The 144,179-nt window shown below is 45.9% G+C and overlaps 3 protein-coding genes and 1 long non-coding RNA gene across 9 annotated transcripts in view; 1 reads left to right on the forward strand and 3 right to left on the reverse strand.

Moving 5' to 3' along the window:
* Nucleotides 1–11,217, reverse strand: part of LOC135921782 (manganese-dependent ADP-ribose/CDP-alcohol diphosphatase-like) — a 25,297-nt gene extending 14,080 nt beyond the window's left edge. The window contains exons 1-3 of the mRNA XM_065456101.2: nucleotides 11,167–11,217; nucleotides 6,295–6,357; nucleotides 3,223–3,358 (exon numbers count right to left, since the gene is read on the reverse strand). Of these exons, the coding sequence (XP_065312173.1) occupies nucleotides 3,223–3,358; nucleotides 6,295–6,299 (141 nt within the window). The 5' untranslated portion in view covers nucleotides 6,300–6,357; nucleotides 11,167–11,217. The remainder of the gene's footprint in view (nucleotides 1–3,222; nucleotides 3,359–6,294; nucleotides 6,358–11,166) is intronic.
* Nucleotides 11,218–32,340: 21,123 nt separating this feature from the next.
* On the reverse strand, nucleotides 32,341–92,770 carry LOC135921778 (uncharacterized). Its single transcript, XM_065456085.2, has 16 exons — nucleotides 92,474–92,770; nucleotides 81,217–81,454; nucleotides 78,110–78,267; nucleotides 77,199–77,380; nucleotides 71,354–71,548; nucleotides 66,622–66,712; nucleotides 63,999–64,155; nucleotides 59,828–60,091; nucleotides 59,257–59,303; nucleotides 57,569–57,674; nucleotides 51,504–51,716; nucleotides 47,267–47,432; nucleotides 44,840–44,955; nucleotides 38,793–38,960; nucleotides 37,972–38,064; nucleotides 32,341–35,679 (listed from the first exon to the last, which is right to left on the reverse strand). The coding sequence occupies exons 1-16, from the start codon at nucleotides 92,551–92,553 to the stop codon at nucleotides 35,566–35,568; spliced, it is 2,388 nt and encodes a 795-aa protein (XP_065312157.1). The 5' UTR covers nucleotides 92,554–92,770; the 3' UTR covers nucleotides 32,341–35,565.
* A 14,229-nt stretch (nucleotides 92,771–106,999) lies between these two features.
* Nucleotides 107,000–111,387, reverse strand: LOC135921767 (uncharacterized). The gene is made up of 2 exons (XR_010570611.2): nucleotides 108,589–111,387; nucleotides 107,000–107,812 (listed from the first exon to the last, which is right to left on the reverse strand). It is a non-coding gene; the product is annotated as an uncharacterized lncRNA (long non-coding RNA).
* Nucleotides 111,388–112,364: 977 nt separating this feature from the next.
* The window catches only part of LOC135921771 (4-pyridoxate dehydrogenase-like), a 77,983-nt gene continuing 46,168 nt past the window's right edge, over nucleotides 112,365–144,179 (forward strand). For 4 of the 6 annotated variants that reach the window (XM_065456071.1, XM_070522851.1, XM_065456073.1 and 1 more), the window contains exons 1-4: nucleotides 112,365–112,499; nucleotides 136,303–136,490; nucleotides 139,239–139,441; nucleotides 143,175–143,370. In XM_065456071.1, the coding sequence (XP_065312143.1) occupies nucleotides 136,337–136,490; nucleotides 139,239–139,441; nucleotides 143,175–143,370 (553 nt within the window). In that variant the 5' untranslated portion in view covers nucleotides 112,365–112,499; nucleotides 136,303–136,336. Of the gene's footprint in view, nucleotides 112,500–120,165; nucleotides 120,276–136,302; nucleotides 136,491–139,238; nucleotides 139,442–143,174; nucleotides 143,371–144,179 lie in introns of those variants that run through there. The other 2 variants (XM_065456072.1, XM_065456074.1) reach the window with 2 other exon arrangements.

Here is a 144,179-nt window from a genome sequence, read left to right on the forward strand (position 1 = left end):
CGGAGACTAGCTTGGCCTCCCACGTTTCCATGAGGTCTTCGCTTTGTCTGGCGTTGCAACAGGCTCTCGGTGAAGGCAATGCGTCTTTGTCTATATGCCATGGACATTCGATGATCAGGTGCGCTAAGGTGTCCGGTACGCCGCACATTGGGCAGTGGTATCCTTGTAGCGTTGGGTACAGTCTATGCATGATGATTCCGTGGATATAAGTATTACTTTGCAGTCTTCTGAGTGTAGTGCTTTCTTCTTTGTTGAGCTTTGGGTGAGGTGGTGGGTACACCCTGCGTTCCAGCCTGTGATGTTGAAGCATCCCTGAGTACGTGATGGGTACGGTCTCTGCCTCCGCTGGCGCAGACTGGGCGTCTCGAGAGTAGGAAGGGTTGGCCCGGCAGGTGTGGCCTCGGGCCGCGGCGTGTGCCGCTTCGTTCCCCTCCAGCCCCTCGTGCCCAGGAACCCATGTCACGCAGGTGTAGGGGATCGGAGTACTGCGGTGCTTCAATAGCTTCAGTGATTGTGTTGACACGCGACCCTTAGCGCAGTTTCTGACGGCTGCTTGAGAATCGGAGAAGATGACAGCTGCGTCCATGCACGTGGTAGTCGCTAGGGCGATCGCTGTCTCTTCTGCAGTCTCGGGGTTTTGTGCACGGACTGTGGCAGACGCTAGCTCTCTGCCCTGAGAATCTACGACGCTCAGGGCGTAAGCGTTTCTTTGCGGGTATTTGGCTGCGTCGGTGTATCTGGCGTCCGGATCTTGCCTGTGTCTTCGCCGTAGAGCATCCACTCGGGCTTGTCTTCTTTCCTTGTGGTACGTGGGGTGCATGTTGCGGGGAATTGGGGCTATGCACAGGGATTCGCGGATGTTCGCAGGAATTTTTTCTTTTCGGTCCGTGGTGGCTATAAAGGTTTCACCGTAGCTCAGCCGTTGCAGCACTGATCTTCCGGTGGGCGTGAGCTTCAGTCGTTCTAATTGACTGGCTTTGTGAGCTTCAGCTAGCTCTTGCCAGGTGTTGTGTACGCCCATCTTGAGAAGCCTCGTAGTCGAAGCCGTAGATGGTAGGCCCAGGGCGATTTTGGTGGCTTTCCGTATTTGAATGTTAATTTTTTCTACCTCTACATTCTTCAGCGCGAGGTAGGGCGTGCCGTATGTTATTCGACTGGTGAGGAGTGCTTGCATCACGCGTAGCGTGTCCTGTTCTTTAAGTCCGCTTCTATGGCTTGCAACTCTCCTGACGAGATGCGTGAGCTGTGATAGCGTTCGCTGTAGTCGCGGGAGGGTGGCCGCCCCGGACCCGTCTTTGTGTATGTGTAACCCTAGAACTCGTAGGGTTTCCACTTTTGGAATGGGCGTTCCATTGAGGGTGACGTTAGGATCGGGTTCATCGTAGCCGGGTGGTCTGCCTCTCGTTCTTGACTTGAGGACGAGGTGTTCGGACTTCTCGGGAGCACAGCAGAGGCCGCATTTGTGCAAGTAGCTCTCGATGGTATCTACTGCTTCCTGTAGGCGTGTTTCTTGTGTTCCAGTGTTTGAGGCCCTTGTCCATAACGTGATATCATCTGCATAGAAAGCGTGTCTTACGTCTGGTATCGCGTCAAGGAGGCTGGGTAGTTTGATCATTGCGACGTTGAAGAGCAACGGCGATATGACCGAACCCTGCGGGGTGCCTTTGCTCGGTAGTCGGAAGCTGTCGCTCCATCAAGTCGATGTAGAAGGAACAGAAGCGTGAGGCCTCAAAGTCAGCAAAGAATACATGCAAATAGTGCTCTTGTTAGCTTTTTTTTTTTTTAAAGAGCAACACCATCATACACAGCTTTATTAGTACACAACATCAGCTAATTTTCCTCCGTGTTGCGACATAATGACAATGCCGATGATGCAGCTTCTGTGTCTCCAGACAGCTTTAGTGACTAATTAAAACACCTTTCAAGCATTTCCCAACCTTCACACTTGCCAAGTACAGTTACTTCACGTATGAGAAGGGTGTCAAGTTTTTGCAATTTTCAAATTAAGTGTCGGTACTCCTTCAAGTTTACTGCAGGTTAAAGGTTGCTCCACTTGACCCTGTCCTGAATCGGCTAAATACATCTTGTGTCTCCAACAGGGTTCTTACAGAGCATTCAACTTAAAATTAAATGTCAATTCAAAGATTTCAAAGATGCCGAAGGCAACAAAAATTCAAGGAGGGGAACAAACCTTAATCATACTCATACAGTCACTAATGGTGAAATTTCTTTCCTAGCTGCAATTTTTTTCAGCTAGGCAGCTGTCGAGTTTATCACGCGCTTCAAGCTCTTCAGGTTGCCTTTCTATGTTGGCTTTCCCACTCTAATGATGTCAATCGCCTTCTGACGTGGTGGTTAATAGTGCCCAACTTCAGCCAAAGATTGTTGACACGTTAAAGCCAAATGGCTGAAACCTAGGGCTCAAAAATGGAGCCGTGATGGCTGCAGTGCAAACCAACTAGCAAAACAACAATATGGTGGAATGACTTGGCTGCCTCATCTGGCTTTGTCTAGCTCAACGATGGCAACGGTGATTTAACAAGACTGCCCTTGGAGGCTGTGGACATGCCACATTGCAACCGTACGGCGACGCTCTCCGAGTAAAATGCCTAGAATTGTTTCCCAATGGACAATGCCCATGGCATAGCCCTTACGCAGCGTTTGTTGCTTTGAATGTTCGAAAGTCGGCCCCGGTCGCTTTTTTTTCACGGAATTCAAGGAGCACATTTATTTTCAAGGAGTGGCTTTCAAGTATACTCCAAAGCGGTGTACGAGGCCCTGCTCCAAACTTCACATTTAGGCGTCTCCATCCAACCCCCCTTTCGTTGTTTGGCACATTTCGTTTTTTTATTTTTCAAGGCAACCATACAGACACTGCAAGAGACTGCAGATTACCTTTTTTTTTTTTATGCATCGCATACCCTGCCTAACTCCACTGGTTCCTCTTCACCAGCGTTTCCTTTAAAGTCAATACCACTTCATTCCATTTCTTAATGTTATGCCTATTATATTTCATTCCATATAGTGTTGTGTCCTTAGCTTTAATTCAGGTACATTATTTTTCAAGCTCCAGCTCCAGGTTAATACTTGTGAAATACTTCACGTCCCTTTATTTTTAGCGATAGTGATTAGCTGCTGCTAGCGACTTGGGTGAACCTGCCAAAAAGTGATCAAACTAATTCTGAACCAATGGAGCCAGCCAAAGAATAAAAGCTGCAATACCTGGTTCAGGGCATTCCTGTAGTAGCGTATAAGTGACGGATCATAGCCTGCTGGCTTGTCATCGCAGTCTGCATACTGGACGTCAGTCAAGACGCCAAAGGTCAGGAGAGGCTTCTCACTTGATGCACCAGCGTTGCTGCAACAGAGTTGTTAGGGAGTTTTAGGTAGTCCATTCCGTACAAAAATACTGGGTTACTGTAAGCGTGGATGGCAGTAACAATGCTGGAAAAAGCATTCGTATCAACTAACCAAATGAAGATTTGCTGAAGTTTGTATGAAAAACATAACGCAATAATTCTTACAATAATATTAGCAATAATCCATGTAGTAGGAACACAAGGAACACAATAATATTAGCAATATTCTTTAAGAAGCAGCATTCTAACACTAACTCTATCCATCATTTAGCCCCGGAGGAAGCTTGAGCAAGGAGCCGAGTCTAGCCCGAAACGTGGTTCTTTTTTGTATTCTTTTTTCGCAGTTTTAAATTTTCACACACAATACTTGAAGCAGAACTTAGTGTAGTGAGAAATTTTTTTTTTTTGAATATGCTGCTTTCTTTGGTGCTTTCCTCAATATACAGAACTGATGGGTGCAAAATACAAAAGTAGTTCTACTTAAGACAAGTGGTTTGTCAGTATGAGGTTACTTTCTTTAATATTGAGTGCAGAATTACTTGGAAGACACATAATGGAGCTATTAGCTCAATGAGTTAAAAAAAATCTTTCCGAGCTGCCTTCTAAGACAGCAGGCAATTAATTGAACATGGCACCTGCCTGACACCCTATCCTATCGTGGCATTCTGTGCAACCCACAAGGGAAAGAAATGTTTTTATCTTTTCACATGTGCTTGAGTGGTTATGCCTTGTTATCCCATTATCTTTTGTATGAAAGAGGTAAGGTGAAGCCCCCAGCCAGAGCTGCAATGTAAGGCTGGGCTCCATTACACCAATGGTGAGACAAATATTCAACCGGATTTTTTAGATGGCAGAAAAATTGAAATGCGGGCGAGTTGGAACCTATTCGTTCTTGGACGGTGCGCATAAAAAGAACACACGAGAAGAAATACAGGACAAGCATCGATACGTAATAAGTGCACTGATTGTTCCTTTGGAGCACTGTATAGGATTCCTTGCACATGTGGTAGCATCTACATCAGACAGACTGGCCAGTATGCAAACATCAGGCTATGCGAACATGCCGGCTCCTTAGAGGGAGTGGTGTCATCGCATCTTGCCAGCCATTGTCACGATTGCAGCTGCCCTTTATTTGAGGACACCTCAATCATCCCGAAACACCATGATCAGCACACACATGAAATTGCTGAGGCATATAAAATCGTGAAGAACAAGAACATGTATATAAGTCAATCGTCAGTTTTCCTATCAAGTGAAGAGATCATATTCATTGATTGCTCGCGAATATGTGACGATTTTTTACACGTCATACACAATCATTGTCCATATAATCTTTTTCTTCCAATAAAAACTTGCAGTTGTTAGATCAGCGCTTGTACTGTATTCTTTCCTGTGTTTACTTTATGTGCACTGCCAACGAATGGTTATTTAGACAGCTGGGTTTAACATCCTTAAACTGAACAGCAAGTAATGAGTAATGCCATGGTGGCGGGCTGTGGACTAATTTGACAACCTGGGGTTCAACGTGCACCCGGGTTTAAGCAGACAAGCATTCTTGCATTCCATTCCCATTGTAACAGCAGTACAAAAAGTGCCAGAAATGTTCAAACCCATTTATGCTTGCAATAATGTATAATCACATGCCTGTTTTATTAGCATCGCATATAACTGAAACATACTACCAAACTGTCTTGTGTCCCAACACGGATGTAACGTCTTTGTTCCAAAGTTGAGCCACTTTCTAGAGATGCCACTATTTTTACAGCGAAGCTGAATGCCAATGAAACAATAGCCAGCAACGCAGCCCGAGTCACAGCCCCAAAGCAGCCAAATGACCACAGCATTTACAAGAACGCGCAACTAGACGCCGGCATCGGTGGAGGGCTTTAACCAAGCCACCAATGCAACTTTCCCAGGCTATTGAAATGCGTAGCCCGACGTTTACGTTGATACAGCACAGTAGTGCAATCGGAGAGAATTGCCCTGTATCCAATGAAGAGTTTGCAACGTACCAGGCAGATTTTGTGCTGTGGCAAACCAGACTGCTAGGACTTCCAAAGGCTGCGAGCACCCCCTTACACAGCTTCGCTGTCTTAGACGTACGAGTTGCTCAGATTGGCCTACTTTTGCAATGTAGTTCCCCTCCCTCAGTAATATATGAATATGGAATACGCTTTTTTATGCTTTGAAGGGAAATTAAAAATGGCAGCAAGAAGCAGCACAATAGTTACGATAACTATAGTGTCGAGATAAAACTAAGAGGCGTCCCTCAGTGAGCAATCTCATGAAAGGAGGACAAGTGCCAAAGGAACAGCCAAGAATTCAAGTGCTACGGACATTGTGGCGATTTACATCACACAAATTTTCCTCGGAGTTACTTGGAAAGAATTAAAAATTTAATTATGGGGTTTTAGCTGCCAAAACCACTTTCTGATTATGAGGCACGCCATAGTGGAGGACTGGAAATTTCGACCACCTGGCGTTCTTTAACGTGCACCTAAATCTAAGTACACGAGTGTTTTCACATTTCGCCCCCATCGAAATGTGGCCACCGTGGCCGGGTTTCAATCCCGTGACCTCGTGCTCAGCAGCCCAACACCATAGCCAGTGAGCAACCACAGCGGGCAGCAAGAATTAATGTACAATGTTTTTCATGTGGAACTTATGCACTTATCAGCACAGATTAAATGCATGAACCTGTTTTTTTTTCTTCAAGCATGAATATTCTGCACGCAGGTTACGTGCTTGACTCATTTATTTTGACAACAGGGAGAGAGCTTTTATACAAGATAACAATTTGTTATATAGAAGTTTTGCCTTTACAAAAAGTGTTTTAAAATAATTCAGAGACATGCAATCTCTCCCCGTTATGCTATGTATAAGCGTGCTAAAAGAAAGAAAATGAACTGTAGCCATCTGCTCCAGGCTCGCTCACCTCATCGTGAATCTTACACTCTGGACTGACGGCAGGAGTCCAAGGAAGCGTAGAATGTAGGCCCTAGAAAACAATCGAGCCACTATATTACAAATGTCAGGCTCTTATTAATGCCACCCCTAGTACAGTTAAAGAGAACCTCGAAACAAACTCCTTAATCGGACAAGACAGCAATATCTGCGCAAAGGAAAACTGCTCTCACAGGAATTCCAAAATGAGTGTGGGAGTAATTAGCAGCCCCAATGCACGAGTGCTGCTGACACAGCAAGAATGCAAAGGTACCTGACATTGCAAGCACACGAATTAATACTAAGCTGTTACAGTACAGTTGCACTGAACTGCAGGCAAGAATGGCACACTAAGCGATTTGAACAAAGTACAGTAACAATAAAGCCAAACACACAGCTTTGCGATTCATCCCAACTGAAGTACTGGTACTAAGTGAAATAATTCTAGGTTAATCCATAAATGGACAATCCATCAACAATGTGGACACTCACAAATGCATATTTGAACAGTTGCTAGAATTGCCATCTCATTCCTTAAAAGGCTTTGTTTCAAGGTTCCTTTAAGGAAGGGAATCAGAAGATAGCTCTGGTCCTCTGCAGAGTTAATACAGTCCAACCTCGTTATAATGACGCTGCATACAACACAACCTTGTTATATCCGATATCTGCTTATAAGCATATATTTGTTACATGCTATAACTGGCAAGGGACATTTTAGATTTGCTTCACTACATCCAATATTTCGGCGTATTCGTGTTCATTATATCGAGGTCTTCAGAGGGCAGTTGGAAAAGGGGGTTGTCAAAAGGTGGCAGCATCTGCCAGGCATGCCAGATGCCACCAGACACATATTTACCTTTCTCAACAAGCCTCCAATGTCTTCTGGCCCATGCCCCACACATCACTAGGCTATCTACCCCTCGCCTCAAACTAGGACACCCAAGCAAACGCTTCTCAGCTCCCCCACTGAGAGCACTCATCCTTTTTCACTTCTGAAAAATATCCGCCAGGGACGAGACAAGATTGCAGGAGGAGGCAGTGTTATCAGCCAGCTGGAAGAAGTGAAGGAGGGGGGAACCACGTCCTCTTTGTTGCACCGATACTGCTCTAGCCAACAGCTGTTGTCCAAGGACGTCTTGACGGGTTCGGCGAGCAGACGTGCCGCTCTCATCGGTTTGTCGGTTGCGTCACGCATCTTGGGGTGTCGCTGCGTGACGAACACGTGACAGAGGTGTGGTGCCGTGTCGGCAGCTGGAGCCCTACGAATCGTGGGCTCGACGACGATAGGGGGGAGGCGAGAGCTTCAAAAAATGAACAACCAGCCGCAGGCTCAAGAGATAGGCAATGGCCGCGGAGCGTCCATTTTTCTTGGCAGAAGTGTGATGCAGTGAGATGATCTGCTGAAACTTTTGTTGTGTGCTCGGGAGGGAGGAGGTGCTGGTACTCTGGAAATGCCAAAAAAAAAAGTTCCCACCTGGGCTGTGACAGGAGTTTTCGTTCCTCTCGTGCTATGGAGCACAGAAAGCTGAGCACGACTGCGCACAGAAAGCGTAGCAGGCAACGCTCTTCATGCAACTCACGCCGCAACCACACAACCCTTACCTTACTCAGCATTTTCAGCTGGTTTTAGGCACACAGTACAATACCAATCAAGAAGCCTTACTAGCATAAATAATTGCTTTGTAAAAACAAGTGAAATTTGAGTGAGCTTGCACAATTGTGTGAAGAGACTTGTGACAAAAGACAAAGCTGCAGTCAGATTTTTCACTGAGCCAAGTCGCATCACGCAGCTGCATAAACGTAGAAACAGTTTTTAACAAAACGATATCTTGTAACTAAGTAAGCACTTACAACTATGAAGCAGTGCTGGCAACTTGGCGAAGAAGTTGCTAAATTTCGCGAAGCTTCTAGTCCTCTTAATGACAACCTTGCTCTTTTGAAGTTATGGTAACCTTTTTGGCGACTCTTTAACGGTGCATGTAGCCGGCAAATCGCCCTGATAGAAAAGACTGGCTGAGTGCGATGACTCGCGGCCATTTTAGCCACAGGGCATATGTGCACCTTCATTTGCTGCTACTTCTGAAGACATGGCGAATAGCTTATTAGCGAGCCACATGAACGCATCAAAGCTGCTTTTCTAGGCAAAGCACAGTCTTCAGAAGTGATACCGTTTTGAAAGACCAAGCGTTGTTTCGCCTTATCCCTCTCCGACCGATGCCTTGCCCCCGCAAGAGGTTAAGTAAAGCTACAGGCTAAAAAATGTCACAGAAGACTCCTAGGAACAATTAAAACATTACAAAGACATTTACGAGCAAGTCTTCATCATCATCGCTCAGTGACGTTTCACAAAAAATTGAGTGTTTTTTGGATGCGACCTGGCAACTTAGTCCGAAAAAGCTTCCCTTGCCTTTGCACTTCAGACTCACTGTAGGTGCCAGTATGAACTACAGCTTATGAACACAACAAAGAAAAGCAATCCAGTGTTCCTTCAACGTGCAAAACATATTGCTGCAAAGTTAACTGATGCAAGCTTTCAGTTGGTGTCACCAGATAGCAGAGTCTTAGTCTTTCCTCACTTGCTTCAGATGCCAATTAACTTTGGTGCCATGCCAGTGCCTAAACTAAAGAACAGTAGTGTACTGTACGAGTGCTTTTCTAATGCCAAAAAGTGCATTTAAACCCTACACCAAGAACATGAACTCAATCTGCAAATTTACTGACTGGATTGGTAAGAGAAAGTGTAGATTAGCCTAAGCATAATAGCAGGTAGTAACATTGATGAAATTTCGCCAGGCCTACCTACAAGCAAAACAGTGCATCCAATATTTTCAAGCTAGACATGAAACCAGCTGCATACGCTTTACACACTTCAGCACAGCTTGAAACCATCAGAGTTGTAAGGAGGATGCAATCAAGCTCAAGAATAGATTTTATTGTGCGTACACAGGAAGGCAGGCACACTAAATGCAAGATGCTTCATTCCTAATTCATTCACACAGCATCTGCGAGTCGGGAATCAAAAGTTTATTCCCACCTTTTGCTTCGCACCCAAAATGGCACACTGCCTTTCGCATTCATGCGCAAACCATGAACTTACCTGCTGCATGAATCAGTGGCAATTGCTGTATGTTAATGCCTAAAAAAATGCTCAAGCAATGGCACGTATGCTAGTTTGCAACAAAAAATGGCTATGTGGGTTCAAGAATTAAATGTGCTCAGAAGTGTTTTATTAGCTCCAGGTATTCTTCTAAAGATATAGGTCAAGGCCATCTAAAAGCGAAGAAAAACATTTTTTTTTTCTATTTCTGGCCTTGTCATACCACGTGGTTAGCCAGTGATTGAGCATGCAAACACAAAGGCCTGGTTTCGCATAATGGATGCAGCATGACAATACAAAACATGTGCACGGAAACTTCCATTGTTAACAACCATGGAAACTCATGACAGCATGACGCACTCAGTGAAACATATACGCAGAATGGCTTGCACGTGAACGTTAAATATGGCTTTGCTCTCGATGGGCTAAATCAAATGACAACTGTGAATGCCTAATATGTACAGTCACGGAAAAATTAAATACAAACAAGTCGTGGATAACTAGAACACATTTTTTGTTTCCACTTTTACTATTACATGTAATAGCAGCACAATTTCAGTTTGTATGCTTAATGTCAAGTGTATACATTCCCTGATGACCAGATAATTGTGGAAACGCCAGATCATGCTCTCTGGTTATTTCATGCAAAAGTTGTCCTACTTCTTAATTTTTTTTCTTTGCATTTCATTTTTCCAAGATTGTACAAGCCTTCTTTAACAGAAAATTACTTTACAGAAGAAAATGAGTGTAAACAGCAAGGTGCTCCTTGCAGGGTTACGACATCCTCGGCTGCACTTCATTTTAAGCTGAATGCCAATGTGACGCAATGTGTGGAGAGCAATGAAGCCCCCAAAATAACCAGTGCCCTAAGAACAGACCAATCGTCTCGTTTTCCCCAGCAAAGTATTTGTGTAACATTATCACCATACCATCTTTTTTTCCTCTTGTGCCTAATAAGCTTTGTAGACTCTCATCTCACCATTCCTTTCCTTTTTTTTAATACATACTTAGTCAACATTATTGGCATTTGCTACGGCACAAACAGAAAATTAACAGCTATCTAGAGCTGTGCTTAGTGCGCTGTGCTTTAAGCGCGTGTTGTGTTGTTACAAAAAATCAAGATATCGCAAGATCTGCTGCTGTGCGACACACCTTTTGACAAAAACTCGTGTGTTCCATCACACGTTAGCACAGTCCGCTAACTGCGCTTTTTAATCGCGACTGGTCCGGTCACTGCGGATAATTAGCTACGAACTTTATCAAAGCCGCATCTCCCGAATCAAAACGAGCCGCACCGACAGACATTCACCGTTTCCGCTACGCTGCCAAGGCGCCTAGTAACAAGAGCGAGTGTGTTTATTAATAACCTCTTTATCCGAAGCCATATATATGAGAGCGGAACATCACGATACGAGTAAGAACGGGCCAGCAGCAAGTTCAAGGTCACACGTGCCGAAGCGGCGCGCGGTTGTGAAACGAGCCAGTTATATATGCTAATTGAATGAGGCAGCCTTGCTTGATTTGGCCCGGGGCCAAAGAGATCCCGCACGATGCCGGCACCACACAAACCAGCAATTTAACTAATACAACGTGAACTCCACTAAAAAAAAAAATATAGCTGCAATCATCAGACAACACGAATGGGTTTGCACGACCTCATGGCGTGCCACGGCGTCACGCAAATCAGATAAGAATCGAGAACACAGTAGTCATGCCCTGGTACGCAACGAATGATTGAACAGCGTCCAGCAGCCGCCGGCAACTCACCTCAGCCTCGATGAGCTTGCGTGACGAAGGGCTTGCGCGAATTCTTTTTTTGTTACTAAAGTTTCTTCTTCTTCTTCTTCTTGTTGCTGCGGCGGGGTGGCAGTGCACTCGGCCACGACAACGAGACTTTTGTCGCTGTTCTCCAAATATTCGTGTCAGCTTATATCTGATCGGCGCCAATGCCCTCCTCGCTATTTCTCTCCCCGCTGACCTCGCCGCATAGCCCGACGGGATTGCAATGCAGTCGATCGAAACCGTTACCTCCTCTCGACCAGTTCTGGTTTCGGTTCGTCCGTTGAACAAGGAACCGAAATTAAGGTTGTCAGTTGGATCCGACAGCAACAGTTTAGCCTCTAGAGCAGCGTTTCGCAGCAACGAACCAAAGGCTGTACAAGTGACAGCCGAAGCGATGGTTCAAAAGGGAATTAAAACGTTCACCCAGCGACGCAAAAATCCTAAAGTACTCAATGCGACCAGGATACGTGCCGCTGAAGAGGGGTACGTCTGCACCCTTGCACACGCGAACACACAAAAAATAATTTGGAATTTAGCTTGTCCCTGAACAATAACCCTATATATTGCATGTGTTTTTTGTATGCACTGATTTACTGTCATATACATCGTTTTTCATATGACACATGATGTAAGAAAACAGCGGAAGCAGATACAATTGTGAGGTTTCTTTGAACCTTCGCGTGTTCTTGTATTTATCACATTTAATTTGAATATGTATTGTTCTTAAATTTCATTCATTATTTGTTTGAGAATTATTGGTGCCAGCTGCCTATAGAGTTACTGTATATGCTACCGTAGGTAGCTACCTACGGTAGCATATACAGTAACTCTAGCTGCCTAGTTAGAGTCACTGGAAAAAATTTCTTTTTTCCAGTGACTCTATGCCTAGTACGTATACAGCCCCCCCTTCTGGTGGGCCGGTCATTCGCAAGCACTAACATGCTAGCTTTCGCGGACACGAAATGCAATAAACACTCAATAACAATACTAAAGCATTATCATTGATGAGAATACACGTGTACCTCTGATCTGTCATTATTTCTTGAATGCACAAAATCACATTTCATCCATTAAATATAATTTGCAAGACACATACCCAGTCTGTCCTTGTACAGTATATATATCAGTTTCATTGCCCCGAACGAAATGTTTTCGAGCTTAATTCTGTGTGTATACAATCATCAGCATTTGCAAACGAAGGAAATGCTGAACACCGTTTATCTTGAGCTCTCAATACCAGGTATCTACAGTGTATATGGTGGAAATTTGCTGCTGCCATGCCCAGCAGAGAGAGATGTTAGCCCAAGAAGAACGCGACGAAGCTTGAAAATATCGCACGCGAAAACCTAGTTGCTCCCAGGTGGTGGTGGTAAACTTTATCGAAAGGAGGCAGGGGAAAGGAGGAGGTGGCTGAGGGATCGGGCTCAAGTAAGGCCCTGGGCGTGCACTGGGAGGAGCTAGAAGGCCAAGCAGGCCCAGGGCCTGCTTGGCCTTCTAGCTCCTCCCAGTGCACCAATTCAAGCTGTCGGTTGACGTCCCCGGACCTGAACCTGGCTGTCCAGTCAGTCTCGCTGCCGACGGAGGGATGAGAAAACGGGAGCGAGGTGCATTCCCACATTATGTGTGTGAATGTCCCTGTTTGTGAACAGAGCCTAGATAGGTCGCTTTCCTTGCCCGCTATGATTTTGTTAACGTACTTTGGATGTAGGTATGCGTTTGTCTGGATCGAGTCTCCTAAGCGCGACCGCTCGCGTTTTATGAGTTGCTTGGCAGGTGGCGGGAGCGCGCGACGCCTCAAGCGATGCCTATGGGCTATTTCGTGATAAGTCTCGCAGGGTTCCTCGTGTTTCTGCTCTTCGTTCACGCCGTCCGCCTCAGTGGACCAGGATCGGCTCTAGAGATCTCGAGCAAAACTGTGGGCCGACGCGTTGCCGGACACAGCCGCGTGAGCGGAGGTCCACGCGAGGGTTTTCCAGCCGCCTGGGGGCCATCGTGTGAGGACAAGGTACGCCTGTTCGGAAATTCTACCGCGGACGAAATTGCCGATGGCCTGCTTGCTATCGCTGATGACGGTATTCGCTTCCGCATGCATGGCCATGGCAATCGCGGTTTCCTCCGCTTCCGGTGCTCGGCCAGCCGTGATTGTGTGTTCTGTCAATCGTCCGTTATTGCGATCCGCTACCACCGCGGTTATAAGGTCGCCGCGAGGGTGTCTCACTGCGTCTGTGTAAACCACTCCATCTTGCGAGCCGTAGCGTCGCCAAATGGCTTCACTACAGGCCTGCGGGCGGCCCTGATGGAACTCGGGGTCCATGTTGCGGGGTAGATGAGGGGCATAAATATGCCCCCTGGCCTTTCGCGGAATCGCCATGTACTCTATAACTTCGTGGATGGCCTCGAGACTGAGCTTCCGGAGGGCTGTGCGGCCAGTCGGGGTAGCGAGAGACGACGGACTTGGGCTGTGTGGTGAGCGTAGCTTCTCGATCGTGTTGTGCATGCCTAAGGCCTCTAGCCTTGCGGTGGCCGCGTGGTCCGGAAGGCCTAGGGTAGCTTTTGTGGTTCTTCTAGTCCATTGCATGTGTTTAATTTAGCTAAGTCTGTGGCTCATTCGCCGGGTGGTTAATGGCACCACGGCATGGGCGAGGACGAGCTTCTTCGACTTGTGCAGGCTATTAGAGTCGTCGAACGATCCCACCGCTGTCAACCAGATGTAGGACTCGTCGGACTATCTCGCCGCTGCCACCATTTGAAGGAGTTGAAGGTCGTAGAGAGGAACTCGGTGAACAGGATTTATTTACATATTAACATTTTAAGCAAGATACATTGGCAGTCTAGCGCGACTCCCATATGGAGCCCGCAAGACTAACATACAGCAAACAGTTTACGAGCACACAGCTCACTACTACATTTCGAGCATGACAACGAGCACTCAGCTCCCGACGACAAGCACACCCCAGCAGCCGGCAAACGCTGCTTATATCCTCTCTGCTTGACGTCATAGTTCGACGTCACCGTTCGAGGGCCCCGTGGACGGATTCCCCGAGGACGGAATCCCAGTGTACGGAAACGTTCGTCCAGTCATTGTAAACTAGCCGCCCCCGGCAGGACGGCCCACACACACAAAGGCACACACGTTCGAGTGTCCGGAGCCGACGTCAGAGGGCTTCGTAGAACTTTGCTTTGTCCCGGGTGGCGCGGCGCAGTACCACATTCCTGAGCTGACCGCGCGACACGTGGCTGCCGGCCATTCGCAGTTCTCCGAAGTGCGCCCCGTCTGGTGGGATTGGAACACGTGCAGCGGGCTGAAAGCTGGCACGTTGCCACCCCGTACGGCCATTCCTAACAAGGCATACATAACCAGCAGAACCATGCACTCGACACCATATGTCAAACTCGCAGCCACAGTTGCTTCCAGAGCGTAGCAGCTGCGGAAAAGGGCGATTTAGTGAAAAAAAAAACGTTTATTTTTACGCCAGCGTCCGGCGCTCACCTCTGGTCGGTGAGCTACCAGTCCTCACCCTACACGTCTCTGACGTGCTGGATAAGCACCGGCAGGAGAATGTTAGTTGCATGAAGTGGTGGAGTGAGCCAGTCCGTCCATGACCGTGGCTGGATATGTTAGTGGGAATGGTGGAGAGGGCTGACTGCAGTTTGGGTTGAGTGTGAGGGCAATGCCACAGGCAAAGCTCTAGGGAGGGATATTCCATGCAGTTCGGGCATTTTGGTGGCCCAGGTAGGCCTTGAATATAGTGAAGGTAAAGTGGAGTCACTATTGAGTTTGTTTGAAGCCTTCGGAGAATAGCGCTGTTTTTTTGCGAGAGGTTAGCAGGAGTAATAAAGGCGATGACATTGGCGCGAGGTTTTTTTAGAAGTGATATGCGCTCCTTGTGCAGTCTTTTGGTGAGTTGACAGCGGCGCCGGCGCCGAAGCGTGAGTCATTAGCAAGGATTGCAGCTGCATAGGTGCGCGCTCACGCCAGGCCCGCAACCAATGAGAGCCGTTTCGCATCCGCCAGTGAGGGAAAGGGTGACGCCGCGCGCTGCGCCGCCTTTGTTTCCGTTCAGTTCAGTCATAGGTTCAGCCTCGGGAAAACGGATGGGATGACCACGCGTTGTGCGTTCTCCCGAGGAACTGGCAGACTTCGACGAACGGCGGTGAGAACTCACCCGTGAACGGGCTCCCCGGTCCAGCCGTTAGAGCCACGCGAGCCCAGGCAATCCGACAGTAACGAGAAGATCTCGAGCTGAGGGAGCGAGAGGCCGAAGCAATACAATACGGCGCCGTTATCTGGGGGGGGGGGGGGTATGCAAAAGTCCACCTAGTGGACTGTCCATTTCGGCCGCTCCTGATTGGCCAGGGCTGCTCGTCTCCTCCTCGCTCGTACAGCTGCATCCAATCAGCAGCGGCGGAAACAGAGAGTCCACTAGGTGGACTCTTACAGAATACCCCCCTGTGGTTACTTAATCATGACGAAGTCAGGTACACGCAAGACAAGATTCGCCTACCCCTATCTTTCGGTATGGGGGGCGAGGACGTACGGAGTCGCCATCTGTCGGAAGCGCCTCCCTTGCGTAGCATGAGGGATCACGTACGCGGCGCGCTCATCATAGGTTTCGCTTACAGCGCTCAATAAAAACACCACGCGGCAGCCATTCTGGACATTTATGTAAGTACTCTCAAAACGAGGGAATTTTCTAACTGCCAAAATGGTAATCTTGGGCAAACTGAAAGCACAGAATCGTTTACAGACGCTATGTCTTTACCGAATAGGTACAGTGAACGCCACTGCGCGCGGTCGTCGCGACGGCGTTTCCCGAACCGGCTTCTCGCGTGAAAAGTACGAAAATGAGAGCAAATTATGTGAAGTGTTGGCGAAGTTTGTTCTTATAGTAGGCTGTCTGTGTAACCAGATGTAGCATAACAGAATGAAGCCTCAATGCAGCGATCGCACGGGTTCGCCGCGACCGACTGCGCGTATGCATGCATGTCCGCGCACAATATGCTTTGCTTTCGCTATGAACGCGTTTTCGCACCATGCCGTGAGCTTTAGGCTGCAACAGATGAGCATTTGACAGTATAATAGCAACCATTGTTGCGTGGACGCTATCACAACTGTTCAAAAAATAATTTCGTTATAGAGACTTCGGTGCCTACGGCGACTGTGATGTGCCGTCGCGACGATCCAATCTTTTTTGTCTTCTAAATTCTTGGATATTTCAATATTATTTCTCAAGTTGGTTAGCACTGTATGATTATCAGACTTCTCAGCGTGCGATTTCCCTCTGCTTCTTTTTCGTAATCCAGTGCATTAATTCATAGCACAAACATGACCATATGCCATGCCTTTTTTAAATGTGCGTGTTACCACTCCATTTCCGTTCCAGTGAACTTGCCAGTATCTAGCATCAACAAGTTCATAGACCAAACCGTCATGACATATTAGCCCGGCAGCGGGCGCGGGCGAGCGTCTCAGTGCGCGTTTTGTGCTACTCACCGAACATCGCGCAGTCCCGGCGCCGTAACAGAAATGTTCCTCGCGTCTGTGCTTGCTGCATACCCGAGTTGTACGTAGCCGATGGCTATCTGTCGGTTCTAAGTTTCGCGAACCAAGCTTCACACAGCTTCTTGTCCTGCGGCTACGTGTGAATAATTAAGGCTGACAGCGGGCTCCGTTGCGCACGTCCGGCACTGCGGCACCGAGCAGTAGCCTACCATGCTACACGCCTCCAAAGGCATGCAGCCACTACCTATTATAGTACTTTCAAATGTTGTCAAGCAGACACGCAAGGCCTTACCGCTTAATCAGAACCGCAGCGCAGGTGGGACTTTAAACTTTCGTTTTCAGCTCGCTTCGGCGCTTCCGAAGAAGCCGACGCGGCCGCTGTGTCCACTTAATCCCTCATGCTACGTCACGCCGACGGTGGCGCCAGCTTTCCCAGTGGTGTAGCTCGGCCCCAATGTGAAGGATTGGTCATTTTCCTTATGTTTTTTTTTCACCGCGGAGGTAATAAATAGGATTTGTGCGAACACAAATAAGTATGACTGGACGCAAATCCTGAAGAAGTAGTCCTATAGACAACAACGGCACCGCCGAAGGACGCTGTCGCAGGGAGCAGAGTTGCGCATAGGTCCGCCGTTGTGTTCCAGCTCTGCAGTGAAGCAACTCCTCGCGCGCGCAGGATGCAAATATGCAGCGCGGTGTTCCATTTGCTTTTTTCCTCTGCTGGTCGCGAGCTACATGCGGAAATTGTTCGCAAGCGCTGAGCAAGATGACACTTCTTAATGCAGGCTACGCTCGAACAAATGGCGCAGCCGGAGGGGTGCTAACCTCCCTAAATTTTTAGTTTACATACACGCACATTACAAACACACGCACGAACGTACATATATAGTAGGGCCCCCTCGATCCCTCGAAATAAAATCCTGACTACGCCCGTGGCTCGAACAGCAGAAAAGTTCGAATGCAAACGCGCATTACCTTGCAACAGAAAGCGGTGCGATGTTTTTCAGCATGCATATGAAGTTTTCTCGCGGAGGCCGTGTTTTAAAGGGTGTTGAAAGAAAACTTATTCACACACGTGGGGTGGACATGCAATTATGCGAGCACATTTTGGCTGCCGAAACCAGACGAATAATGATCATCGCCAAGAGACATATCATGCCTGCAGTTACGTCAGTGACCTTTAATTAAGCTGCTGGACGTTTCGCCGGTACAGACACGTAGATTTGAATGCATTTAAAATGTTCACATGCGCACATTTTACGCAAAGTTTACCTTTACGATTCGCACCGCAAGCTTAACAGCTGCTTAATAGCAGCAAATCTGGAAGTGGAAAAAGATTCAAGATGCACGAGCGTCTAGATCAAATTTACTTCGTACAAGGGAATGGATGATGGTGGCAGCAGGCGATGAGCGCATATCACCTCGCATATCCTGGTCGCTTTCGGAGCAGGCCGGTCTCGTCCGTCCGCACAGCACCACGTAGCTTCGCCACCTTCCGTGCTATTTGAGCAGTTTGGCGCGTTGCAACCCGTAATACTGGAATACAATAGTGTCAAAATGATGTGCTTCGTAGCATTTCACCAAAGTCAGTAACTGTATATCGTCGAATACCGTACCTCCAACCCAGAGCCGATCGTTGCTACGCACGCTCGACGGTCCGCTGATTGCAATTTCAATGGTACTGACGGAAACGAGCCGGCGCCGCATCCGTAAAGTTGGTTTCGCAGCGGCGCAGTTGATCATTTTACGTCATTTTGCACCACGTGATAGCGCTCGGCGAATAGCGGTGCGAGCGGCGCCGGAAAAGTTACGCGCAACTCTGCTCCCTGTGGGAGCATATACAGGAACACTAGTTGCGCTTAATGTCCTTAATCGCACCGGCGTGAGAGTGCCGCATGCGGGGTAAAATTCAACTAGCGGGTGTACACCTCTCCCATGTCTCGTTCACACCGCCTTGATTGCTTCTTGCACTGCGTGTTTGGGCACATTTTGTACCGTGCGCAGTGTGTGCCTGTGTGTGTGCGTGTGTCAACATTTTATTCGAAGGACGGCATACACGCTTCTATTTACCTAAGATCGGTGCGCTTGATGATTATTTTCATGACTGCAATGCAGCGTCTGCTTAGCCATGTAAGTGACGCGAAGCAGGTAATCGGAAACGACATTGCATGTGCCTCTGGAAAAATCATTGGCACATTCGATGCATGTTAGCTAAACTCATTTTTCAGTTTCCCACAAAAGGTTTGCTACAAATCCGTGTTGTCTCTGTTGGCGACAATGCACTTCCATCGAGACTGTGCAGAAATATACAAAATATATCGCTGCATCGCACGAACACGCCATACGCACACAACTTTAACTAGTACCTACAACCCACACAATACAGAATAGAGGCAGCAGCGTAAATAGCTTAGGGAATTTTTTAACAGTGGTCAAGAGACAGAAGTTGAAAGCATTAGTCATCATTTCTGCTGCAGCAATGCTGGCACGACCAAGATGTGGGCATGTATCGTGCAGTAACTCGATCGATCGGTGCAGTGGTGATGCAGCATTGAACTCTGGTCATGTTCAGTGCATCGTGCACATATTCAATTTCTCGGCACACAAGAAATTCGACCACTGCTAGCGCATGCAACAGGAGTGGTTTCCATTCTTGGGCAGTGCACACACAAACGACACACGAGAAAGAAGACAGGACAAGCACTGGTCTAACAAGTGAAAGTTTTTATTTGAACAACATGACTATATACCCAGCAATCGTGAAATTCATGTGGATTACATGTAAAAACTGTTGTACACTCATGAGTGATCAATCAACGAGATCGCTTCGTTTGCCAGTTGTTTACTTACTTTGTTCAATGCACCGCATTAATCCATGTCTGTCAAGTGCTTTTTTTCAAACCAATTTTTTGTGAATCGGTAGAATTTTACTAGTGGCATCAACCCTTTCGTGTTTACATTGCTGTTGTGGCAGACAGTAATTTCCAGTCATCCGAAGAGGCACCGTAGCAAACAAGAGACGTTTCGTGAGCTTAGCGCGGGCGTGACCTTGAAGGGAAGCGGCGGGAACGTACACCCGTGGGAGGCGAAATCGTTCAGCCAGGGGAGAAACGAACGCTGGTGTCTAGGATGAAACTTGGTGTGCGGGTGTCTACGCTGATGCTGATGGTTCGTGGAAAGAGGCGACAGTCGCAGAGATGAAGTTCATTGGCCATGCTGATCTATCATGGCCACATCTCTACTGGAGCAGTGTTCGCTTGTGTCATTACTCTCAAATAATGTAGAGAACCCAAGGCTTTCGGTGGATGAAAGGATATAAAGCGCAATCGGGAATTCGGTAATATATCAAGGAGAAAGCTGTGAAATCGGGGTACAAGTTGTGAACGCTTGTTGATCCCAAGAAAGGCACGCCACACCAAGGAATATTTTGAGTACTACATGGGCAAGCACAATAAATCTAGTACTAATGGCTTAGCGTCTGATGTTATGTATCTGGACCAGGTGTACCATATATATCTACGGACAATCTTTATCTCTCTACAGCTCTGTTCCTGCATATTCTGAATAGGTGTACGCTGGCTTGTGGTACAAGATGGAAGGATTTTCGTGGATTTCCGAAAGAGATGAAAGGCTGCAGCTGGGAGAAGAAGACTTAAAGAGGAAACATTCCTTGGTTGACAGAAACTGGCATTTTGTACCTGCAATGGAAGGAGCAGTGAACATGATGAACGCCATTCATGCAGCCAACAACCACGTGCTCATAAAGCGAGAGTGAAAAAATGGCCAGGCTTAGCTTGGTTAAGCCAAGAATGCATTGCATATTGCGCGAGTTGGGGCCCAGCTTTTCCTCCGGCTGTCGTGACGTCACGTCACGTGGTTGTGCTAAAGGTCAATGGTGGCTGCCTGGCCGCGCCCAAGGGCTGAACTGAGTGATTGCAATATGCAACGCATAAAAATAGAAGCAACTTAATAACAAACATAGCAAACTTAAAAGAGAATAGACCCACATATGAGACGCGCAGCAATGAACAATGGCTCATACCCTCAATGGTGGCTGCCCGGCCACACCCAAGGGCTGAACTGAGTGATTGCAATATGCAACGCATAAAAAAAGATGGGAAGTGGCAGGAAATACCTGTGAAAAAGCCAAAGCTTGTTGATGACTACAATGCTGGTGTGCTCAGTGTTGACAAGTCTGACGGAATGATTGCATCATATAATGATATGTGCTCATCACTCAGTTGACAGTGCCTGAGCTACATCATTTTTAGAGTGCATTGCAAACAACATGCAGGAGCACCTGAGCTGCTAAGACCATCAAACTTCGACCAGCTGGCTTTCCAAGTGGAACTCGTCCAGCAACTTCAGCATCTAGAGGAGAGGCCATGTCTGTTCACAGACCTACTCAGACAAATTAAGTACATCAAGCACAAGCCATATATATTGGAGAAGTGAAGATGCAAAAGGTGCTGTGAGGACAAGAAACGTTAACGTGGCCACAAAACAACTGCCATCTCTAAAAGCAGCAAACTGCATTTGTGCTTCACCATTCTTAGGGATTGATTTTATTTTTTCACATCATGGAGCTTTATGGATCTAGATCATTTTGCTACTGTTAGACATTGTAAAGATTTATTTCTGTAAGCATGCTTACGGTGTTTTGGTTGCGTGTTATGTTTTGTATTTGAGATTTTTGTTTCGAGTTGCAATTTAACATAATTTCCTAAGAACCTATGGTTCTACAGCTCATTTATTTCTCTCCTCACTGATCTCCTATTATTATTGTGTTTGAAAAATCTGTAGAGGGAGAAATATAACTGTGGCACTTGGTGGAACAAGGCCATTCCCACTAGACAGAAAAAAAAAAAAGTTGTAACTCATACGCTTTATGAGCAAGACAATACAAGCTATCCTCTTTTATTGCGATATCAATTATATGGACACTCCAGGCCCATTTCTGCCATCAGCGTTGCCGTGAGGTTCCGTATAAAGTCCTAGTCGGGCAAAATCATTGCCGCGTGCTATATGCGCTATCGCAGTCGGTGCTTTGCTTTTAGGACAAGCTGCGACTTTTTGTAGTCAGTTTATTTGCACGCATTTCGTATATTTCAATTTTATTTATTTTCTCCTTTTATGTTATGAGCACCACATCGGAAATGTTCTATACAATTTTCAACAAGTCTAATTTTTCATAAATATTACTTGTTACACGCTGATATTTGTTTTTAGTAGCAAGATCTTTGGCAAGCACATTTATTCAGGTTTGTATCAATACATAGTGTGTCCCTGTAACCGTATCTATTACAAGAAATAATTAAGAAAACATGCAAAAAGTGGCACATTTCCGTACGGCAATGAAATAGTTAGGTGTGATTAAGCTTAAAAATATTGATGTCTCCAAGTATCACATTGTCTCTAGAAAAAATCAATACTACAAGTACACTTTCACTAATTATGCCTGCAGACCTGCCAAATGTAAAGTATACTGTAGCTGAAGCGAGAAAATACTAAAATCTGAGGAAAAATACTAAAAGCTGTTTTCTACGCAAGATGCGCATTGTTCATTAAAAAACATCAGCTGAATTTGCTGTGTAGAGACGCTGCAAAAAGGCACACTGCTCTATATTAGCAGCAAAAATATTCTGTCACAGAGAGACTGAAATGTTCACATTTATTCAAGAAATATTTTGTATTGGTGGCAAAAATTTCATTTTCCGTTTTACTCGTGGGGCTGCTGCCAGGAGGTTGGAGCAATCGGGTGGGTCCAAAATGCCACATGTGAAAATTCGCTCGAGTATATTTGCATTCTGTTGAGAACAATTTTGCCCTAAACAGGATATGAATGAAAGTTCTTAAAATTATTGGCATCAATACAATTGTAATCAATCTCTGGAAATTGGGCATTTTATAATAAGACTGCAAAAGTTGGTAGGTATGCACGCTCGTGGACATCAACATATAAAGGTCATGTTTCCAGTGTGAGTGCACAACAAAATGACAGCAGCAGCCTTGCACCTCTTGTCCCAATGTGGAGCTTGCCTACAGAAATGGCATTAAAATTTGCTAGGATAGTGCACGAGCTAACAGCCAAGTACTTTAGTAAAAATCGGCCTATCCCACACATATGTGGGAATCGGCTATAAGTGAAGCTTTCCTTGGAGTTTACTGAAATGTGTTCTCTTTGCTTTCGTGACGATGAGCAAAACGAGAACAAGATGAAAACAGGGGACAACGTTTTGACAAGTGGACTTGCCTCCTTCAGACAAGTCCACTGGACGGAATGGTGGCTCCTGCTTCTTGATCTCATTTCGCTCATCCTCTTGAATTTCCATCTGCTGCATTCCCCATGTCTTTGCTTCCATGTAACATGGCGCTACTTGCATGCTCCGGTTTCATTTTGTTCACCCAACTTTTGTCCACAGTAAGCTGCTTCTGTTACAGACCTGTTTGCTTTTTGGCAGGTCTGCTTGTCAGTTTGAGCACCTACTTGTTCTAGTAGTTTGGCCAAGAATGTTCACGTAGCAGGCCAGAGCAAGTTATAGCTCAGGCCGACCTCTTTCCCTTTCTGTAAATAAATTTCTCTCTCTCACTTTTCACTTAAATGCTACATGCCCGGTCAGTAGCACAATTAGGTTGTCTGTTCAGGCATATATCCAGCAGCATGTACCCAGTGGCTTAAGTTGCATGACCGGCAAGATAGCCACAGCAAGCAAAACAAAGACTGGTGAAGATGCAAAGGACATAATAGTGCAAACTGACTAATGCATAGAAATCTACAAGTTGGCATACATATGTTCAAATGCTTACATAAGCATATAAGCTCACACGTATGTACAAATGCATGCATAAGCATACAAACTTGCATATGTGAGCCAGGTTTAGAGATTAGGATTCTGGGTGATGATACAATCTTGTGCGAATTATTCAAAGCTTTATAAGACAGGCAATGGCAATATTAGCAATGCAGCTTTCTTCAGTAGTGAATCCACGTTTTTATCGTTGCGATTCCTTGCCAAGATGCACCTGTAACCTGTTTCCATGTTATATAGTGGGCATATGTTCTTGATTACGGGTGATGGATTAATTGCGAGCAGCAATTGTCCTTGCATTGATCAATGTGATCACCTTAATTTGTGCTTTCTTTGCCACATGTGGACCAACATGCACAGCTTGCTCAAATGGTTCAAATGGCTTTGCTCAAATGGTAGTCATGCTTAATACTACAATGTTCATGCATTTGCATATTGTGAAAAAGCACACAGCATCAGCAAAAACAATTTTTATTAATCCTTTCAACATCAACGTCAGTTATGGCTCTGCAATTGCACTGCGGTTTAAATTAAGGAAAAACTGCACAACACACACACAGAAAGAAATAACTCCTGCTGAAGGAAAGTATAAAGATCAGGTCAACAAAAAACAACCATACAAGCACGTGTGCGTGTTTTTGATGTATCTTAAAATAAATTAAGGCGCTTTATGACAACTCACACCATACCCACTCTCAAGTAACAACTATTCACAGCAGACGAAACAAACTGGATTGTCACTCTTCAAAATTGTGAAAGGCATTTATGAGAGACAGTCGAAAACATGAAAGTAATGCAGATCATTTCGCTAAAGAAACGCTGCATGCAGCAGAAGTGTAGTGTGTTTTACACAAAGAAATTTAGAGGCACGCTGATGCAAGGCAGTGTATACCCGCTCTTAATGTAACCCAAGCCGACCAGTTAAAATTAAACCCTTCAGAAGCTACAATTGAGGTATTACACCCTTTGGAGTACTTCACCCAAGTATAACTGAAACGTTATACCGTTCCAAACCAGGAATAACACCCCGTTACACCTAAAGGTTGTCACACTACAAACACTCTTTAGGGTGCAAGTTTTTCCCATAACATTACCTTATTCTTGCTGGTGTTTCCTTCCTCTGACACAGTGCCAAATACACCCAGCCACAAAAGTTTGCGGACTAAGGGATCTCAGAAAACGTTCAACCATCAAGCAGCCTGTAGCAGTAGCCATTAAAACTGTATACGACAATGTTAGCATATCCTAGTTGAAGCCTAAAATGCAAATACCAGGCTGTGGAGACGTTCAGCTTTTTCTCAGATTTCATGGTCCGTAACATGTTGTGGCAGCGTGTGCTCCCCTATATCATAAGCTATGGATTAGCAGTGTTCCTGACAAGGCAGTACTACCTGGCACACAGCGTTGTGGTACAAAATTACACCCTAAAGGGTGCATACATTTTGAAGCGAGAATAATGCACACATGAACGGAAGCCCAAGCAAACTGGAGATGAACAAAATTCCCTTCCAGAGAATTTAACTGGCCATTAGTGTGCGCTGTGCTGAAAAGCATCTCTGAGAGTTGTGCCATGGATGGCCTACCACCGAACAAACTTTTAAGGTGTGTCCCATAACCAACCATCGGGATAAAAATAAAGGATATTATGCTATATCACCATGTTTTTTGAGAGAACAGCACCTGGACACATGCTGCCTGCCAGTCCAATCCTACCATTTCAGTTTTTGACTAGTCCACCAGTCAGAGAATGTTTGCATAGTTATTCCGCTGCAGAGCAATGCTGTGAACATTATCAAGCAGAGATACACAAAAAGTCTTGCGTGTCATCCCTCGCAGATGCATTAACTTCACTGCAACTGTCAGACACTCTCATCATTACGAGTGTCATTTTTAAAAAAAGTATGGCGTTATAACAGAAGACATAGCGTATCATTATGTTTGACCCTGTCGCATGTCAACTGAACCAAACACTTGCCTATCACACACTTTTGCTTGTAGAAAATTTTCACCCTCTTTTGTTGGCAATTTTCAAGTCACGGTCACTCTTATTTGCTTGACGTTGGACAACGTTGCAGGCCTCCAAAGCGGCAGGCACTGCTGCGAAATGTAAAACAGCAGCCTTGTTAGATGAGAGCTGCTTTGCATGCTACAGGTTCGTTTCGCTCCTGTACTCCCCATCAAAAGACACTAGACAACTGGTCAAAAGCCTCAATACATTACTGAAAGGCTGAAGGGTGGTACATTACACAAGTAATGAAAAGGACATGCTAGCTACATACAAGTTCTCATGTTTGTGTTAATGCAGGCAATTTCCAAGAAAACAGTGCAGAAACTACGACACAAAGAAAATCTGCGATTCGAGAGTCTTAATACAACCTTTCACGCAGCTGTGGAGAAGTTGCACTCGTTTTATACTTGCTCGCACAACCATGGCAGTGCTCTATCATCAGTGATGCCCATTACTACTACACGCACTCGACAAAGCACAACTATTCACAGAACAGTTTATTCACAGTTTTATGTGTGCATCGTTTAAACTGGGTTAAAATAGAAGAGAACAAGCACTGGCTCGAGGCAGGCAAGTGCCTCGATTGCAACGTGCACTACGCTTTGGAAGCCATGAGCAGCGTGAACAAGATGTAGAGAAATCACAAGACACGGAAGCAGGAACGAAACACTCGAGTACAGTCATTACCTTCCATTTGCATTTCTAACTCCACTGTCCACACTATGCTACCTTTTGATAACGTTGCCATGACTCTTGCTACCTCTCTACTAATATATTGACTAGAGTTACTTTCGCATTTACAATCCAAAACATTCTGGCTCCAGCCTAACTTGCTGCATTTGTGTTAAGATGTGTCAGCAGTTTCCACTGCACAAGCTCTGTGCCTGTCTCTGAAACTGGCAGTTAATAATGGTAAGGCCACTTGCGATTGCAATGGTCTCTGCTTCTCAGAAAGCCTGCTTGGAGAACTGTCGCTGCAACATTCTCTCGATTGTTGAAAACACCAACATCTTACTTTAGGCTGACGGCTTTTTTTTTTTCTTCTGCCGATGAGCCCCAGACACATACGCACAAAACCCTACTCTGATATGTGCACTAGATGCTACTGAGAGTGCAATCTCTGGGCACTGGGCAAAATTTTTAAGATGTTCATTCGAAAACTGCAGCAGCTTGCAGTGCCTCAATCAAATAAGACGTCTGCTTCAAAAGAGATACACTCAATCAATGCTGCAGCACATAGCCTTTTTTTGAATGATAGTAAATGATAGGACGGACAGTGCACCGAAGTTGTGAGTGCAGGTGCAGCTGATAAGATTTCCAGAACCGTTCTATTATGCAGTACGTGCAAAAAAAAAAAAGAATGTGTACTAAACTGAGCACTTCGTTCCTAATGTCACAAGACCACAGTGCATCTTGAAATGGAGCACCGAATGGACAAAGCACAGCTGCAAGAAAAGGCTACTGCAAATTAAGAGGCGCGCCACAGTGGCAGACACTTCATATCTGAATTTCATTTCACGCTTTCGACACCCACAGATCCAGATAGGCCGCACAGGTGATTTTTGCTATATACTACTGGCAACTAGAAGGCACTCCTATTTGTCGTCTGCTAGCCCAGATAAACAGAGAACTCTTGTAGATTTGACAACTTTGTTGACCTTTACACGACAACAGAAAACTCCCCACGTTTACATAAAAGCTAAGTATACCACATAAACACGAAGACAGATGTCTAGATCATGCAGTTTTGCAAAAAGATCATGGGAAGGATATCTTGGCACCAAATGCGCTGCCCCTATGGTGATTAAACCAGGGAAGGGGGGGGGGGGGGGAGGGAATATTCTGTCAGTGCCCACCTAGAGGATATGACCAATTTGCCTGCTGCTGAAGTTCTGGTCAGCTTGGCAGGGGTACACGTCGGGAGGAGACAGGTGCCCCCAGCCAATCGGCCCTTTGGCAGCAGACGAAGTGGTCCACTGTACTTCATCTCGCAGCTACCTTGCAGCAATACCAAACGTACGAGGCATACACAGGCAATATCCTTGCGCAGCAGTGTATAGTCCCGGGCGTGACCGGCTGATTATTGGCTGCACTAGAGTTATTTTTGCTCGCTACATGATATGGTACAGCGATACGTGACATGTTATTGCCTTTGCGCATACCTGTTGTACACCGAGAATTACTGTGGCAGTTATCGCCGGTAAACGCAATAGCCACCCTAACTGTGATCAACTATAGCAATATGGCGGCACCCTTACAGCGCAGACTACCCATTTCGATCTGAATTCATGCTTGTTAGTGGCCCTCCGCCCTGTCAGCAAGAAACAAGTGGCGAAATACGTCGTCGCTAAGTCTCATCTTAAGCTGAGGTCAAAGCATTAGGTGTGTTTTGCCATAATTATTGAGACCAGCTGTTTGTTTTCATGCTACTAGGACTACAGAGATGGCGTCGAGCTGTATAACTGGTTTGATTTCTAGTTAGCAGATGACGTCGCACCATTAACAGTGGTGATGCGTTGACAATGCGGAATGCTATAAAGGCCTAACTGTTCACTGCCCCATTAATTTACTACCCCACTCTAGCATGCTACGTGATGACGGTAGCGAGCGAACTCCAAGTAGATGCCGAGCAGACGCTGTGCCGCAGGTGAACATTTATGAGGGCGTTCACCCTTACTACTTGCTAAGGAGGCTTCAAGGTAACTGCAGGGAAGGCGTACAGATGAAGCGAAGCCCCGCTGTGACATCCATGTAAACGGAGCTTATGGTTATGGCGTGAAAACATTTTCTCGTCAACCCACCAACCATGGAGCATGTGATGATAAGCAGACGCTGAACAGACGAAGTGGTGCAGGCGAGCACATCTCGAGGGGCATTCGTCCTTTCTATTGGTTAAGAATTCGCATAAGCTTCCACAGTGCTGCAAGGAACTACTGAGACTGAGTATAGGTGGACACTTACAGAATAACCCCCCCCCCCAACCCCCAATTAAACAATGCTGGCCAATACAAGGACCTGTATGGTGTCTTTCTGGCTTCTTGTGTCAGCTTTCTTAAAGCTAATTTGCCATTACAAATTTACTGTGCAGTGATAGTTAGCCTTCTTTGCTTCCAGCTGCTACTAATGGATAATTTCTGCAACAGTACAGAGGGAAAGAAATTGTACAAAATGTGTCGCATACAAAAAATTATCTGTTGATATAAGGTGTACTAGCACACACTTTAACAGTTATATTCCTTTGATGAAAATGAAGCAACTGAATACGTTAGCTGCAAATCGAAAATGTTAAGACTGCGTAGAGCAATGTTGGAATCCAGGTGTTCAACTAAACAGAACCTCAAAGAGCCAATAACACAAGCCACAATTAACTTAATGAATGAAGACATGCTAACCCACAGATGGATCTGTGTAGTGGCGATGGTTCAAACACTGACTGAACAATTATAGCAACCTTGGCAAGAAAGTGCGGTCCACCTAACAGCATGCAAAGAAGGTCAGCCTCGGTAATGTTGGTACGGTTAACGGAAGCCTTAACATGCACTCATACTGACTTTCCCACCTCATGCTCATTCATACACATAGGTTCAGTTGGCCTGAGTCATTTCACTCAGTGAATTCTAAAGTAATGCTGTGCGTATTGCAGAGTGAGAGGTTGTACACATTACGTGTGTACATTAATGAGGTTCAAGACACCAGACATGGCAGCGCATAACAGCTTAAAATGCCACACCAGCATACGAACACGCAAGCTTTCACACCTGCCTGAGCTCGGCCTTTCTTACAATGCTAAAGTCACGAGAACACATCCATTGTGCATGCCTAGAAATGAGAGCATCATTGCGAGGATGACATGTGCGTGAGAACCACATACCATTCAACATGACGCTCTAAACATGGCATCATAAATGCTAGCAGAATATGAGGCACGACCTGTTAAAATGTCGTCCCGAAGTATATGTTAGAGAACCAAGTTGAGGAAATGTAACATGACTGAAATAAGAAAAAGAAAAAAAAAGTGCAGAGATGCAATACAAATATGTTGTCATACCTAAAATATTGTTTATGCGCAACTTAAAGTGTGATTGCATGCCCCTGTCATAACATTGAAAATTTTGTTTTTTTGCTGAAGTTATTTGAATTCCTTCAGTTGCCAATAAATTATACAAGCTGAAAATTCAGTACTGCCCTTTCTTGCATATTAGGATTATACAGAGAGCCGCTGAACATTTTTTTGTTTGTTTTACCATAGTCTACAAAATACTTTGGGTATAGGAACAAAGTCGACTATTTGGTGTGTGGCATGCTTGAAAAACAGCACCACTTTATACACTTATCCCTTATAAGCCAAAACTGTGAAAAGCGAAAGAATACATTTTCTCTTTCCCTGACCAGACGGCAGTTACGCAGGCTACTGCCAATACTTCTAGCTTCCACATTCTTTCTTGATACACTTTGCAGATATATTCACCAATTTTGGCACCCAACTCTAATCAGGTCTAACCCTATTATTATTTTGAATAGTCTTTGTCTTCGCTGTACAATTGTGGATGCAGCACATGAAAGTTGTGCAAACTCTTGGTGTGCGAGCCGTGCACAATCTGCGGCTACCAGTACAATCCTGTGTGGCAACCTCATTTTAATGACAGTGTTTACTGTTTCTATGGTATTATTGCGATGTAGCAGGTATTGGGGCGAGATGCTGGCTCCTGAGGTATGCTTGTTTTTTATCACTTTCTTTCCGATGATCACATCGATCACGCCAATTTAAAAAGGGGCTAAAAAAAAAGGCATGTGGAGGAGGAGAGGGGGGGGGGCATACAATGTATGAGGCACATCAGTGAAATTCCGGAACCACTGGACGACAAGTCAGTGCTTTGAGTGTTTCCCTTTGTGCTATCTGCCCATTAAACACACCACGTACACCATATCTTTGCTAAACTGAACAGGCACTTTCTCAAACTCTCACTTCAATACACGTTCGATGCATCTTTCTTGCCCACCAGACACGCATTAGCATACAAGTTATGAACAAGCAGAACAGGAGTGACATCTTTAAACGCGCACACGCACTAGAAGCCGGAATGCCCTAAGCACCACGACATGGCTCAATCTCTCAAGAGGCGGCCTTACAGCTTTCTTAGTGAGCAATTTGCACTACTTTCAAATAAGGCAAGAAGCAAGGCTACTTGGCGAGAAGTAATGACTGCGAGTACAAGTGGCAACGGAAATAGATTAGCACGTGCAAGTGAACGGCAACCTAATCGGCAAAATTGCGATATATTGAAGGCATGGTGACAGCAAGAGTGCCAAGCTGTTCCATTTTCTAGCACTTGAGAATAGCTTGATAGACAGTTGCGACTTACCAACAATGGCACATACCTGCCCCATCTGTGAAATTTGGAATTTGTAAAGCTAATGCAGACATGACATGAGGTGGGGTGGGGGGGGTGGATAATAGTAGCATATTTAACTTTTGTCCCAGAGTACACAGCTTCTGTGGGATACCCACATACATATGGTTTACCGTTAGATGCAAAACAAGCAGCAGCCAACTTGAAACGGCAGATGCTAACAAGCAGAGCACAGTTTTCTATATTACAGCGACTTGGAAAGTACATGAGAGCTGGCAGGTATGGTGTGGTCATTCAGCATATAAGCACGCGGTGGATAGATTGTGATCAATTCACGATCGATCGAACACCATTGTAGATAAGTGCCAACGTCCCCCCCCCAGACTGCAAACGAACAATCGCAACACCCTCGCTATCTGCCTACTCCCACACACCGCAGCATAATTTTGTCACTCTGATCCCTTGTGCTAATGTTCCTGTGGCCACTGTACCCTGACTTTGTGCGATTTTGTGCGCAACGTCTTTGAGCGACGAAACGGGCCGTCATGCAACCAGATCAGTCGTTCACGTCACTCATTGACTGGAGGCGTTGTGAGCAACTAGCCAATAGAGCACAGCTAGAACAAAGTGGGCATCAGTGATACCACTTGTTGGCGCACAAAATGAGCAAACGACCGAATTTTGATACGTGCGAGCATAAAAGAACCCACAGCAAGACCTTCAGAAACACTTTATGCTGCTCTGTGAAATAAAAAAAAAAAATCAACCTTTCGGTGCGTATTCACTGCTGCCATACCAGCGAGATATCACTCAAGGTCATCGCTCGTATGGGGGCTCGACTTGCAGGCAACGAGTGGACGCTACAGCTACCTCCATTGTGGTTACTTGTCGCTGTAGTGCACAAGATCGCTTACATGGAGTTTAGGGAAAACATGAGAAAGGCGGGAGATGGAAATTCAAGATGACGAGCAAAACGAGAACAAGGTGAAAGCCGGAGCCGGCTCGGACTGTCACCTTGTTCTCGTTTCGCTTGTCGTCTTGCATATGAGGTTTATACTTTATAGAAATGTCACAATGAGTAAGAACGCCATCCGAGACAACGCGTGCGCAACGCAACACAAGACTCTTAAGAGACTGTTCCGAGAGGGAAGTTCTCCAAAAGTCAAGGTTCCGTAAATACTAACTGCGAATAAACGGTTTCAAGTTGTCTGCTCATGCTCTTTATGTATGCATCTGCCATCTTTAGTCTGTGTGGTGTACCTAAAAGAACAAAAAACAGTTAACTGATACAAGTTTCTAGCACCGGCATAGTTACTGTGCCTCAATGGTGCAACAAAAACGATGCCGCAGTAGGTCAAAGCTGAGGGAACAATGGCCTCCTGAATCTTGAACAATATGGCAGCGTCATACAATCTATGCAAATGTTTGTAAGAAAGAACAAGCTCACATAGCACCACCAGTATTGACCCAAGCTACAGGCACACTGAATATAGGATTTTTTTTACTTTTATTTTTCTAGTTCATGGCACTTTAAAATGGGGCTTCTAGCCCTATTTTTTAGACGTAGTTACAGCACTTTGGTATGGAAGCTTCAATAGGGAGCACAACACTGCAGCATACGCATGACTGTGCTATTTAAATAAATAAATTAAAGAAAGAAGATATTCACAGTTGGTACTACTACTGGTGTGGCCAATTACAGGTACGAAAATTCCACTCAACTGACCAGCACAAATACGAAAAAAGCTAGCTCGACATGAGTAACTGGAATGCTAACAAGTATCCGCTGCACTAAACTGAAAACAGCCCTGTTCAGTGTAACCAATTCCACTGCTTTCAAAACGTGGAGCTAAGGTTTTTCACTTTGATCCCCATTACATTAGGGCTGTCTCTTCATGTACCAATGCTACCAAATTAGTGCACATATTTAAAAACACGAGGCCCATGAAAACTTGATACCCTTTCCACTGCCCCTTGCACGGTGCGCACCCACGCCTTGGAGATGATAGAAAGCCATGTCGGGAACGGCCACCGAGATTCAGTACCTGCTGCTGGATCTACTTGGCCGCATTTGTCCCCACAAGGCAAGCTAAAGATTATTTCATCTGGTCAATTTGGAGAAGGCTTTCCTTGCCCTGCAGCCGAGAACTTGTTTTCCATTGGGTTAATTTGGAGCAGGTACGCAATTTTGCAGCGCTTGTTTCGAATAGACCTGCTTGGCGATGGATTGCACCTCTCGTTCTGTTGCTGAAGCACAAAAATTAAGCCAATTCTGCAGTGTGCAAGCAACGCTTCTGCGGGTCACAGGTGCAACTTTTCAGGTAACCCACACTGAAGCAATATGTTCTTCTCAGGAAGGTCCGTATCTGTGAAATTCTAGTGTGACCCAAGCACTTGCTTGCAGGCAGTGGAATTCCCATGAGATTCGTCCCGTGCAGCTTGGCCTCCGAGATCAGTGTTCTCCCAATCTCAAAGGCCAAACTGTGCGTGACTGTTCTCTGTTGCCTGCTATGTGGTTGCGCAGGTCATGAAGTTACCTTAGCATGCGCAGCGGTTAAGCAGCTAACAGTAGCCGATGCAATGCACCTGCAACATGTAAATGCTGCAGGCAAAGCTCTGAGAGTTTGGAAACTGTTGAGGTGTTGCTGAGGTGACACTTTTTTGAAAGCATCACGCTCGGCGGGATATCTTGCCGCATTTTAATTATACCCTATGGTTGCTGTGTTGCTTCTGCTGTAACCATTCTACCCACCTAAACTTCTTACAATGGATCTGACATGTCCACTTCTGCTGCTTGAACAAATCAGTGCAGGCTGCACATAAAATGATCAAGCAGTGAGTGTAAGCAGCAAAATTTGGCTTGACATTCCTAGTTAGGCATAGCAGCAAAGTTAGGCTTGGTGCTTGACAAAGCTAATATATTTTTCGATTGGGTATTGAGGCTCACCGGGCAAGAAGAAATGACAATGCCATAACAGCTAGAAAAAGTTCATATATACAAAGATTTGTGCAAAACGTGCCTGCTTGTTTCAGAACACAAACAGAAAAAAAAAAAAAACTCTTAGTGGGCCGTTTCAGCTGTCCTCCTGGCAGCTCAATGACATACCACATGTTAATGTGAACAGTTCTGTGACCTGCTGTGGCAGTTTCAGAGCTTGCATCCAAAAGGTTATGACACAAACAAACATACAAACAAACACACAAACAAAAGGCCCACATTTCTTGTTCAAGCATTCCGTGCCACAAGAAGCACTCTTAAATGTTACCTTTGTGAGTGTAGACAAACTTTGTGCACCTAAGCAACAACCTAGTTTGGCCGCGTGCTGGCTTTTAGGAAAACAAGATATCGCATCGCTTTCAAACATATGCTTTAAAAATCGAGAGGACATCTTTCAGTTAAAGCACAACCATAACAAACGCATATGGAAAGAGTAGCCTGAAATAACTGTCACAGCAGCTCTCTGCTCACTTACCGGCATAAAAATTTCAATGTAGAGAGTAATGAACAACAGGCAGTGCCATGTATAATTTTGGAAAAGAAGTCTTCAAGCTCTGAGTTCTTATTCAGTTGAAAAAAGTGTTGATGCCAATAAGCCCAATAATTATGTCATACCGGAAGTACAAATAAAGTAAAAAATAGAAGCCCATGTGCCTTGAACTAAACACAAGGAAAAAGGCTTTGCATTTTGGGTTCGCCAAAGCCTGCCCACAACTGCACACTCAGAAGTGGCCAGAAAACAGGCACACTGGTTTCCATCGGTACGAAGACTCTTGCATCCATCAAAACGGTATTGTGCGCCTTCTGTTGCAAATGGCACATGACACCTGGCTCCTAGCCCAACATCTGTACAAATCTTCGGCTGTTCACAGCAATGAACTTAAATACGAACTTAAAAACACTTGAACATAAAAAATGATTGAACTTAAAAATACTTGCTTTAAAAAATGAAGACGTAGAAGAAAAAGAAAAATGGACACACAAATTTCTGAAAGAAAGAAAATTTGTCACTTCTTAGCAACACTGAGGAATTGTGCAAAAGCGGTGTCACCATACTCGACGAGAGCTGCTAAATGCCCAATGAGACTCCACAGTGCTCACACCCTCGCCTCGCTTACGGTAAAGTAGTCAAGCACCCACCACACAAAACAAGCTGCAAAACATCAAGCTGCGCAGTGCAACTTGTGCTGCGCGATGCAGTCAGATCTACAGAAATTTGGGGCCAGTGCTAGCACGTCTTGTCAATTCTAAATGCCATGCACAGCTTACAGCTACGCGACGGTTCCAGAAGAAACACTGTGGGACAGGCAGCGTTCCAGACCGCAGTGTACATCTGCAGAGTGGGCTTGCAGCTTGCAACGGTCTTCGTCGTCTGCTGCCGCCAGGAGCGTGAAGGCACAAGTCTCCGAGGCACTCGCCGTCGACTGCAAGGTAAGTGCATTCACGAACGTGGCACTTGGTGAGGAAAGGGAGCACCGACTGCTGCTGCATGGCACACGGAGCTTCACGCCAATGCTTTTGTTTTTACGTTAAGTATGTCATGCACCGCTGCACGCATCGTCTGGTGAGTGGCGCACAATAGTCAGAGGCAAAGTATCGCCGCCAACCACCACGAACACAACGGCACAGAGACTCTCGAAGGCACCGCTGCACCACGGTCGGCGAAGGATGTGAAGCTTGGTGCCGTCTGCGGCTTGGGTGCCGGTGTCGGCACCTCACGACACCGGTTCCCCGTGGATGCGCACCCGGTACAGGCACGTGTACTCCAAGTTGCCGTGGTTACTCAGTATCTTCATCTCCACGTACTCGTACACGGCTGCCTCGGGATCCTAAACGTGTGGAGGTCAGATCGACAGGGAATAATCAGGAAGACCGAGGGGCTTGATTTTCTTAGAAGGAAAACAGCGCAAGGAAACCGGACCAGAAAGAGACACAGACCAGTTTCTTTGCACTGCTTTTGTTCTAGATATCACGAACCAACTAGCCCAACACTCTTGAAGCTCGATTTATTGTTAGAAACAATCGAATCAAGCCAACAGGCAGTGAGGACAAGAAAAGTATAGGGGAAATTAACTGCGCTATTAAATATGAGATGTAGACATAAAGAAAAGTGGAAGAAAAGAGGATTTGCAGCAGGTGTGAGCCAAACCCACAACATCTGCATGAAATGTGTGCCATGCTCTATCAATCAAGCAATGGTAGTACAATTCCCTGTCAACTTTCCTGTGTATTAAGCTAAGATAAGGAAGCAGTGGGCCTCTTCGATTTTCAACTTCTGGCTACCCGTGGGCTGCCAGCCAGAGCATCGTCATTTTTCTTGGGTGGCTCCGCCACCACACGGTGCACTTCTTCTGGGCGTTTGTTTTACTCGGGCTGGACGGTTCTGGCTACTCGCGATTCTGGCAACCAGTGGGTTGCCACAACCAGCCAGGATGATTTTTGTCTGGTTGCTCTCTGGATGTTCTCTGATTAGCAGATGACTAAAAGAAGCAGTGAGTACTTGTCACCATCTTTGGTGGACTTGGCGGATTGAAATGCGGGCGCTTGAGGACTTTACCTCGCTCAGCCAACTGGCTACGGTCATCTTTGTATTTCCTTACTTCTAGAGTTATCTCTTTAGATTCTAATTCACCGTTCCGCATTGCAAGGTGGTGTGATACGAGCGACGGCGAACCATTTGAAGCTTTTGCGTGTGCGTGTGTGTATCCCGTGAAGGCTTCTTCCAGGCCGTGCACAGCACGTCGTGCTCTCATGCGTGCATGTTATCCGCATCGTGTCCCGCGCAAGTTGCGAACACTCATTCACACAGGTTGCAGTGAATTTCCAGTTCATCTTTCTCTGGTGGTGTTCCTTTTCGCATATCTCACCTATTTACGCAGTGATATCTCCTTTTTCTGCAGTTAGCGAAGGTGTCGCAGTTAGCCAGAGCTTAGCCAGAGTTCGCCTCGTCTCATGTTTGCGTGGCAGTTCAAAACCAATGTATTCTAACTAGGCCGTCGATGTTAAGAATGCACTGGTTGAGTAACAGGCACACATACATTAGTTTATTGCTCTCATGATCGCAACCGATATTGCTTTTCAAGCGAAACTTTTCGCTGGACAGACGTGGCATGCATTTCAAGTGCCAGCTGCATTCCTGGCTTCTTAGGGTCAGAAGAGAAGTGCCATCAGTCAAAACAAATTTTCTGAAATCGAAGCCCAAGCAGGTTGGCACACAATTTTGCACGTGTAAGACGTATTGAACATCCTGCTTTTTCATGTCTTGTCAAGTGGTGACACGATGCCAATTGATCAATGTCGCGCAGTGGGCGACGTGATCGCTGCGAGCAGGCATTATCGAGCAATTGTTCTCGGGGATACAAACACTTACGGTGTGATTTCATGTCTTAGCATCGGACGCGTCGAAGGCTGTCTGTTGTGCTGTGCAAAGTGAGGCTGGCCCGGTGCACGTCCTGTGCCGAGTCGCACGAAATCTCGCGAAAGTGATCGTATTCCTGAATGAAACTATATATTTTCAAGCTGGTAATGCATAAATGGGCCGAATATGCGCACCGGGCCTTGCCGGGCACCAACATGCTGGTACTGCGTTTACATTCATCCCATGGCCAGCTGTCCCGGCGTTTGATTTTGTAAACTTTGGGCAGCTTCAGGTTGTCTAGGGATCCCAGCACACGTGACTTTTTGTGAGGACTGGAACAAGCTGGCTGCCAGAACTCCGAAAATCGAAGAGGCCCAGTGCAAGAAGCGTCAGTTAGCACAAGATGTTTATTCACTATTTATTTCGTTCAAGATCTCTCTTGTGGAGTGCAATTCAGCTAAAGGGACACTAAACAAGTTGACATAATTAGTGGATTACTTCAAGACTGCTTTGGCATTTATTTTGCTGCAAAAGAAGTTCATTGCAAAATTGCAAAAGAGGGTGATTACAAAAGAGGTCGACTGAGATGATTGTAAAAGACCTTGACTCTGGCTAGAAATGATCAGTGCCCTTTAGAGGAAGCGCACCTGCACCTTTGTTTGAAATATCAGCTGTTTTCGCACCGTGCAGCTGTTTGACACTTAGCGGACAGGACTGACTCTTGTGGGGATCGCAGTAGAGACATTGCTACTTTCAGGCTCACCTGAACGATGAAGTGCTGGAGTGCGTCGCCATCTGCGTCATACGCATAGCTGCCCAGCAGTCGACCTGGCGAGTCTGTTTCAGAGTCGAGACCCTGGAAGGTACGCAAATGTTCTCTATTAATTCTGAAATCAAGCTAAAGAACTTGAGTAAATATACTGCAGACCAAATTTCTGAGGTCAAAGGTCATCACCCTGAACCTGTGAACACAGCATACACAATGGTTGTTGCGTCCACACAATGCATTTTAAAATGGCCTTTTTGATATCAGCACTGCACAGATAGGCCTGACTGAAAGACCACAATTCCCAATGCAGTAATGAAGCACAATACGTGCAATAAAAATGGAAAATTCTATGCTTTCATGGATTAGACTAAAGGGAAATGATAAATAAAAAGAAAGTTAGGCAACTAGAAAGCCTCTAGCTGTCAATGAAAGAAGCGCTTTCATAGTTCCATCCAAGATTGCTTAGAGGCAAAACATCGCTCTTTTTACCCAACATTTTGAACTGCATTGATCAGGGCCAGTCGCAAGCAACAGCAAGACCAACCACTGCTTAGCCGTGGTGCTTCGTGAAGAAGCTTGCCGCATGTGTGCAAAGTGCATGTTTTGAATCTGGCGAGTTTGATATTACCACTGCACGCTCAAACATATTCAGCATACAAAGTTTAAAATGCGCGCACCCGCTACAAAGTTTAGGCAGGAAGTTCAAGGTAGGCAGTAATTCGACATATCCTCGTTCTTAATGACAAAGTTCAATGGCAAGCAGGCAAGCCCACATGAACCAGGGAACTTGTGGGCGACTTTGTCCGGCAACGCACCCACATCTGGAAGTCCTTCGGAGCACTGCTGGTGTGGCCAGAGCTGACCAGTGAGCGGGGGATGTGCTCGACGCTGAAGGCCGTCACCCTGATGCGCTGGGCAAGCTTCACCACCAGGTGTCCCTGGGAGCCCCGGAAGGCCCAGCACTCCCCGGGGTGCATGCCGGGCTGCAGAGGGGCAAAGGTGTGCATGAGAAGAGGGGATTGGTAACTGCCGAAAAGTACAAACACTTGAATGCTGCCAACTTTCGACTGGTTCATTTCTTTCAAAATGAAAGCATATATACAGAACTGGTACGTATATGCAAGTAGCAGAAAACAGTGCATGAAATAAAACGAAAACATGTGCCCCGCTCCTGTTTAGGCTATGGGATTATTCCATGCCGTGTTCAGAAAGTTCCAGTTACTTACTAGACAAATGAAGCTAGCAACCAATCCCAGTCTTCTGTAATGCTCTAATCATGGCCTGCTAATTAGCCCGACCATTTGTGCTAGGAGAGTTCGGTTGGACAAGTTACTAACCAGTGGTGTTGTTTGCAGACCTAGACTGCGAGTGCTTGGACAAGAGAAAGAAAGGAAAAAATTTAAATTATGGGTTTTTACATGCCAAAACCACTTTCTGATTATGAGGCATGCTGTAGTGGAGGACTACTGAAATTTAGACTACCTGGGGTTCTTTACTCTGCACCTAAATCTAAGTAAACGGGTGTTATGGCCTCTGAGGTGCAAAGATCTCGCAGGGCAAATAAAACTGTAAAAAATGTGCGCTGCTTAGCTTACGCTACACTATAGCGTATAGCGTACAATAAACTAAAACTGTCTAATAGCGAACGCCGAAGCAGCTTGGTCTAGCGTTGCTGCAGTGGTGGCTACGGCTGCCAGAGGATCTGTGTGCGAGAGCACCGGTTCGAGGCAGCATGGTAACCAAAATGGTAGTGGTGGTGGCTGGCTTTGATTAATGCCAATTCGGACCTGCGGTCACGACAAAAAGTCAGGAAAATTGCATGGCGAAGGGTTCTTGCATCGAAAATTTCAGATGTTCTGATCCACTCACTCTATGGGATACATGATGGTGCCGCGAAGCCGTCCGAATCATCGGGCATTATCGGAATTATTGGAAAAGTCCGTCATTGACTGTACACTGGCTACTCCTCCAGCCAATGGCAGGGCATCAAAGATGATTCGTTACAATTCCTGCCTGTTACTCGAGCCAGAATAACTGTGACTTTCGTTCCCTTTCAATAAAATTACAGCTAATTTTCCCTGATAGAAGCACAAATTCTCTGAGTTTTCCCTGAGTTTTTCCAGACTACTCACAATCCCTAAGAATTCCAGGGTCTCCCGGTTGGTAGACACCCTGAGTTAGCACAGCATATATCCTCATTCTTGTAGACCTCCGTCAAGCGTGAGTGCATTATTGAACTAAATTAATGTTTAAAAGTAAAATGAATCAGCAAAGTATGACTTATACACTAGCTGCAGACATGATAGCTTCAGATTGTTATTCAAATAGGTGGCAGAGCAGTTAGCAAGGCATACATCCTAATTCTCGTAGGCCCTCCGCCAAGCGCAAGTGTGCTATTGAACTAATGTTCAAGAGTAAAATGCGTCAGAAAATACGACTTACGCATAAGCTGCAGACATGATAGCATCAGATTCTAAATGGAATATATGAAAAACATAATGCTGTTATTTGGAAACTCAAACACAAAGCCTCCAGCTGTTGTTTGCTTTAATGCAAGTAAAACCACGCATGCGGACACGAAAAATACCGACCAACTAGAGGCTAACAGCTTCGCTGTAAAGAGCTTTACTAAATGAGAAAACGTACAATCAGAAGTCACTAAAAAATTTGGCAGACTCAACTGTATTTGACATCTATGTATTGTGAAGTGTTGTGCGAAACATTACAGCATGAGATGCTGACACGCGTTGGACTGGTGAAGCCTGAGCGTCTCGGGACGTGCACTGTCATTACTGCAGTTCTCGCAAGCGTACTTTTGCGCTCGCCTAATATGGCTCGAGCCGGCACCTTCTTTGAGCGGGCGGGTCATTTTGGTGGGAAGTTTTGATGTACCCACTCGGTGAGAATAGCTGCGGCACGAGGTGCCGATGCCTGTCAAGCTGGTGAGGCCCAATCACCCGTGAGACGACCTCTGCCATTTTCTTATTGCAAAGTGTTTTAAGACTGCGGTGGAAAGTCGAAACGAAACCGAGCTGGGAGATGATGGCAGAATACAGTGCCACCAGGGTGAAACAAGACTCGTTTTGCGCTGCAGGCAGCGGGAAACGGCAGGGCATTTGGTTTATCGCCTATTAAAGGCGTGCAACAACGCTTCCAACCACACTGTGCCGCATGTGCTGTGAAAGAGATAGGCAAAGATGCTTATCACAATGGGCTTGGTGGTGATAGCTGTGAATGTGACGACCCTGCAATGAGATGGGCTTCTACTGGAAGAGAAAACCGAATCAATACCAACACTCTCACGTGACACGTACGGGCGAGTACTGTAGGTCGCTGCAGTGAGAAGCACCTGCTGCTCTCGATTGAGAGTGCCTCACGCCTTTTCCCATTCCTATGGGAGCTAGCAGCCAGAAAACGTATCGTAATATTGCAGTTTGGCAATGTACTGAACACTGGTAGTAAAAGATAGTGTTTTCCGGGAACGTACTAACTAGTAAAAAAGAGGCGCAACTGTTTTGGGCTATTGTGTTCTTGATCGTGAATGCTGGCGCCGGGAAATCGTCCGAAACGTGATCTTATCAACAAGGTTCGACTGTACCGACTTTACACTCCCACCTTGTTTTCCATACTGCTGTATGCAATGCTTCGAAATTCCTGATATACCCTGCTTTCAGAAGGCAGCACTGAGGAAGCTAAGTAAGCAAAGCACAGTTGCAAAAGCTTCTCTCCACCCATTTCACAGTGCGCTTGTAGACCTGCCAACTTTCAAGTTGATGATCAAGTTATTTATGCATTATTTAATGGGGTCAAACTCTCCTTAATTCGGACACATTTCGCCACACACCGGTTACTTCAGACAACTCTCGGGGCTTCGAAAATGCAGAGCACTGTAAATGTGCGACATAAAAGAGCAAAAGCGCTGCCAGCGTCCAACCGAAATGAAGCAGCGGAGTCTGAATCGCCACAGTTATCAGCAGAACGCTTTTCGTGTCTATTGGTGCCTTTATAGCGTCTATCATTGTGTTTACCACCTCGCATAACACCGCGTTTACTGTGCATCTTCATAATTGCATAGTCTACATCTATGATCGCATCAATGGCGACCACAGTTATGTCCGCAGTGGCTGCGGCAAACAGTAGTTCCATCTTTGACTCTGTGCATGCGTCAGCAGCGTGCATTCCGAACTGCGTGGTTGCCATCCGTGATTGTGTCAACAGTGCCCGTGGTTTTATCCACAGCAGTTGCAGCAAAGAGTAGTAGTTTTGTTTTGGCTCTGTCCATGCTCTGGCCATGATCACGCTGATAGCGACCGCACTTTTGTCCGCAGCGCTTGTGGAAAACAATTTCATTTTCACTGGTGCATGCAATGTCATAAACACGGTTGAAGCTCTTGAGGATGAAGCACGCTGGCTCTATAATGGATGAATGATATGTTGGCGACCAGCTAACTGATGAAAAAGTAATCGGGATGAGCGCGTGAAAAGCGTGTCTTGGATGAAGATGTGCGCTATGGCGATGCTGCAAAGGAAGTCGCGCGGCCTTCACTGCTGCAACCGCTAGTCACTCATGAAATGACAAGAATTGCCGCTTTCGCACTGCTTTTGTGCAAAAAAGGAACCGCATTTGCAGATTCATTCAGTAAACAAAAGCGTGTTGACGTAGTAAGCATTTGTTTAGTGTTTTCTTGTTAGCATTGACAATTTGACATTTGGTTAATTTGGACATTTTTTTCAGCCCTGTGAAATCTGAATTAACAAGGTTTTACTGTGTATATATGAAATGGAGTCTGATGATTTTCGGCAGTCCCATAAGATTTGCGACATCAATTTATCACTTATCACAGTCAGCTTCCATTAAGTCGACCCTGACATACCAATGAAATTGATTGAATTATCTGGTGAGTCAAATTGTACAAGACGGAGAAAAAATGCCCGAACAAACCAGACTCATTTGGCAGTATTTGTTTGATTCTAGCATGCTGCCGAACCAAACGTGACCACTTTATAGGCGTCCAAAGCAGCAAACTAACGTAGAAATGACATTAAAGCTTTTAAACAATGCAGAAATCTCATGCGCACCTGAATTTTTAGCAAACAAAATTGTTGTACAATGGTGGCTGGTTTTCTAAAGCCGTAACGGTGGGCTAGTTGGTTAGCCATGAAGAAATATGGCCATGCTCTTTGAAACGACGACGTAAGACAATGAACAAACATGTGCATTGTCATAATATTACAGCAAGGACCCTATACTGCAAAACTATTCCAATGTTTTTATTGCAATTTCCTCACGTGAGGTTTACGTAACGAACGACGCAAGCATCAGGCGCTGACCCGCAGCATTGTCTGAACAGACCAATAAAACGCTCTCCTTGTTTGTAAGAGGTAACTTTTGTTTGCTTTCAAACTGAACAACATTGCCTACATTGAGCGTTTTTTTTTTGTCTAATTGGCTGATAAGAAGCGATGAGCATGCTAAATTGGAGAGGGTTTTGATGGGGCCGAGCCAGCACAGTGAAAATACATAACTGGATGAAGAGGGTGGGGCTATCATGTGCGATCAGTGAGCTTTCCCTTACTTAGCTGGCACTGGCTGCTCGAAAATAGCGATGGCATGCAACGGAAAGCTAAAAATTTCGCTAAAATGAATCCTCAGTAAAGAAGAGTTGGCAGAGCATGTCGTATACGTGCCAAAAGGGCTCAAAACATGTTAATGCAACACAAAAAGTTTTATTATACACAAATAACTCCATGCATTCCACCAAGTGCGAGTGGAAAGTGCCTAAGTGATCAGTGGGCAGCCATCTGCTATTCCTGACGGAATAGGGCAGTATCCGGCTATTCAGAAAAAAAAAAGGTAGTTTTGTTTTGCATATTAATGCATCTTCAATGCGTACACGTGACTTTCATGTAGTTGGTTTTCGTAGTTTTGTGACGTGACATCACAAAACTACGTCGTGACAGAGTCGAAGTGGATGTAGCCCAAGAACTTTTCGCTAATTGCAGAGGGCTAACGGCGAAAAGGCGTCGAACCTGAAATAATTATTTTTCTTTTGTTCGGTCTAATCATGCATAATCAGTGTGTACATGTCGTATCAGGTGGGAAGCTATCACGGCTTTCGTGACGTCGCATGAGACAAGCGAAGCAGGGGTAGTCCAAAAAGTTTGACCAATCACAGATTGCAAGGGCGGATTGCAGAATTGGAATAGAAATGTTTGGAACACCTTTACATTATAGCGCCCCATGTGTCATGAACACTGCGCTCATGTTCGTTCATATTGTGTTACGTCCTCTTGAAGTGCGCTGCCATATTCCATTATTCCTAAAGTCAACTTCGCCTCACGGTTGTTTTAATGTCAGCTTCGCCGCAATACATCCGTGTTATGCGGCAAAGCATACAAACGTGTCAAAGGTTTTACCGTGCAGGCAACTTTCGGTCAAATTTTCCTTAAAGACAAGTAATAAAAAAAGGGGGTCACATTGTAATCTGGTAAGTACTATAATCAAACATTGTGAGCTAAGGTTATCCTTCGAAAATCTTTCAAGCGTAGGACAAAAATAAGCATTTTTCGACCAGAGATGACGTGCGTTCAATGCATTCCATCGTCCTCTAACTCCACCGAACAGACGCTGCTACTAAAGGGGTCACTATCGACGTCACCATAGGGGTCAGGTGAATGCATGCTGACTGGTCAAGTTCCAATTATCTGGCAAAGGCTAATTCTAGGATCGACATGATGAACGTTTGGCCTCACAGAAAAGCACGGGTGCCGGAGGGGATTGAATGAACCGAAAAACTGAATTAACCGGAGTCGAATGAACGGAAGCCTGCCGTAACAGAAACTGTGCATCCCCGAGACTCACCATTATGGCTTCCCTCGCTGTGCGGGAGAAAGTCCAGAGGGGCAGGCCAAACATGTAGTACTTGGGTGCTCGCTCGCTGTAGGTGTCAGTGCAGCGAGTGTTGACCACACTCCCACCTGTGGACAATACAGACAAAAGTGAGAAGGCCCTTTAGCATTCCGGAGCAGGAAACATTACTTTTGGAGCATCTGCTCCCATGTGCGGAACACATGTGAAGTTTTCACAAAAGTACACACTGAGAAACAAAATGTGGTTTACTGCTTTCTTTAGCTTAGATAAATATTTCATCATAAGAGCTAGAAACAGACACACACACACACACACACACACACACACACACACACACACACACACACACACACACACACACACACGGTGAGCCTGCTTTAAAAACATCTTTTTTTAAAGTTTGTAGTGATAAGCTGATAATTAGAAACAATGGTTACAGTTACATTTATTAAATCTCGCACTGACCTAGGTCATGAACCAGATGCATAGTATGAATTGAGATGCGCAGCACACTCTGCTCTTATTAAAGGGAACACCAAATTAGTATGCCAGCCCTGATAGTAACTCCATTCACATACGAAGGTCTGGAAAATATTTTTTTTTATCCATGTAATACAACAGAACCTCGTTCATACGTAAAAAAAAAATAACACAAGAAAAAATGTACTAACCGGGAAAATGTATGATCCAAAGAAAAAAAGAAATTTGACAGCCTCAACTATACTTGACATCTACGTAATGCAAAGCGTCGCGCGGATTGTTGCAGCACAAGATGTGCATAGCTAGTGGTGCTCCGGCAGCTTGACACAAGTTTTCGTGCTTTCCTATTGCATGTTTAAGAGGGCGATGGGAAATTGAAACGAAATTGAGCTGGTGGGCGACGCTGGATGCCGCCAAAGCGAAACGTGGTGCCCACACCCGACACCAGCAGCAGGGAACGGTGATGCGTTGGATTATCGCCTACTAAAAGCGCGCAGCCCACTACTGATGCCACTACGCACCATGCGCTGTAAAACAGATAGGTGAAGATGCTTGTCGGTGAAGGCAGGTTTGGCGGCGATGGCTGTGAATGCCGCCTACCACGACCCGAGCAGAGATTTTCAGGCACCGGAACAAGAAACTGGGCGCAGTCATTTTCACACGAGATGGGCGGCTATGTACTGTGCTCGATTGCGCACACCTCGCGCCTTTTCTTGTTCACATGGGATTTAGCGGCCGAAAACGTATACGATCCATCGCAGTCTGCAGAGGGAATGGCAGCACGTTTTGGTTATCGCCTGTTAAAAGCGTGTGCTACGCTTCAGACGGCACCCCGTGCTGTGAAACAGATGGGCGAAGATGCTTATCGTAATGGGATTGGTAGTGATAGCTGTGAATGCCACGTGCGACGACCCGAGAAGATTTGCTGGCACCGAAATGAGAAATTGAGCGTGCGCCGGTGTTCTCCCGTGAGATGGGCGGGTTAGCATTGCAGTGAAGCTGCCGCAGAGGGAAGCTATATACTGTTCTCGATCACGTATACCTTGCATATTTTATTGTTTACATAGGATCTAGCGGCCAGAAAATGTATCATACAATCGCAGTTTGGCAACGTACTAAACATTGGTGCCAAAAGATTGTTTTCCGGGAACTTGTGAACTGGCAAAAATTGAGCTAACTTTACTGGGTCATTTTTTTTTGTTAATTGCGAATGTTAGTGCCGGAAAAACGTGCATAGCAGGAACGTATCGAGGTTCTACTGTATCTGTCAAATAGAACTATGTGCTTGCTTCCCTCAGAAGCTCAAGAAATAGCAAAATTGACCAAAATACCAAAGGGATTTTCATTAATAGGGGGCCATACTGTGCTCAATGGCAATCTTCTATTGCCTAAAAAATATTGCTTTCTAGTTTTCTTCCAGAAAACAGGAGGGTTTTTCCATCTTTATGGCAGGTGATTTTTGTGGGTTATCGTCAGCTCGTTAAGGCCAATCTGCGCCACAGACAAAAGCAGGGAATGCTCGTCATGTCTTTCGGCACTGCTCCGTCTGGTCGTCGGCGCCGTACGTGTCGAGTGCGGTCAGCACTGAGGGTAATGGGCAGGCAAGAGTTGTCAAACCGGGAGGCCCACGACAAGTTCTCCTCAATCACTGCAGCAGGAACAAAGTACAGCTTGTGGAATGTGCGTGCAAGTTGGCCTCCTCCCGCCGATGGCTAAGTACCCTCCAAGTGACACTACACGACATTAAAGTTACTTTGGCTGGCATACAAACCTCTCCGTAGAAGTTTCCTTGGCGAAAGAGAGAGAGATGAAGAAGAAGAAGAAGAAGAAGAAAAGGATTAAAGGGCTCTGGCTGTACCTTTAAGTACGGTGGATCTGTGCGTAGTGTATTCATTTTCAGCGGGCTCTTTAACAGACCAAGAGGAAAGGCTCACTAACCGGCGCTCTCCAAGGCGTAGTCTGGCAGACCAGTCTTGTCTGCGTCGTACTTCGCCAACATGTCTTTCACTACCCGAGTGACTTCGTTCACATCAGCCGTGCCAGTGGTCAATGGTGCGACGACCTGGGGCACACGTTGAGCTTCTTCTACCGCTTCTTGCGCCACCTGCAAAAAATGCCGCAAGAGTCAACCATCGACCTGCCAATCTTAAAATGTAAATACAAGAGAACCTCTCTCATATGTTCTGGAAATAATAAAGAAAGACCATGAGAAACAATGCACTAACCAGGAAAACGTACGATTCAAAGTCGCTCAAAAATGCAACATATCTCGCTACAGTTTACATCTACGTAATGTGAAGCGTTGCGTGAATCGCTGCAGCAAAAGACGCCGACGCGCGCCGAGCTCGTGTGGGCTAGGTGGCCCAAGATGTACGTTGTTGTTTTAGCGGCTTGGGCAAGCTTACATTTGCGCTCCTCCAATTCGGCATGGGTCTGCGGCTTCTTGGAACGGGGCATATTGGCGGGTAGTTTTATGTGCCCACTCGTCACGAATTGTTGCAGCACGAGGCAACGATGGACATGTGGACTGTTGACGTTTTCCTTTGCGAAACCAAAACAAATTTCGAGCTGGCGGGTGACGCGGGAATACAATGCCCAAGACACCAACCGCCTGAACGAAACATGGTGCTCACTTGCCGCCTGATGCAGGAAACAGCGTCGCGATTGGGCGATAGCCTGTTAAAAGCGTGCAGTACGCTTCCAATGGCACTACGTTGCACGTGCTATGGAATAGATAGGTCAAGATGCTTATGGCAATATCTTGGCGGCGATAGCCGTGAACGTGGCATGCAACGCCCTCGGCTGAGATTTGATGGTGCCGGAATAAGAAACTTAGCGCGCGCCGGCGGTGCCAGCAGTCTGATGCGAGATGGACGGGCGAGTATAGCGGGGAAGCCACTGAGGCGGGAAGCTACCATTCCCGATCGTGCGTGTCTTGCACCTTTTCTTGTTTAAGTGGGATCTAGTGACCGGAAAACGTCTCATCCAATCGCAGTTTGGCAATGTACTGAACGTGGGTACCTGAAGTGCGTTTTCCGTGAACACATTAACTGGCAAATGAAAAAGTAACTGGATTGGGTAATTCTTTAGATTCTCGATCGAGAACATTGGGCGTTGAGAAATCGTTTGAAACAGTATCATATTGACACGTGTACTTATCTTTATCGGGCGACCACGTTTCGCCACTTAACAACTGTAATCGCACAGCGAGGGACGCGCCTGAATGTATCCGATGTTTCTGGAAAGTTATCGATGCTTCTACCCGGCTGTCTGTTGTCGCCGAACCCTGTGTTATCTGATTTCATCACGTAACACGAATGGTGTAGAACTTTGTGGAAGGCACGCGGGTCCGAACGATTAGTCTGGAACATTCGACGACTGCTCTATAAAAGCCGACGCGCTTGACCCGCTGATCAGATTTTCGCCGATCGCCGACTGTGTTCGCCGCTTTCGTTGTGCTATAAGTGTAGCCTGTTTTGTGGGCACAGGTTCGCCCAATAAAAGCTAGTTTTGTATTCCACCGTACTGCTTCTTTCTTCGCCGTCACTACCACGTGACATCTGGTGGAGGTGCTTTATGTCCATGTACCGGACGCCCCCGACAAGCCGTAATACAAGCCCGGACCGCAAAGACAACACCAGCGCCGTCCCGGAACATCGAGCAAGCCGCCGTCTTCAACAGCTGCCCCCGGAGCACGGACTTCTACCTGAGAAGACCAAGAAGATTGTGGACAAGGCAACCCCAATGGCAGCCCCAGCATCCCCCATCGTGCTGCAGCAGCCTAGGGAACCTCCGACGTTCCGCGGATCAACATTCGAGGACCCGGAAACCTGGCTCGAAACGTATGAGAGGGTTGCTAAGTTTAACAGTTGGGACAGCGACGACAAGCTGCGGCATGTCTATTTCGCATTGGAAGACGCCGCCAGGACGTGGTTCGAGAATCGGGAAGCCACCTCAACGACGTGGGACCTTTTCCGAAGCGGCTTCTTGCACACGTTTACAAGCGTCGTGCGAAAAGAGCGAGCCCAAGCTCTACTAGAAACCAGAGTGCAGCTGCCAAACGAGACGATCGCAATCTTCACGGAGGAGATGGCCCGTCTTTTCCGGCACGCCAACCCGGAAATGTCGGAGGAGAAAAAAGTTCGCTTCCTGATGCGCGGCGTCAAGCAAGACCTTTTCGCCGGACTTATTCGTAACCCACCGAAGACTGTGGCTGAGTTTTCTGCAGAGGCATCGACGATCGAGAAAACTCTCGAGATGCGCACCCGGCAATATAACCGCCTGGGGCACACGCCGCAGTATGCCATCCAAGGACTAGGTTCGGACGACCTTCAAGAGACCATCAGGGCCATTGTGCGCGAAGAACTGCGCAAGGTCCTGCCTTCGTCGCAGCCTCAGGTGGCCTCTATCGCCGACATTGTGAAGGAAGAGGTGCACCGATCCCTTGGAGTTCCTGAGGTGCAACCAGAACCACCGCAGCCGGAAGCAATGACCTACGCCGCCACCGTCGCCCGCCGTCAAGGCCCCCCTGCGCGACCGCGCCAAGGTCCTGCAACACCGCAATTCCGTCGTCCACCGCCGCCGCCGCCAGCGCGTCCACCCGTCGCCCAGGCAGCTGTTGAAGACGGCGGCTTGCTCGATGTTCCGGGACGGCGCTGGTGTTGTCTTTGCGGTCCGGGCTTGTATTACGGCTTGTCGAAAACATCCCGCTGCGACATGGCGCCCCAGAAGTCCTCATCACCGACCGAGGAACGGCCTTTACAGCGGAGCTCACCCAAGCCATTCTGAAATACAGTCAGACAAGGCACAGGAGGACAACGGCTTACCACCCGCAGACGAATGGTCTTGCGGAGCGGCTGAATAAGACCCTCGCTGACATGCTAGCGATGTACGTCGACGTCGAACACAAGACCTGGGATGCCGTCCTGCCGTACGTAACACTCGCTTATAACACGGCGGTGCAAGAAACAACACAGATCACGCCGTTTAAGCTGGTTTACGGCAGGAACCCGACGACGACGCTCGACGCCATGCTGCCCCACGTCACTGACGAAGAGAATGTTGATGTCGCTAGCTATCTCCAGCGCGCCGAAGAAGCCCGACAGCTCGCCCGCCTACGGATCAAGAACCAACAGAGGACCGACAGCCGACACTACAACCTCCGACGACGCTTTGTTGAGTACCAGCCCGGCGACCGTGTTTGGGTTTGGACTCCGATACGCCGACGAGGACTCAGTGAGAAACTACTCCGACGCTATTTCGGACCCTACAAGGTCATCCGACGTATTGGCGCTCTGGACTATGAGGTCGTGCCAGACGGCATTTCGCATTCACAGCGGCGCCGCGCACGATCTGAAGTGGTCCACGTGGTGCGCCTTAAACCGTTTTACGGACGCTGATGAAATTCCTTATTTTCTTTTGTTGTTGTTTTCTTTGCTACGGGTGTTTTTATTTCGCTTGTATGTAGCATCGGGTCGATGCTTTTTAAGAGGGGGGTATTGACACGTGTACTTATCTTTATCGGGCGACCACGTTTCGCCACTTAACAACTGTAATCGCACAGCAAGGGACGCGCCTGAATGTATCCGATGTTTCTGGAAAGTTATCGATGCTTCTACCCGGCTGTCTGTTGTCGCCGAACCCTGTGTTATCTGATTTAATCGCGTAACGCGAATGGTGTAGAACTTTGTGGAAGGCACGCGGGTCCGAACGATTAGTCTGGAACATTCGACGACTGCTCTATAAAAGCCGACGCGCTTGACCCGCTGATCAGATTTTCGACGATCGCCGACTGTGTTCGCCGCTTTCGTTGTGCTATAAGTGTAGCCTGTTTTGTGGGCACAGGTTCGCCCAATAAAAGCTAGTTTTGTATTCCACCGTACTGCTTCTTTCTTCGCCGTCACTACCACGTGACAATATCAACGAGGTTCTACTGAATCTAACTTTCTGAAGATAAAAGTTCTTTCCTCCTTTTGCGAAGCTTTCTGAGAAACTTGTACAGCTTTTCTTTGTAGCATCATGCTACCGATCAGGTGGATGACAATTGTTCCCTTTCATTAAACTTATAGGTATTTTGCAGAATTTATTCTCTGGATTCAGGGTTGCGATTTACTGGAGGCCCCCCGGTTCCTAGCATGATACGGAAAGGAAAGGGCCAAGCAGCCTTCGCTCTCACCTTGCGTGCTTCCAGTGCCGCCTCTCGTGCTTCAGAAGCCTGGCGAGCGACCGCTGCCACCTCTGCCTGGAGGCTGCTGCGATGCTCGTCCAGGCGAGTGCGAAGACGGGCATCCAGGTCGGCTCCGAAGCTGCCCTCCCGTCGGTCCATCTTTTCGGTCAGCCACCGCTGCAGCCGGCTACTAGGTGCCGCCGCTGAAGTGTCGTTCATCACCTGCGCCAGAGACAGAGGATTGAGCAAAGGCAGAGACATTAACCAGGCGGAGGTTTGGTTAAATACCCTGCACGGGAAATATGGAGTCACGATCTAGAAGAATAAAGGAGAAGGCAAAAAACGAAACAAAAAAAGAGAGAGAGATTTACAGCAGCACACACACGGTGTCTATAAGTGTCTTTTCGGATCTGTTGACTTGAGAAAAGCCATTAGAGCATGAGCAACTTTCTGGGTCAATGACAGACAATGCTGAGCACGCAGGATCTTTGCCTCTGCCAAGGGTGGACTGTGCAGTGGGCTGAGCATTCTCTGAAGAGCCCGATGTTGGATGTCAAACGAGACGCAATGGCCGAGGAGGTGCTCGATGGCATCCTCAGAGTTACAGTGGTTGCATGTGGGCGAGTTAGCCGTTACAATCTGAAAAAGTACGAATTTGTGAAGGCCACACCCAGTCGCAGGCAGCACGGCAGTGTAGTGTCGACGTTGGTGAACAACCTTTGCTACTTGAGGAGCAACATGCCTGGGAGGCACCCTTGAATGCAATGCATCCACAATGCCCTTAAAAACAACGCAATCTCTTTGAATCCTCACTGCAGCAATGGGCCGAGAGAGTGAAGAAGGATTTACTGTAGTGGTGGGTGAATACCAAGCAGCAGCTTTCGATTCGTTATTTCTCGACTCAAACAGCGAATCAAATCAAGGAAAAAAGGACAAATATTGATTATGAGAAAACTTTTAAAACAGTTAATGCTTACAAATTATGGCCAAGAAAACACGGTGCTGCATATGCTCAGATAGCTCCAAGCATTGCATAACAAGAATGTAGCAAGCTATCAAAAACTTTTCCTATGGGGCTTTTACTTGCCAAAACCACTTTCCGATTAGGAGGCACGCCGTAGTGGAGAACTCCCGAAATTTTCACCACCTGGGGTTCTTTAACGTGCACCTAAATCTAAGTACACGGGCGTTTTCGCATTTCGCCGCCATCGAAATGCGCCCACCTTGGCTGGGATTCGATCCCACGACCTCGTACTCAGCAGCCCAACACCATCAGAAACTTATAGGTACACAGAAATCAAGATACTATACAGTACGGTCTACTCTTATTAAAGGGGCCCTGAACCACGTTTTATCAAAGTCGAGAAATGTAGTTGAAGTGAAAATAGACTGTTTCTGAAATACTTAGCCACAAAAAGTATTTCAGTACATTCAGATGTAGCGGTGTTATTGGCAATCAAAGGTTGCGCGTGATCCCATTGGCTGTGCTCCTGTGCCTTCTTCAATGCCTTGCACTGCAATGGCCACGGCAGAGTGGGCAGGGCGTGCCAACATTCTGCCTGCCAAACATCACCGTGGTGAGCAGTTCAAATTTGATTTTGAATGTTCACGTAGGTGCCACTACCAATTTTGGCACCTACGACGTGCCAAATGTAGCCAAACGTGGTTGTCCTCAGCGAGCTGCAGTGTGCTCAGCCAGCATACTCATCGTGGCACCCCACGGCGTCCATGGTATCTACGCTACGCAGCAGACTGCAGCTGCGTGCAGCTGCGGTGCTTATGCACGACGTTTGCTTTGTGCATGACACGGCTTAAGTACGAGCAATAAAAACAGTGCTAAATGACAGGACGAGTGAAGGGACACAGACAACAGCGCTGACTAACAACCTTGAGTGTGCCTGAGTGTGGCTTGAGTGTGCGCTCTTGCCCAAATGCTCGAGTCTGGCTGTGCTACGTGGTGCACACCGGCTTTGTCCTGCACCAGCTCGACCGATGTATAGTAGCCACATCCAACTTGTGCATCTTGAAGTGCAATCAATGGCTCGATATGAAGTGAAGTCCGCCATGGCGTGGCCGGGAGTGAGGGTGCGCTGGCAAGCGTGCGTGTGGTGTGACCTCACACCACAGCCTCGTATGGTTCGAGGCTAGTTGAACATTCAAAACTAGTAGAAATGAGCGAGGCCCAGTGGCTACGATAAGCAGGGTGGCACCGATAAGCAGGGTGGGCAAAGTTTAATTCCTACGCTGGCAGCCGCACCTGAGCGTGAGCAGGTGATAGTCGGCTTCTTCCGGAAGTACATAATTATTATCGAAATTCAAAAGCAGATTTTCTCTCACTTCAGCCCTGCTAATTAAACTGCATCAATAAATATACACAGTAACCGCAGGAAGAAGCGCACTGATCTAAACACCCTTCTTGACTGATGTAGGCGATTGGCCAATAGCAGCAGCGTACGGGAACATGCTATATTACGAAATAAAGCGTCTAGAGAAGAGTGAGAAGCAGGGTTCTGTTTGAGAAAAAGGTGACTTTGCACTCCGCTTGTGAGATCCATGCGCTACGCACGACTGCGAAATTTTGCTGAGATGTTCACAGCAGCATATACTATCCGTAGGCTGTGTTTTTTCACCAAGCCTGAGGGGTGGTTCAGGACCCTTTTAAAGGAACTTCAAATTGGTATGCCAGCACTAAATTGTGGTGTTTTATGTGCCAAAACAACTTTCTGATTATGAGGCATGCCGTAGTGGAGTACTCCAGAAATTTCAACCACCTGGGGTTCTTTGACGTGCACATAAATCCAAGTACACGGGTGTTTTTGCATTTCGCCCCAATCAAAATGCGGCTGCCGTGGCCGGGATTCAATCGCGACCTCGTACTCAGCAGCCCAACACCAGAGCCACTGAGCAACCATGGCGGGTAGTATGTCAGCACTGATTACAGCTCAGTTCTAGTATACGAAGGTCTCTATAATATTTTTTAACAATAGAATACCTGCTCAATAGAATCAAGTGATTTTTTCTCCTCCTACGAAGCTAAAGAATTAGTGACGTTATGTTGCACGGAGTACCATTGCGGTTCTCAGTTTAATGGTGGACCTGTGTTTTATCGCGGTCTTCTACTGCATGTATTGCTTTCCACCTTTCCTTTAAATACAGAAGGGCTTTCCCATCATTACGGAAGGTGAGATATCGTAAGGTCAATTTGCGTGACAGACGTAAGTGCAGACAGTGTTCACGTGACCCAACCACCGCTCTGTGCTAAGCCATTGTTTGCACTGCACGGGTATACCGCAATCAATGGTCCTGGCTAGTGACTTCTGAAAATATAGAAAAGAAAGAAATTCTGAGGCTATACTCAAAATAACCTCAAACTTCTCGCTGCCATGGGAGACGCAACTTGGGGTGTGATCTTGTACGCGTTCCAAAATCGAACGGAGGCGGTCCGTTCTTTACGCCATGAAATTGACCAATCGTGTACGGCTCGGTGGAACAGACCGCCGCCGTTCTATTTTGGAATGCGTACAAGATCGCACCCTTGAGGACGGCAATCATGAGGGGCATGCAGCTCTCTTAGATAGGGCCCAGGGAGTAGCCCATGCCAGTCGAGATCTGGACCAAGGGCCCCACCCTTAGGCAGCCATTTCCTTTCCATTATTTTTTTTTCTCTTCTTCAATAAAGTTTTCCACGTACACAAGCATGTGCCAAAACCAAGATTTGATTATGAAGCACACTGTGGTGAGGGACTCTGGATTAATTCTGACCACCTGGGGTTCTTCAATGTGCACCCAATGCGTGGTACCCGGGTGTTTTTACATTTCACCCCCACCGAAATGCGGTGGCCGCTGGGCTGGGATTCGATCCCGTGCCCTCGTGCTTAGTAGCACAACTACATAGCCACTGCGCCACCACAGCAGGCTATCGAATATTCAAAAAATAGAATAATAGTAGACATTCGATTTGCAAATCAAATTGTCTGAATGTTCCCTGTTTGATTCGTGATATCCAAGTATTCGCACACCCCTACTTTAAAGAGAGGGAAAGAGGAGAGTTTGGCTGGAGTAGCATGCCTCTGGCTGGCTACTCTGTGTTGGCCCTTTTCCAATGTCCCCATGTTTCTGATGGAGACAAGCAAAGCTCATCCAGAAATTGCCCTGCTCACCAAGTGAGAGCAAAGCACAAGGGTGTTGTAAAGTTCACATGCGTTCCCCGCTGGTGTTTCATTTGGCTGACGGGGTTACTGCACTCCAATGTAACATAAGGGCTATTTGAGAGGTGCTGTAGTGGTTAGAGGAGTTGCTATGAATTAATTTTAAAATTAACTTGAATTTGTCTGTTTCAATGTCACAAAGCTGTGCATTCATTGGCTACGAGGGATGCTGTACCGGAGGTCTACAAATTGATTCTGACCACCTGGGGTTCTTAGACCTTTTGATGGACACAAGCAGAGAACCAATCAGTGTCCAAAAGCTCTAAATCATTAGAAGTGTGTTCTTGATCAGGTATTGTACATAAAAAGTCACATCTAAAAAAAGACAACCATTGATGAAGTTAAACTGAATAACAGTGCAGGAGATGGGACACAGAGAAGGAAACGGACAAAGCACCACCTGTCTTGCCTATTTTGCAGTTATTCAATTTAACTTCCTGTACAAACCAGCCCATGTCTGCATTCTGTTGCAGACCAGTAGAAAAAAGGAGAAAAAGGTTACAGGAGAAAAAAGTTGGATCATATGTCCCACTATCCACTTGGTCAACTTTCATGAGAGAGAACACGGGCTGGCTTCGTGGTGCGTTTTTGAACCCCTCATGGATGCCTGTAAAATGACCAGAAGTAGCCTGCGGACCCCCCATACACTATACAAGCAAAATGCGCATGTCTTGCATGTTTACATTGTAGTTATTGAGCATACTCGGCCCTAGCGTCCCCCTTCAGTGCTTTCCAGCACCACAAGGGGTTTCAGAAAACAGATGATTCTTGAAAAATCTCAAAGGCGATGTAATCCTCCCATGTAGTGCTGTAATGTAATCTATTTTGGTCGTGCAGGCATGACAAATTGAGGTGCCTGACCACAATGAAGCAAGAAAAGCATGGAGCAGTCATGAAAACATGTCTCCTGGCATTTCTAATAACCATATGCGAGAGAAAATTGGCTTGGGCAAATTTTTACTGTGTCTTTATTCAAGTGCAAGATTTAAGTGCAATTTTGATCGAGAGAGTTGCTGCGTCACTGTGGTAGGTTGAGGAAGAGAGACAGAAATAACTAAACATGGTGGAAAAGAAGTAAATAGTCATCACAATCGTTCCGCCTTGTTGACTGATATGGAAATAAAGTATTCTCATGAAGTTCAGAAACATCTGCAAACAGGAAAGTTAAATTGTAGTTGTTATATTTTACTGCTACAGAGTTGCCCTGAAAAGTTGCACGGCGTACTGCTGTCCAAAAAAGGGTTAACGGGCACTCGAAGCCCACTACACGAGTGTTTGCATTCTGCCCCATCGAAGTACAGCTGGCAGAGGCGGCAATCAAACCTCCAACCTTGGTCACTACAGTACAATGCCGTAGTCAGAGATGCCCCCAGCAGCTCTCCTAAGCAGGAGCTTGAACATGAACTTCTAGCAGTTTGTTAGGATTTCACAACATAGAAGCTCCAAGTTATCGAAAGTCCCCTGTTGTGATAAAAGGAAAAAGTACTTGCTGAAGTGTACAAAAGAGCCATTTTGTTGTGATGAAACAGAGACAAGGAAAAAAAAAAATAAAGCACCATTGTCATCCTTTTTTTCTACCTCTCTTCTTGGTTTGCTTGTACCGCTTAGAATGTTTGAAACGGCCTCTACATGGGTGTCATAGGAGGCGCTTTTGATCCCGATCGAGGCCCGACCAGGATTGAATTTATTCCACAGTTTGCGCAACGAGCCAATCAAGATTGAGAAATTCAATCCCGATCGGGGTGTTGGCCAAGTTGCCCCATCTTGCCTCAGAAGGGGCAACTGTTAAGCATGCCCCTACACTAGCATGTTTTGGTTTTGAGAAATCCATCCACAGGTACAGACACGCCGCCACAAGGCCCTCACCTCGAGCACCTTGTCGATGATCTTGGTGTCGAGACCGGCGAGCAGTGCCGCCACGTCCTGGCAGCAATCCTTTTGGTCCTCTAACCTGTGTACAAGGCGCTCAACCCTGAAACCGGCAGAGATTAATTGATTAGGTTAAATTTCCCAGATCAACTGAGGACACTCGCACAAGCCTGACGAAAGTAGGTTGCGTGAGCTAGTTGGACTTTCCTATCATGCTCGTGCAAATGCTAGACAAGTGAGTTGGCAGTTCAGTGGTTCAGAACTAGCAGCAATGACCCAGAAGCGCTACTTCTGTGTTCTTTTACCTCAATACAGGCTGCTTCAATGATCTCAACCGAACAGTTACGCAAGTTCAAATTTTGTTGGGTCAGACTGAGCCAGAATTTTTGCTCAAGCTGCTCGAGTCGGGTTCAAAAAGACAAAGGCTGCGAGAGACATCACAGCAGAGGACTGTGAATAAATTTGGGCTGCCCTGAAATTCCTTGGTATGCAACGTAACACGTAGTACACAACAAGCGCAAATCGATCCGAGAAGGCTGAAAATTTCTGGGAATGTGCATCGGTCACCGTAGAACCCAAAAGTAGCGTTTAAAAAAAACTTTTTTAACGTGATTTTTTTTTGTCCAAGACTGATGTCCCCACACCTTAAGCGCCAGCATGCACTACTAGCGCAAGGCGCTGGCTGTTGTGAGCTAAGTGGCTGTATCAATGTGCCGGTAGCATTCCTATTGCCAGGGCAACCTTTGTCACTCTGCCTCACCTCCTCACGATGAATGAGTACATGGCAGCCGCCATCATATCTCTTGCATTCACAACCCCGGTGGCGGAACAGCAAATTTGGCCTTTTGGCCCAGATCTCGGCGCAGGTAGAAAACCGATTTGGTGCAAGGATAAACACTTTTGGCACATAGTTGAATGTACTATCGGGGACAGAACTGCCCAGGACGAGGCTCCAGGGGCCAGAGCAGGGGAAAACTGCATCGTTGCGCCGCCTCGTTAGGGTTCACCTGGTTCCGGGATAAAGCTTGCGCCCTAGCTTGTGTGCAAGCATGTATACTTGCTGGCTCCTTCATGCGAGTTGCTCTTAACCCAGGAACCTTCTGTGAGATGCCACTATGTGGGCATCGGCTGGGAGCATGACTTGCTTGCAATCCAGTTTATAAACGCACATGCGGCATTATTGGCAGCATCATTGTTTATACCGGTTTCCCATTCTGCAAAACCAATGTTCTATTGTCTGGGCACAGACTGCAAAACGAGACGCAGTTAGCAACAAGAAGTAAAAAAAAAAAAAGTAGCCATTTGATGCATGCTTGCTTAAGAAGATATTGCTCCTGTTTGGTGAAGGTGATGAGAAGTGCTGTGTCACCAGTGCTGCAGCACGTGTAGCAGACACTTTGAACCGATGCCATCATAGTGACCTCTGGTGCAAGGTTCGTGGGCTAAGAGCAACTTGCGTGAAGGCGTCAGCCAGTATACGCTTGCTGGCAAGCTAGGCTGCGCATGCACTCATTCTTGATCTCGAACCAGGTGAATCATGACCAGATAGCGCAGCAACGCAGTTCTCCCCTGCTGCGGACGTTGCAGCCGCGTCCTGGCTAGTTCTGTCCCCGATAGTATATTCGTATGCCATGTGATCACAATATTAACTGAAATATTCAACAGGACTGGCCTGTGGCACTCACGTGATCCTGTGCGCCTGCAGTTGAAGCTTGAGTCGTTCCACTTCTTCCTGCAAATTGCACGCCGCCGGTTCTTAGGGCCACTGCAGCTCCTGACACGAAGGCCAAATAACGCTCACGCTATGAAATACGAGATGACGTATCAGACATTGCAATCGAAATCTTACACTTTATTTTATGGCAGTAGCTGTTATCAGTATTTTTCAGCTTTTTACTTTTTCACATGCCCATCTTGCACAACCACTGTAGTTGCTTCCGAAACCTGCATAGAGGCTCCTTAACCAAGGGTTTGACAAAAGCTCATCTGGTCGGTTACTTGACGTTTTGCAACCCATACAGGTTCCTGTGCATGAAACCCATATTGGTTCCAAAATGTAAAAGGAAGGCCAGACGTTCCTAGCTCTCTATCTAACTGCCCCGCGAACTTTTCTTGCAAATAAATGCAAGAAGTTTGTTTTTTTCACCAGTATGACCTGACCGTGTCATCGCTAATGCTAGTCTCAGAGAAGAAAACAACAAATACCACTCGTGTCAAGAGTGTGGGCACCAGACAGCAGCAGATGTCTGCACTCACGCGACTCCTGGCGGTGGCCCCTTCGTCTTCCCGATGGCTAGTGGGAAACTGCAGCGCCAAGCGTTTCAGCGCCTTCTCCACGTGGGCCTCAATGCGCTCGTCTGACAGCAACTCGTGCTCCGCCGGCTGCTTCTTCAACTCCACCGGCACTGCCGGAGGTGGAGGAGGAGACAGACCACTGGTCGAACCCCACGACAGCCAGGCTGGTGGGAAACTGAATGAAGCCATGGTGGCGCCCACAGCCTTTGACGCTCCTGCTGTCACCTGGATGAAATCAGAGTCGTGATTACACACACGGAGTCCCTCAATGGACACGTGATATCTGCTCTAATGGATGCACTGTAGGCTGAATTACCTCTGTAAATGCTATTGTCATGGTGGAGTGCCAGTGAAGAAGCAGAGCACACTAAAGTTGTGAATTGTGAATCTAACTATTTATCTTGTGCAAAGCTTGAACTGTATGTGCCCCCGTGAAGGGGGGATATGGGTTGAGACGCCCAACCTTTAACCCATTGGTTTCATTTCAATGAAAATCAGACACATTCTTTATCGCAGTAAAGCAATGCCCCAAGCTAAATGTCATTGCTCTACCTTGACTTCTAAATCAGTCATGCCTCTTCCAGTATGTAAATGGCTATGGTTGTTAACAAAACCAACCTTTGCAAAAATAAAAGGAAATTTCGTGTGCCCTTGAGTTGCATCGTTTCAGCAGGGATTACAGCGTTCGATCATGAAGCTTTTTTTTAACATTATAGTTTTTTTATTAGATATATTTATGCACTAGTACCATCACAACTGCATGCACAGCTCTGCCGACGCCTTCGCCGTGTCATCGCTTTGTCCGGTAAGGCACACTTTCCATGCCTGCGCACATCAGGAGCCTCGATAACAGAAACAGCTAAAAACGGGCCGAGTGCCATGGAAAAGCCACTGCTCTCCATATGAACCACTCGACCAGACTTGCTGCACAGTTCACAGATTGCCGGACCACAGCTACGGCTGCTGCTCCCCTAATACTGTATGTGCACGACTCTAACGTGCACTTTTTTTTATAAAATAAAAGGCACGTTAAAATTGGCATGCGCATTCCAATCGCAACTGCTTTTACTTAAACTAGAAAATGAAACCGATTCTTAAAAAAAAAAAAAATAGAAGGAGCTCCATGCAAGGTAGCTAGCCACACTGCCATCAAATGGGTCGTCTTAAGAAAGTGACGCTCGGAGACTTCGCAAGGCGGGTCAATGGTGCGTGGAATGCCTTCCCGCAGATGATGGTTGCGTGAGCCTGCAGAAGTGAGACATTTCTACTGCATTCAACTGAAATGAGGATGACTTTCTGTGGTCCGTAGATGACGAAAAGGAGGTGTCGTGGGACTCTGATAGCCACTAGCTCCTAAGATTCTGCTGTGTGCGTGTCTGCATGCCTTTGTATTCCATAATGTTGTTTCAACATGGTACGCGTTGATTCAGGTTTCGTTACTTGACGTGCGCAGTAGAATCAGCACCAGTTTTTTTTTTGGTGGTAATAACTGCATTTCGGTCGGCCGGTGTTCAAAACCAGCCGTAGAACCAACTTAAGTCACTGGACCAACTTCGTTGACCGAATATACATATGTGCCGCTCTTCAATGAACCTCTGTCACACCAACATGGGTCACTGCAGATGTAGGGCAGCGTGGGTACCACTGTTCAATGAAACTATTTCACGCCAACTGGGGACTGGGTATGTGTCAGTCTTCAATGAACCTCTTTGATGATAACTTGGATCACTGGGCATGTACCAATAGGTGTGCGCCTCTTTGACGTGAACTTGGGTAAGTAGGTGCCTATGGGAATGTGCCACCCTACAATGACGAAAAATATGCGTTAAATTTCTCTGACGCTGACCGGGATTGAGCCCACTTCACAAAGGTTCCTCAAGGATAGCAACCCCACGCTTTAGCAGGCTGCACCACAAATGCACTGGGTATGTCCTGCTTTTCAATGAAGCTTGCCAGCTTGGGTCACTGAGTGTGTGGCACTGAGTGTGTAGAGAGCGAAGGAGCAGTTCTCAGCGTTCGCAGGCACCGACGTGCCATGCTTCTAGTCTCGGAGGACAAACACGGACTTCTTGGCAGTACCACTAGATGGCGCAGCGTGTCCAGAAAGAAGCGTGAGGGAGGAGTCCGGTTGTCACATGATGCGTTTCTCCACGTTCGCACATGGAGGCCACTTGCAAGCTTCGTGGCAGCACTGAGAGTTCCAACACAAGCGTGAGAGTAAAGTCCCACTGCAGAACACGCCTCAAACATAACTCGTTTTGACGGTGGCAATACATTGTGTAGCTGTACTGATTCAATGCACTATTATCAACAGACATCTTTAGGTGGGTTCTGCAGAAGTACAGTGCAACCTCGTTCATACATTTTTTTGAAACAAAATGTGAGAAAAAACGCACTAGCCGGGAAAACGTATGATTCGAAATAACTAAAAAAAACTGGACAGACTCAACTATTGTTGACATCTACGTAATGCGAAGTGTCTACAGATTGTAGTGGCACAAGACGCTGACGCGTGTCAAGTTGGTGGTGCTTCGGCGGCCCGAGATGCTCTCTAAACCTCTGTAGCAGGCATATCTGTTTTTCATTGGGCTGAAGATATGCGTTTTTGTGTTTTAATTGTCTATTGAGTCCTTACTGTAGAACTTGGGTAAAAGAAAGTTGTAGAAAGTTTTTAGTTTTCTAGCATTTAGAACAGTGCTTCCTTGACCTTAGATCAGAAAAATATGCATCACATAAAGGAATATAGCATCTCCATTCAAAAGCTTTGAGGAAGATAGAGAGAGAAGGGAAGAAGGAAAGGCAGGGAGGTTAACCAGACTGAGTCCAGTTTGCTACCCTACACGTGGGGAGGGGAATGGGGAGTGAAAGAGAGAGAGAGAAAACTTAGGCGTAAGATGTCTATAGTCGACCACTCAAGTGTGTTGCCTTCAGGTAGTGAAAAAGCACTCGAACTGCTTTCTCGGCTAATGAACTGTGAGGCCAGGCTCCCAAGATCTTTGCTTCCGTAAATGGCCAGTCATCCAGTCTATTCAAGGCACACTGGAGAGTCTGACGTTGGTTATCGAAGCAAGAACAGTGGCACAGAAGGTGACTGATGGTCTCTTCACACTTGCACTTAGGGCACATTGGCGAGTCTGCCATCCAATACGATAGCTGTAGGAGTTAGTGAATGCTATTCCTACCCACAGCCGACACAGCAGTGTTGCATCACGCCGTGAAAGGTTCGCTGGTAATTTAAGCTTCAGTGATGGGTCGAGGCTGTATAAACAACACTTGGGGTTCTGTGGTGTTTGCCAGTAACTTAACGTGATGGTACGAGTGAGACTGCGAAGCTCTCTTGCAGTGTCGACTCTTGATAAAGGTATAAGGAGTGTCAGTGCACCAGCCTGGACACGTTGGGCAGTGTCATCAGCGAGGTGATTACCAACGACGTCACAGTGTCCCGGCAGCCACTGAAATATGATATCATGTCCTCATTCAGAAGCGCAATGGCAGGTTTTGTTGATTTGTGACACCAGCTGTTCATAATTGCCACTTCGTAAACTTCGCAAGCTCTGGAGGGCTGCTTTCGAATCCCAAAATATTGCCCATTTGTTGGGCAGTTCTTTTTCAATGTATTCGACAGCAGTGCGAAGGGCGGCCAGTTTGGAACCTGTAGATGTCGTTACGTGTGAAGTCTTAAACCTGATGACGACCGATTGAGATGGTAGAACAATGGCGCTTGTAGAATTTTCCGAGACGGAACCATCCGTGTAAACATGGATTCGGTTAGCGTATGAACAATGCAAAAGTTCCAATGTGATCTGCTTGAGAGCCGCGGTGGTCAGGCTAGCTTTCTTCACTAACACTAACAAGGCAAATTGCGGATTTTACTGACTTAGTTATATAGAGGCTTACCTGTATATCAAATATCAGAAAAATCTAACAATAGATAACCAATTTGTGAATCCAATTATTTGAGTGTTCACTGTGATTTGATGACACTTGAGTACTCACCCCCCGCCCTCCAATTAAGAGGGTTTGAATTAACGAGATTGCACTATACTACCCGCTACTCCGATGGCAAGTTAAGTGATCACACCATCTGGGTTCCTCTAATAATAATTTGTGCTTGGAAGGACTGGAAGCTCACCTCATAGATGTGGCTGCCTGCAGATGCAAACATAGGCGGCACCGAGGCCAGGAAGGAAGATCTGTCACTCTCTTCGTACAGCAGCCAGGCCAACAGTGGCAGCATCACTAGTGCAAAGACCAACACGGCCAGGCGTTTACGTCGCTCCGGGGTCATCCTGTGAAACATGGGTAGAACACGCCGTAGGGGTTCTTACACTATTGCGTAGATGGAAGTCTGGCAGCACTGTCTATACGAGTTTTAGAACAAGTGATGTGTTGCCATGGGAATCTTCGGATATGGGTGAGCAGGGCTTGGCTTAACTGCGAGTCAACAGCGTAAAGGCAAAATGAGGGTGTAAACAAGACAAGACTAGCAGCGCACTAACATGCGTGCAATGTGTGTAATGGTGAATATGTTTTTCAGGCTCGGCACACCAGCACATGTGGTAGTACCCTTCTGTTTGACCAAAGCCTTAGCTATCCTTATACAAAGGGGTGATCCTAACTGTATTGTACTTGAAGCAACACAAATGGCCTGGGAACAAAGTGCATGCGTCGGCAAGCCATCCAAGGCACTATCAGAAACAGCTCAAATTTTTGGAAAGCCATAAGTATGGACAATGATTGTGACACATGCATTTTTGTGTTTGTGTCCCGGTTTTACAGTTCACTGTTCTTTTCTAATAGTCACTTGCCTTTGTTTAACCTTGCTTCAGTCCTGGTTAGTTCAGGTTTTTTCTGTTTCACTCCTCTGTATAAACTTGAACTTGCCCTTGTCCTGTCAACATCCTCATTATGCCTTCATGCTGTAACCTCACGATAATGGACCACCCACCCACCTAAACAGTCTTAACCTTTTACCCTTAACCCTTTACGAGTGAGAGTGTGCCTAGAGGCAACCAACCAAAATAACCTTTTCTTTTCTAGCAGAGTTTTGGCTTTTGAGGACGGTAGCTGCTGGCTAAACGTATTGGGCCAACACTGAATGACAGGCAGCAAGCGTCACATGTTGGACTAGAGCAAGAACAGAGGGTGAGCAAGGAGTCTGGGATGACACTTGCTCTCTTTTTTTTTTGGAAAGCACGGTTTAAGAAGGAAGACCAATGCAAGATAACGGGACTGCAGTGGGGTCACACAGGTAATTTACAGCAGATGCGACGTGCAGGTTCGTCCACTGTTAGAGGCAGCGAGCGAGCATGTGGCTCATCATGCCTGCAGCACCAGGAAGCGGTGAAAAGCAAGCAAATGCATGAAACCAATTACGTCAGCCCGGTTGAACCTTGTACCAGAAGAGATCGTACACTATTGGAACCTGCGCAGATCAAGGTACAGACCGTGGCTTGGTCTTTCACTGAATATTTGACGTACTGAATGTTAGAAGAATCCAATCGTTGATATTTGATTCGCGGATCGAATATTCAAGTATTCACACACCCTTAGTTATGCGATTTCTACGTCTCACAGATGGTGGTGTTTGATATGACACATTTCCCCTGCAAGCTGCACATGATGATGGGTGACGTGAAGGGGATGGTTTTTGCTAACAGATGGTGTGTGCAAAGCACCACCTTCTCGGTGTTTTGCACACATGTGCCTGCTTTTTTCTGCTTCCTACAGCTGGCGCTTTGCTGAACACGATCCACGCACTCGTGTGTTCACGCTAACAGTGGGCCAAGCTTGCAAATCTTTTTCACATCGGACAAGAACTGTCAGTTCAACTTTCCCATGGTTTTGAGGAAGCTTCCTTCCAGTGTTCTGCGTGGTGTTGCGCACAGGCGACAAACCTACAATAAAAAATGTTTTTTTCAAAATATTTTTATTTTCATTGAATATACTTAGTCTCGGTGTATTTTGCACATTGGCTAAAAAGAGCATTTCCTTGAGGTATTTTTACATGTCGTCCTTAGAAGGTTAAAGCATGCCTTCCTGCACAAAAATGCCTTCTTATCATGCAGTAGACTCATTAATTCAACTACACTTATTCGATCCCGATCAAAGGTCCTGGCCAGCAGCCATGCAAATATTTTCTACGATAATGATTGTCTTCATGTGTTTTAGAAGAATAATGTTGCTTCAGCATTTCTAAAACTATAGCGTAATAAAGCAACAGAACTGAATTCTGGGGTTTTATGTGCCAAAACCACAATTTGATTATGAGGCATGCTGTAGTGGGGGACTCCGGATTAATTTTGACCACCTGGGGATCTTTAACGTGCTTCCAGTGCATGAGACATGGGGGTTATTGCATTTCGCTCCCATCGAAATGAGGCCGCCATGGCCAGGATTCGATCCCGCAACCTCGTGCTTGGCAGCGCAACACCACAGCCGCCATGGTGGGTTAGTGTAATAAAGCAACAAGAACAACATATGAAGCCACAAAACAAAGACTAGACTAATTCATGTACTACCCCCCATTTGCATGGTCAATGAGTGACCTGCAGCAGCAGATTAGTTTCCTGTATAGAAGTCTTAGAAAGAGACTATCCTCGTGCCATCCCCAGTGTGTGTATTGAGAATCAATTGAGCACGTATTCTATAGTTTCGACTTTGTAGCCTGAAAGTGCTATTCGTGAGTGTAGCCCAACCCTGCATGCTCCTCAGTGGCCTTACATGGACCTAGAGATAAACTTCTCCTTGCTCACCTTGAAAGCAGCCAGAGGTCAGTGACTATCACACCAGTCGCCATCACGTACACATACTTCCAGAAATTGAAGAACAGACTGCGAACAGTGCCTGAGCATAAAACAAGCAAAACACTCATTAATGAAGCACACGCACATTTAAAAAGCAATACAGCCTACGCTCGTTACAACGGCCCAGCGTACAACAGAGTTTCAGATATAACGGGCCATATTTCAGCCTTAGTTTGTTCTGCCTATTTTATTAATGCAACAAAGTTCGCTTTTAACGGACCGTGCTACAACGGACTGTCGGCTACAGTGGACTAAATTAGCAGCAATTTTTTTAAATCGGGCGTATAAGCCATACTTTTGTCTTGATGACACGAGCTAACAACCGACTTGCGAGGGTCAGTCGACGATCGCGGCTCAATAGTATTATGTGCGTAAGGGGTGAAGGAAAGTGGGGAGGAGACGAGAGAGAGAGGGTTCTACTCTGCTTGCTGCTGCTTATAGCATGGACGCCGTATCTTGAAAGTGATCTGCGATGTGGACAAAGTGCGCCTCGTGCCAGTAGGTCCGTACGTGCTGTGCTTTCGACGTTTAGTTCGCGCTGAAGCGAGAGAGCATAAAGGTCAATTTGCTCGCTGTTGATGCTGCCGCGCTTATGTTGCTTAATCTGCTATCGCAATTGATGCTTCACCTTTTGGGCAGAACTACGTCTTTCTTGTTTGCTTTTTACTTTGGGAATTCATCACTCACTCTTTGCAATAAGTTAGACATCCCGACGAAAGTTTTGGAAGTGAGGAGTTTTGGATATTACGAACTTTGGATAAAGCAGACGTCTTTTGTCGGATTATCAAGGTCCGTTCTAACGAGAGTCTAACTGTATATTACATATATATTGAGAGGAGGTTTATTGGCGGCTCCTAATGCAAAGGCGCAGCGACTGGGAATGGCGAGACAGCCTGAAGCACTGTCCAAAAAGATGCCAGCAATCAACAGCATGAGCTGAGCTGAGCGTTGGCGATGCAGCTGTGCCGTGAGACGCGTCTTCTTCACAATCTCCCCCCAGACAAAAAGAGCCATCCTGGTGCATTAAGAATTGGGAGGCAGAGGGTCGTGGTAGGGCTTGAGACGCGAGACGTGGACAATGTCACGTCCACGCCGGCGCAAGTCTTCAGGTGGTGACAGGAGCTCAATGAGAAAATTCACCGGAGATGTTTGCTCCAAGACTCGGTAAGGCCCTTCAAATTTTGGGATGAGTTGCGAGGGAAGCCCCAGCATTTGAAAAGGGACAGGCAACCACACAAGAACGCCTGGACCATAGGTGGTGTTTTGAAGCGTGTCGGTGCGGTTTTCTTTTTGGCGCTGCTGTTGCTTTCCCGTAAAGGAGCGCGGTAGCTGGCGGCATTCTTCGGCTTGTCGGGCAACGTCGGACACAGGTAGACACTCGGAGGCATCAGAACAGTATGGAAGGAGCGTATCGATGGTATGCCTAGGCTCGTGGCCATACAGGAGGAAGAAAGGTGAAAATCCTGTAGTGGCCTGGATCGCGGTGTTGTACACGAACGTGATGAATGGAATGATGCGGTCCCAGTTACCATGATCAGATACCACGTACATAGAGAGCATATCACCAAGGGTGCGGTTAAATCGCTCTGTGAGCCCATTAGTCTGGGGATGGTATGCCGTGCTTGTCCGATTAATAATATGCCATTCCGAAAGCAAACTTTTGCCGACTTCAGAGAGGAAGGCGCGACCTCGATTGCTGAGGGGTTCTCGAGGTGCGCCGTGTCGAAGCACGAAGCGATGTAGGACGAAAGAGGCTACATCCTGCACTGTAGCACTTGGTAAAGCAGCAGTTTCGGCGTAGTGCATCAAATGGTCAACAGCAACTACGATCCACCGATTGCCGTATGGCGTCATGGGAAGGTCGTATAGGTCAATGTCGACGCGATCGAAAGGTGTGGCAGGGCACGGGAACAGCTGCAAGGCACCTGACGGGCGTAAAGGTGGCGATTTTCGGCGTTGACAGTCAAGACAACACCGAACAAACTTTCGTACAAAATTGTACATGCCGCGCCAGTAATAACGGTGGCGAATTCGTTCGTACGTCTTGAAGACTCCAGTGTGGCCACATTGCGAATCGTTGTGGAAAGAGGCACATATTTGCGACCTTAAGCTGCGAGGAATCACCAGAAGCCGCCGATGGCCTTCAGGAGTGTAATTGCGTCGGTGGAGTAGCTGGTCACGAATGGCGAAATGAACTGCTTGGCGTGGGAGGGTTCGGGATACAGGGATGGTCGATGATCCAGATAGATAGTCGAAAAGAGAAGCGATGCACGAGTCACGACGTTGTGCGGTGGCAAAGGAGTCCATGTCGAGAGATGACACGGAGTGTGCGGAAGTTGTTCTGCAGGCCGAGTCTGGAGGTAAAGGTCAACGAGACAGGGCGTCTGCGTCTGAGTGTGTGCGCCCTCTGCGGTAAACGACGCGAATATCGTACTCCTGGATGCGTAGTGCCCAACTGGCTAGGCGACCAGTGGGATCTTTCAAGTTGGTGAGCCAACAAAGCGCGTGGTGATCTGTGACCAAGTTGAATGGGCGCCCGTACAGGTATGGCTGGAACTTGCCAAGTGCCCATACTAAGGCCAAGCACTCTTTTTCGGTCAAGCTGTTATTGGCCTCGGGCTTCGTCAGCGTACGACTCGCATGGGCGACTATGTATTCGGGGTAGCCGGCCTTTCGTTGGGCGAGAACGGTGCCAAGACCGACCCCGCTGGCATCTGTATGCACCACAGTTGCAGCTGACGGGTCGAAATGTCGAAGAATAGGTGGGGAGGTGGGGAGGAGCAAAAGCGGAGTCACTTACAGGGGACTGGGAGGAGAGGGCGACGTCACCGTGTAGAAGCTGAGTCAATGGCGCCATAATCGATGCGAAATTCCATACAAAGCACTGGAAATATGAGCATAGGACCACAAAGCTTCGAAGTTCTTTGATGGTCTGAGGCTTCGGAAACTCAGCGACTGCTCAAAGTTTTGCAGGATCGGGTAGAACGCCGTGCTTGGACACAACATGGCCTAAAATGGTGAGCTCTCGCGCGGCAAAGCGGCACTTCTTGAGGTTGAGTTGGAGGTCAGCGTTTGACAGGTCAAAAAAGTCTGAGGCGGAGCAGGTGAGTCGCAAAATCAGGCGAGAAAACCACGACATCATCGAGGTAACACAGACATATAGACCACTTGAGGATGGCGCAAACGCAGCGTGTTGTCCATAAGGCGTTCAAAGGTGGCAGGGGCATTACAAAGCCCGAAAGGCATTGCATTAAATTCATATAAGCCATCAGGCATAATGAATGCGGTTTTCTGGCGATCTACCACAGCCACCATCAGGACCTGCCAGTACCCTGAACGCAAGTCAAGGGACGAGAAGAATTCTGCTTCCTGAAGACTGTCAAGGGCTTCGTCGATGCGCGGCAAAGGATAGACGTCTTTGCGCGATACCTTATTTAACCGATGGTAGTCGACACAAAAGGAAATAGACACGTCCTTCTTGTGAATGAGAACGACACGAGATGCCCAGGGACTGTGTGAAGGTTGAGTAACGTCACGACGCGGTATAGTCGTTGACGTAACGGCTGATGTGAACCGGTGTCAATGTAGTGCTGCACTTCCGACGTGCGGCCCAGTTGAGGTTGTGAAACGTTGAATGAACTTCTAAAGTAGTGCAGGAGAGCAAGAAGGTCGGCGTGTTCGGCAGGTGTGAGGGTATCAACGATGGCATTCGAGAACGCGTCCCTGGACGTCTCCTCAAGCGCGGAAATCAAAAATGGTTGGCCGCGGTTGACATCAAAAGAGTCTCCGGGGACGTCAATCAAAGATGAAGAGTCGAGGAGTTCCACGAAGCCAAGGCATTCACCAACAAGCAACGTAATAGGCACACAGAAGGGATTGTAAAAGTATATATTGCTGCAGCTGCCAGCCATGTTAAGTGTCGCGTAGGGTAGTGGGAGAGATTTACGGCTCATGAAGACGTCGGGCGGTGTGAAGAGGACCGTTTCATCAGTGATGGCATCGCAAGAGACGGGTACGAGGGCGAAGGAACCAGGCGGAATATCTGTGTCCTTGCACACGGTAAGTTGTGTGGCACTGCAAACACCAATCTCGGGGACTGTGGGGGGGATATGGAAGTTTCATCAGCCTGCTGCTATCACCACCGAACTAGTGAAGCGAAACTTTTCTTTGACCAGCGGCCGCAATGTACTGCTGGTGTTGCCAAACTAAGACATAATATCTCACATACTGGACATACTATTTGGGCCACTGAGGCAGAGTAAATGTTCTCAAAACTTAGTAAACACCGTCTTAGGCTCCTATACAATACCATGCATTCTGCCTTCACCATTACAACATTGATCGCGGCTGAGCAGACACCGTCAAACTGTACAATGTTACGGTGAGCTGATGCAGGTACTTCAGGCGGAGTCGGCACCATCCTTTCATTTTTTGGATCGGTTTTGGTTCACCAAGTGGTGACATTTACGGTATAGGTGGTGTCCAAATCCATGCCCCATAGGGTGGCGCCCTCTGGATTTGAAATGCGGATGTTAAAGAGTGTGCTTTTGCTGGATGAATGCACTGGATGCAATTCAGGAGCCGGAAGCACGCCACGGACGTCAGGTTATGGGCAAAGACCTACTGTAGAAGGGTGATGCAGTAATACAACAAGCGAAGTGAAGGCCACATGCAGACTTACGTGCCAGCATTGACTCTTGGTATCGCGTGGCTGCCACGGTGACGTCCTCGTCTCCTGCCGCAGTCGCCAGCCATGCTTCCCTGTGCTGCCGCAGTTGGTCAGCCCTGGGCAACGTGGGCGACGCACCGCCGTCCCCGGCATTGACAATGTACACGGAACGTGGACGCGGCCAGCGACTCCTTGTGGTGGTGTTGTCTGCACAAGGATGGCAAAGTCATATTGGCCAGTTGTCAAATAGTATTTGGCGTCATACGTAAGTTAAATACAGTAGAATCTCGTTAATTCAAACTACAAGGGGACCGGTAATTTATTCAAATAAAACAGAGTTCGAACTCATAAGAGCCCCTTTAAACAGAGTGCCTGATCAATTGTGTGGCACAGTGAACAAAACCAAACCATCACTGGACTTGCGCAGAAAATGTCAGTGATCCGTCCCTCATCACTGCACGACATAAGTCTAAGTGCGCACTGGAGGCCCCTCACCAAGCCACACAGCAAATTGGTTGTTAGTTGAAAAGTTGTTACGTGGCCTCCAGAGAGTGCTCTACCCCAAGAATTTTTTATATTGGTGCCCCTGATAAAGGTTAGATCGGGACTCGTGTCTGGACTGACGCTATTCCCCTGCCTGGTCGGTTGGTTCTCGTCGGTTAGCAGCTCGCACCCAACGTTCTCTGCCGCCGTGCAGATGCCAAACAAGCGGAATGGGAAAACCTGCTCGAGAACCTTGGGAGCAACCATCACATAATAAGGATCAGCACGGTGGCGGACAACGTCCGGAGGAAGATTGGCACGGCTCGGCTGACGGACTGGGACGCCTTTAGAGCGCACTGCAAGCAGATAGAAGGCAGCATCGTTTCGGCGGAAGAGTGGAGCCAACAACTCAGGCGAATCCAAGACCTATACACGAAGGAAGTAGACAGGACGGAACAGACGCCGGAGGTGGACAAGCGGCTCCTCAGGCTATGGGAGGCGAGACGCGGGCTCATCAAGAGGTGGAAGCGTCAGAAACTCAACAGAAAGCTAAAAAAGAAAATTGCGGACATCACCAAGAAAACGGAGGAGTACGCGACGCAGCTGGCCAGACAGGGGTGGCAGCAATTTAGCAATTCGCTAAACGGCACCCTCAGTACGGCCAGAACGTGGCAGATCCTCAAGGCCCTCATGGACCCGAGCAAAAACAAATCCGAAGGCAGCAAGTCGATACAGAGGCTAGTCCACCAGTACGAAGGCACAGACGAACAACTCCTTGAGGAAGTCCGGGTCAAATGCTACGGCAAAGAGCAGGTCGAGAGCTACAAGGAAGAATACCGCGGCGAAGAAAACCCTACAACGGACGGACCCATTATGAGAGAAGAGGTCGTCGAGGGCGGACAAAATCCGGAACTCGCTAATCAGAAATATCGGCGACGAGGCCATCGACCAACTGACGGCCTACCTCAACAAGCTCTGGCAAGAAGGAAGAGTTCCGGCGGAGTGGAAACACGCCGTCGTTGTAATGATTCAGAAGCCAGGGAAGAAACTCCAAATAGAAAATCTCAGGCCGATATCCCTAACGTCGTGCCTGGACAAGCTGTACGAGAAAGTGATCACGAAGAGAATCCAGTCGCACTTGGAAAACGAGCGATGGTACCCGGACAGCATGTACGGTTTCAGAGCCAACCTCTCAACGAAAGACGTGCTGCTCCAACTCAAGGAGGAAGTGCTCGAGACGATGCCGAAAACGGGCGAAAACGTCGTCATGGCCCTCGACATAAAGGGGGCCTTCGACAACGTGAGCCACGCAGCCATCATGGAGGGCATCAACAACACCAACTGCGGGAAGAGAGTGCACGATTACGTCAGGGACTTCCTGAGCAACAGAACGGCGACGGTGGGGCTGGGCGAGCTGAGAAGCAACGTCTTCCCCACGCCGTGCAAGGGCACACCCCAAGGATCTGTCATATCACCCGTCCTCTTCAACGTGGCAATGATTGGCCTGGCAAGAAAACTTAAGGAGATCCGAGGCATCCAGCACGCGATATACGCCGACGACGTCACAATCTGGGTCACCCAAGGATCCCTCGGAGAGAAGCAAGAAAAACTGCAGGAAGCGGCGACCTGCGTGGAAAACTACACCAGAGAAAGGGGACTGCGATGCTCCACGGAGAAGTCGGAGCTCCTCAGGGTCGGCAAGCACCCAACGCAAGCGACACTGGAGGTGACCCTCGAGGGACACAACATCCCGGAGAAGAACATGGTTAGGATCCTGGGCACGTGGCTACAAGGCAGCCGGAAGTGCAGCCACACCATTAGCCTGCTGAGCAAGGCGGCGGAACAGGTGGGCCGCATGATCAATAGGGTGTCCCAAAAGAGATACGGAATGAAAGAAGAAGACACTCTGAAGCTAGTCAACAGCCTAATTGTCAGCCGAGTCACGTACTCCCTGCCGTACCACGTGACGACCAAGGCAGAAAGAGAGCAAGCAGACACCATCCTCAGGAAGGCGTACAAGACGGCTCTGTGTCTACTGAGAAACACGTCGAACGAGAAGTTGCTCCAGCTGGGCATCAGCAACACCTTCAGCGAGCTCGCCGAGGCTCTGCTGGGTACGCAAACCGCGAGACTCAGAGGCAACCCTACGGGACGAGCGCTCCTGAGGAGGTTGGTTCGGGATACGAGCGGCCTGGCAGACAGATACGCAGACGTACCGGACCACCTCAGAAAAACCATTAATGTGCGACCACTGCCAAAAAATATGGATCCCAACTTACACGAAAACAGGCGAAAAGCTAGGGCCGAATATGTTGAGAGAACGCTAGCCCAGCTAGACAATACAGTATACACGGACGCCGCCGTATATCCACACAGAAGAGAACGCGTAGCCGCGACGGTAGTGGTTAATAGGGAAGGAAACCCGATCACGTATGCCACAGCAAAGGTCGCTGGCACAGCGGAGGCTGAGGAGATTGCCGTAGCGCTGGCGGCAGCGGAAGGTTATAGAACAGGCCGATCTCTCAACATACTGACGGACTCAAAAGAGGTGTGCAGAAACTACACGAGAGGCAGAATCAGCAAAACTGCCCTCAGAATACTCAGCGGAGCCACCTCCGCCGAGAAGGAAAAGCCCCGACACAAACTAATCTGGATCCCGGGTCACGTAGGCATAGTGGGGAACGAAAGGGCAGACAGCCTAGCTCGAGGTGAAGCGTTCCGAGCTGGGTGGTCGAATGCCCCGGAGACCCACCTGCAGGCTTGCGAGGGGGGATACGCAGAGACCCTGAACTTACATAGAGGAACTAGAATTAGATATCCGCCACCACGCAAAGACCTCTCAAAGGAGGAAGCGACCAGCTGGCGCAGACTACAGACAAACTCCTTCCCCAACTTACACGTGCTCAATAAGATGTTTCCCACACAATACAGGGCCACCTGCCCTTGGTGCGGTGCCAAACCTACACTTTACCACATCACCTGGGAGTGCGAACGCAACAAAGCATTCCACAAACACGAACACCCGAGTGCGGAGCAATGGGAGAGTTGGCTCACCAGCAGCGAGCTCACGGCCCAAAGGGCCCTAGTGCAGCACGCGAGCGATGCAGCGCGACTCAGTGGAGCCCTGGAATAGGGGCCCACCCTTGCTGAAGAGAAGTCTCCAGTCGCCAGCGCCAAGAAGATGAAGACGACGGAGACTTCATAACCGCGAAACTCTCGAAAGACTCAAAAGTTTTCCCTCCCTCCCCTATATTGGTGCACGAAGAGCACAGTTAGAAATGTTTGAAGTGCCGCGAACTGATGATTTAGTAAGCAAGTTCCATTGCCAACATATACTCTCTCCACTAGCCCCCGTCTAGCCTGCAGAAGCGAAATTCGTTCCGTGCATTCTCTCATACTGGAGCCGGAGCACTGCGTGAGACACACTGTACTTACTCGCATAATGATCGAACTTTCTCGTAAAAAAAATTGACGCAAATTCAGGGGTGCGATCATTACGAGGGTTAAATTTTTCGCGAGCAGAAAAAAATTTTTTTTCATCCCTGCATTTGCTGCGGGGATGAAATTTTTTTCTTTTCGATTCGGAAAATTGATTTCTTTCGATTTTTTTTCTTCTTCTCGTGAGTGCATTATGTGCATTGAAACAATTTCTTCCGTATCAGTAATGAATAATATCGTTAATATCGGCAAGTTTGCGGCAATAACGTAGCCATGTCCACTTTGAGGGGACAGAAACAGATGGGCACGCTTAGCTGTTAGTGACATAGAAACACATGACCGGCATGCTGCGGAAACTGCGGCATTTGCCTTCACTACTATCCTAATACGGCACATTTTCGCGAAGGGTGGGCGAATATCTTAGGTGTGTTACAAGCGTCGGCGTATGAATAAGGTACACTTCTAACGTATCAGTGTAAATGTGGCTGCTATTGTTGCTGCTCGCGATTTGTTGCGTGCCCACGGGTGCAGATAAGAAGAATCGAAAGGCGCCTTTTTTGTTGCTTTTGACCACAACCATTATAAAGCCCACACATAATAAAGGCAAGTTTGGTTGTACCTCCTTTTGTCATGGAAGTGTGGAAAGTTATAAAAGTAATACAATGGCACATCTACTTATGAATGTTTGGGGCGTGCAGACCGCTTGGTTTTTCTGGAAGAGTCATTTGCGTAGCATCCGACAGATGGTAAGCGCGATCGTTATTAGCCAGACTTGGCACCCGACATATCGCTGCGGCAAGTTTGGAGTGTGATCATTACACGGAAAATAAAATAGAATTTTGATGACAAAATTCAGGGGTGCAATCATTGCGCGAGTGCGATCATTATGCGAGTAAATATGGTACATCACGGTACCCGCCTTCATTTTTTTTTCTCTCTCGTTTTTGCTGTGAGGTGCTGTGAGGTTTTTGCTGTTTTTGCTGTCGCGTGCGAGCTGTTGCATTGATCTTGCTTTGCGCAGTGTGCAAATTTGCAAGCTGTGCACGAGGGCACCCGACTAGTGGTATAAGTTGGTGCCACCCGAGCACTGAGGCAGATGCAAGTGGATCAAAGAGCACGATCGCATGCTCGGGCCCAACAGAAAATGAGAGTCATCTCCTGCACATGCGTTTGCACAACGAGGTAACAAGCAGATGAAAAGGAAGTACGTCCCTCTTGCTACTGCATGTAGTAAAAAAGAGACAGACATTCTGTTTGTAGGTTTGATGATTTCTCTGAACTTTAAATCGTCCACTGAAGCAACAGATCAAACAAATTACTGCTGTAGCCTCGAATAACTTTTGAAGTCATGTGTCGCAATGAGCAACATTTCAGCAATGGGAATTACGTAGGCGCACTTCTGCGTCTGACGTCGACTCTCTGGCTGGGAGTGCAGCTCCGTCTAAAGATGGACGCGTGGTGGTCTTTTTGAAATTTCAGTTGTTTTCATGGTGTGCGGCGGTGCAATACTTTGCAGATGCAATCGTCAGTGCACATTGTATACACTGCACTTGTTTAAACAGACCAAACCTAGTGTAGTATCATGAGAAGCCAACAAACACTGACATAAAGGACAACATAGGGGAAATTGCTTGTGATTGATAAATGAAATAATGAAACAATAAATTAATGGAAATGAAAGTGGATCAATAAACAACTTGTCGCAAGTAAGGAATGATCCCACAACCTAGATTGTGGGATCATTCACACCATCACCATCATCACCACACCAACCTTCATATAACACATTTTGCTGCATTTTTGTGCTTCCTTTTGCTATTCACATGTTGCTCACTCCCTAGTGTAGTACCCTTAGTCTCAAGGGTCCAATAATATCAATAAAATAAATAGAAGCAAAAGTTGAAAAAAAAAAAGGACTGAGGGAGAAAAAACTCACGGATGCGCTGCCTTGTGAGTTCCTCGTCGTCTTCACTGTCCGAGTACAACTCTGTCCCTGGCATGTCGGTCAGAGAGGTGACTGTGGTGGTGAATGAGGTGCTGCTCGTGACTGACCTCACTGAATCTTGACCTCGCTTGAGGTTGAGCAAGTCTGATGCCTCAGAGAAGCCGTTGGGAACCCTGCACATGGCAATGAATGATGGGCACAGGTCCAGACTATCTTCCGAGTAACTGGCCGAGCTAAAAAACTTATCGCCAGGACTCATAGGAGCTTTTGCGGGAGAAGCTTCAGGATTTTCCAAGACATTTAAGGCCATGACAAAGCATTTTCATTAAAGCACCACGATGCCTGATGGCTTGAGAACAAAACACCGTCTTTGACCACGAGCAAACTTTTTTTTGGCAGCATTGGTGTTGGACGAGCTTTCTACTAAAATTACTAGAGGGAACTCTAGCACTGCAACAGTTAAGCTATCATGAGAATGGTACATAGATTTTGTCTGATGTTTGTGCTTGTGGCTTTATTTAGCACCCACTTCATCTACTTTTATTAGCCTAAATCTCTAAGCAATCTTATTTGTCTTGTACATTTTAAAAGCATTTTTCTGAACACAGAAGGCAATAAGGCAGTTTATGTACACAAGCATAGCGAATTGTTTCTGTTCTAATGCAATATCTTGTTTAGAATGATCGATTTGGCAAGTCACAAAGCCATTTGCCCTCGGAACGATGAAGTTTAGGCCAATCTGTACTAAACCCATCATTCCCATGTTGGATGAACCCCCATGCTTGCAGCTTCCGTAGACCCTCTAGCAATTTATGTATGAAACTATGGCCACAGGGGCTGCTCATTTTTTTTTTCCACGAAACAGGGCCATATTTTTAAGCAGCTGCAGCCAGCCCACTCACCCTTGCAGAAAACGCCAGCTGCTAACGATTTCACACTCCGAATCGTCAGTGTCGCTGTACAGCTTCTGACGGGGACTGCCGTTCTGGATGATGTCCCCAAACCGCACCTGCTTCGCCTGTAGCTCAGTGGCATCCGAAGACCTGAGTATTCCTGGAGACTGCGAGATAAGAAGGGGAGGGATCTTTGGTGAGGAAGAGGGAACACGGAATCGCACAACTCTCATGAATGACACTGCTCCCATACATTTCAATGTTTTCCTTAAAGCACAAAGACTGACTGATAAGTTATCTGTGGGACAGACACATGGAGTGCAAGTTTCATTCACTTCCATGCAAAGGCAAAAAGAAAGGCAAATAAAGAAGATAAAAGAAAGAAAAAGGAAGGGTCACAGTAGCCAGGTAAAATTATGAAGGTGGAGAATGCTGACTGATTGATTAATGTTGTGTAAGATGACAGAGCAATGCTGGGGTTATGAGAAATGCAATATTAGCGGATCAATTTTGGCCATCCGCAATTTTTCTCAGTGTGCAGGAAAATCTAAGTAAACAAACAAGGAGGTTAATATAATGTAGGGGTATGCAAATATTGAATATTACCGAATCGAATTGATTGATTATCGTTCTAATAATTATATTCGTGAATTGAATATCTACTATTACATTTTTCTAATATTCGATGTGTTCAATGCAGAGACCCACGCAGTGCCACACATTGCGTGCGACGCGGAGCCCCTTGTGCTTGATGTCGCCCAAGCGAGCGTTTCACTTAATTTTTGGCAAAAAAGGACTGCCAAGCATGCCGTGGACGGGTTGCCCAGGCTGTCGCGGTGGCGGACTGTGATTGCGAGCGCTCCTCGACGTCCGTCCGATGTGGGGATGACACACAAAGCACTCGAATGCAGAGTGGCACCGTTTCGCTTGGGTGGCAAATAACACCGAACCTGACACATGGACGGTGCTTGCTATTTATTGTCAGCACCATCTATGCGAAGACCGGTGATGGAGTCACGCTAGATGCAGTCCTTTTGTCCGTCGCACAGACTTAGCCTAACGATAACCCACCTGCTGTAAAGTTGCGAGGAATTCTGCATATTGGACAACAGCAGGAAAGCAAAACTTTCTATGGAATAAATAAAATACTGTCACGTGGCAGGGAGTGTTGACACAGCAACAAAACTGTGAATAGCAAAACTAACTTTATTGGGCGAACCTACGCCCAGAAAGAACAGGCTACACTCAATGCTCAACGAAAACGACGAACACAGTTGACGATCGGCGAAAATCTGATCAGTGGGTCAAGCGCGTCGGCTTTTATACATCAGTCGTCGAATGTTCCAGAGTAATCGCTGGTACCCGCGTGCCTTCCACAAAGTTGTATGCCATTCGCGTTGCGCATGCATGCAATCAGATTACACAAGGTTCGGCGACAACAGACAGCGGACAGAAGCGTCGACAGCATTCTAGAAACTTCCGATACATGTAGACGCGTCCTGCACTGAGCGATAACATTTCTAACGGTAAAAGCGGTCACCCGATAAACGAGTTCACGTGTCAATATTGCCACAAAACATGGGTCTACTACTAAGCTGAGAACCTCACTCAGTACAATAGAACGCCACTAATTCATTAGTTTCAGAGGAAAAGACACTTGATTCTGTTGAACATAAATTCTAATGATCAAAGAAATATATCCAAGACAATCATATACTAGAACTGAGCTGTAATTAGTGCTGGCATACTAGTAATTTGGTGTTCCATATAATAAACATAGACCGCACTGTATATCTCGATTTCTATGCATCTATGCTACTGATTGCTCGCTACATTCTTGTTATGCAATGCTAGGAGACTCCCGGGCATGCGCAGCAATGTATTTTCTGGCCAAAAATTTGTAAGCATTAATTTTTGTGAAAAGCTTTCTAATATTCGATTCGACATTTTGATTTTTTTCCTTGATTATATTCTATATTTGATTCGAAATCTACTATTTGGTATTCACACGCCTCTAGTATACTGGGCAAGCTGATACTTATTCCCGTTTAAAAGGTACTGTGAAGATCCCCACACTTGATGAAACAAAGACACAGTCGTTCCGTGTCCTTCATCCTGTGTAGGTTTTCATGTTATATTTGAAAAATTAATAAGTAAGCCAGCCTTTCTGGCATTCCGCACCCTTTGGAATGCGGCCCCCATGGCCGCGAATCAAACTTGCGCCATTTTGCCATCCACTTTCTCGGGTATTTATGTTTTACCTGTCCTGTTATCATGCCACCTGGAGGAGAGTGTCATTGCTAACAGAGACACTCTTTCCCTTTGCCTCTAGAAGCATTTTCAAGCAGTGTACCTTCCTTGTCTTCTCCCCATACTAGAGCCGAGGGTCAAAGTGTAGCGTCAAGCCCCACCTCCTTTTTTTTTTCCATCTCTTGCTTGTTTTGCTGCATTCCGCCTTCCGTATTGGACCATTAGTCATGGCGAGTGCTGATCACGCACTTGAACAGGCATTCGTGCATGTGACCATGACTCTTTGGCTAGCAGTGGGCTTCCAGAAGAGGGAAGGCAAGTGGCGTTTGCTGTGAAATTTTTGGGGTTTCCAGAGGTGCGTGGCACCATAATACTTTGCAGACAAGATCATCACGTCATGTGCACGCTACAGTTTTTTGTTTTAAGATTGCCCTACCTAGCGAGGGGCTCTCTCAAAGAGTTGATGATCAATTTTAGGCAACATGGCAATGTACCGACGTTGTTATCGTTTTTTTTTGTTTCACAAACAGAAGAGGAGACCGAAACCAATGAAAGACCACTGTCAAAGTGAAGCAACAATTTCACAGTTACAGCTGCTGAAATATGCTGCAGGGGAGATTTATTGGTTAGCTCAGTTGGTTAAACGCTATCAAGCTTGTGTCTGCTGCGACGCTGCACTGCCTCCAGAATTGGCCCGCATAACAAACCACATTAAAACTATTGCACAGAAACGCATCAGACACGAGTATCACGATCGGCCACATCTCCAGGATCATCCCAGTCTATTCGGCCAGACAATCATACACGTTAAGTGCGGAAGAGAAGAGCAGAAGAAAGTTTCACTTTAGGAAAGGTAAATGGCGCACCTGTGTCGTCAATGTCTTGCTGCTTGCCGAGTGCAGCAGGGACACGTTGGCAGACAGATCGGTGCCGCTCCCTGTGGTAACAGTCCCCGGTGAAGCTCCACGTCTGAGAGGTGTTGAGAATGCTGGAGGCGAAAACGTGAATGCGCTCAGCCCGCTGCTCAAGTGGCTCACGATTCCATTGCTTTGGGACCGCTGTGATGTGTCATCAACGTCGACCGTTTGGCGCGATCGTGACACTCTGCACGAATGAGAAGGAGTAAGGAAGGAGTCAGCTGCACTGCAGGCCGATGAAGTCTGAAGCCAGACATTAAAGCTTAATTTTAAAAATCAAATTGTGCATGAATAGTTGAGAAACATTGCTGCCAAATATCGAACCAAAATGTTGAACGCTTCATTCTTTCTGCAGTTGGGACAAATAAAAATGTGAAAAATAAAGAAATCAGGGAGGAAACGTGGCACAAGGAAAAATTATATTTACCTTTATTATCGCAATGTTATGGCAACCTTCGCTGAGCAGCTGCAATTATTAAAAAGCGAAACTTTACCACAATTCCCAGTTGCCTTTGAGTGAACATGTGGAGCCAGCGGTGGATCACACAGAACACGCCTTTTTCCTTGGACAGCAGCTTGGAGTAATAGTAGTAAGCTTGGATATTTATCCGTAACAGAATATCATGACCAAATGAATAACAAATTCATGATTTGAAAAAAGAAAAGGCCTTCAGTTTGTATTGGAAGTTTTGAGCATTTGCACACGTCTAAGGGTAGGCTACTATGCTTAAATGGAAAGTCCTCACACAAATGGGGGCACTATTAGCCAGGAAAGCAAAGCTGACTCTGAGGATATGAATATCTATGCAACTATGACAAATGTAGCGAAAGGATAGAAAAAAAAAAGCAATGCCCATCTTCACGCTACTTGCTTCTAATAGCAAAGTTATGATGCGGGGCACCATTTTCTGCTGAACGCAAACCATTAGAGCTCCAAGAAGCATGGGCTGTCTACCTATACTACCTCTACAGGTGTGCTGGTTAATGGCTCCATTTTATTTGGAATCGTGTAGCGAAACGACGAGTGCTTCCTTACTATCCTAATTGCTACAAATATACATCGTCAAGCACACCCATTCCTTGAATAAAGCAAAGAGCTTTCCTGAACGGTTCGGCTATTCGCTTGCACTGAGAGTTATCGTCAATGTCTTCAACTATTTCTTTCTTTCTCGGCAATCTCGGTATCAAAGCCATCTTTTTTTTTTTGCAAGCTTCTTGCGACGCATCCACAGGTATTAAAAGCAAGATTTTGCACAGAGGCTGTGCTATATCAACACTACCTGAAGCTACGCTCTTTACATCCAAAAATGCTGTTGCACACAGCCTTCAAAGCAGGCCTTCTGCATCATTGCTTACACACGGACAACTTTCCATGCCCACACATACAGCCAATAAGAGTATTTCACTAAAATATCAGAAGGAAGTCTACTCCATGGTGACCATGGGAACAAAGGTTAGTAGACGAACTTGTGTAAATTTCATGCTTGTGGCCTTGACATTCCTATGGCTTTATTTATTATATTTTATCTACCTTAAATGGCCTCGATTTCCAAGCAGGCATTCTTTCTAAATGCATGAAGGCAATAAGACGTGTATGCATGCGTAATAGTTGCGAACTGTAGCACTTAAAATGCAACTGTTTGCTGAAAATGAATTTTCAAAGTCGCAGAGCTGTTTAAAGCCAGATTATGCAAATCCATGCACTAATCACCATTCCTGTGCTGCTTGAAGCCCCACGTCTGCAGATCTGGTAGTAGAAACTAGTGCCAGCGTTCCCTCGGGCGATTATTGTAGGGAACCACGATGCCACCAAAGCTACAGTCAAAGCGCACAGGTGAGGCCTTTGTTGTATGCAGTGTTGAGTTCGACTGTTTCTCTTATAGTAATAGCTACAAAACATCGTTCTGTATGACTGATTTTGATCTTTACAGCAGGCACATACCCAGGATTTTTTCTCGGTGGGGTGGGGAGGGGGGGGCAACCCAAGGTAGCTTCTCTATGCAAATGACAGGGGGAGGTACTTTTACTAGTAAAAATATGAATAATGCCCACAACTCGCCATAAGGACGCGTAAACTCACAAAAGAGAATTGAAATAATGTATCTCACAGGTACGCCTGTGAGATACACCTCTCCTTTACTTGGCAAACAAAAAACCACATCAAATGGGCTCGCGCAGGAAGAACACTGCCAAGAACAAGTAAACAAGCGGAAGTCTAAAATAAAGATTTCTAGTAGCATTTTTTGAATTAGCTCTGGAAGAATTATAGAGAAATATATATTTGCGGAACCATCACAGTTCTTTTGGATCCCTCGTTTACTGCTCTACCAAGTGCCAAAACCGACTCGTGTTGTTATTTGGGAAGTCGTATAACGATGCATGGTCACCAGTCCCGTACAACTGCGTAGAGCACAGGCCGCAGTGGTTCTAGACGTACTGCGCCCACCGTGGAAGGTTAGAAAAACACCCACATTAGCACAGCAGAGAAGTGGCTACATCAGACAGCTCGACTGATAACTGCAGAAGCGTCACACAAAACGCACGGACTTATTCTCTGCATCAGATGGCATTTTCTCTACTTCCTTTTTAAATAAAAAGATGTTGATCCATAAATATATTCACAAACAACGGTTAAATTTGTTAATTTTCACTTTTCCATCCTGTTTGGCTGTAGCCTCAGCTCTCTCCCTTAGTAGATAGCTTAGTTTCTCAACTCCTTGCAACTCTTGTTTCCAGTTGCCAATTGTGCACAAAAAGTGCTGTACAATTAGGGAAACGCCAGACGAGGTAACGGGTGACAGCCATATTGCTTATGGGTTTAACGGTTATTGCAGGGTCTGATGATGGACACAGTCTCGCATTATCTTATCTTATTATCTTATCTTATCTTATCTAACCTATATCGCGGGCATATGGTTCCAAGGATCAGCCTGCGTAGCACTGAGCCGTCACTCGAGGAAATAATCAAGCAAAATGAACATTTAAACGCAACTGGTGTTTTCTCCACTCACAACTTGTTCCACGAGCATACAAATGAGCTGACTACGAACCGAATCCCTTTCCTGCCCCTCGATCAATCTAAACAAAGAAGGTTGAACTAATGAAGCAACAGTGATGCACGCGATTGTTGAATAGATGGCGATATAAAAATTGTGTTGGGCATTATAAATAAAATAACATAATACAATTAAAACAATAAACTACGCCCTGCCTGCTACAATAGATGATGACAACTGAACTCATCTTGAGTTAATCGCGCAGGCACCGAATCGGTGAGAAAACTGGTCTTCACACCCCAGATGTCGATAAATACCGCCATCCAAAGGAGTGAAAAGATTGACACCATTCCACTGTGTGAAGATAGAATGGCAGCGAAAGCTGACAGCCAAAGCTCTCCAACGAAAAGCAAAGAGCTTCACCCCTGCCGCGGGTCAACCTGAAGATAACGCAACACCTGGCCGAACCCCGCCGAATGTGAAGCAGGCGTTAAGCACTCCCCATACGTGGGCTGATCCCGATGGTGGTGCAATGCCGGGCCAATGTGCGGCAATGGTGAAGCATGCGTTAAGCACTCCCCAAACGTGGGCCCATCCCGAAGATCGCGAAGGGCGCGTTACGTGTTCCCAAGCCCACAGGAATATGTGCCATTGAGCTTGGACCCTTTCTGCACTATCACCAGGATCGGCCCACATGATTTTTTCTGGTGACGGATGCCGCAAAAACTAAGGAAGTTAGTCTTATACTGCTTTCGTTGTAGAAGGCGGCAAAACGTTGACCGCCAAGTAGATTGATTTGTCAGCGCTTTAGGAATGTGTGTGGAGTGGTGGCATGGGCGGATGCAATGCGATGCGAGAGTGAAGCACAAAGCAATTACGCTGTGCTGCAACCTCATTTACACTTGAGATAAGCAGGCTAGCCGGCTATCTAGAATGGAATGTCCCAACAGAGATATGCAGAACTCTCTGCAACAATACACAGTATAAAAAAAAAAGACAAATGCATCTGGAAATGTGCAGCAATATAGTTGGTCACACAGGTGACCATTGTAAAAGATGTGAGTGCAAGCCAGTACTGGAAAAAAGTTCCTGATGTGAGCCACAGATAAAACAGAGGGATTATTCAGGCTTACTACACTGTTGAATATTATGCTCCGAAAAAGAAGAGAAGAAGACGAAGTGAGAAACGAGCGTGGAGCCGAGCGCGCGCCTGCATTTTTTTAGTTGTTTTAGCAAGCGTCCAATAAAGAAGACGTTCTCTACTTCGGCTCCGCTTCCTGGTTTTCAACATATGGTGCCGTGACCAGGATATCAGATCAACAGTTGAAGACCCCTAACGATGAAGCGAGCTACCTGAAGAGGACGACCTACCGACGCGATCAACGCGACCACGCTGCGACAGAGTCGAAGAACGATCCACGTCATCACGAGGCCTACCATTCCCGACGTGACGACATGGAAAGAATACGACGGAAGCGTGCTACCGTTCGAGCGGCGGTCACCAGGATCATCAACGACATGACAACTCTTATGCAGACGGAACCAACGCCATATGGTGAGCTGACCGACCATCTTAACCTATTGAAGATAAAGGAAACTATGCTTACGGACCTTGATAATCAAGTAGAAGAGCAGGTTACCGATGATAACCTTGAGGACGAGCTTCTCAGCGTCGGACAGTATCAAGAATCTATCGTCCTCGTGAAGTCCCGCGCTGAACGCATTTTATCCGATCAGCAAACAACGACTACGCGCGAATCTCACGATGACTTTCGTCAAGCACGCGCACACGTTAAGCTACCGAAGCTCGATGTGCCGAAGTTTCATGGTGACCCCATTAAATGGCCGGAATTTTGGGATCAATTTGAGTCTACTATTCACCAGAACCGATATATTACCGACGTAGACAAACTGAAATATCTTCGGAGCTACTTGATGGGTAAAGCGGAAGGTGTCATCAGCGGCCTGTCGACAACTAACGAGAGCTATAGCACCGCTATAGAACTTCTCAAAGAAAGATTCGGTCAGAAGTCATCATTATAGTCTGTTCCCGGCTTCTTACTTCAAGGCTCAAGAAGTCTAGAAGAACAGACATTTCGTTTAGACTTTCACTAGTAACGCCTGTATTTGTCGAAGACAAGATGCGCTGATTATAACGGAGTACCATTTCTTGCGGAAGATTTTGTATTATAAATATATATAGCAGTTTTCAGAAGCACTCCATATTCTTTTTCTTCGACGCCAAGGTTATGCAGGGATCTCACGCGAGTCTGCACTTCTTCATGCAACCTTTGAAGCCCTTCGAAATCTTCGCAAGAACGAACTTTACGTAGGTTTAGAAGGCGACGCATGTGGTCGTTAACAATCAGTGACTTCTGACCGAATCTTTCTTTGAGAAGTTCTATAGCGGTGCTATAGCTCTCGTTAGTTGTCGACAGGCCGCTGATGACACCTTCCGCTTTACCCATCAAGTAGCTCCGAAGATATTTCATACACAAACAAAGCAAAGCAAGAATGCATCAGTATGTCATCACTGTCATTGCTTGATAAAGAGATAAAATTTCTAGATGGTTTCCCTCAGCCTATGTAATGTCGTAATATCTAGGGTGGTTGCTTGGGCTAGTTGGTAATTCATGATCAAAAATAATGTTAAAAATAATGTGCATTCATTGCCGGGACTGCGGCTGCGTGCCATTCTTTGAAGATACGCAAGTTTTAGCGAGACACTGCTCACAGCTCACCAGGGAAATTGTGGAAGCTGATTTCATCAGAAAACTTGGCAGTATGTGCGTTAGTGCGCCCTCAATTGCGCTGACCCCTGGTGAAATCGCGTTTCTAAACAGATAGTAATCGTATTGCTTAATTTTTTTGGTGACCATGTTCTTGTTCAATGACTTGCTGTTAGGACACCCCCTGTGACTGTCGTATATTTTCTGCGCATGCCTCTTCTTGTATATATACACACGATGTGGCGACGCAATAAAATATTGTTGGAAGTCAGCGCTGTGTATGTCGTCTATCACTGTCCTTGTCCTTTGCGCTGTACATTATTTTTGTCGTAATATCGTAGAAATTGTATGACTTCAGGTTTTTTGTTTGAGTGATGGTATAAATACTGCTTGGACGCTCAAAATAAACAGTTGGAAGTCAGCGCTCGTGTGTGTTTTTTCGTGTTCCTCGTCCTTCATCTTGTTTTTTTTTTGTAGTGGTAAAAGTTTGCTTCTAGAAGAAAAAAAAAAAGGTAACAATGAAAAATTACAATGTTAGTGTGCCGAAGGAAAGAAGAACTATGAACTGAATGCCATTTAAATAACCCGTTTGGCTTTCTTCAAGTTTTGTAAACAGTTTGAACAAAGAGAAAATGTGCATTAAAAATGAAGCGTTTCTTTTCTTCGCACCTCAACTGCAAGATCTGCTAAGTGATATGCACTGAACAGGTTGCACACTTAAAAAACATCAAAAAAACTTAACTAGGTTATGACATCAAAGAAAATTAGTCAGATGCCCGACATCATTATCACATTTCAACCTTACACTTTACTATGCATTCATTCACAGCCACATTAACTACCCTATCAGCACATTAGGCCCCCCAATGCTTAACTCGCACACTGAACTCCTCTACAGCACTTACAAAACCAAGCTATTGGAAAACTAATGCACAGTTCATATTGCTGCAGTACCTCCTTGTTGCTTCACAGCTTTAATGCACTGTCAGTTACTTGGTTGCTGAAACATCTTGCCACTATCCTGTTAAACAGTTCACAAATCCCTTCACCATCAAGTGTATTTTGCAGTGTTCTTGGTCTAAACATGAATTCTAATTCGCTGTAGTTTTTTTCCTACCTTTAATATGCAATTACGGTCGACACACCGCATATTTCTAGACTTCATCTGGACTGCTCTGCCATCTTACATTTGACACTCTTGCCTACGTTCAAATCGGAGCCGTTTTCCTAGTCACTGGATTATTTTCATATGTCTCCTTGGAATACTGTTCACTGCTTATAGTTTTGGCATTTTGTTGCCCATTTCTGCATTAAGCTTCGCCTAATATAACAGTTGTGTCATTTTAATACTGTTAGCAATCACTGTGTAAACTGACAAGGAACCCTGCGAGGCATCAACTGATAAAAAAGAAAACTTGAGAAGGTCAACTGTCCTCATCAGTACAACGAAAAGATGCCCAACAAGTTGTGTAAACATGCCTGAAAAGGACAAGGCAACCATTAACAAATAGAACTTTGCGATAGAGCAAACTGAATGGGGCCCCTATTGCACTTACAGAATAAATAATGCTGTCATAGTGAAATATATATATGCATGTGGATGAGGAACACATTCCATTGGCTAAATCAGACAGTGTATGGAAAAAAGAAACAAAGAAAAGACAGCCTTGTTACTCGTATTTTGTTCTTGCATATTTTCTGATCGACCAAGCGTGCTCTCGCAGGAACAGTCGCTGTTTTTGCTGTCACAGAAGCCCAGTTCACTAGCACAGCTAGAAAGGACACTAAAGAGACACCTGATTAATCTATACCGTTAACCTATTTCTTCAAAACTATATTTCCATTAATTTCATGGTAATAAGTTCATTATTAGGAGAGTAAACGATGATGAAAGTTCTATTTGTATGAGCTTCACACAGAAAACGCGGTGGCGGGACGTCAAATGCGACGTTACAGACTTCATAGTATTTTCTCTTACTCCGGATGCCGTGGCTCATTAATTATTCTTGCAACCTGGCAAGTTCTGTCTACGGCTCTTTTAGAACACAATGTAGTCCATCTTTGTCATGAGGAAGTTAAGGCTCGAGCAGTCGCTTTCAAAGTCTGACATCACTGCAAGCGGTTGCGGGAACTTGAAGGCGCCGTTGCCACCCGCATTTCACCTTTCCCTATTTTCCAGGCTTATCAAGCCTCCTCTTGCCAATGGTAGAATCAAACTTAACAGTACAGCTCAAACTATGTTTTTTTTAGTGTCCCTCTAAGAAGGCTTAACAAGAAGTTGCCCCCCCCCCACCTCCCCACCCCCCACCCCATTCGAGAACACACAAAGTGGTTTCAGCGTGTTCGTTGTGAGTGCCCCCTCCCCGTCAGGTGGTATTCCTATTGTGGTATGGAAAGTTAAAGTCTGAATGAAAAAGGATGCCAAAGGCAAGCTGTTAGCTGAGTAATGGTAACATCTGTTTTCACTTTTGACTCTAGCATGACTTCTTTCTTGGTGACGAGAACAAGCCCCACCACATTATTCAAACTGCCTCAATCATGATCTTGGCAATGTGAATCTGAGCTGCTCCCCCATGATGGTGCTTCATAATGAGACTAGTTCATACCACTGCTCTTCTGAGCAAATACCATCACCTTTAAACAGCGTGATTTTTGGTTGCAAAAAGTTTTGTGTCTCAATGACAACAAATATGCAAATTTCAAGTTAGTAGGTTGTAGGCTGGGCAAGTATCCATGAAAACAAGAATTGAACTCATGGGGCCCTCCAATACTGTCAGTACGTCACAGCAAAACCATACCTAATTACACTTAACAGCTGTGGTATTACAAAACTGTAATTATTAACGATTATAACTGCTGTGAAGTTTTTTTTCAGTCCTTTAAAATTCAGTCGACAGGCATTGGTCCATTCTTGTCAGTACCAGACGGTCTTGGGGGTTAAAGAGCAGGCAGCATTTTTTTTTAGTGGAGTGAAAGAATAAAAAGAAAAGAAAATTTGAAATAAAATCTTGCAGAACCGGTTCCATGGGTGTGCCCTACATGCAGGAGATAGCATCAAAGACTGAATTCAAATGCTGAAACCGGATCATTTGCAGGCATTACGTGGGTTTTGTGCCCTTACATTTTGAATACTAACCAGACATGCAACTGGAAATCTTAGATGAGGGGAGGAACAACCTGCTTTGCCTGTACGCCGTGGCCCCTTTACACACGTCTGTGCTGTGCAGATGTGCTTTTCCTCAAAAGCACTACAACACATGCCAACACATAATGGCAATTGTGATGCATACTAGTATCACCATAATGTGTGAAAGAATAGCATACCTAGCAAACTGTGAATGCTAAAATTCGTACAAAAGGATCCCACTGACATGGCAATGAAGGAAATGGCATGCAGTGCTTTTATTAAAGCTTGCCCCTAAGCGCACAGATGTTAAGGGATGCATACACACTTTATTAAAGATCATTTACCTTTAAACACAGCAGCAAATTTGGAAAAGCACAATCTGATAAGGAACACACTGTTTCTAGATCACAGGAACTGATTCAAATGAACTTGCTCAAAGGAGTTACTCTTCTGGTGTCCTTTCATAATCGGAAGACTTCAAGTGGTATGGTTGGGGATGGATGAGTGAACGCCAAGAGAATTTTTTTCCTTGAAAGCCCTACGAAGCATTCATAGAATCATAAAATGAGCAAGAATTCGTAAATGTTACAGAAAATTTTGGGGAGCTGGCAAGTACGTATGCATGACTGCTTCGCCCACGTCCAAACTATGCATACGTGCTGCTTTCAGACCTGCTGGAACAAACATCACAACAGCTGCCCCTCACACTATTATGGTGGTTTGTGTAGAAGAAACAATTACAAACACTAAATTAATTTTAAAGCTGGGCTCTGGGGTCAATCACAATTGACATAACAGTAGCAGCTGAGTTAATTACATGCCAGAAGCTAAACAAATAATGGTGATTTCTAATTAACTCATACTCCAAATGTGGTCCACGTAGGGATAGATAAATAGCATCAGAACAGCCGGCGACGCCATTTAAGACAGACCTCTGACATCAAGGTTGAATGTAGAATCTGTTGCGAGTGGCTACGAAATGCCCTTCTTATTTGAATCACGTGCTCTTGAATCTGCACAGTTATCAGTCCTAAATGTAGCCATACTGATTATAGAGAGTGCATCGTCAATTTCAGTACTGTCATTGCCACCAACAGCTGTGTCACTATGTGCCACTGTGTCCCTGGACCACGGAAACATGGTTGCAGCAACCTCTTGTCATAAGATGACGTGCTATTATGAGGTTTTATAATTTCGCTTAACGAGGCCAAGGGAAACCGTGCTAGTTAATGCAAGTCTGGTAGCAGTACATGTGCTTCACTACTAGCAGCAATTGAGGTTCAGGTTCAAACACATTCAGGTACAGTACAAACACACGTACGCAAACAAGTGCAGAGCAATCATTGCAGTTCTGAGGGAAAATAATTTTGAAAGAACTACGTCTGCGATCCAACTGCACACACACACACATACACAATGCCTCGGAAGTGGCCGTTAGGCAGTACGGTTTCGTCATGGTTTCGCTTTCTTTCTTTTTTTTTTTTCATCCCACGTGCAGACCACATGCGCGCAAGCGGCCTCCCGCAGAGCAATCGAGAGCAAACGCAAGAGGCCTTCACCGCAGCGTGAGAGGCAGACAGACGGCACGGCCTGTCAAGCGTGCCGGCCTACATATTTCCCGCCTCTCGAGAACTTCAATCGGGCGACAGGACGGCGCGTTTTTTGAGCAACCGTTCCAATCCGGCAGCCGTTGGTGCGGCGTTAAGACGCGTGTCCACGCGGCTCGACCGACGCCCGTCGTTTCTCGCCGACCGGCCGGCGCAAGATCGAAAGTGAGAAAAAAAAAAAAGCGCACGTAAGGCGCAAACAGGCGATTGCAAACTGCAAACAGAAGCGCCCGGTGGTAGAGAGATAACCACGACAACACGAAGCGGATATGCATCGGGAAGGTCGAGATGTCATAAAACACGACATGACAGGCCGAGCAAAGTTCTTTTCAGGGCTCGCTCGTTGCCGAGTCGGCGCGGGACGCGGATGCGGCCAGGCAGACTTGCGCAACGGGCGCTTATTAGGAGGGAACGGAGCGCGGCGTCTCGCTCGAAACACACCTGGCGCACATAGGTGCTCGTCTCGGCAGCACCTCGCGACGCACGGCTTCCGTTGCAAACAAACAGCACGTGAATCAGCGTAACCGACAGCTGTTTTCGCTTCGCAGGGCCGATCGGTTTGCGTAGACCGTACCAAAGCGATCGCAGCCCGTGCTCAGAAGCGGTAGATGTTTCTCACTGCATCGAGTGCCGTTATGGTATAACATAAAGCGAAACGAAAGCAATCACGTTTACATGCTGCTGCTGCTGCTGCTGCTGCTGCTTGTGGTCCTTTTTACGTGACTGTGAACACACGCGTCCACTCACCGACGTTTGCTGCTTCGATGGTGCCCGTGCGCCTCCTCGCAGCGGCAGTTGTCGCCGCTGCAGCGACTTCGGAGCAACATCGTCTGGCCGTTTGACGGCGGGCAGCAGAAGATCAGGGGCGGAACTCCCTTTGACACCGTTTCAGCGGGCCACTTTCAGATCCATTCCGGGCGTCGCCGACGGTGCAGCGAACGTAGCGCACGCACGCACGACCCTACGCCGCGTTCATCGGCACCGTAGTCGTAGCGTGGTGACGAGCCTGGCGACGCGACGACGTCTGCAAGTTTCTGGACGGTAGGCCTAGAGGAGGAGCGCGACAAGGTTCGCTCCCTAGAGGTGCGAGACGACGACCCACGCCAGTGGTCCTCAAAATAAGCCGCGCTGGTACAACGGCAACGGCTTCAGCTGTTCACCATGGCGACGAGGACACGCTGCTTCTTTTTCGTCATTTCCCGGCCGCAAAGCGAAAGCCATAGATAAAAAATAAGATACGTTTGTCGGGGCGGCGTCGCTTCCGCGTCCATGCAAGAAGCGCCTCCCTCCAGCAGCTGAGAGTGTGGTCGACGCGGCGAGGAGAAAACGCTTTCGACATGCCGTGTGGTACTTACTCGTTTTACCGCTTCTCTTGGGGTGGGCGAGTCAGAGCCGGCCGTCACGTGCGGGCGAGCAGGTAACATTCAAACAAGTAACGACGAAAGAAGCGCGCGGATTTCCCAGAATTCAGCTGTTATTGTATACACGCAATAGAGCAGTGTCAACTATTTTCTTCTACTGTGTCATCTATCTCAAGCTCGTGCCATGCGAGTGCACCGTGGTCTACAAAATGAATGATAAAACATTATAATTTAGTTTTTATTATTATCAAGCAGCTGATTCCTAAGGTAATAAATTGAAAGTTTCTTCCTCCTCGCCGAACAATTGTTGAAATTGAGTAATTTTAGAAGCATTGTATTCCATTGTCCAAACTGTGCGTTCCACAATTGTAATGATTTTGCCAAGGCAATCGTCAACAGAAGTTTGTGGTTATGGTTAGGTTAGTCGGGCATTGTTTGAGCGTTCGAAAGTCGGTTCTTTTGTTTGTTGTCATGTTTTATGGTCACCTCGACTGCTCGGTCGTTTGAAGACGTCAGTTTACAGTCACAGCTCATGGTCACTATGAAGATTGTGTGCTATACTGTATTAAGTTTCTGTGAATAATTGCAAACCACTTTCGACGAAACTAGGGCTACGATGTGATCAGAATCAAGATCCGAACGACTACCACATGTAAATACAAAATAGTTCTTCACTAGCGCCACCACAACGTGGGACTCCGAGATTAATAATTGGCCTTAATAATTTGTGTCGCCAAGGTGGTGTCCAAAAACCCGACGTATGCGCTAAATGAGAAATTCTGTGAGCCTACGAGGCTTCCGAAATTGTTTCTGCCAGATTCAACCTTCAAAAAGAAAGCCTTCAAAATTTGCATTTTATATCTAAAGAGCGTCATGGTAGAGTGGGAAACTCTATGGGCATGAAGAAAAAAGCAACATAAAAGAGGGCATTACGTCACATTTTGAAGCCGGAAACGCAGCCATGTTGGTGAGCCATTTTTCTTTGCGCCTCCAGGCAGTCAGCTCGCCGGAGAAGATAGGCGCGAGCTTTGAACTTGCATTGCTACGCGCCGCCGGAACTGTGCGCTGCCGACGCGCGTCAGAACAAAATCTACAAATCTTCTCTGACAGTTTTAGTGAAGCAGCCGGGCTCCTATGTTTTTCCGTGGCACGTTGAAGACGGCGTAGACCCGCGTCGTGATTGCTTGAGTGTCTTGGTTGCCGGTTGACACTCACACCAAAGGAGGCATCGCTAACACACACAGACCAAAAACACAACTGTCAAGCTGACACACCACGCTCCAAAGTCATATTGTCTCGTGAACATAATGTGCTGCGAGAAAGACAAGGGCCGAAGAAACTTCTCACTTTTCAGAGGCCTAAAGCAACTGAAAGAGGTTGTGTAGTGACTTTTGAGACGAAATGGAAGAGACAAGTGCAGCCCCCTTAGAGTGTACTAGAATTTCAGTCCTGCAGCTTAGTACTGGTGGAATGCACTGATTGTGTATTCTCTTCTAGGTTAACAATAGACTGAACTAGGCACTTCAATCCATTCTTATTTGATGTTATACTCATGATCCAGGTCCACTGCAACTACTTGGCCCAGGCACACATACTTCCGCAACAGGTTCCAGAGGCTGTTTTACCAACCAAAGTGTCATGACAAAGAAAAGGCCAATGAAGGATTACGGTGCCAAACAGAGAAAGATGGCCATTTGAAAAAGCGCATGGCTCCATAAGAGACGCAAGCAGGTGGGATTCCGAACATAAGAACATCAGACGTGTCGGTACTGTGTCCAGCAACATCTACAGATGCTTTGATGTGCTCGTCTGGGTCCAACCCTCCTCCACAGTTGATATTCCCTGAGGACATTGCTTGGCAAGGAGCCACCACTGTTGATAACCGGGACTGGCACTGGGCTTCCCATCTGGCCTTGTCTATAGCCTACGGATAAGCAGCAGGTGTTCCCGAGAAATGTCAGCGAGCATGGCATGTTAAACATCGCAGATTCCTCCGGGTTATTATGGTCAGTTCGCTTTGACAGTACTTATACTGCAGCCATATTCATTACAGCATGCTCTATTCCCGCTATCAGTTGTGAAGACTCGTGTAATAGTACTGCTATTGTAAGCATTTATAACACAATGTAAAAAATAATTACTCTTCCGTTTTCTTTGTATTCATTGTACTCTCTCTCTCACAGCCACTCGATGAAACCATACATGAGCATGCCTCATGTGTCGCACAGAGCTTGGGCAAGGGTGTGAAGCAGAAGGTGACAGTTTCTACCACCAGTTCAGTGGGGACGCCACTGTTCCGAGACAGGCCTGTGGGAAGGTGCTGACCAGCATTGTGGAATGGATTCTTCGAGTGTGTACAATTAAGTTTGTGGCATGCTTTCGCCTGGTTTTATCATCATTCTTATTTTGGCGCAGTAAAAAAAATGTTGAGGCCTTCATAGGAATGTGTTATATGATGTTGCTATGCCATACAGCTGCTGTGTGGCTCTAGTGCAACAAAAGGGTCATTTGTCTAGTACCACCACTTTCCATGTGGCTTAACTAGAACATCAGAGCGCAGCACAGTTAAAAAAAGAATTTTGCAGCACGGTACATTTGGCAAAAAGTGCAGATAAAAACTGTGTGAAAAGCCTTTGACGTGTTAGACTCATATTACCGATAAAGATTACAAAAAGACAATGAAGCTGATGATAGTGCTTTCAGCTGCTCTTATGTCTTTAAACTTACCACAGTACTCGTCAAAAGAAATAACAAACAAAAGTATGCAACGTAAGGAGGCCAGTGTCATCTTTTTATGTTGTAACGAAAAGTAAATCAGCTAAATGTACAGGCTTAGAGGAACCTTCGAAAGTAAGGGCACCGCATTTGTGTGGAGGCGGTGAGCCGCAGGACATTGCTGTGTGCTCTGAAGGCTTCTATATAATGCTCAACCTTGTGGAAGGGTTAAATAAGATGAAAACGGAGCAATGGTCGCACACAAGGCTGGGATAGGTGCAAAGAATGAAGTCAAATCCATTTTTTGTTTCCTACTTGAGCTTTTGCATTTCCACTAGTCCCCAAGATTGCTCTACATTTATGGTATGTCTCGTGCTATATCCGCTGTGCAGAAAATTCGCGCAGTGACAAAATTAATCATGCAGCGAGGTGTGCCCATCAGAATCAGACTTCATTATCCCAAGATTTGGGAGGAGCCTAATACGAAACGCTACGCCAGGTAACTCAGTCGACTGAGTCTAGGGATTTTCGGTACATAGCACATATGCATAATTAAAGTACAATACACACCCGCCGTGGTTGCTCAGTGGCTATGGTGTTAGGCTGCTGAGCACGAGGTCGCGGGATCGAATCCCGGCCACGGCGGCCGCATTTCGATGGGGGCGAAATGCGAAAACACCCGTGTACTTAGATTTAGGTGCACGTTAAAGAACCCCAGGTGGTCGAAATTTCCGGAGTCCCCCACTACGGCGTGCCTCATAATCAGAAAGTGGTTTTGGCACGTAAAACCCCATAATTTAATTTAATTTAAAGTACAATACACGACTGTCAACCTCGGGTTTCCTTTCTCCCTTTCCCTGTCTGCCAGTAACGTTGTCGTCCGTAGACGGCCGATGCGTCAGGTGCAGTAAACACGTGAACGTGATCATTCGAGAAGGCCGCTCATGCATTCGCAGCGTATACGCACGTCCACTACCGCACGCGTTTTCTCGAACTTTTCCGTGACTGTTACTTTAAGCACTACTTTCTCTCGAAGCATACCTTCATCAAACCGTCAAGCGTGGCGGAGATCTTCCGTGCTGCCTGCTATAGGGAAAGCGCCTATTATGTTTTGAGTATAAGCACAGGCGTCATCAGGCAAAGGTCCGTGCACTCACAGACATGCCTACAATTGTCAGCGTACGAAACACGATATTGTGAGCGCTGTTTAACCGAGACACATATTCTGACGCGGCAAAACGTACGACGGCGAGTAACTGAAAGCACACGAGTTTCAGATGAATCTGAACCCCTCCTACCTTAATCGCGCAGCCGTGTATCAGTGATTCTCGGTACACCGAGATTGAGCGCAGAATCTGTTTAAGGGCTCACGGTCGCGTTGTCGCATTTCATTCGTTGACGACTACATACACATGTACGAACTCACGTACGCAGCCCGACAAACTAATCACTGCGTCGAACATGCCGGTCGCAGTTTGCGAGCCGGATGTTTGCATCACGTGGTTTACATTCGAGCGCATAGAGCGCTGCCTTCTTTCTCATATGCTGATTGGCTGCGATAAATCGGGCGTTATTTTTTCCAAAGGTAGCAAGTGTATATCTGTATTTCATACGTCACTCGCTCCTTATATGCCGAGTGCGCTCACGTGGCCCAACTCATGAAATGCGGAGAAGCCGCCACTAAGGCACTGATATAGTGGCTAACAAAGCTAAAATAATATGGTGTTAACAGCGTGCCGAGCACTGCATCGCTACAACTTGGCAGCTTCTGTATGTGGACGAGTGCACAAACAAGTGCTTCTTAAATTGGTATCATCTTTTCTATGCAATATTTGATAGAGGCTTTTTCTTTCTCATTCAGGTTTGCTGACTGCCACGTACACGTTTTATTAGGTGCCTTTACTAAACTGTCTGCAGCGAGATGTTCTAAGAAAAGCTACCCCTGGCACTTACAAAATTATTCTGTTCATTGAAAGCCTAAATATATCATTGTTCAATTATTCATTTTGTAATCAGGTAATTCTCGCGTGCCCCAGATAAAGTGGGTTGAGCACGCACCTGTTGCTGATGTTGCACTGGTTCTAGCTCTTTCAAGCATGGGCCGTGGCTTTCATTTATATTTATGGCTCTAATAGAATATGGCAGGCCCTTATGCAAGTGTGCTCCTGCCAGGAGTGTAATAATGCAGTAACTCTAATCCTAGACCAATTGTGCACACTATCTTGTTTTGCATTTGCTTTGCGCACGTTCAATGCAGTGTGAGAACGCTGCCTAGAACTCAGTGGAAAACGACGGCTTGCGTGTGATCTTCTCATGGAATATTGATGAATTTTGCGAATTCATTAGACTTCAGAGAGCACCATGTCAAGGCCAATGGAAGTCAATGGCACATACCCTCTGGTGCAAGAGGGGCAACAGTGGCGCATGATGTCTCCACTAACAGCCAGAAACGGACTTGCAAATGAACCTCCCAAGCATGACAACAACATTGTTCTGCATGGCATTCAAGCCAGCTGGCCTACATGCAACACAGCTGCACTAGACAAAGACATATGGGCGTCCACCACACCTACAAGAATGACAAAGTCTAGAAGAATACGTGTTCTCTATACTGCGCAGTCAGGCAGGCTATGTAAAATATATATGTTCTGACAGCCTGTACAAGATGGTTGCAGCCCAACTTGACCTACTGAAGCTTCCAACACTGTTACCATAATCACTTACAAACTTACAACCGGTAACCCATATCATTGTTCAATTATTAATTTTGTAATCAGGTAATTCTCACGTGCCCCAGATAAAGCGGGTTGAACACGCACCTGTTGTTGATGTTCAACCAATCTAAGTTTTGCGAATTGGCATCCGCCAATTCGCGAAACTTAGATTGTATTTAATATATACGATTATCTTGAAGTCGGTGAGTACCAGCAGCCCAGTAAAGACATGTGTTGAGGCATAGTGCGTAATATGCAAGTAGAAACAGCCGAATCGCTAATAGAAGCACTGTACTCAGAAACAGCGACGATATTAGTAGCCAAGCGCCACAGGCACTGCCTTTGGTGCTTTGAAGGCCAATTGGCGCTGCTCACTTTGCCGACACCTAGGCGTCAATGTACTATGAAATACTGCGGCTGGCTGACACCTGTGTCAATGCATGAACCCAAAATGTTGCCGCGCTCTAGATGCCACGGGACTGGCTATAAACAAGCTATATACACGCGCCCACCTGTTTACACAAAGTGGGGTACAAAACACGAACCTGAAGACTGCCTCACTATGGCTTTTACATTTACATTGAAGATCGACACCATGCAACGAATCCAAAATACCCCGAGGAGGCTTGTCGCAAAAAAGAAATGAAGAAGCACACAGAGCAACGGCCATGTAGCCGATCACTGCACAGTCGTATTCCAGCTCCCACAAATGCGAATACACTAGACAAGAGTCAAGTGACTTTGCTGCACGATACAGAGAGAACAAGCTGCTCACACAAGCAGAAGACTTCTGTGACCTTTGCGTGAAGAATGAGGGACTATGCGCAAGCAGTGTCTGGATAATAAAAATGGAAACGTGGCCACCGCAGTGCATTGAGGCATCGCATTGAAATGATGACGGAATCTGTAAAGAGAACTGAGAGTGACCTTAGCAGACGTACTACGTCAAACTGAGCAGCTGAACAAGCAGCAAACTGCTCACTGCACGCCTCCTTGCACTTGAACATGATCAGCATGGGAAGAAGTGGACCACAAGTTGCAGGACAAAGCCAGGGGAGGTGGGGAAAGTATGCAGCAGCTGCAGTGAGCCACTCCGAAGCCTATCAGTTCTCATAGTAGGCTTACAACCTGCAAGTATGCTTCTTCAGTGCCCGCTCCCCAAAAAAGGGAAACACAGCAAGAAGCTGCGATGCAAGACGTTGCACTAGTCAACAGCTACCGTGCATTGAGGGCTGTGCTCCCTCGAGTAAAACTGTGCTTAAGGAAATGACAATTAAAGCCGAATAACTTCTGTATGCCAAACTTGAACAGCTTCTCATAGAACAAGGCAAATTAGTTAAAAATTCACAGTCAACAGCACATTATTCACAATCAGCAGCAATAGCAATACAAGCAGCAACAACAAATGATGGCATTGTACATGGAGCAGCATGGCAAGCTCCTCGAAATCCTTATTCAATAATCGTAGCCATCTTCGCTCAAGAATCTTTTCCTGAGATTTTGAAAGACTGCGAAATCCATAACGCCAACAATACTCCATTGCTAACCTCCTTCAATCGTTCTATGTGGCCGCTACTCCAGACCGCATGCAGCGGAAGCTGCAGCTTGAGTGTTAGTGCGACCGAATTAGGCCAGCTGTTTCAGCAGGAGGGCTAACCCATCGTTCTGCTGCTCTAGGAAAACAGAGGCCCAAAACCAAACACACAAGGGTACAAAGGTTAACTGCAAGCGGATATAGAGCATCGGGCATGGTGAGGAAAGGCACCAATTAGGCAGGCTCCAACAGCCGTCTTTGTTTCACCGACACTCCACACATAGAACTGAAAATTATTCTATACTGCACCTCTTAACAGAAACTTGTAGCGGTGTGCTGCAGGCTAAGGCAGCGAAAGGAAGCCGTTTTGGCATTGGTCTACCTCTGTCCCAAATTACAGGCACTGCACCCGAGGTGACTTCACTTGGCTTCGACATTTGAAAATGGGCTTTCCCCAGCACAGAATACTCAGTTCAGGTGACCTCAATGCACATCACCCACATTGAGTATGCAAAGATGTGCGGCCAAGAGTATGCCATCTTGACGAAGCAGACACGACAGTCCTCAAATTAACAAATGACATCAACTATCGAAACTTCCACACTCTACATTCAAACCAGAAAAACAGTACACATTACCTAACCTGGGCACCTGTGGCCTTCATCCACAGTATCAGTGCGACTCTGACGCAAGAGGCAGCCACTATTATCCGATCTAGATAGTACATGATGTAGGAGTGAAAATGTGCCACATTCACAGAATCATGGTTTCAGGCTGGGAGCATTTCCGTGACGCACTTGAGTCTGCAGAATGTGAATGTATTGAAGAATCGCCAGCAACACGCATTCTTCACACAGTGAAGAGAGTGACATGCGAACTAGAGCTAGAACACTGATCAATGTTCTGCACAAGACTGAGCAGGCAAGATGTCATGCTAAGCAACTTGCCAGATACCAGTGGATGGACTGCTGCGTATCATTTGGACGCATAGATCTCAGTAAGCTGTGACACACATTCTCGGCTATAATAGGGTGGACCAAACACTCTAATACTATAGAAAACATGCCACTCAATTTTCAGTGCACATCTGAGAAAATCGAGGAACAAGCTGTAGATGCTTTTTCCAACAACCTCACAGATGCCCACCGTCACCAGACTTATACGCACATTAATGACCACTTGCTGAGGAAGGAATCGAAAGCCTTTTTTATGATGGCAGAACCTGTCCTTGCTCTCAAGCATGTCAGCACTTAAAGCACACCTGGCAAAGATGGAGTCATTTTGCAGATTTTGAGGAATCTTGCCAGAACGAGAAAGCAAGCACAGCTGCTTGTAATCAATAAAATCTGAAATATTGGAATTCCACAAAGAGTGGAAAGACTCGGTCATGATGCCACTATATAAACCAAGCAAGAAACCTGTCACCATAGCCAACATTCGATCAATCTCACATTGACAGCATGCGAATTGGTTAAAGGAATGTGCCTCGCGAGGCTGAACTACCATCTGGAAAAGACAAGACTATTTTCCCATGTGCAAGATTGGTTTTTAGCCTAAGTTTGGCATGTGCGACAATAGCCTCTTTCTGCATCAAAGGATGACCAATACCAGCCGCTTCGGAGAAAATATATCTGGGTTCTTAGTCACACTAGAGCCAAGAAGGATGTTCAGCAGTCTACAACGAGGCGGTACTGGTGGCCTTTTGTGAAGCCTGGCCAGGTATTAGGGTTGCCAGTGTTGTCAAAGCCACTTATGCAGCTGAACGTTAGAAATATGAAGTGACAGTAAACTGCCACTTTTAGCATCTGCACAGCTGGAAATGCATGTAAAACTTGGACCAGCACACTTGATAGCAGGAGTGGTTCGCTGCTGAGGTAAGAAGGTGACTTAACAGTTGGTGATAATGTATAAAAAATGCAAGTACGTGCAGTATGTATCTCTACTGTTGGGCCGAAACAAATGCATTTTCTTCAACATAATATCAAAAGCTCATTTTTCAGAGTGCCAGTCACGTGATTTAGGTAAGTGTTGACAGTGTTATATAAAGCTGCATAGGCAAGTTGTACAACTAGATACAGCTGTTAAGTGTAATATTTTGTCTGGGCTAAATTCTTGCTATTTGAACTCATTTGAGATAATTAACTGTAGCACCAAAGTAGTGAAGCTCTAGCAGAACAAAAACATCTAGTGTGCTCGTCTCAATTCTTGCGCTTGTGCCAGTCTTCTTTTTTACAGCAATAGCTGCTATGGGCTAACTCCCCTGGTTGTTCTGATGCCTACTGGTGTTGTCACTGGAATTCCCAAAGTTCTTGCTAGAATATTGCAAATAAAGAAAGTTCTCATTGTGCCGTAAGAATTTGAACTGACGAACAAAAGATTGGCAGTCCACAATTTTAAATTTCAGCCACTCTGCTGAAGGTAGAGCCGTGGTGAATACTGATCCTGGAGAGCGCCAACAGGTGCCATGATTGGCTACCACCTGCTCAATGTATTCGTACTGTATATAGAACTGGCATCCATACCTTCAGGTTCTGACATGTCACCTTGCCACTTATGAAGGCAGTCCTATGTTAAATTTTCTTCTTACACTTAATGACAATGATTGAGTGCATCTGCTTCATTAATCTTATTTTTAGTGCTTGACATCTCATGTTTACTGGGTGGGGCTGTTGGTGTTTTGTTTCTCTCAAGCACAGCGTGACACGTAGTAATGGAGTAGCCCAAATATAGATTTCAGAAAACCGACATGAATTCAGCAGTAAGAAGCTAAAAGGTTGTTTTGGTAGAGAGTAGTGGCTAAGTCCGGATATGAAAGAGGAAGAAGAAAAGCCAAGTCTTTCCACTTCATCACTGGGAGGCACAACTCCCACAAACAAATATGACTCATACTTATTTAATTTCTAGAAAGGAGATTATTCGCTTGCATTGGCAAGTGTTTACTCCAACAAACACTGCATGAAGGAAGCTTACTGCGCATATTTCACCACCTGTTGCATCATTTATTTATGCAATACTGTCAATCCCGTCAGGGATCGTAACAGAAAGGGCATTCAAAAAGTACATTGACATACAAACATGACAATATGGAACGGTTTAGAAATACACATAAATACATAGAATAAGCTTATCCATCAGCAGGAGTAAAAATATATAATGAGGTTCATGCTGCACGATTTGGGTTGGACAGAATAATTGTGCCACAAAATGCAAAAAACAAAGGTAGTAACAAAGTGATACTGATAATAAGCAAAAATGATTACTGAGTCAGCAGATCGTTCTCAAGTGTGATAAAGGCAGTTAGTGTTGAACTATTAACAGAGCTCACGTCCAAAGCGTTCCAATCGCGTATAGTCTGTGGAAAAAAAGAATACCTGAAAGTGTCAGTACGGAATGAACACTCGTTTAGTGTGTGGGAGGGGTTATGACGTGTTTTCCTCGTTTGAGATGTCGTTATGTATCGTGAGGTATCCAGATTTAATTTGTTGTTTACTAGTTGGTAAATGGTTCTAAGGCGTGCTAGTTTTGCTCTGTTTTGAAGAGTTAGTATCCCGGCTTGTTTGAGCAGTTCTGTCGGCGAGTCTGTTAGTCTATGTTCGTTAAAAATGTACCTGAGCGCCTTTCTCTGAAAACCTTCAAGTTTTTTAATCAACTTGTTAGTGAAAGGAAATCAAACGACATTTGCATACTCTAGTACCGGTCTGACAAATGTTTTGTATGCTAGTAGCTTTATATGAGATGGTGCTAGTCTGATGCGTCTATTAATAAAAACATAACTGTTTAGTGCGGTTGCCGTGACTTTGTTAACGTGAGCATCCCATCTAAGGTCAGAGGTTAGTAATATTCCTAAGCATTTGTGTTCACAGACAGAAGCAAGAGGAATGCTGTTTAGTGTGTACTGAAAGAGTGACCTGGGGGGGGGGGGGGTGTTTCTTCCTTGTTACAGATAATAGAACAGATTTGTCAACGTTAACAGTCATCTGTCAATCTTCACACCACTTCGCTACTGCTGCTATAGTGTTATTTAAAGCTGTATGGTCGATGACAGAGTTAATTTCCTGATATAGCACGCAGTCATCGGTAAAAAGTCTAATGTTAGAAATGTTAGCAGGAAGGTCGTTTATAAAAATTAGGAATACCACTGGGGCTAAGACGCTTCCTTGTGGTACACCTGATGTGACATCAGCTGTTACGGATTTCTCATTATTAATTTCGACAGACTGAGTACGGTTAGTGAGGTAATCAATTATCCAGTCTAAAATTGGGCCAGTTCCTAAAGTTAGTTCAAGTTTCCTAATAAGTTTTGGGTGGGACACACGGTCGAAGGCTTTCGAAAAGTCTAAGAAAATAAGGTCAATTTGTTTCTGGTGATCAATAAAGGTGGTTACGTCATGCACGAGTTTAATTAGTTGAGTAACGGTAGAAAGTCCCTTTCGAAAGCCATGTTGGAAAGGTGTTAGAATTTGATTATCTTCTAGATAGGTCGTTATGTGCTTTAAGATGATGTGCTCAAGTAGCTTGCATATTGTGCTGGTTAGTGAGATTGGCTGCAGGATGACAGGGATTTGTTAAAGAGTATTACTAAAAACTTCGCAATCCACTCGGCATATCTGCGCAGGAATGTGTTAGAAATGTTATCAGGCCCCGGTTTCGCATTTTGAGTGAAAGTGCAATTTTCTTTATGCCACAACTTTCGGAATTTGGTGTTTTGCAGTAGGATGTTAGCAGGACTATTAAGATGCTCAAACACTCGTGAATAGTAATAGAGAAGAAAAAAAAGAAAGCAGTGACTTTTCGTGTGTAGACTATTCATACACCTGGTGCTCTGATGGCGATTTTTTCCTATCTGCTAAACCATGTTAAAAAGAAAAGCTTATCCACAATCATTCTCCACGGTCAGGCCACAACTAAACCAGGGGTATCCTTGGTAAGCAAGGCATATTTATTTGGTGACAATTTCTGCAGCCCTGCTATTGGGCTTTTTGTCCTGTTCAACTGTGTAGGTTCATTACTGAAGAAGTGATGAGTGCTTGGCAATTTTACTCATTGCAAGACTTAGCGAAACCATTTTTGGATTGTTTGTTCTTGGTTTTAGACTCGGCACATTGCATTTTAAGTCATGTCTTCCACACTTCTTGTTTTTGTGTCAATTCTTTTATGGGGAGGGGATGTCAACCTTGTGTATCTTTTACACCATGTCAAGTATGTGGTACCATGGAGTGCTCTTAGATGGAGTCTTGCCCTTTCATCCTGTACAATGTAATGTCGGTCTTATGTTTCATATTTCAGTGTGATTGTAGCATTTTGCTACGTTTTGCCTCTGTTACCTCAGCTGGAAAGTTTGCTACCCACTGCTGGTGGCATACTTGTACTTGTGTGATATTTTGCTCAATAAAAGAAAGTGTTACTTGTCCTGTGCACTGCTTGTCTGTATCTTTTTGCATTATAATTTGTTACCTATTTTTGCTCTTTTGTTGCATTTCAGATTAGGAATGACTATCGTCGTTGACATCATTTAACCATATTGCACACAATATGGATTATATGTACTTGAATTGTATGGCCACCATAAATATAATAAAAAGAAGTTAATAATTCAAGAATAGTGCCTTTGAATAGTGGCGCAGCCATGAATTGTGTCTATAAGGCACCAGCGCTGCAGGCAGCACTGCTTGTGCAGAATATTGTTCAACTCTAAAAACACTGCTTTCAAACATCATTGTTCTCATCTGCATTTGTATAGCTCCAGTTCCTGTGAACAACACACATCTGGTGGAATTAAGAGTGGCTTGCACCTGCAGTTGGCGCCAATGAATAGCCAAATTTCTGCCCATCTTCATGTTATTAACATATTCATCATCATCATCATCATCATCATCATCATCATCAGCCTGGTTACGCCCACTGCAGGGCAAAGGCCTCTCCCATACTTCTCCAACAACCCCGGTCATGTACTAATTGTGGCCATGCCGTCCCTGCAAACTTCTTAATCTCATCCGCCCCCCTAACTTTCTGCCGCCCCCTGCTACGCTTCCCTTCCCTTGGGATCCAGTCCGTAACCCTTTATGACCATCGGTTAACGTCCCTCCTCATTACATGTCCTGCCCATGCCCATTTCTTTTTCTTGATTTCAACTAAGATGTCATTAACTCGCGTTTGTTCCCTCACCCAATCTGCTCTTTTCTTATCCCTTAACGTTACACCTATCATTCTTCTTTCCATAGCTCGTTGCGTCGTCCTCAATTTGAGTAGAACCCTTTTCGTAAGCCTCCAGGTTTCTGCCCCGTAGGTGAGTACTGGTAAGACGCAGCTATTATACACTTTCCTCTTGAGGGATAATGGCAACCTGCTGTTCATGATCTGAGAATGCCTGCCAAACGCACCCCAGCCCATTCTTATTCTTCTGATTATTTCTGTCTCATGATCCGGATCTGCCATCACTACCTGCCCTAAGTAGATGTATTCCCTTACTACTTCCAGTGCCTCACTGCCTATTGTAAAGTGTTGTTCTCTTCCGAGACTGTTAAACATTACTTTAGTTTTCTGCAGATTAATTTTTAAACCCACTCTTCTGCTTTGCCTCTCCAGGTCAGTGAGCATGCATTGCAATAGGTCCCCTGAGTTACTAAGCAAGGCAATATCATCAGCGAATCGCAAGTTACTAAGGTATTCTTCATTAACTTTTATCCCCAATTCTTCCCAATCCAGGTCTCTGAATGCCTCCTGTAAACACGCGGTGAATAGGATTGGAGAGATCGCATCTCCCTGTCTGACGCCTTTCTTTATTGGGAATTTGTTGCTTTCTTTACGGAGGACTACGGTGGCTGTGGAGCCGCTATAGATCTCTTTCAGTATTTTTACATACGGCTCGTCTACACCCTGATCCCGTAATGCCTCCATGACTGCTGAGGTTTCGACATGCATCGAGTGGAGCAGACGACGACACGTCGTGTGTCACTTGCTGGGCAAAAGTGGGGCCCCAGCGTTTATTCAGCACTGGTTTTATACACGTTGTGAACAGGCGGGTAACGCCCTTATCACATGGGGGCGTATCGTGCCATGAACACAGAGCGCGCTGCATGCTGAGCAGATTAGATACAGATTACGATACATCCCCCTTCGTAACGAAAAAAAAAACTAAGGACAAGGAGCGCTTTTAGCTCGGGAGAACAAAAAGAAAGTTAAAGAATCACTGCACATCCAAAACTACAGCAAAGATCAGAGCACTGAATACAGTCACGGCACTTGTTGAAAGTTCGCGTCATACATTAAGCGCCGAGGTGGTCTGCGTTGTCTTGTAGTCCTTGGAGCAGCTGCTTGTTGCGGAACTGTCGGCACAATGCTCGCTGTGCTGTTTGGGTTTTGCGCCGCCTCTGGGTCGTGTTGTGTGCTGGCAGGGGCAGCGTATTCTTGAAAAACACCTTCGTCGTCGTGAGGAGGACCGCTAAGGCGAAAAGATTCTCTGGTTGGCAGCAGATGCTCGCGGTTGCGTCGCAAGAGTTGCCCGTCTTCAGTCATGACAACGTATGACCTTGGTTGACCAGACGACTGAAGAACCCGAGCCTTTCTTCTCCATGATGAGCTGTCTTTTATTCTGACCGTTTCGCCGTTGTTGAGCGGTGCGAGTGGCCCTCTTGAGTAGTCTTTTTGCTGGCGTTTGTCAACCCGCCGGCTTTGTCCGACCTGAACGGCTGGTAGAGTTGTTCGCAGCGAGCGTCCCTGTAATATTTCGGCTGGTGACCAGCCGCATTCCAGTGGAGTTGACCTGTAAGCGAGAAGACCAAGCCAAAAGTCTTGTTTAGCTTCAGTTGTTTTCTTCAAGATTCTCTTGACTACTTGTACCCCCTTTTCGGCGAGTCCGTTGGAGCGGGGAAAATACGGGCTTGAGGTCACGTGTTTGAAATCGTACACTTTTGAGAACATGGCAAATTCTCTACTGGAAAACTGAGGCCCGTTATCAGTGCATACCTCTACAGGTATGCCATATCTGGAAAATATGGCACTTGCTGCATCTACAGTAGTTTTTGCTGAAGTGTCTACGAGCTGTTGGACTTCGGGAAAATTCGATAGGGCATCATAAACACACAAGTAGGACCGACCTGCGTGGCTAAAAATGTCCATGCCGACGCGGTACCATGGTTGGTCTGGAACCGGACGCATAATCAAAGGCTCTTGCGGCAACTTGTAAGCGTACGTTTTACATACAGAACATGCCTGTGCAAACGTCTCGATATCAGTGTTCATTCCTGGCCAGAACACCAGGCGCCGTGCCCTTTCTTTGCACTTGTTAATTCCCATGTGGCCTTGATGAATTCTTGCCAACATATCGCGCCTCATACTGGCCGGAATGACAATCTTACAGCCTTTCAAGAGAACCCCTTTTACTTCCGATAGCTCAGCGGCAAAAGGCTTGAACGGTCCTTCAATTGGTTGCCCGTTCTCCAGGTGCTTTAGCACAGCGGCGAGCTGCGTGTCCTTTCGTGTCTCGGAAGCCAGTTCTTTCCACGTGGTTTCGCTGACAAGAGAATCAACCACACTTACTGCGTGCACTTCGACGTCGTCGTTGTTGTTGTTGTCTGCGTTATCTGCTGCGTCCTTAACGGAAGCCCTGGACAGCATGTCCGCCAGTAGAAGCTGTTTTCCTGGAACATAATGCATTAAAATGTCATAGCGTAGCAGACGCAAAAAAAATCGCTGCAGTCTTGGCGGCATGTCACCGATCGCCTTCTGCGATATGGAGATCAACGGACGATGGTCAGTCTCAACGACAACCTTCCGCCCATACATGAAATGGTGAAATTTCTCGCAGCCGAAAACTATGGCCATTGCTTCCTTTTCAATTTGTGAATAGCGTTGCTGCGTATCAGTAAGCACTCTGGAGGCGTACGCAACCGGTTTCCATGCACCGTTGTGATACTGCAGCAAGGCAGCACCGATTCCGTTTTGTGACGCATCGCATGATAACCTGGTTTCTTTTTCAGGGTCAAAAACTGATAGCAAGGGCTGCTTGCTAAGGCTGTCGCACAGCGCTCTCCACTCTTTTTCGTGATTTGCCGACCATTCGAAAACAGCGTCTTTTTTTAGCAAGCTTCTGAGAAGCGTTGTCCTTTCTGCTAGTGTTGGCAAAAACTTTCCAAAATAGTTCACGACACCCAGCATGCGTTGAACTGCTAGTTTATCACTAGGGGGTGCCATCTGCAACATGCACTCAACATGGGATGCATTTGGACGGATTCCTTCTTCGTTTATCACGTCGCCCAGGAATTCAATTTGTTGAACGCCAAACTCGCACTTTGCTGGATTGAACGTAAGGCCCGCACGTTCTGCCGCTTCTAGCGCTGATCTTAGACGTTGGTCGTGCTCTTGTTGGGAATTGCCCCACACGAGTATGTCATCGACATACACTCTAACGCCAGGAAGCGCGTCAAAAATTTCACTTAGGGTTTGCTGAAATACTTCGGACGCTGATGATATTCCGAAAGGCAGTCGCAAAAATCGATAGCGGCCGAAGGGTGTCGCAAAAGTGCATATCCTAGACGTCTCGTCATCTAAGGGAATTTGGTGAAACCCTGCGTTTGCATCTAGGCGAGTGAATACTCTTGCGCCGGCCAGCTCGGCCTCTATGTCTTCCCGCCTCGGCATCGCGTAGTGCTCGCGCTTGAGGCACTCATTTATTTTCCTGGGGTCCATGCAGACTCGCAGCTTCCCGTCTTTCTTTCGTACGATAACAAGGGGACTCACCCAGTCTGTTGGCTCAGTGACTTTTGCAATTATTCCGGCTTGTTCCATACGTGACAACTCCTCCCGAAGTGGCTCCTCTAAAGCCAGTGGCACTCGACGAGGTCTCTGAACCACTGGCGTGGCGTCCTTGCGAAGCACCATGTGGTATACTCGTTTGACGCAGCCGGTGCCAGTGAAAAGGTGACGAAAGCTGGCAACCACTTCTTCAGAGCTGTTTTGCGACACGCTGTTCACGCGTGAAATCAGTCCCAGGCGTTCACTCGCCTCAAGTCCTAGGATTGCTTGGCGCCCCTTTCGTGCCACGAAAAAGCTCAGCATGGCAATGCAACCATTTAAAGAGACTTCGGCCCGCATGACGCCAATGTGTTTGATTACATCTCCGCCGTAGGAGCGTAAAATCGCGCTGCTGGGGTACAGGGGCGGCTGTGGGTTCATTTTGGCGTATAATCCATAAGGCAACAAATTTGCCTGCGATCCCGTGTCAACCTTTAACTGAACTGCCACGTTCTTCATTTGGACTTCCACCGTCCAGTCATGCTTGCTGGACACATTCTTTGCGGATACGTCGAGAATCTCGAAATCGTCTTGGCCGCTTTGCAACTCGCCAACAACTGCCGTCGCTTTACAACATCTGGCAAAGTGGTTTTTCCGCTGACATCTCCGGCACGTTTTTCCAAAAGCAGGGCACCTTCTTGGGGAGTGTTTTCCGCCGCAGTTTCGGCAGTCATAACGTGTCTGTTCTCGGTTTTCGCGGCTCGTGCTAGTCCTGCTGATAGGATGCACTTGGTGTTCCTGGTTCCACATTTCCTTGCGAGTTGCTGATGCTTCAGCTGCTTTACAGGCTTGTTCTGCTTTCTGCAGGGTCAAGTTGTTGTCCCTGAGGAGCTTTTCACGTACCGTGTCGTCATTTATCCCGAACACAATTTGGTCCCTGACCATCGATTCCGCCAAAGCTCCAAAGTTGCAAGCACGTGCTTGATTCTTCAGGTCTCGTAAGAAATGCTCCACTGGTTCGCCAGCAGCTTGGATTCTTCTCCTGAACATATACCGCTCGTGAACCTCATTGGTCTGTGCAATGCAATACTCATCAAATTTTTTCACCACTGTGGCATAGTCGTCGTTCTTCTCGCCTGCTGCAAACGTGAAGGTGTTAAAGACTTCAATGGCCTCTGCGCCCGCGACGCTCAAAAGCAACGCTGTCTTCTTGGACGCAGTCCGAGGCTTTTCTGCGACCTCTGACGCCGTGAGGAAAATTTCAAACCTTTGTTTGAAGAGCTGCCAGTTCTTGCGCAGGTCGCCTGTTGTAAGGAGCGGCTCCGGTGCTTTGAGGAAATCCATTTTCCGCCACAGGATCGCTGGTCTTCACGCGTCGTGCAGGAAGTGCATTGCCATGCTAACCACTTCTGACACCATGCATCGAGTGGAGCAGACGACGACACGTCGTGTGTCACTTGCTGGGCAAAAGTGGGGCCCCAGCGTTTATTCAGCACTGGTTTTATACACGTTGTGAACAGGCGGGTAACGCCCTTATCACATGGGGGCGTATCGTGCCATGAACACAGAGCGCGCTGCATGCTGAGCAGATTAGATACAGATTACGATACACGACAGAATCAAACAGAATCACTGAAATCGACAGAATCAATGAAAGCTCTATATAAGGGTTGGTTATATTCCGCACATTTCTCTATCACCTGATTGATAGTGTGAATATGATCTATTGTTGAGTAGCCTTTACGGAATCCTGCCTGGTCCTTTGCTTGACAGAAGTCTAAGGTGTTCCTGACTCTATTTGCGATTACCTTAGTGAATAGTTTGTAGGCAACGGACAGTAAGCTGATCGGTCTATAATTTTTCAAGTCTTTGGCATCCCCTTTCTTATGGATTAGGATTATGTTAGCGTTCTTCCAAGATGCCGGTACGCTCGAGGTCATGAGGCATTGCGTATACAGGGTGGCCAGTTTCTCTAGAACAATCTGCCCACCATCCTTCAACAAATCTGCTGTTACCTGATCCTCCCCAGCGGCCTTCCCCCTTTGCATATCTCCTAAGGCTTTCTTTACTTCTTGCGGCGTTACCTTTGGGATTTCGAATTCCTCTAGACTATTTTCTCTTCCATTATCGTCGTGGGTGCCACTGGTACTGTATAAATCTCTAAAGAACTCCTCAGCCACTTGAACTATTTCATCCATATTAGTTATGATATTGCCGGCTTTGTCTCTTAACGCATACATCTGATTCTTGCCAATTCCTAGTTTCTTCTTCACTGTTTTTAGGCTTCCTCCGTTCCTGAGAGCATGTTCAATTCTATCCATATTATACTTCCTGATGTCAGCTGTCTTACGCTTGTTGATTAACTTCGAAAGTTATGCCAGTTCTATTCTAGCTGTAGGGTTAGAGGCTTTCATACATTAACATATTAGTGAAGGCAGAAAAAAAACAACTCAACAAACAACGAACAAGAAGAAGTTATAACGATGTTAACAAAAAGAAACAGAAGACAACGAAAGCGAAAAAAAACAAGCTGCAGAGAAAACAAGTGCAAACACGAGGACGTTGCTGCGCTCCAAGAAGATGGAGCTTGCTATTGTGATATTGTTATCGCGCTCCGAATATAGCGTGCCCGACGCAGTCCCTCAGTTGTCGCGTCGCCACTGGGCGATGCTGACCCCCAGCAATGCGAATGCACTTGGGTGATATCGCCGGTGGTGGTGCGTACTGTTTCTATTACTGCTCTACCTCTAGCGCACGGGTTTCGTATACACTGTCAATCCAGCGGCCATGATACTGTGCGATGCAACAGCAGGAATGTTTGACAGACGAACAGAAACTTTATTTACGTAATGAAGATGACGATGGGGATGTAGCGAAAAAGCCTTTCACAGGCTTGACGAAGGTCTACGCACCCTACAAAACACTTGGCTTATACGAGCATAGATAGTAACTACAAAGTAGCCATTTATAGAGCAACGACAAAGCATTTATACAGCAACGAAAAGAAAATCATTTACAACTTGCTCTCTAGGGTTGATTTACACGCGAAAGCCAACAAGAATTACTCTGCTAGCGGGCAAAGTCATTGCATGAATTTAATAGAGAGGGTAGTCGATAAGAAATCATTTGTCGACCGTAATTCGCACGTGTTTTTGGAATAAACCAATCACCAGCCGCTCGGGGATCATATGTGTACGTTTTATGTTTTAAGTTAGCTTAACAAGAAAGCCATTTTGCTTAGTGTTAAATTTATATCTCTTAAGCTGCACATTATTGTACAATTATGGTATGGGTATTATGTTAACTGATTCAAAAAAGGGTTGGATGGGAAATAGAATGCAGCACTGGCAATGTTGCGTGCAGCACGTTTTTGGATTGTGTATAGTTTGTTAGTGTCGGAAAAGGAAGTTGTGCCCCATACCAGAAAACAAGAGTCAAGGACAGAGTAAAACAATGAGTAATATAAGAGTTTTTGATACACCGAGGAAATAAATTTCTGAATTTCAAGAGGACCCCTACCATTCTTCAAAATTTTACTGCAACGGAATCAGCATGATCCTTCCCCTGCAGGTGTTCCTCAAAGAGAACCCCTAATCTCTTTACACGAGGTACCGTTTCTATAACGTCATATCCTATTTTAAGAACAGTAGCATGAGTTTCAATAATCATGTTCCGGGGTCTAAACAATACAGCTTTTGTTTTACTAGCACCGATAGGGAGCGAAATACGTAGAGACCATTGGTGTAATAAACGTAAGCGATCATTAGCTTGGTTTCAAATGTCCGACACGCATGTTCCTCTAAATATATATAACGAAAGTAGGTTTATCGCTAGTGTTAACTATGTCATTAATATAAAAGGTAAATAGTAGTGGGCCTAATATGCTTCCATGAGGAACACCTGCGGGAATTTATTATCCGAATATTGACGATTGACTACTACCTGTTGATGACGGGATGTTAAATGGAATCTTATGAGGTTAAAGAACACACCCCGGAAACCAAATACATGAAATCTGACGAGTAATGTATAGTGTTTAATCCTATAGAATGCTTTCGAAAAGTCCACATATATACCCAGTGCTTATTCCTTTTGTTCAGAACAATTTAGAATAAGTTCTTATTGAGTTAAAAGCGCCGTTACGGCGGAACGGGATTGTAGAAAACCATGCTGGCTGAGCGTTAGCAAGTGATGCTTTTCGCAAGAATTTGGCATTCGTACGTGTATTACTTTTTCTAGAAACATTGAAAATATTGGAAGTATATATATTCGGCGGTAATTTGCTAAATTATTTCTATCTCTACCCTTACAAATTACAGTTACTTTAGCATTTTGCTTATTCTTGGGGAAAATACCATTTTTCAAACAGCAATTAAATATAAGAGCTAAGATATGGCTGAGAATATCAATAGCACGCTTAAAAGGGAGAATCTGAAAATCATATACATCTCCTGATCTGCTGTTTCCAATGTCCAGAAAAATGCTTTGGATTTCATTGGAATTTGTAAGGAATAAAAAAGCATTTTGAGGGTTTTGTGGGTTTAGGTAGTTGAGACAAGCAGGATCATGTGCGCTATGGACCAAGGACACAAAATAATAATTGAAACAATTTGCAAGCTTCTGCCAGAAAGAATTTCATCAATTTTATCAATTTCCATGTTAGCACTGTCTTTATTGGGATTTAAAGTATCATTTATTCGATTCTATTTTAAATCACTTCTTTTTAGGATATCGTTGTGAAAAACTCATGTGAGTAGTGATTCTTCACTCGTCTCAGGTGTAACGTAACCTTATTGCGATACACCCTAAATAGAGCAAGATGTCTGCTTTCTAGGAAACGCTTGTAGAGACGGTCTTTTCTCTGTACAATTTCCAAACATTCTTTATTTTCTATGGTTCACGTATATTTCTGGGCTTTTTAAAAACATAGTTGGGAAAACATTTCTAATATACCGCTCTGATAGTGGAAATGAAATTATCATAAGCAGTTTCTGCATAGGTGATTTCATATATGAAATTCAAGTTCGTAGTGGTGAGTCTGGCATAAAATTTACTGTGTCGCCCCGTTTATGGATTGGTATTTCTTTAGAAAAGACGTTCGTTGATGCCTTCTACATGATTGTTAAGAAAAAAAGGTTAATGATCACTGATTTGCGTGCATACGACTCCTGACATACAATTTTGTTCGCATACGTTGGTAATGAAGGTGTCAAGTGTTGTAGGCGTGAGCGGTCGCGTAGGCTCTCGTATCAAATTACAAAAACTATTGCATTCCAACACTCTCCACATTTCACATTGTTCAGGTGACGATTACAAAAAAAATCTATGTTTATATCACCACCCAAGCCTAACAAGAGCTTGTTCTCTTTTAATGTAAGATAAGAAGGCATCGAAAAACTGGAAAGGGGCTCCAACACTACCACTTGGAGAACGATATAAAACACAGAATGTATAGTTACCACACTTTAAAGACAAGATTACGCAGCCGTCATGCATCTGTGAAAATTCTGGCATTAATAAGCACTGTAAGGACTCTTTTGAAGCTATAAGACTACCACGTACCCACTATTCTGTTTTGCCTGTTCTTTGTGTATGTATTGTAACGAGGGATGTTCAGATGCACAGAATCACCCCGGTACCCGGTTTCAGTTATCATCAAAATTCCCCAATGACAATTTAAAGCGAAAACAAAGGTCACCACCTCATCCTCTTTGTTGCAGAGTGATCGAGCATTGGAGATATAAAAACGACGAAAGATGTTTATTACCAGAGTAGAGAGAGTTAACATCAGTAGTTGCAAGAAATGGTGGAGCCATTTAAAAAACTAATTTCCTTTCTTGCACCTGCGCAGTATATAAAGTTCAGCCAATTTTGTTTAAGTCACCGTCTCAAGGAATCCTGACGACCCGCTTGATCTCGTCTTTCCTGGCGAGAATTTGCCTATCCTTAGCCCAGACAAACCTTCATGCTTTGTCCTTTTTATGCGTGATTGTCTTACCCATTAGTCTCTTAAGGTACGGGCACAAATTCTCATTAACATAAACAGCGTTGTTTTCGTTGTAGCCAAGACTGCGCGTGGTCATCTTAGTCTTTCTTGCTTTTTGCAAGACAACATCCCGTTTTGCGCGACTTCGAAACTGCACAACATTTGGGCAAGAAGAATTCCTTGTTCTTGCACGGTGGCATTTCTCAATGTCATCTTTAGTTATTGGCTCTTCCAAAACATCAATCATTTTTCTGCAGTACCATTGTCAAGTCTTCCCTGTCAACCACTGGATGCCCCTTGTTCTCAATATTTCTGTTTCCAGAATATTGCTCAAGGTCCACCAAGCGTTCCGACCATGCATCTCGGTCGGTACGCAAAACAACATTCTTGTTTCCCAGGGCTTTGTTCTCTTCCTTTAAGGCAGCAATTTCAGTTGAAAATGTCATTGAACTGCTTGCTGCAATACTCTACAGTTTTAGTCATATCCTTTGTTTCCTTTGTTATGTCTCTCTCAAGAGCACTGCGGACAGCTGCGATCTCCCTTTTGAATTATTTTCGTAACTCATCTCTCAATTTCTCGATTTCACTCGGCATGTTTGAAAAAAAGGTGCAAAAAAGGCTCCACCATCAAGCATCCACCATCCAGGAATTTCTAACTGTATAGTGCGACACCCTGTCATAACATACTAAACTTCCAGGCCGTTCGCCCTGTAGTGAAAAAGAAAGGAATATAAAATGTCACTCGAAAGAAATCCTCAAGTGTGATTCGATTCAGTGGTAACCTGTCCTACTGAGAAAGACAGTGGCGAAAGCGAGCAACGGCGTCATTAGCACGACAAATGGCAACAAGGACACGATGACGACGGTTTCGATGAATCTGCGAACGACGTAGAGGGAATTTAAAAATGTGATGACGACTGCGTGACAACCGATAGGTCGCCAGTACAGGCAACTCTCACGGTACGTCCTGATCACCACGGGGCTGCTGGACTTTAGTTTCAAAACTTCCCCAAATAGTTGTGAAAATTGAGCATGAGTCAAAGTCAGGGAACAGTCCACGACAGCCACCACCGTAAAAGAGTGCCACTTTCAGTGTAACAGTGTAAGGGTGTCAACGTCGAACCAATCGTCTGTTGCAGGTCCGGTGTTACCCGAAATTGCGCTTCCATTGGCGCGACCTCTTGTGATGCTATAGAGATGCCATGGACCAGTTTTCATATTATTTGCAACAGCACTGAGCTGCCTGAAACGTCACGACGTCGTGCTTTCATGTGCATTGCACGGCGAGTCATCGAAAGGTTTAGGCAATGTATGAAGCAATGCATCGTCGGAACTCCGCTGTGAATGTTGCTGTTACTATCTAATAACGCTATGGTTAACACCCACAATGGGGGATTTGGCAAAAACTGGACGGGCTATTACAAGTCATATTTGGAATTGAATTTTCAGGGATGATAAAAAATAATATGGAAAGACGAAAAACACGTAAATTCGGAAGAGCAGCTAGCGTCAGAAGGAATCAGTAATAATTGAGAACTAAAATAAATACAGCAGGCTTGTGCGAACTTGGGGAAGAGTAGCGATATGGGTCAATTGGTATATAATCTTGAGAATTAAGCCAGTCAAAGGACGAAGGACAGAGGAGAGATGTAGCACGCACTACGATTGGACTAACAACTTTGCTTTATTAAAGGAAACGTTCTCCCAGAAAAGCCAGGCGCAGCTCAAAAGCCAAAACCCACACAAAACAACATTGTTTGCGAGATAATCCAAGTAGCTAGTGCCAGTGCGATAGGAAACTAGAGAGATAGATAGATAGAGAGAGAGAGAGAGAGAGAGAGAGGAAAGGCAGGTAGGTTAACCTTAAGGTTAACCATGCAGAGGTGAGTTTCCGGGTTACTATTCTGCACTGGGGTGATAGGGGTTGTAAAGACGACAAAGACCGAGAGGATAAAACAGGGGGGAAAAGAAGAAAGAAAAGAGAAGAGAAAGGAAACAGGTAGCACAAAAGGCGTTCCAATCACAGGCGTTCACACAGGCCGGTCGATGTAAGGACGATAATTGCATCAGCGCAACATCTATCCCATTGGTGCAGAAGGAACTTAGTTTCCTATCGCACTGGCTCCAGCGACTTGGTTTATATCGCAATCAACGTGGCTTTGTGTGTGCTTATTCTCTTGAGCTGCGCATGCTCGCCTGGTTTTCCTGGGAGACCGTTTTTTTTCGCAATAAGGCTTAGTCATCGTGTGTGCCACGTCTCTCCTCTGCCCTTCGTGCTTTGATTGGTTTAATTGTCAATAGTATGCGAACTTGTAATATCATAACTCAATTTCCAGCGGAGCTGTTTCGTTCAACCATTCGCAAGAAGAAATTGACAAGCAGAATTTACACACTCATAATGTTCTGGAGCGCTTAAGTACCTAATTTACTGCAAAAAGAAAAAAATTGCCCCCCCCCCCCCCAATGACCTTTGCCTACACACCACCCATCCCCTTTTTTAGTCTTTGTTTCATCCCGATGTGGCTGAGAAGACGAAAACAAGAAGACAATGCATCGCGGCTTGACAAGGCTCCCATCTCCCGAAAGTATACAAGGCAGTTGCATGCAGACAGGTGATCAACTTAATATGTATATAGCCAGCAACACTGTCAGCTAATGCAATAATAACGGACTGAAACTGAATACTAAAGATAAATCCAACAAATATAAGAACTATAGAATGAAATCACAAAACCAATTTTCTTAAGGTTTTTATAAGAAAGGCATTTAATAGACTAATAATTTAAATATGGTTATTTAGAGTTGACGGAAGAACATATTTCAGTGCCTGCATTCCATAATTTGTGCGCACCCGCCGTGGTTGCTCAGTGGCTATGGTGTTGGGCTGCTGAGCACGAGGTCGCGGGATCGAATCCCGGCCACGATGGCCTCATTTCGATGGGGGCGAAATGCGAAAACACCCGTGTACTTAGATATAGGTGCACGTTAACGAACCCCAGGTGGTCCAAATTTCCGGAGTCCCCCACTACGGCGTGCCTCATAATCAGAAAGTGGTTTTGGCACGTGAAACCCCATAATTCAATTTGTGCGTGGCTGTATGATATGCAAGAACTCGTGGTGCATGTTGTACAGTGGAGTGGGTTCCTCTGTAATTTAGGCTTCCGATATTAAAAAAGTGATTCTGTGCCAAACTTGCGACTTATACAGGCAGCCAATACGCACGGCAAAAAGAGCACTTACTTTCTTGGAACGTAAATTTGAGTATAGCGATACGCGTAAGAAGCTAAAAAAGGCACATTGGCAATATCTCTTAACACGCTTTCTTGTAGTGTAATTAATTAATTTGTATTTTTTTACAAGGTAGTTACCCACGAAAAGTGGTAGTATATAGTGTGCGATTCAAATCGAGCAAAATCTATTAGCCGCTTCGTTTTCTGAGACAATGTGTTTGGAAATCTTGAAATACCCAAAGTCCGCTATAGTTTGCCTGCCAAGTTTTCGATGTCCGCATCCTGCAACATAAATCCGTTAAATGTGATCCCAAGTGTTTTAACTTCACCAGCTATATAGATAAAATTGCTTCCCAAAGTAAGAGAGTGGTAGACTGTTTATGACGCGTTCCTTGGCCTGTCTCTTGTTCTGCCCGTGCTTATCAAAAGAGCGTTCCTAACAAACCACGTTTGCTATTTTTTAATGCTACGTTCACTTTGCCGATGAGGCTGTTAGCATCAGTTGCTGAAAGAAACAATGTTGTATCGTCTCCGTAAATGACGTTTTCTACTTCGCTGTCTATGCGCATTGAATCATTAACGTAAATATTTAATAATAAAGGTCAGAAGATGCTACCTTGGTGTACGCCCTGTCTATCGTGCTTTTTAACCCGATTTTGAATAACCGATTGCCACATATTGAACGCGGTCGCTGATATAGCTAGTGATCAGATCATGTGCCGCACCTCTTACTACATATGTAAAAAAGCTTTTGAACAATTGTCTTGTGATTTATCCTGTGGACGGCCTTGGAGAAATCTACATAAATTCTTAGTGTAACCCTTTCGTTTTCTATGCTTCTTATAATTGCATTTTTTTTCTTTAGAGTGCCTGCTCTGTGGATGATTGTGACCTAAAGCGAAATACAGTTTTTGTGATAACGTGAAATCTTTAGAGAACAGCAATTTACAATCGGCAGCGAGGCACTGGAAGTCGTAAGGGAATACATATACTTAGGGCAGGTAGTGACTGCGGATGCGGATCATGAGACGGAAATAATCAGAAGAATAAGGATGGGCTGAGGTGTGTTCGGCAGGCATTCTCAGATCACGAACAGCAAGTTGCCATTATTCCTCAAGAGAAAAGTGTATAACAGCTGTGCCTTACCAGTACTCACCTACGGCGCAGATACCTGGAGGCTTACGAAAAGGGTTCTACGTAAATTGAGGACGACGCAACGAGCTATGGAAAGAAGAATGACGGGTGTAACGTTAAGGGATAAGAAGAGAGCAGATTGGGTGAGTGAACAAACGCGTGTTAATGACATCTTAGTGGAAATCAAGAAAAAGAAATGGGCATGGGCAGGGCATGTAATGAGGAGGGACGATAACCAGTAGTCATTAAATGTTACGGACTGGATTCCAAGAGAAGGGAAGCGTAGCAGGGGGCGGCAGAAGGTTAGGCGGGCGGATGAGATTAAGAAGTTTGCAGGGACAACATGGCCACAATTAGCACATGACCGGGGTAGTTGGAGAAGTATGGGAGAGGCCTTTGCCCTGCAGTGGGCGTAGCCAGGCTGCTGCTGGTGATGACGATGACCTTTTGGTCTGTGATACCATTATAAATGCTTGTTTGGTAATGGTCCCGGGCTCTTCGCAACATAGCATTTATTCTATTACTATAAAAATCTGAACTTTGTGAAATCTTCAGGATCCCGACTTAGTAAAAACGTTTGGCAGGTGTCATTTTTCGTTGTGGTCATTGTGAAGAGCTATTTGGTGATGCAGGGTTTGCGGCATTTCTGCGGTTTTTGTGTAGTTTTCATGAGAATGCATCTCTGCAACCGAAACAAATTCCTGCAGAAAGAAGTGGAAAGTTTCATCTGCCGACTCATAACTGTAAACGGGCTGCCAGCTATGTCACCTCATTGCATTTCTAAAATTGTTCAAGGTTGTCGGGTTAAGAAGTTGTGTTACATTTTTACCTGGGTTGGTGGAAGGGTTGACACTACTGTGGCATATAAGGTAGAGAGGAAAGTGATGAAAAAGAACGTATTGTTTGACGGAGACTTCAACTCACGTCATGTCTCATGGGGATTGTGCACTGACTCATCTGGAAAACGTTTAGGGGATTGGACTAATGTTAACAATTTCACATGTTTAAATACTAAAGTTTCCACTTTCGTGCGTTCGCACTCGCAATCTATCCTATATTTGACGTTTGCTACTTTAGGCGTTTTCATCGCTTCTTCAGCTGTGGTCGATGTCCCCACTAGCAGTGACCACCACCCGATTGTCATTGATATTGAGAACCCCTTGACTTATTTAGAAAATACATGCGCAGACTTTTGTAGACTATTCGAAATTTGACAATAATTTGCTGTCAACTTTGTCTTCTATGACAGGTACGGAAAGACATATTAAAGAAATGAGCTTTTGTGCATTATTGAAAGGTACCATTAAGAAATCTGAATTTGTAGTCTAATCAACAAAAGTGAGCACTGATTGTCCACGGAGGAATAGTACTTGCACGCGAGAATATAGACGCCGAAAAACTGCATGGAAGAAACTTATTTTTAATCAGTGCCCTACTAATTGTAGGAATTATAAGTAAGCTGCTGCTATATTTACAAGAACAGTTTCATAGCGAAGAATAATTATGATTAAAAACGGTATAACTTTTATCGAAAAGTGGCAACAAAAAAGCAATGTTTATGTTTCTCCACTCTCGCAAGGCCGTTACAGTGCCCATAAATATTGATGCAGTTGTTCTGCCAGCAAAAGACTTGTTAGAAACATTAGATAACATTGCTAAAAGGTCAGGGCAGCACTTTAAAACTCAGCTGCAGAAAAACTTCGTAGGGGCTCTGGCAAAACATGATTTCTTAAGCCCGGACCACACGTACGCTTGCGGACGCGCGCAAGCTCGCGTTCACGCGCCCACGCATGCGCAGATGGTGCGACATGGCTCGTACGCGTCGAAACGCGGCGTGAGCGCGGGGAACAGCTCCTCCCTGTTATCGCGCGCTTGGGTTGCCTCGCGTCTGCGCGCCTGGCTACGCACCTACGGCGCGGAACGTTCAACTCTCCGTGAAGCAGATTTATATCATGCAAGAAAGTGGTTCTTCTTTCCTTTATGCGCTGATCTAGCAGCTATAAAAATATGGCAATTAAGTTTATAGATATCAAAGCATTTTGAAACACTATCGATAACCAAGTACGAAGCGGCGCCTTCCGAGGCGTCCGTGAGTGAGCCCAGTGAGCGCGCGCTGTCGCGCGTCTGTGTGGATGCAAACCACCATTACTCGCGAGGCGCGGCAGGCGCTAGGCGCGCGAACGCGAGCTAGCGCGCGTCCGCAAGCGTACGTGTGGTCTCGGCTTTAGGCGTAACAACGGAAGAGCTTCAGCGCTTTGTAAGACTGCCCCCTGGAACAGCTCCGGGTCCAGGTGGCATTGCATCAGGCATGCTGAACATATTGTTGGAACACTCCCCGCAAGGCCTCTCAAATACAGTGAATTAATCCTTAATGAACGCACTGATACCTCCTGACTGGAAACTCGTAAAAATAATCTGCCTGCGTAAAAAGGAAAAGAGCGGGAATGAATGTAGATAATATAAGGCCAGTCGCACTAACTTCAAATGTTATGAAATTAATAGAATGGGTATTGCACATTCGAATCATGAAATATTTAAATGATAATACATCAATAAGTCCATGTCAGATTGGATTTAAACCTGGATGCTCAATATGGTGCGCCGATGTCGATTTAGAAGGACGCATTAAGATTGCTCGACACGGGTGGCGTATGTGGCGTCAGTGACCTTTGATTTGGCTAAAGCACGCGACAGCGTAAAGCATGCCATACTCTTCATTGGTGTAAACAACATGAGTTTTCCTCAGTATATTATAAAATGTATATATGAATTTTTAAAGGATAGGAAATTTTATTTTTGCCAACGTGGCTTGTTGACGCAGAAATATGATCAATCAAGAGGAGTTTCCCAGGAAGCTGTACTTTCCCCTATATTGCTTAAAATTTTATTGAGCTGAATTCTATTGTGCCATACCGTACAAGTATATGTATAAGCCGATGACATAGCATTATTTGCATCTGCGAGTGATATTCGCTCATTACAAAGAACACTGCTGTCATAGTTATGAGCGCTTGAAGCTTGGTCTGCGGATATTCGAATGTCGCTTAATGTCCACAAAAGTTCCTTGATTGTGTTTCAATTGAATGTATTGGTTAATATCTCTCTCCAATACCGTCAGGAAGTAATTCCGCAAGTTGACTTTATCAAATATGTAGGTTTAATATACGAAGCAGTACTGAGCTGGTGAAATCAGATTGATAATGTTAAATCAAGTGCAGCCAGCGCTGTTGGCATGATAAGCAGACTTGGCTGACATCGCGCTCGGCTACGTAGGGATAACCTGATAATGATTTATCGCGTGTACGTTCTACCGATACTGTTTGGGTGTGTCGGCCAGCATATAAAATTAACCCCTGGAGCGGGAGGATCTCCAGAATTGTCTTTGTTTACCAAAATTTGTAGCTAACAATGTTTTATATCAAGAAGCAGGACTGCTTACTTTTCTCTGCCGATTCCGCATTCTAACAGTAAAGATGTACTTAGACATTTATGAATCTTCTTTGATAGAATCACAATTTGTATTTATTAGTGAAATGAGGGCAGTTTTCGATTAGCATTGGTCCCGTTTATAGAGGCCTCAGGTTTTGTTTGTACAAGCTGAGCTAGATCCACTAAATGTCAATGTACTCGAGATTAGTTTCTCAGACAAACCCTTACCTAATATAAAGATTGAATTTGACGATATATTTCCATCGAATGCCAAACTCCTGCCCACTGCATATTTAAATGGCATTCTACAAGACCATTTAACGCAATTGGGAATAGATTATGCGATCGCGACTGATGCGTCAAAGAGTGAGGCGAAAGCGGGTGTGGGTATTTTGTACGAGTCGATATCCTGGTCATATCCATTACGCCTTCCGGATTTCGCGCCCATATTTCTGACTGAACTATCAGCCGCTATCATAGCTCTTCGAAAATTTCCTTCAAATTATCCGACAGTGGTTGTAGGGACTTATTCACCGTCAGTATGCACATCAGTCACTTCATCTTCAGACACTACTGTAGCCAATATATTTAAATCCTTAATCCCCTCAAACTTAAAATTGGTGCGGTTGGTATGGGTTCCCTGGTCATCGTGGTAGATTCTTAATAGGAATCTTTAGCTGGGGTGCTCCATCTAGATGCATGTAAAAGGAGAATTCACTTTTCTCGGCAACCACTGCACCACATTTGACGTGGTTTGTTGTATTTAAAAGGGAAACTGAAAATATAGTGACTCTTCGTTTCCAATTTTTTATTCAGGTTGTAACTTTTTTATAAAACATTTGCAAAAATCGAAAATTTTCAGAAAACCGAACTACCAAGTTTACAACTCTGTACTGTAATGAAAAATGATACCACAATTCTGTGAACTGCATCTAATAGTACATCTAAAGCCGACAAAATTGCGGACACATGAAACTCAAAAAGATTATTAATGCTGAAATACAGCTTTTGCAGAACCCTTGTAAATAACGTAACAAACTCACGTAACACATAAAATGACATACCTAATTTGTCCGCTTTCAATGAGGTAATGGATGCCGTTTACAGAACCGCGATATCTGTCCTTTATGCAAAGCTAATTATTTGTGAACTTAGTGCTTCTATTTTTTTCAAACTTTGAAATATTTGAAAATTTTTGAAACAAAACTCAGGCCGTAAATCGAAATTCCGCTTCCAACTGTCACTAGAATTTAACCTTTTCTTTGAAATGCAACAAATTTTTTAAAACTCGGTCCAGGGGTTATCTCAGAAAAACCTTCTTGCGTTTTACATGTATTTCAGTAGACCGCGTCCGAGTTGGGCCCGAGCTAGAGCTTCCTCTTAAATCAAATGGCAGACACACTTGTGCGGATGTCTCTTGATGGACCAGCTGTGTCCGTCATACCTACTTCGGCTTATGACACTGAGGCTAGGTTTAGAAATTTGTGTTTTTTCCAAGATTTTCCAAGATTGAAAATACAAACGGCGGAATCTAATCATTTGTCCTTTTCGTGGGACAATAAATGGTATCCTAGACGTAAATTAGAAATCTCTATAACATAATTGCGATGTCGCTTCCCACCATTAAATCTTTACCTATACAGGTCTGGCCTGACACCGTCCCCTGTGTGCCCTGCTTGTCAGGAACCCGAAAACACTGATCAATTTCTAATAGCATGCAGTCCAGTAGATTTAGAAATCAGAGGAAAAAATTAGAATTTTCATTCCGAAAATTCGGTGTTTATTTTAACTACTCAAAATATCCTCTCCTTCGGGGCTTCTTTATTGGGCTTTAGCCACAGGAACATCTGCGTGGTCATTTGTGTGAGACAAGAAGGCTGCCATGCTAATTATCGAAATCAATAATTGCATACATCATTAAATCGCTGATTGTGTCTTCGAAATTATTCTAATACCACCCAAAAAAAGAACGCAATATTTTCTGTTTATATATAAATAAATATTTTTTTATTTCTAATAACTGCCACGTAAATCTGTTTCTTGATTAACATGGAGGTTATAATTCCCCCTGATTTAATTTTCCGTTTAGGTTTTTCTCTCTCCCCTTTTCTTTAACCTTTAACTATGGGCTTCTTGGCCAATCCCTCGTTGGGTGTAAACACCACAAGTGATGAGCAAGCAAGCAAGCAAGCAAGCAAGCAAGCAAGCATGGCCACCGCAGTGCGCGGGATAGGCACCCGAGCTGAGGTAGTGCTACTTGCTTCGGAATTCTTGAGCCGACAGCCTTCGTAGAATGAACATCCCTTCAATAGAAACGTTCCACAGCAGTAAGAGGGAAAAGCTAGAACTTGACCATCTGGCCTCATTGGGAAGATGATTAGTATGGTGTCCTTCAAGACTAGCAGCGTCTGGAAGATTCAAAATGGATAGCGATACGTGAGGACGTCAACAACATTATGCGAGCTTCTCGTGTACAGCTTGTGTTTCGCGTACAGCTTGTACGTCTTAGGCGACCGTGCGGGCGTTCAGCCTCGGCGTTGCTTTCGGCGTCCCTCGGCGTAGCCGAGCGAACGAGCACAGCGAAGGAGAGAGAGATAGATAGATAGATAGAGAGAGAGAGAGAGAGAGAGAGAAGGAGATTCTTGATGAAGGGAAGGAAAGGTTGGGGTAAAGTGCAGCGCAGTAACTGTCTCTCAGCAGAGGACACCTCAACCGCGCTGCACAGGGGGTAGGGATGAAAGTAGGGGGAGGGAAAGAGCACCAGAAGCACAGCGAAGGATGAAGGAGCGAACGCGGAGCGCAGCGGGGGATGGCGATAGCAAAGGGAGCGCGAGAAGGAAAGCGGAGGAGGAGGAGGGCATGTCGAAAGCGTGAGAAGAAAAGCGTGGTGCCGCGCAAGACGGGCTCTGCGGCGGCGACCGCTGCGAGATGACGCCAGAGTAGCGCGTTGTCGTCTGTTCACCGATGGCATGCTGCAAGCGCGTCGACCGATACCACATACGGAAACAAAGCCTTACGTGAGCGGAGGTCTGTCTGCGGCGGCTGCTGCGAATGGCTCCCACGGGTCACCCCCACGCTGCCTCTTGCCATCATCCGATTAGCGAGGCAGTGGCGCCACACGTCGCTCTGCTTACAATGTGCCGCACGAGACAGATTGTCCGCGCCAGCCAATATATCGCGAAATGAAAACACGTGTACAGCTGCGCTCAAATTTCTCATTAGGGAACATCGCATTCGCCGGTGGTTTTTTGTTTATAAAAGCTTTTTTTGAATAATTGACATTGCCACCAATGTTCCCGCGAAATAAGATCTGTGTGGATGAAGTACTGCCTTTGTGAAAAAATCCTTCACTAGTGCTCGAAAGTATTATACGCTGTCCAGGTTTCCAAATGACCAGTCATATGTGGGCAACGTTTCCACGACAACGTTTTAAATGCAACTTTTAAAGGTACGTTTAACACGCAACTGAAATTCTCATTGCGACTTGTCTAAAGAAATGTATTCGTTGGAAACTGTGTGGTGATATTGGAAAGTCGTGCAAGCTTGCTGTAACTAAAAGACAGCATCGCGAAAGAAAGATCATGGAAGCAGGTGGTGTACTTGGAGCGCACTCGGTGAAAGTGGCTGCACTAGCTGCGACGCGCTATTATATGTTGCTACTTTTAAAATGCCTTCTGAATTCTGCATGCGGCGACTTTTACCCGCGTCATTCAAGGCTGCAAACCACATGTGCAACAAAGGGCAACAATCTTGTAACACCGTCGCCTCCTTGGCTCTGCATTGTCCTTCGGAAATGCTTTTCTCCTCGCGAGATTCTGTCTTCCGCCCACGCGCAGTGTGCATTCGAGTATTCTGACTTTCCCAGAAGGTGGGACTGACTCTACTGTAAGAAAGATTTCGATTGCTTTGTTTTGTTTCCTCTTGTGTAACCTTTCGAGCATGAAACTAGTTTTGAAACGCTCTTTTGTTGCTTTGTTTTGGTTACGTTACGACACAGTCGCATGACGAATGGATGCGTTGTATGTTGTCGTAGTTGTTGATAGGAGCTTCGAAAACTGGAGAATGTGTTTAAAAAAAATTGATAACGTTAGAAGTGAAACATACGTTCCGATGCGACGAGTACGATTAAAACGTTTACTGGGGTGGAATACTACGACTCTCAGTTGTGCTCGTAAAGTTGTTTTTATGCATCATGCGTATTTATTCGCAAAAAACCATGACTATGTTGATACTTATGAAACGAGTTTTAAAACGCTTGCATACCGTGAAGTATCTTGATTTGACACGCTGCTGTAGCATAAGTGTCCCGAGTTTGAGAGCATGTGATATCCAGCTGCGTCTACAGCAGCGGATACCTATTTACACGCACCAACAAGTGTTTGGAATTATTATTTTAAAATCTTTATTTTATCGGGGATATGAAGCTTGACACCACGGCTAGACTGATCCAATATGACGTCACCGATGGCGCGCTGCAGCAAACAAAAATGCTTCCAAATAAATACAAAATCCCTAGTTCGTCAAGTGCTTGTGAATACGCGAGAAGAAAACCTAGCTCGACGCGGTGAAGCACCCAATGATTCAAGGGCCTATGCCATCATACGCCAATATTGACGCGTGAATTTAGAAGCAGCTTCAGATTTTTTCATTAATTCGTCGTCATCTCCTTTTCTACCTACTGCACTGGTAAGCCTTTCTGTATACTGCCAGTGAACTTTCGTATAACTTTACTCTGTTCAAGGTTGTTTGGGCGCTCCTGAGCGTGTGTTCGTAGAGGGATGTTCGCACTCCTTTTTCGGCAGTCTCCTACCTGCCGCACTGTGACTTTAGCTTTTCTGTATACAATAACAGCAACAAACATAAGCATTTTCTGCGCTGCACACCACTTCTGCTTCAGCGGCTGCTTCAGTGGATTTCCAAGACGTCGATTTAACTTTGTCAATGTGTCCCTGTTCTTCAGTTGTTTCACGCAACCCACCTTGGTTGCGCAGTGGCTATGTTGTTGGGCTGGCAAGAACGAGGTCGCGGGATCGAATCCCGGCCACGGCAGCCGCATTTCGAGGGGGGCGAAATGCGAGAACACCCATCTACTCAGATTTAAGTGCACGTTAAAAAACTCCAAATGGTGGAAATTTTCGCAGTCCTCCACTACGGCGTGCCTCATAATAGGAATGTGGTTTTGGCACGTAAAACCTTATTATTTCCTTTTTTAAAAGTTGTTTGACGCAAACTGTCTTCTTCATTTTCGCCTACCTCCTTGAGGTGGGCGATTCCTTTACTCTATCAGAAGACAGGTGACGGCCGTGTCTCCAACTCTCCTTGCACGTGTTTTTTTTCACTCGTGGTAATAATTGCAAGACTGTCGTGACTGTTTCTCGCTTCTTTAATGTGTCTAAAGTAACTATTTGCTGGGCTACTCGGTTCTCGCACAGTAAGAACATAATGACAAGAACTAATTCATTCGCACTGAAAAAAAAAACGTTTTATTTCTAAGCGATGTGTTGCTTTGTGGTAGTATGCATCCTGCGTGCTATAGGTTCGCGTTCGCAGAGTTAATTTCATTTGTGACTAATATCATTCGTGTGCTTTCTTTTGCCTTAGTTTCTCTGCGCTCTCTTTGCGGGGGATTTGTGATAGATCGCCGATGTCTGAATGAATATACCGGAATAATTTTTCTTTAGAATAGACTAGCCGAGTCATCCCTGGCGTAGAAGTGCAGATGAAAGCGAAATTGCTTCTCCCGTTATTTTTGAGAATAATTCACGCAAGAGACTTCAAGGGGCTTGTCAAGGTAGCTAGAAATATGGGCAAATGTACAATAAGGAGCAACTGGAGTGGGAGCTGTAAAAAAATAGAGAAAAAAAAACTGGGAAGAACGGTAGGCGCCTCTTGGAGGCGGCGGGCTTGCAGCCGCGTTACAGCCACAGCGAGGCGGTTCAGCTGGACGAGAACTCCAGAGGGACCTACGTCGTCAGTCCCTTCTCTAGAAACGTTCACCCACAACATAATACGGGCAGGCGAGCAGCTCGGGCTAGGGCGATATTGAAGAAAACGGTCGGCATGGAAGCCTTCGTGGACGTAGCTCAATATGGGCGCTCCGGTAAATTCACGGTCATGGCGGTCAGCGAAAAGGGCGAGCTCCTATCTGCGGCCTCGGTAGGCGCTGTGACGGCCGACGTGGCAGAACAGGTGGTGGTGGCGCTGGCGATGCAGGATTCAAGAAGGCCGTATATCTACACTGAATCACGCGCGGCCGTCAGGGCTTTCGCTTCGGGAATGGTTGCGAGACAGGTGGAGGCGATTCTGAAAAGCAAGTCCAGAACTAATTGTGACCCCGTGCATTATATTATATGGTTCTCCGCTCACATGGGCGACAACGCGCTGCCGGGCCGCCCGAACCCCAATGAGATTGCTTACCGCCGTGCGCGAGAATTAACGCACCGCGACGGTGGTGGGGCTACATTGGACCCGGAGGAGCTCGGCCACAGCGACCCCTTATTAACCTTTCATGAGATCGTCTCCCATTATAAAGAGGAACGCAGGCGCTTCCCACCTCCACATCCAAATCTACACAGATCTCAATCGATCACGCTTAGGATGCTTCAGACGAGGTCATATCCCTCGCGATGTTTCTTAAGCAGGATTTACCCAGAAATTGGCCCACAGTGCCCGGATTGTGGGTAGGAGGTTAGCACTCTATCTCATATGCTCTGGCAGTGTCCTGCGTTATGGGATACGTCCTTCACCAGCGAACGGGACTGGGACGAGGCCACATCAAGTACGGAACTCAAGCTCCAGTCCATGGCCGTCCAGAGGGCCCGTGAAAGAGCGGAGAGGCTTGGCCTCCCGATTCCGACATGGGAGCAGCCAGCGGCGAGCCGGGGGCCCCAACGGGTCTCCACCGGCTAGTCCCTCAGGACCTCAATAAAAGTTCGTTGTCTGTCTGGGAAGAATGGTTGCGCCGCGTTCGCTCCACATCGGTTTCTAAACGTAATCGTACTCCCAAATGAACACATTTTGGTGTCAGAGTTAAGCCGCTGCTAGAGGCACTCACAAACCTGGCAATTCAAATGTGGTGGTTGTCTTCGAGATGTTGAACGCTGCATTTATGCTGACGTACGCACACTTCAGTCACGGCGCGAGGGTAAATTGCCGTGAAAGGATATTGTGGTGATGAAGGACTGCTTGGCAGGAACTGGACCAGAAATCGGCAAAGACCAGGCAGAGCCCGGCGCCTAAAGCCTCCCGATTTAGCTTTATTAAGCATCGCCAATTGCATTCCCTATACAGATTTTCGCCCGTCGACAAATATACCACCGCTCTAACTGAGGACAAAGTTCGAGATACGAAAATTGTTTTTCCTCAAAGTTCACAACGAAGCAAAGTCAGGGTGCGTTGAATTTTTTTAAAGTCAGCCATTTGAGCTTTAGAGACATCAGCATATTGTACATATCTGGCAGCCATTCGCACGAAACGATCCCTTTATATACAGCCATTTTCGCCAGGTTAATTCGAGAATGAAGCCTGCTTCCCGATTCAGTGGTAACATCTTCTGTGAATGCATTTTTAGCGCTACTTGAATAATTTATTACGATGCTGAAGCTTTCCAGATATGCAGTTTTTCTTTTATAATCACGTGCGTTATATAATACTGCGCGTCATCTTGTTTTTAAAATAACGTGAAAAAATTTGCCTGCCCTGTGAGCTTTACTGCCTGATATGCGCAAAACCCGCGCACTACCTTTCTTACTGCTTTGTTTACGCTTTATTATACGTTATGTTTCCTAAGAAAGTGAGATATATTGTGGCCTATATTCGTTATACCACTCCTGCAATGCCACTTTAGGGCCTTTAGTGGTCTTTAGGGGTCTGCCACTTAGGGGTGTTTAAGGGTTTTTAGAGAATCAACAAACAAACCTACAAAGGTTACCTCGTCCCCGTTGATACGAAGTGCGTTGCTCAGAGATGTGGTTGCGCGTTTTGTAATGGTGTGCACAAACCGGTCTCGCCGGGAAAAGAAATACATTGTAAGTTTGTGAACTGTCACGGCAACTAGAAAGTGGACACTTGACATTCCAGTTTATGCTAAGCGGACTTTCTGACTTCGTGTTGGCCAACACTCAGCAACAGATCGCGCAAAGAAGACTTGCGTAGTGGGCGAGTTGGTGTAAGCTTGTGATGGGCACTCAAAAGACGACGCGCACAAGGAAAAATATAAGGGGTGCAAGAGCGCTGTCTTCTGCATGAATGTTTACTGAAGACGTGTGGACAAATGCGTACAAGGGGAAATGTACGCAAAAAGGCAGTAGAAAACAAAATAAATACGCAAGGTGAAACTGCCAAGGAAATAACAAAGACCGAACGCATAAGGTACGAGCTGTAGTTAGGTGCGATTAAGATTAGGCAATCGATATTGTGTTAGGGCGATAGAAGATCAGCTCATCCTGGCCTATAGATTTGAGCGCTCACGGTGTCGTGTGCTTCAACTTAGCGCCCGCGGGCTCACACGTGGCTACGCGCGTTGTTCCAATAAATAAGAAAAGCTTTCGCAATCCCACAGGTGTGCTGATCTCACAAAGGTGTTTCGTAACGCGTTAGGAAGATCGCCGCAGCTGTGAGATTGCGAGAGCTTTACTTATGGGAGCGCACGCGCTGCCGTGTGGGATCCCGCAGCCGCTAGATCGTAACACACATAAATTTGTACATTTTAACACAATATCATTAAGGGCACTGTGTCGCAGGAAATTCAGCGTCGGCGCCGGCGGCGATGTCCGTATGAGGAAAATGATCCCGAACCACGCATCCCCATCCACGCAGACCCGCTGCGTGGTGCGGAGGCGCTACTGAACTTACTGAATTTCTAAGTGTAAAATGCGGCAGAAAATTCGTAAAGTACGATTTACACACAACCTACAGACATAATTGCGTCGAATTGTAATTTGAATAGGCAAGAAAACATAATTCTGTTACGCGGGAACTCAAAACACAAATCCATTTTCTAGGTGCCGCTTGAGGTCTGTCTTAGTAAGAGTGGGGTGCCGCAATTGGCTCCTTGAAACACCAACCGGATGGTGCTCACCTCCGTGGGAGGGGCAGCGGCCACCGTGGGGAAAAAAAAAGAACCCGAGAGCTCGCCTTCGTGCATAGCGTTCGCCACCGCATTTCCAGGAAAACATTACGGTTACGTAAACTGCAGCTGCCTGAAAGCGCTAGAAACAGTCAGCGATCTTTGAATACTTTCGCATTACGCTTTTAAAGGCGAAGCTTAAGCGTCCTCAAAATTCTTGAACGAGCGGCCATGATCGACGGCCCTCTCTCACTCTTTAAATAACACGAATCGGCCGGTCTTGATCGCCCCATTACTACAGCTCCTACATTGTGTCTTAGTTTCTTTATTGGTTGCTTTATGCTACACATTTTTTCGGGTGTTTTAATTTTGTGTTTCACCCTACGTATATTTGTCACACGTTTTCAGTCAACACCTCATTGAAAGCGCTGGCTTGCCCTACTTTTTCTCTAGCCAGCACTTTCGTGTGCTGTAGAATATGTGCACGCAAGCAATAGAACAACATACGAAAATTGTCACTGATTTAGTGGTGACGAAGACGTAGGAAATACTTCCATATATTGAGAAAATAAAGAGCACTCACAAAGGTTGGAGACAAACAAGACAAGGAGAACACTGGTCACGTCGTCCGCTTTGTCTCCGTGCTTCTTCAGTGCGCAGTCACTTTTTCTGTACGTGATATTGTATGAACTTGCCGAACGATGTACTTTGCTGAGGAAACGCTTTGTCTGCTGGCCGCATAGTTCAAATTGTTGCCCAGTATTAACACTGATTGAATGATGTGATTTGACTAGGGCTGGACGGATATCGGAAGTTTAGAAGCCGAATCAAATTCCAGACGCTATCTATTCGCATTCGTACTGGAAAATAAACTGCAGGGTATTTTCGAATATTCGAAACTAACCCCATATTTCGCATCAGACGACTGGTGAAGTCTGGTTACTACTCTCTGTCTGCTAAATAAACTATGGCCAGTTATCAGTAGTGTGACAACGATTAGAGGTTTTGAACAACTGGAAAAATGGGTAACGGAACTTTGTTTTGAGTTTCGCTGTGGAAGCTTACATGACAACTTTGATTTTTGCTTGTAGTCTGGGATTTAGTGTTTTGGGTAGTGTAGCCACGTCTCATTTCGATACTTTATGCTAGCACCATTGATATTTTCCTTGCAACAGACCCTTTATAAGTGTCTACGGCACACAAGTCGTTTAGCAGCTTTCTGTATTTTCCCAACATTTCTTATCTTTTTCGAACAACCATTTATTTAGAATTTTCGGAAAGCTAATCATACAGCAGGCATTAATTCTTGCAAAGCTTGTTTGCGACGAGACTTTAATGTAGCTCAGAGACTCTCCGTGCTGATTTTTTAGTGACCGTTGGTGATCTTTTAAGAATCTTTAATACTGATCATTTATTCTTGATAGCTGTTTTTTACACTAGTCAGTACAGGCACAGTACCTGATATACTTCCAAGGTAAACACTACTGCTACAAATATATACATCCGCGCTTGACTGTTCGATACTCGATTTGATATTCAATACTTGCTACTTGTACCCAATTCGTATTCGCAAAAGTTGGTATTTGCCCACCTTTAATTTACCGTCCCAGTGCAACTCGCGTGGTATAAGAGACGTCGCAGTGTAAGGTCCCGAAACTACCTCCACAACTAAAATATAGCTAGCCCGGCGGCCCTCATTGGATGCCGTTGATGGCTAAATGAACTAGAATCCAGATCCCTCGAGTGTTTGTTGTTTGTTTGCTTAGGCACATGAGCCTTCACGGACAAGGACGCACGTCAAGCCCCTCGTGCCTGGCTTGTGGACACTAAAACGTACCGCTTGAGCACTTGCTGTTGGGATGGCCAACTTTCCACAGTTGTCGCTGTGTGAAGCTGAACAAGTTCCAACAATTTAATCTTGCTCGAACTGCGCTTCACGACACGTTGTTTCCGAAAGGTCTTGCTTCGACACGATATGAGGCTCGCGATGATCTGCGGGAATTTTCGCCATCCACGCGAATGTGCTCTCGTCAGCAATGCTCGTACTCTACGTGCGACAGTGTGATATGTTGTTCTTTACTCTCTTTTTTTCCCTCCTTTATCTTCTTCATCTCTTCCTTTTGATTTCACTCCTTTGTAAGTGGGTGGGCGTGGTGCCCTTTCAGGAGACAGTTAATTGTCAGCGCCATTTTATCTCTCTTTGCGGTGATTGTATACGCTTATACAATTAATGATAATAAGAACGATTATTTGCACAAGCAAACTGTGTGATGACTGCTCTTAAAGAATTAATAGCTGTGGACATTTTGATCGGGTAGTTTTACGGCATTATGCCGTTAGAGTAGTTTTATCCGTTACTGGTTTTTGCGACTGGCGATGCGTCACTCATAAACTATCTAAAAAAAAAGAGATTGCCATATCTCACCATAAAAAGCTGGAGCCTTGCAATTACGATGTTTTTTAGGGCCCCCAGAGTGACTGATTCGCACGGCGACCGTACGAGCACGTTCACGTTAATGGGTGAATTAAAAAAAAATACCTGCATAAATGTAACGACTTCTTTGCAATATTCATATAACGATGACTATTGCTCTTTTTTGGCATGGTGTTCGGACATGATCGCAAAAGTAAGATAAAAAGAAAATGCGGTGGCATTGACATACGCTCCACCTCCTCTCCAGCTGAAATCGTCGTCAGCTGAAATCGTCGGAACAATAGCTGTTGGCATTGATGGTGGCACCTTGTGGCACGAAATCCGACAGGAGCGGTCTTCGACGATTCCAGAAGACCGTTAACATCACTTTTCCAATAGATAGCACTGAACGGAATTTTTTTTTGTCACAGCTGAACCCGGATGCTTCCACACCATGCTCTGCTGCTTCGATTACAGCGTGAAATGCATATCCACGTTTCATCACCAGTAACAGTGCGGTGCAGGGAACGTTCACCCTCCTCGGCATACCGTTGCAGAGGACTCAGTGAAGCAATCATTCGCCTGCTGCCCATCTTGTCATCCAGCTGCTTAGGCACCCACCGACATGAAACCTTCCGGTACCCAAGGATTATGAACGATGTCGTGAACCGTCCCATGCGAAATGTCAAGCTCCCGGGAAATGTCCTAGAGGGGCAGACGCCGATACGCTTTTCCATTGCATCCACGCGGGAAGTGTTGTCCTCCGTCAGCGACGCACCCGCTTTCCACGAGCACTAATTGTCATGCAAATCTTCACGTTCTTTTGTGAAGTAACAACACGACCACCTCACGTTTTTCAAGTCAAGACACCTTTCCCCATACGTGGGCTGCATTTCCCTGTGGATTTCGAGGGGCGTTCGCACGTTGCTCCATGGAAAACGAATCACACTTCGTTGCTCGTACGCCGTCTACGTCTGAAGAACAACCGCCATCTTCAACAACTGACAGCAGTGCCGGGCCGCGGAGCTACCGGCAGATAAGGCCGGGCCGGTCCGAGAAAGGTCCACGACTGGGAATGTATATGTTGACTTCGCCTTTATAGTCGTCATTTTGCGTATAAAAAATAGAGACAAATACTTAATGATTTGCCGTCGTATCTCTAAGGTGTGAGCTGCGTCGCTTTATGAAAATTTTAAACCCACTATACGAGCTTTTACCAATTTATATGCTCTTGATTGTTCTTTAAACTTCGTGGTTTCAGATAATTTGGAGTGCTGCGCCCTCTGGAATGTTCTATGGCACTCCCACTGTTTGCAGCAACTGTCTTCGTAATATTACGGCTGTCACTTTGTCACGCACTTGGCGACACCAAAGGGGGTGCCCCTGAAAGATTGGGATGCAAGGAAAGGAATGGCGTACATCTCCGCAGCTGTTACGACTACATTATAGGTAATACTTCTTTCTTTCACGTGTGCCGTGTACTTGCGATAAGGGTTATCGGCCATATTTCTTATGGCCTAGTTTCTAGGGAACAAGATATTCTAGAAATGCTCCACATAATATTGTTCAAACAACAGTTTAGTGTAGCGACGTGGCTAAACCTGGGAAGTTCTGAAAGTGTACCGATAGATGCGCTTGTTTACAAAAGGTTTTTATGCAGAATTCTTCTTAAGAGCAAGAGTCTGCAAAACCTCACGCTGGACGCATTATTAGCATACGTGGCCAGGTGGTGGCAAGGACACTCACGAACTAATAGTTTTATGAATTCTGGTCAACGTTCTTAGACTAGGACGGTTCGTAAGAACAACGATGCCATACAACAGTGAGATCGAACATGAATAGCTATACCGAAATGTGGCTGGTGAATGAAAATCAACGCCTGCGAACGAAACAGTGAAATCAACCCGTACACCGAATTTCAGACTTCCTTTAGGTTAGTGCGTGCCCTCCGCGATTGCCCAAAAGAGCAGCGAGCGCGCCGCCATTATTGGCGGGTGCCAGAACAACAGTCAATTTTGCATAAGCGAACAAATAATAAGCGCCATCTTCTTTTCTGAGACCAGCGAATTTAGAAAGCATTGCCCTTGGTCAGCTGTTTCTTCACCTGCACTCAAGGTACCGAATGTATAGTGAAGATAGAGAACTGGCACTGTGGTGGCTCAAAGCCACCTAGATAGGACAAGGCCTGTACGCTCTGCTTTATAACGTCATGCTACTAGGATCGACTATCATAGGAATCAAAGGGAATATCTGCCGAGTAAGCCGCGCTCAGTTTGACGTAACCGCTTTTGTCACACCGGATTTGTAAATAGAATTTCGGCCCTAGTAGCATGACATCATAAAGCGGAGTGCACAGGCCTTGTGATATCTACGTAGCATTGAATGAGTACGGCCGCAGGGAGGGCAGGGGTAATCTCTACAGAGGAAATCTAATGCCGAAAGTGACCGGCCATTGCCAAATGGCACTTAAGACCAAAAAGCCCAATGAATTCGGCCCTCGAAGCTGAACTCAAAAAGCTTTTCGTTCGTAAGGAAACTTTGGCAAAAGCCGGCTGCCTTCTGAAGTTTTGTGTCCAGCATGACAATTCGCTGGCACCTCTCTCACGAACAGTTCTGCGCCTAAGAACAATTTTATGTATATGGGCTCTTGGCCAATGGCAACCTAGGCGGGGTGAAGCGATAGGCGTCAATGCCATAGGCGCACACGAGACATCGGTTGAACCAACCGTTTTACGGTGAAGTGTTCAGGGACTTCCACAACAACGGTTTACAGATAGCAGCGGCAGACTGAAGGACAAACATGATATCAACTCAGACTTCTTTGGACCCCACAAGCAGCCATATGATCGAGGCGTCGATGAAAACGATTTGCTTGGGCACCAGCGACGGGGATGAACCATCACTGGGCCTGATTTGCACGGCCATAATGCTGCCCGTCCCGCGACCACCACCGCGAAGGTCTCCGTCAGGAAAGAACGTTTCAGCACCGGTTACTGCTCAAGAAAAAGTTGCCGGAAACGTTCAGAGCATCGGACATTGTCGCATGCATGCCGTCTCCGAGTTGAACATGTCCAGGAAACGCTTTATCTTGACGGGCGCCGGCGCCGTGATGGCAACGGAACGGGGCGGATGACGGCTGCGTGGATCCGGCCTAATAGGCAACAACGCAGCGTGTTACCAGTACGTCGGAAGGCGCAGCCGGGCGTCGGCGATGATAGGTAGACCCGGCGGAGCGTGCAGCACCATGCGTCCTACGTAATGGAGCGCACAGAAGTAGTACGCTCGGACATGTAGTGTTTGAAAAGACTCGCAATAGATGTAACGAACCATTTTCGAAGTTTTGCGTGTATTTCGGGCAGTGCGAAACCAGAGCCTGCGGGGACTTCCGAGAAGTGGCAAAACTCGCTTTAGCGTACGAGTTGCTCGAATTAGCATACGTGTGCGAAATTTGTTTTTGCTCTCCCTGTGAATCACTGCCACTATCATGGAGACAAATCGGCAGGAAGCTGTCTTATAAATGATATGCGACAAACATGCGGCTTGACCACTAGAGCTCGTGCGAGCTCGCATAGCGGGTGTTTTTGCACGAGCGTTGGTTATGCATAAGTACGAGAAGAGTGAAGGTATTGGTGCATGCATGGCACCACGTGATGCTGTCAAAGCCCTGCAAGTCAGTCCATCGGCGGTGTAGAAATAACTCCACTTAAGACCCGACTCAGAATCTCTCAAAATAGAAGATACATTTCCACAGCATATCTTACATATTTTTTTTTGCGGTGATGGCGCGACGACAGTTTTCTGTCAGAGTGACAGAGCTGGCTCGTCGGCGAGACAGAACGTCACATTTGCTGCAGGAATTGCGGTCGCTAGGTGCCAGAACTACGTTGTCACGAGTCACGACTATGAGGCGTCATGGATTGCGGAATAGACTTCCACCGCTATAAGACAAAAAGAGAGACAAAAGGGAACAATTTCTGTGGTTTCTGCATATTATATCACGAAGAAGAACTAAAATCGCTGTAATTTTATTCAACTGACCATAGTCAAATTGGCTAGTGGCCTATATATATACATCATTGCCCACAGGTGCACTCAGCATACTGTAGCGTTTGTCCAGTCTTACGGGAAATTTATAAATATTTCTCGCTTTCAACCTAATTTTCAGCATTTCATTGACTGCTCTTCACGCATGCGCAGTGGGCGCCGGCTCAGCAGGAAGCGTAGTGGCTAACCGGCTCTCGGAGAGCGGCAACTACAGCGTCCTTCTCCTCGAAGCCGGTGGCGAAGAGACGCCAGACCTCATGGTTCCTTTCATGGCACCCTTTGCCGCCAACAAGAACAACAGCTGGCAGTACGTCACAGTGCCGCAAAAGTATTCGTGCTTTTCCTTCCCAGGACGTGTGAGTGTCTTGTGGATGGATTGATTTTGTTTGTTCGATGTAAGATTGCGTGACAGCAATAGCCCCTTCCATGTGGCGCTATTGTACATAATTCGGATCGAAAATGGCTGAAATATTTGTTAATATCCCAGTTGCCAACTTGTTTAACATTTACTGAAAGAATGAACTCGCTCCTGTTTGCGTTACCCCATGGATTATCTGCTGCCATCTACCAGAAGAGCGGCAAAGTACCGAGACCAGGCCAGCTGTCTTTACCGGAAACGTGCGGACGAGCCAAGCTCGTCCATAGCACGGAAGGGGCTAGTAAAAAAATGGTGAGAATCGTGGTACAATTTTCAACCCAGGGTGATATGAAAACGCAAATTAAGACTGCCCGTTTCACATTCAGAAGTAGTTGGAGCCATGAAATGTTGAGCCCGGCATCATCAACATGCTACGATAACATAAGAACAACAACAACAAAAAACTCATTTTTGGAAATTATGCATAGGGTTTTTATTATACTTGAGCACTAGGATACGATCTTTATTTTAGTCAGCTGAGAAGACTTAAAAAAATATTTCCTTTCCTAAGGCAGTACCAGCTATCATCGCTGGGTATGTGGAAACATATGCTGTTTGAGTTTAAACACAACACATACAATATGGTGCAGGTATGATACAAAGCAAACGTTAAACATTAGGGCAAGTCTTCAGTGCAGGAAAAAGGGTAGACACAATTCAACTTACCGTATCTTTTCACTATAATACTGTCACACCCACCGTGCTTGCTTGGAGGCTATTGTGTTGGGTTGCTAAGCACAAGGCCGCAGGATCGAGTCCTGAACACGGCGGCCGCATTTCGATGGGAGCGAAATGCAAGAACATCCGTGCACTTAGGTAGGCCCAGGTAGTCAAAACTTTCTCAGTGCATTATTACGGCGTGCCTCATACACAGATCGCGGTTTAGGCACGTAAAACCACGTAATTTTAATTAGTAATGCCACGTTGTAGCGACGGTGAAGAACAGAGTAGAAAAACTGTGGCTCACGAAACCAACTCTTTGTTGCGCGAACCTGTGCCAACAAAAGCAGGTGACACTCAAGGCAAAGTATATGTAAACTGGTAGTAAAGCTTTCATATAAGCCCACATGGGAAGAAAATGGCGGACTGTTGCAACCGTCGCCATCTACGCATCAGGGGGAGAACTAACAGCAAGCAAAAACTAAATAAATAAAAAGTGACGTCGCAACTGGAGATGGCAGTGACGTCAGGATCCTATGCTGCTTGGTGCGAATGCTTGAATTTCTTTAGCGTCCGGCATTTCGACCTCTACGGCATCAGCTTTTCTTTTGAGGTTGAGGCGAGCTTAGAACTCACCTCAACTAAAGCGCCAGCACGTCATTAAACCATAGGAGTAGCGTATGTCTTAATGTGAGCATAATTATGCTGTTATTGACGGCAATTGTTCCAGTAGGTTCCTTAGGAAGGTGAACAAATAGGATGAAAATAAATGACAGTACCACACAGGTTTCAAGAACAATTTCGCTTTTATTCGCCTAGAATAATGCAACCAATATAAATGACCTAACAAAACACGCTTCAATAGATGAAATATACTATGGCCAGCACACAGTCGTAATGTATAGCAACATATGCGAAACCTTTTCACAGAATCACTCGCAATTCCGCACGACACCATGTATTCATATCCAACAAGTGTCAGGCAAGCGAACATTCTCCCACATTATCATTTATAAAACATTCGACCTAGAAATGTTGATGCACGTCGGACAATCAGAGCCTGTGTTACGGCGAGTGAGCAAACATAGCGCGACGTTTCTTCGCGGAGCGTTCAGCATTTATCGTCACGACGAGACACAGCGGGTCGGATGCGGCAGCGTGAACTTGCACGACAACAAAAGGCCTCCGCTCTCACCTTTCGCCCATGAATTCCGTGCGCTAGGTCACGCAAAACTTTAAGTGAAGCGTACGCCACACTTTGAACAAACACGCAATGAAATAAAAAAGAAAAGACGGATGAAACCCCCGCATTCAGATGTGCAACACCATTCCGCACGACATGATAGCTGGTTTGCACAGTCTTGCGAAGTCTTGTTTCAGAATCACGGGTTGGTCGGAATCACCAAGAACGAATAAATTGTGAAATATGAAAAAAATGAATATTTGTTGTTTTAGTACAGCAAAAATATTTGAAACGATATACTTACTCGTATGACAGTATTATGATTAAATATTTCCGATTTTTTTCACATAGGTCTTCTAGATTAATGTTTGTTCTCCCCTCACCCAGTCGCGCTTAAACCGAGCACCCCTAACTGACATCTCTGGCGATAGGTTTTGGCCCACGTTTCGTTCTAAGCTTCGCGACCTATTTAGACGGACCTTGCTCAAGGCACAACGAGAGCGGCGAGCGCATTTGGAAATCGTCGAAATACGTATGATCTGCGGGTCAAGCGCGTCTGCCTTTTATGCATCATTCGTCGAAATTTCCGGCGTAATCGCTCGTAATCGCGTACCTTCCAGAAACTACGACACTGTTCCCGTCGCGCGTAAAATCTCATTACACAATGTTCAGCAAGAACGTGCACGACAGGTAGTGTCAGCGATAACATTCGAGTAAGTTCGAAATGATGCAGGCGCGTCCTGCGCTGAGCGGCAGCGTTAAGTTAGCGGATGAAATGCATGCAGTTCCTGGTTAAAAAGATGAATAAAAACACGTATCGGTATCATGTAACGATCGAAAATACGATTAAACAATGCGTACTTCGTCAGCTGTGACTGCAGCCTATCATTATTGGCGTGAACAAAAATGACGCATATCAGTGCTGAAGTCTCTCGGTCATCGGTACACATATTCTATTATGCTCTATGTCTTAAATCCCTACGATCTGTGGCACGCAACACCTCTCTGCAGTGTTGGGGTTTTAGGGCTAACGCACGACAGCACATTTTCGTTCGTTTCAGTACCATTCACGGGGTACCATGAACATGCACTTGCAGGTGTTACTAGTTAAGGCAGGCTAGTCGATTCACAAATGAAAAACTCAAGGAACGTGCGTCACCACTGAATGAATAGTTTTGAGCCAACTGGCAAAAAAAACGTACAAAATGTGGCGGATGATCAATGGTTAGCAAATGTTAAAGTTTTTTTTATGATTACCGTGAGCAGCCAGCATGCTCAGCAGCATACGCTCGAAAAGCTTGAGCCATGAGTTTGAAACGGGCTCAAGAATATTCCGCCAGGATTTAGCTAATCGACGAAAGCAGTGACTGAACGTTTGCGTACTCTTGCGGACAATGCTGGGGCCCATATAAGTTTAGAATGGTGTAAATTATTTGTTTTTTTAAAATGTTTTAGGCCAACTAAAATTTGCTTGAATGAATTTTTTTTCACAGTGGGCACAGACATTCCGTACACCATGCGTACTGCTGCCGATAGAAAAAAAAAAGAGAAGGTGCTAGTTTGTACTGTGAATGTCTAATTTTCACTCCGTCGGCTAGGACTATTCTTTTCCGTATAATAGTGCAACTAGCACATTTATGTGGGCGTACGCGCCTTGACACTACGTACATCGACCCGACAACATTACAAGCCCTGATTGCCGCGAAAACCGTACAGGTCATGCGACCGAACGGGGGCATTGGTTGAATGTTTTGTTTTCTCATTACCGAGGTGGAAATGCGGGGCATCCTACTAATAAGTTCTTTTCGTTTTGCACCTGTCGAGACAGATGGCTTCCATTAACACGGGAAAAATTCTAGGCGGCACCAGTTCCATCAACTCCATGGTCTTCGTGCGGGGAAGCCAATATGACTTCGATCGATGGGAAAGTTATTACAAGGCCATCGGATGGAACTACTCAAGCGTGTTGCCCCACTTCAAAGCCATCGAGACATTCAACGTGAGCGGGGTGCCTGAACACGTCAGTGAGTTGAGTAGCCTATCCGAGGGGACATCACTGAAGGACTAGATACCGCACAACCCACGCACTTGGGTCACTTTACTTTATGCAGGGAAAAGTTGAGAAATCAGGGTCTACATTCCCGTTCGCACGATGCCCTTACGCCAGAGCTATTCGCAAGAGCTAATTGCAGCAATTCCTGCTATTGGCCGTATTATTAGCGAAGTCAACCGACGAAAACGTTATGAATTCGATCTGAGTTGCCCAAGTTCCGCAAATATTTTCGGTTGGATTCTGATACCGTTTCCTTCAGAAGTGCTATTTGCCACTGACCAGCCGCCTTCTCTAAAAACATGTACAACGTCCTTATTTAAGGGGCAACGCAATATAACGAAGTCAGAAGGTAGGAACACACAGGACAGCGCTGAACTCACAACTAACTTTATTCGAAGGCATACAAAAACTTATGTACATAACCCCTAGCCACGTGCTCTCCCATCGATGGCGTTATTATCAGTGCGCAGGCAAAAAGTGCAAAACCCTGTAATCTAATTTTACACTATGAGTTCAGCACTGTCCTGTGTGTTCCTACCTTCTGTATTCGTCATATTGCGCTGCGCCTTCAAGACGGTCAACCAGTACCAACTCGCCCAAATGTAGATCCGTTTACAATGCCCCTACTGGAAGACCATTTCTCTTGAGGACGTTTCTTGCGCAAGAACTTCTTTGAATACGGATCTTCATTGGCAGGCTTCAAAGTGTATTTTGGTTCATGCTGCGAGTTAATTGAGTCCGAACAACAGGTTCAGCACTTGGAGGTGGCAGGTGCTTCGG

Source organism: Dermacentor albipictus, chromosome 8 (genome assembly GCF_038994185.2).
Source record: "Dermacentor albipictus isolate Rhodes 1998 colony chromosome 8, USDA_Dalb.pri_finalv2, whole genome shotgun sequence".
Classification (NCBI taxonomy): domain Eukaryota; kingdom Metazoa; phylum Arthropoda; class Arachnida; order Ixodida; family Ixodidae; genus Dermacentor; species Dermacentor albipictus.

What these genes read in the sequence shown, in the direction of transcription:
- LOC135921778 (XM_065456085.2), bottom strand. Translation starts at nt 92,553, where the DNA reads ATGTTGCTCCGAAGTCGCTGCAGCGGCGACAACTGCCGCTGCGAGGAG. An exon ending in GCAAGACATTGACGACACAG is followed by an intron (nt 78,268 to 81,216) that starts GTGCGCCATTTA and finishes CTTATCTCGCAG; the next exon opens with TCTCCAGGAATACTCAGGTC. An exon ending in CCAAGAGTCAATGCTGGCAC is followed by an intron (nt 66,713 to 71,353) that starts GTAAGTCTGCAT and finishes TTTTATGCTCAG; the next exon opens with GCACTGTTCGCAGTCTGTTC.